Source organism: Crocodylus siamensis, chromosome 6 (genome assembly GCF_052110815.1).
Source record: "Crocodylus siamensis isolate JL-2025a chromosome 6, ASM5211081v1, whole genome shotgun sequence".
NCBI classification, from domain to species: domain Eukaryota; kingdom Metazoa; phylum Chordata; order Crocodylia; family Crocodylidae; genus Crocodylus; species Crocodylus siamensis.
In genome coordinates, this window is record NC_143400.1 from 96,423,389 (window position 1) to 96,565,437 (window position 142,049).

Consider the following 142,049-nt stretch of genomic DNA (forward strand, 5'->3'; position numbering starts at 1 on the left):
CGGACGGAGCCAAGGCTGACACTAGAGAGAAGCTGCTCCATCTTATGGTGCTGGACCAATTTTACTACCGATGTCCAAGGGAGATTAAAACCCTAGTCAAGGACAGGGGCCCCAAAACCGGCCCTGAGGCCGCTGAAATTGCGGATCAGCTGTTGCTTAACCGGGAGGGGTCAGACAAGAAGCCTCCCTACTCTGGGAAGGAACATAAAGGGGTCCAAAGAGGGGGGAGGGGAGGGCCAGGTCCAAAAGGGGAAAAGGGGCCATCCCAGACCGAGCGGAAGGAGGCCCCTGATTCGACCAAACCTCCCAATTCAGAAAAGAGGGGGTGCTATAACTGCAGGGAGCCGGGCCACATCAAGCCCCACTGCACAAAGTTAAGCAACAAACCCAAGCCCGTCAGACATGCAACGGCTGTACGCAGTGAGGGGGAGACCTGAGCCCCCCGAGGGGCGTGCCTGTTGCTACAGGATCACAAACCCGGGGGAGGTGATGGCCCCCCACTGGACCAAGATAACGGTCAATGGGAGAACCCTTATTGGGGAACTGGACACGGGGTCCAGCGTGACATTAATCACTGCCAACCTAGTTTCACCAGCAGATATAATCCCAGGGAGGACCCTGACCATTCAAGGGGTGGGGTCTCCGCCATTTGAGATACAGGTAACCCGGTCACCCATCGAGTGGAGAGGCTGCGCGATGCATGTAGAAATGTGGGGTGCTGGAAGGGGCTCCGGTCCCCATCCTGGTGGGACGGGATATCATAGAGCTAGAACCCCTGCACAGAGAGACGGACCAGGCCCTAGAGCTAGAGCCCTACCGCATTAATGCAGTGACTCGTCTGCAGAGCAAAAAGGCTAGAAGGGGAGGGTTAGAAACTCCCCAAGAGACAGCCACTCCATTGGCTGCCCTGGGAGAGGCCCGAGCAGAGGGTGAACGCACACCGGACCCTGAGGGAACTAGCAACCCCGAGGGTGGGCTAAGTGACAGTCCCAGGGAGGTGTCTAGTCCATCAGTGGCAGAGGAAGGAGAGACTCTCAGGGAGGAGTCCCGGGAAGTCCCTGCGGGTGAAGGTGCACTCCCTGCAGGAGCCCTCGAACTCTCTGCTGATGGCTTGGCTTGGCAAGAGGAGTTCAAGCAGGAGTTTCTGGCGGACCCCAGCCTGGAGGACCTCCGGCAGATGGCCCAGGAGTAGGAGAGTGAGTTTACCCCGGAGAAGAGGGAACAGGAGGTCTGGGATAAGGGACTTCTCTATCAATTGTGGGTGCCCAAGAACTGTGCCCAGACCTGGGAACCCCATTGCCAGATCATAGTACCTCGCAAATACAGACAACGATTGCTCTCCATGGCTCACGATCTACCGTGTGCTGGTCGCATGGGCAGGGAACGGACACGCCAGTGGCTGCAGGCAAACTTTTATTGGCCCTGAATTGCCCAGATTGTGACAGACTACTGCTGATCTTGCGAGACGTGCCAGCGGATGGGCAAAAGTGGGGACAAGAGCAAGGCTCCCCTGCAGCCCCTCCCGATCATCGATCAGCCCTTCCAACGAGTGGGGGTAGACATTGTGGGCCCGCTGAGGCACAAGACCCGGAGAGGGAAGGAATACATCCCGACTCTAGTGGACTTTGCCACTCAGTCCCCGGAGGCATTGCCCTGACCTCCGCCGAGGCACCGGTGGTTGCTGATGCCCTGACCAAGATCTTCTGTCAGCTGGGTTTTCCCTCCGAGATCCTGACCGACCGGGGTGGAAACTTCCTGGCGGAGGTGATGAAGTGCCTGTGGGAGTGCTGGGGGGTGAAACACCTCAAGACCACAGCCTCCCACCCTCAGACAAACGGGCTAGTAGAGAGGTTCAATGGGACCTTGAAAAGGATGCTGAAGGCCGATGTGGACTCGAACCCCAACGACTGGGATGAGAAACTGCTGCACTTGCTCTTTGCATCCCGGGAGGTGCCCCAGGAGTCCCCGGGGTTCTCACCAGTCGAGTTGATGTTTGGGAGGCGAGTTCGAGGTCCTCTCGATCTGGTAAAAGAGGAGGGGGAAGGGAAAATCCCCTCCACCAAGACCTCCGTGGTGGAGTATGTGCTGAACTTTCGTCAGACACTGACAGACATGATGAAAGTGGCACGAGAGTCCCTGGGACAGGCCCAGGAGAAGAAAAGGTCCTGGGACGATGCAAAGGCGCGCTTGCGTACCTTTGACCGCGGTGATAAGGTTATGGTTTTCCTGCCGCTAAAGACAGACAAGCTACAAGCCGCTTGGGAAGGTCCTCATGTTGTCCTGGACAAGCTGGGTGTTGTGACCTATGTCATGGCCAGGAGTGGGAGAAAGCCTGAGACTGTTCATGTGAACATGCTTAACCCGTACTTTGACAGAGGGGATGCGGTGCTCTGGATTTCCTCAGTAGAAGGATCGCCCGAGGACCCGGAGGAGCCGGCCATGTCCGGTGACTGGGATGGGGAGGCAGGAATGGAGGAACTGCGCCTGCCGGACCACCTGCCCTCCCAGGACAAGGACAAGCTGCTCGCGGCACTCAAAGCCTTCGGGACAGTGTTCGCCAACAAACCAGGTAAAACCTGGCGGGGCACTCCGTAGACACGGGCAGCCGTCGCCCTGTACACTCCCGACCGTACTCAATTAATGAGAATGTAAAGCAGGAAATAATGCGAGAGATCACAGAGATGGAGGGGTTAGGGGTAATCCGGCCTTCAGGGAGTCCCTGGGCCAGCCCGGCGGTGCTCGTCCGGAAGCAGGACAGGCCCATCCGGTGTGTGGACTGCCGGAAGCTGAACGCTGTCACCACCCCGATGCACACCCTGTGCCCAGGATGGACACTTTGCTCGATCGTCTGGGCCCAGCCAAGGTCATCTCTACTCTCGATCTGTCCAAGGGATTCTGGCAGATGGCGCTGGATCCGGATGCCATAGCCAAGTCTGCCTTTACCACCCCGGTGGGACTATACGAGTTTACAGTTTTACCTTTTGGTATGCGCAACTCTCCTGCATCCTTCCAAAGGCTGATTAGTAACCTGCTACAAGGGTGTGAGCAGTTTGCCATGGCGTACATCGATGACATTGCCAACTTCAGTCAGGAATATGAATCGCACCTGATCCATCTGACCCCCGTTAGGCAAGATCAAGCACGCTGGTCTTACGGTGAAAGCTAAAAAATGCCAGTGGGCACTATCTGAGGTAGTATACTTGGGACAGCGGGCGGGCAGAGGTCAGATTGCTCCCTTATGGGACAAGAGCGAGGCCATCAAGGACTGGCCGCCTCCACAAACCAAGAAGCAAGTCAGAGCCTTCCTCGGCCTGGCCGGATATTACAGACGGTTTGTCCCGGGATTTGGGGCGACGGCGGCTCCCCTGCACGAGCTGACCAAGAAGGGCAGCCCTGACCCCGTGGTCTGGAGGCCGGGGTGCCAAGAAGCATTCAACACCCTAAAGGCCGCCCTGGTCAAACACCCGATCCTGAAGGCACCGCTCTCGGATGAGCCCTTCTACGTCGCCACGGACGCCTCCGACGCGGGACTAGGAGCCGTACTCCTACAAGAGCACCAAGGGACACGGCCCCCCGCGGTGTACCTCAGCCGGAAGTTAATCCCTCGGGAGCGAAACCTGTCGTCTGTTGAGAAGGAGCGTCTGGCGATCGTCTGGGCACTGAACACGCTGAGGCCCTCTCTATGGGGGCAGCGGTTCACCGTCCTACCGGACCGTGCCCCACTGCAGTGGCTGCAGACCATGCAAGACCCCAATGCCAAGCCGCAGCGATGGGCCCGGCAGCTTCAGGAGTTCGACTTCACCGTCGAGCACATCCAGGGAAGCCAGAGCGTGGCCGCAGACGCCCTGTCACGAAAGGACTCGAGGCCATGGGTCGGATGGACTCAGGCCTGCTCGAGAGCGCTCGGGCGGGGAAGTTCCTGAATGTGCTGTTATGTGTTATATGTTTTATTGTTAGGCTCAGTATTATGTGGGGTGTAATTTCTCTTTTGGGTTGAAAGGTGACCCCTCCAAACTTGCACGCTTGTCTCCATACCTCTGTGAAGCTACAGATCCAAGCTTTATAAAGCGGGGGGATGTGGGGCAAAATGCCACCTTGGTTTCTCCCCAAAAATCTCTGCCCTGTGACACTGTGACTAAAATCTCTGGGATGCAACCATTTGATGAGGGTGGGCCCTGCACACAGGGGACCCCACCCTCGCCTGTCTCTGTAGGGAACCTGAGCTGGCTGCAGTCCTGGTGGGGGGGACCTGCTCCCTCTGCCCACGGGACTGGCATCAGCCACCTGGGTGAGGGGCATCTACCTGGGGGGCTGGGATCTGCCCCGTAACAGGTGATGCATTTCAAATTGGTTGGCTGACAGCCAACTGGGGCTGACCGCCACTGGACCGGGTGAGTGAGGTCACGGGGGCTATGTAAGTTAGGGGGGGAAGGAGGCGGGCTCTCTCTTCGGCCATGAGGTGAAGCAGCAGCCATGCGGGGGACACAGAGGAGCACGACCATCTAAAATTGGCTTTCTCCCCCAAACTCATGAGCTAGAAACCGCCTGCTTACAGAGGGGAATTTCACCTGCCTCTGGAAGATGCTTGTGAGTAAGCTACTCAATCAGATTAGCTATCTAGCTGGCAGTAACACAGATGCGTGATCAAAAGGCTACCTCAGCCAGACTGCTTGCTCTTTAGGATTTCTAAGATATTGCTCAATCCTGTACCCTAGATTACCCTACCCCTTGTAATCAATAAAGTTCTCCTTTTTGACTGGTGTGGGAGACTTATTGAGGGGTGGGTCTAAATTATGCCTAAGAGACCCCTTAGGTCTGCGCACTAAGGGAAACTTTCCTTTTTGCCCCCTGACTTGGAGAGGTCCTCAAGTGCCTGTACTGGGTCGATTACCCGTCGGACTATTAGGCCTGTGTTTCCCCGAGGACACAGGGCTGAGACAGTCCCTTCTCGGGGTGGTGGCAGCACATTACCCCCAGACTAGCGAGTGAGCTCCGGGAGAGGGGTCGGCCGAGCATACGGTGCCCCTAGGGAGGCATTCGGAGCCTGGCAGGTGGTCGGGCGCAGGGAGGTGGGAGGCTTAACACAGGAGCGCCCCCTACTGGCTCGCCACCGGCTGCGTTGGCATTTGGACAAATCTTAGCTCATAATCACCTTGTGCAGAGGTTCTTGCAGTCTAGTGCTGGCTAGTCTTAGAGATGAGGATACCGGGTCTCACAGATCGGTTCCTACATCATTAGTCTTGACCATGGCTATTTATTAAGCATTCTCCCCCTTGACCCGTCTGCCTGTTGTGACAAGTTGATTAAGTGCACATGCCACGAGGACTTTGCCTGCAACATGAAGCAGCCAGAGTGGTGCATGGAGAGAGACTGACAGCTGCAAAATGAGTGACTTTTGCTATCGAACATGCTGCATGGTAGCTGAGAGTCAGCAGAGCAGCTGCATAGAGGAGGATGTACCGGGAGCAAGTCCTACAAATAGCTGTGGAGTTTAATTCAGAGCAGTGTCACAGCCCGAGTCACAGGGAAGACTGGGACACATTCAGGGCTGCCTGAAGCCCCCCAAATTTCAGAGGTGTATCTGGCATAGCAATCCTGGGAGCAAAGAGGCTGAAACCCTTTGCATCTGAGGGTTTCAAAAGCACGGAGCAATTCCAGAGGCCTGCAGCCATTTTCCTCATTGAGCAACTTTGCTGCTAGACGCCCCGAGGGAAGGGTGCCAGCAGGACAGTGGGCTCCTGCACGGCTCACCAGTCCCTTGGGATAGACAGAAGGAGACTCCTGTCTGCATCACATCCCAAACACCAGCCCTAGAGCCTTCCTGCATCCTCTGCATCCACTGCTGTTCCACATTTGGGGGTTGCGTATAGGTTACCAAGCCTCCCAGGCCAGGGAGCTCCTGCTCCCAGACTCCAGTGAATGCATACAGCTGAAGCTACATGTTATACCTAGAGCTTATGAAAGGCCCTCACGGTGCCGACATCTCCACATTAAAGCTCATTAACTCATGCTAAGTACCCTCTGAGCATATCAAAGTTGGACCACTTCAGGTGTGGGTTAACTCTGGGCTACGCAACCTAGCTCATGTTAGGATAAGCTCATTACCTCGTGCTAAGTACCCCCAAGTGCATCAAAGCTACACCACTTCGGGTGAGGGTTACCTCTGGGCTGTGCTACCTTGTGTTAATGTAAGTCTAGTCTCCTCCAGGAAGATAAAATGGTAAGTTTGCAGTCCTCCAGTATCCCAGGATGCCATGCTCCCCCAGCAGTGATAGAGGCCCAGTCTCCTGGCTCCTATCCCCTCCCCTGCTCACCAGTCCTCTAGTGGCAAGTCAGAGCAGTGCAGGCAAGAAACATAATTAACCCTTAACGAGTGACAGCTTGCGTTGTAACTTTAACACCACTGAACACGCGGCAGAGTTAGTGTGGACTAAGTGTAACGTGCAACTTCACCCTAAATGCATCCTCAACACCCAGGAAAGGTGAGTAGAGCTAACTTCATCAGAAACCAGGCTTACAACAGCTCTTGAAAGAATTGCACTTGGCAGCTAAGAAATGCAAAGCACATCCTGTAAATCCTTCTTAAAAGGGCAGTGAAAATTAATCTCCCTGCCGGAGTTCTTCATTCATTAGAGCATCATTTATCAATTTAATTTAACATTAGTTTATCTGTTAAAAAGCCCGAAGAGAGAACCGGCATCACACATGTTTGAGCATTAATGCCTAAGGATCTAATTGGGAAATACTTGAAATACCAAGTGAGGGCTTTTTCCTCTCCAGACACATTGTAATCAGAAATGCAGAAATGCTTCCTGCTATATATAATAACAATGTATATTAGTCAAGACTTGTAATCGGTGAAGAGAATAGCAAAATAACAAAAGATTTGATAAAAGTGACTCACAAATGAATCTCATTAGGTGTGAAATGGAACAGCTCTACGTTCCCAGTGTAGATGTCTCAAGGATATTATTATTATCTGCACTTCTGCAATGCCTTTCATTTGTCAAACTTAGTACTTAACAAAGAGTAATTTATTAAGGCTCCCGCACTGGAGAGCGGGTGGGGGCTGGGGGGAGAGAAATGTATAACTTCTGATGTACAAAGACAGCATGCAAATAGTCCATGAAATTGTGCAAAAGAAAAATAAAACTCTTTTCATTTCAGCACCACTTTGTGATGAACAATTTTGCCTCTTGACTCATCTCCAGGGAAATGGGTGGGTTTATGCATGAAAATTAATGTGAAAAAAAGCCCAATGCGTGCGCTTTTTAACTGAAAATTGCTCTTCAACTGAATTAAACCTTGACCTGTTTCCCATCAGAAGCACCTTGGGTTTCCTAGCCTTCTCAGTCCTGGACTACCTCTGCGGCATTGCAGCAAGGTGGTCAGACCCCCTGGCGTAACTGCAGGTTTCCCAAAAGCAACCCCATACCCTGCACTTTTCTGCACTGGTGCCATGGGAAATCAGGGGTCCGGAGCCCTGAATTTCCTTGAGGAGGAATCATAGAGTCTCCAGTATATGGATGAAAAGCCTGACTTACAAAGTGTCTTGGCTTAGGAGATGCAGTAAATCAGTGGCCTGCCAGGATGTAAAACCCCAGAGTCCTGATCCCCAGACACTTGCTCTGGCCATGAGGCAACTTTTGCCATTGCACTGAAAGCTTATTAGGATGCTACTACCCTTGAAAAGAATAAGCCAGAGAGTTTCTACCAAAGGCAGCAGGGTGCTTCAAAGGTGAACCAAGAACTAAAGACCCCATGAGCAAAGTCTTTGTGAGATGCCCCTCATCTGTCCTCACTGGTCCTGCCAAGTGTTGCAAGATGAGGGCAGGACATGATCCCTCGCTCATGGAGCTGTGCGGGGTGTTTCTGATGAGCGATGAAGGAGAAGAATACAGTTTTGTGGAAATTAAACTATTCAGAAATTCAGGCCATAGTTTGTGCCCCCCCAAAAACATTCAGAAATTTCAAACGGTGCTGACATGGGCTGCATACACACAGCCGGTTTGCATTCTAATTAGAACGCATCAGAGCAGACTTGTCCGATTGCATCTGCTCCACGGTCTAATTAAAATGCTCCCACATGGCCTCACTGGCATGTGTATAAGCTCCCATGGGTTTAAAAATGGCCACTGGGGCACTTCAACTAAACTTCACTGAATGAGGTTTAGATAAGGGGACCTGCATTTTTAAATCCACAGGGGCTTAATACACATGACACTGTGGCATTTTAATTACAGCGGCTCTCTGGGACTGTTTTAATTAAACCTTGCCCTCCCCACTCCAATCCCCTCAACTCCCAAGCACACGTATAGGCCGCCATTGTTTTGAACCCAAACTTTCCAGCTGTTGAGGTGGGGTTTTCATTCCAACACATCATCTGAGATATGTATATCCATATCTATATATATCTATAAATATATACTAGGGTGGCCATCATAAAGCACAGTCCAGTTGTCCTCTGTTCTCTACTGGTATGCAGCCGGATGCCTTTATGTCCTCTATTTTTCTCTTCAAGAGAAAAATAGAGGACATAAAGGTATTGGGTTTTCTATCGGTAGAGGACAGAGTAGCAGAAAACCTGAATGTCATCTATGATGGCCACCCTCATATATTCATGTGTGTGTCTCTGTGTGTGTATATGCGTGTGTATGTATGTGTATATCTATATCTACATATATCTATAGATATAGATCTAGACATATCTATATAGATATTTATCTACATCTATGTCTAGATATCTATATATGTCTAGATATATATAAAGGGGAACAGCTTTAAAAAGGGGGGCTAAAAGAGCCGCACGTGAAATAAAACCACATTTTGCTGTCAGGTAAGACATGTGGCCTCGACCCAAAAAGAAATGTGTCAAGGGTTTTTTTTATTTTGCCAACTTCTTTCCCCCTCACCAAATTCCTGTTTCAGTCAATGGAAACTATTTCTGTCCTCATTTTTGGTTGAGTCCCTGGAGTAAAAACTTCGCTATTTGCCCAGCTTTACTCCTATCTTTTTCCCCTCCAGACCACTTAGACTGAGCTGGTAGTTCTCTCTACTGGCATGGTTGTATCTCTTCTCTACAGCGATAATCTTGCCATGGAGAAAGGTAATATCCATCCCGCGGTTCCCCATTGCATCCTGAGCCTGGAGAGCACTGCGTGCCAGCACTCACTACAATTCCCGCACTAGAGGTTGTTGTCAAACGTGCCCTGAGACGATGTCACAAAACTGCCCATCCTGCAAAGAGCTAGAAAACACCAACACTTACATTTCCACTCCTAGTCACCCATGACTAAATCCCCCTAAATTATTGCATCTAGATTTAGGACGAGATGCAATCTCTGACTCTGAGAGTGACATTTTCAATCAGCCGCTGCCTGCCTTTTTCTTGGCTTTCTGCAGGCATCTGCCTGGTTTTATTTCTGGTCTCAAACACCACAAATTTAATCAATCATCATCCCCCTCTTCTAGGCATGTGAGACCGTTTGAAAGCCCTTGCATTCACCGAATGTCATTAGGCTGCTGTGATGGAGTTGCTGCGCCTGTACCCTGGCCCCACTGCTTATTACAAGGCAATAAAAGATAACACTGCTATTGCTCAATAGCCCCCTGCTAGGTAAAGCCCTGAATAACCTATGAAAACAGTGTGACTGGAAAAAAGGACAAGACTTTTACATTTCTCTTGACTAATCTAAAAGGTTAATGGAAGGGGGAAAGTAGGTCTCCTGCAAGCTATCATTTTGCATGCTAAGCCTTCTTCAGCAGCCATGTTGCAAGACTACAGGGCTGTCTGCTCCTTAGAAGAAGTCAGTGGAGATGGAAGAGTTTATCCTCCATGCCTGAGAAGGTGGATGGATGGAATCAAGAAGGCAATGACTGGCAGTGCTGGCTTTTAGGTTGGGGGATCTCTGTTCTGGCTGGCACATAGCAGCCGATAGCATTGCTACGGGGCAAAGTGGGGACCGTCTGAGGGATGGATCATGGCATGCACTGCCCCATGCACTGCACATCCATCTATGCAGAGGGTGTTTGCTTAGGAGGAAGGACCAGGATGTTCCTCTCTCACAAGCCTCGAGGTAACTTTTTCACGATCCAGGAACAAACATGGCTCAGAACCGCCCCCTGGGGATTTCAATGTAGGAGCTGTGAGGGCATGTCAGAGGGTCTGTTCCTGCCATACTGAACCCGTGTATAGGGTGGTGTGACAACCAGAGGCTCCTATCACTATAAGTGGAGAGTACAGAGGGCTAAGCTTGCTGTCTGGGGAAGGTTGGCTATTGAGCAAGGGGGAAACCCCTGTGGGTGGCTGAGGAGCCACCTGACAGGAAGGGGAGGTGCTTAGAGGCATAAAAGACCAGTGCCTAGAGCAAGGAGGGCAGTTTGGCCCTGCAGTCTGCAGGGGAAGGAGCTCCTGGGAGAGAGGGGCTTCAGGAGGCAGACCCACGGCTGCCCAAGGGAGCTACATGGAGACAAATAAGGGGGATTAGTGCTCGTTCCTGCCTAGAGCAGGGAGTTGGACTCGATGATGTGATAGGTCCCTTCTGACTCTAGAAATCTATGATTATGGCTTCTGGAGGGGTACTGACTCAAAGGGAGGATACATTTTAGTTAGGAAGTGAGCACCAGGAGGGTAACCTTCCCTAAGCCAGGGACCTCAGGGAGCTGAGCACCACGACAGTAAACTTCCCTGGGCCAGGGACCGCGGGGGGCTGAGAAGCCTGAAAGGGCAAGACCAAGGCCAGGAGCCCAGAGCTTAAGCGGTTGAGGCAGGATGCTGGGGCCCAGAAGCTGAGATCTAAGACAGTGGACCTGGGCTGAGGGGCACGGCCAGAAAAAAAGTGGGTAAAGCCAGGAAGGCTGAAGCCCCAACAAAGGTGAGGCTTGAGAAGTCAAGTGTAGAGTCAGGGCAGGGGATCCCCTCCAAATAGAGATCAAGTGACATCGGTGAGGGGTGAGCATGGCTATAGGGGAGGATGGAGGCCATGATTATCACCCCTGAAGTGGCTAGTGCCCTAAGCACAGATAGGGCCCAGAGGGCATCGCTTTAGTACCAGAGGGGCATGAATGGTGCCAGCCAGGCACGTGGACAAGAGACAGCTGAGGTACTGAGACTTGCTTTGGGACTGTGGGGAAACCTCCTTAAGACACATCAAGGCATGGCAGGAGAGGTAGAAAAGGGAGGGTTCCCTGAGGAAAGGCAATGGGGCAGGAATTGCTTGGCCATGGAGAGCATCACAGTCACCTTGTGGCCTGATCCTGCTACAGTTTTCATAGTTTCTAGGGTCAGAAGGGACCTGAATAGATCATCAAATCTGACCCCCTGCCCTGGGCAGGAACGAGTGCTGGAATCATAATACCTCAGCCAGATATCTATCCAACCTCCTCTTGAAGACCCCCAAGGTAGGGGAGAGCACCACTTCCCTTGGGAGCCCATTGCAGAGCCTGGCAGCCCTCACCATAAAGTAATGTCTCCTGAGATCAAGCCTGAACCTGCTCTCAATCAATTTGTGGCCTTTATTCCTCGTTTTCCCAGGTGGTGCCCTGGGGAACAGAGCCTCACCTATTTTCCACTGGTCCCCCGGGTGAGGTTTTAGATGGCCACCAGATCCCCTCTCAGTCTTCTTTGGTGGAGCCTGAATAGGTTCAAGCCCTTTAGCCTCTCCTCATAGGGCCTGCCCTGCTGCCCCTTGACCATGCGAGTGGCCTCCTCTGGACCCTCTCCATGCTGTCCACATCCCTCCTGAAGTGCGGCGCCCAGACCTGGACGCAGGACTCCCGCTGCGGCCTGACCAGTGCCACATAGAGGGGGAGGATCACCACCCTGGACCTGCTCGTGATGATCTGTGGATGCAGGACAAGGTACAGTTAGCCTTATTGACCCCTTCCTCACATTAGTGGCTCATGTTCATCCTCAAGTAAACAATGACTCCAAGATCCCTTTCTGCCACCGTGTTGACAAAAAGGGTGTTCCCCAGACTATAGGTGTGTTGCTGGTTCCTTCTCCCCAGGTGCAGCACCTTGCACTTGTCTGCATTGAACTCCATCCTATTCTCATCCGCCCACCTCTGCAACCTGCCTGGATCTAGCTGCATTCTGCCCCTCCCCTCCAGCATGCCCACCTCGCCGCACAACTTGATGTCGTCAGCGAATTTGGACAGCGTGCTTTCCACACCCACATCCAGATCGCTGATGAAGATGTTGAACAGTGCAGGACCCAGAACCGAGCCCTGGGGGACCCCACTGCCCACACCCCTCTGGGCTGAAAATGACCCATCCACCACCACACTCCGGATGTGACCATCGAGCCAATTTGCCACCCATCTGACTGTGTAGCCATCAATGCTGCAGTCACCTAGTTTTTTTTATGAGAATTGGGTGAGAAACAGTGTTAAAGGTTGCAGTAAGTAAGAGACTGAGACTCACTCCCAGGGGACTGGACCAGACACTCCTGGTGCTGGTGGAACGGGCCTGGCAAGTACTCTAATCTCCAAGTGTGCTTATAGCTGGGAGCTGTAGTTCACACAGGAAACCTCCCACGCAAAAAGGTGACATCTTAAAGCCACCATTCAGCTGTTGCTCCTTCTTCATAAGCAAGCCCCCTTATTCCCTAATTAGCAGACTGGGATGTAATAGAAAACTCAGCTGATGTTCCATTAAGAGAAATAGGGTCAAGCAGATGGTGGTTAGCTTCGGGGAGAGAAGAAGGCATGGCTGTCTCTCGCACTTGTTTGCATGTGGGTGCCGGTATAACTCACTTGCATTTAAATTAAGTGCCCCCTTGCTGGTTTGCCTATCACCCATGTCCTTAATCTCTCAACTAAGCCAAATCCAATGTCTCCTAGCTTAGAGGAGTCATCATTCAGGTTTCTTGAGAGGAAAATCATGTTACCGTTTAGTCTCATTAACAGAGAGGGATTCTTTCCCGGTCAGGAGGAATTAATTTTCCAACAGTTGTTTGTTTTTAAAGGAAGCTCTGATTTTCAGAGAGGGCCTGTCAGTACTGTATTTATTCATATGCCACATTCTCCTTTTTTCCTTTAAAATTAGCAGCTGAGGATTGGGATGAGCTTTTTAAATGAGGAAATTAATTTTGAACAGTTTGGTTAAAAGGAAAAATCTCTTTTTCTTCATTCTGCCTTTCCAAAACACAGTGTGTCTCTTATTTGGGAGCATGTGGCATGCAAATAAATATGGCATTTCATCCAGAAGTGGAACTGGCTCTACTATCTGTTGCAAATAATTTCAGCAATGATCAGAGCTGCCCTTTCTGTAAAAGGAGAATAGCCTGATGTTGATTCCAGGTTTCTTTGACTATCCTCCTTGTCTAGAAACCCCTGCTGCTGTGGGTTAATAATGTTTCAAGTCTAGGCTGTTCACTTCTCCTATTTTCTACCCAGGTCCTGCATCTTATAGCAAACCAAACTGCCCCTTGTTTGAAAAAACTGAAATAAGACTGATGAATAACAGACAGCACCCAGACATACTTTTCTCTGTTGTTATTTCTAAAGCAGCTATTGTAGGTCACAGGCACTGTACATGTGTTACAGAAACCAGTGATTTCTTCTGAGTTCTTGTTTGTGCTACATTCAAGGACTGAAAAACATTTTCACAAATACCTGGGGCTTCTCTAAATACCTGCAGTTCAGATAAGCAAGTAAATTTGTTTAAACCCAACCGTATTCAGGGAAATATTTAAACATATACTTAAAAAGTTCTATTGAAATGAATGGGACTTAAGAGTTAAACATATGCCTTCCTGAATGGGAATACTTTCTCAAATTAAGTCTTATATAGATGCCTATCGTGGGATCAGCCCCAACAAATCATAGCCAACCCGGCATGATCCTTCATGATTCACGAAAGGATGCTTGAATCAGATTTTTGCCTATCCACCCAACTTTAATCATAAGCTCCACACATTGCCTGCTGTCTTCATCATTCAGCTGGCTAGGAAAAAAAGAGATAATTACAGAACATTTGTTTGGTAATTGTCTACTTCTATTTTGGAGTTTGTTTCTAGCGCTAACGAATGTGAATCCATTATACCATTTATCATGCTAGGAGTCAGGTTGAGGAGCATTTTTAATCAGGAACTATTTTGGTTGGTATGAGAAATAACCCTGTAGGACCATTGACAGCATATGTAAGTGGAAAAAAATCTGTGGTGGGAAATGAAAGGGTAGGCAGTTTTGCAGAATAAAGAGCAGGAAAATCTCTCTTCTTCGGTCGTACAGCGTGTTCTCGTTGCCTGTGAAGTGGGTTGCTGCAGACTTCCCCCCGCCCACAGAGACTGATGTCTAATTCTTTAATAGCCTAAATGGTTACTAGATGGCATTTGTTTCCTGTCCCCCCCACAACATCCATCCAACAGTCTTGTTCATCATTTTTTTAATAGAAGCAGTAGCACTTTAGAAGTATGGGGCACTTTCTGGTGACTTCACACATGGCACATGAGATTACCTGCTCCACCGGGCTTTAAACTAAGCCCGCTGCGGTATGGGGGGACTACTGCCCCTGCTGGCCCGCTGAACGGCCCTTGCAAAGCCAGCGGACCAAGGCACTTAAGGGGGCACTTAAGGGAACCCACCCCTGCCCCAGCCCTGGCACAATCTGTGGGCAAGGCAAGAGCCCCCAAGGGCACACTTGCCTGCCTGTACACTAATGCCAGGAGCCTGGGCAACAAGCAGGACGAGCTCGTCTTCCTGCTCAGTGCAAAGAAATACAATGTCATTGGGATAACGGAGACCTGGTGGGACTCCACCCATGACTGGACCACGGGTGTAGAGGGCTATACCCTGTACAGGAGGGATCGTGTTGACAAAAGGGGCGGGGGGGTAGCTCTCTATGTGAAGTAAAGCTACATGTCCCTGCAAGCTGATGTTGGCGACCAGCATGGACAGCTAGAGACCCTCTGGGTAAAAATTCGTGGGGAGTTCGGCACAGGGGACACAACGGTGGGAGTCTACTACAGACCTCCCACCCAAAGTCCCGAGCTTGACCAGGAGTTCACCCGGGAACTGACTGAAGCCGCTTGCTCCAGGACCTTGGTTGTCATGGGGGACTTCAATTACCCGGACATCTCGTGGGAAGATCACTCAGCTAAATCCGAGCGATCGCAAAGCTTTCTCTCGTGCGTGGATGACCTCGACCTGACTCAAGAAGTCTATGGGCCAACGAGAGGCAAAGCGCTGCTCGACCTGGTACTGGCTACGGGGGACGACCTAATCGGCGACCTAGTGATCGATGGGAAGCTGGGTGACAGCGACCACGAGCTGATCACCTTCACCATCCGCCGTAAAGCTGGCAAGTCAGGCAGCAACACAGAAGTCCTTGGCTTCAGAAAAGCCGACTTTGACAAGCTCAGGAGGCTACTCGGTCAGGCCCTCGGGGACCATGACCCCAGGGAGAGGGGAGTTCAAGAAGAGTGGTTGCTTCTCAAGGGAGCGATCCTCAGTGTACAAGCTAAGTCTATTCCAACACGGAGGGAAGGCAGCAAGAAGGCACAGCAGCCCCCCTGGCTCTCTAGGGACCTAGCGGACCTCCTGTGGCTAAAAAGGAAAGCCGACAAAGGATGGAGGACGGGATTCACCTCCAAGGAGGATTACTCCATGCTGGTCCGGTCCTGCAGGGAGCAAACCAGGAAAGCCAAGGCTTCAACTGAACTCCAACTAGCTTCAGGCATCAAGGACAACAAAAAGTCCTTTTTCAGATATGTGGGGAGCCGGAGGAAAAGCAAGGGCAACGTTGGACCCCTGCTAAACCAGATGGGGCAACTGACAACTGACGCCCAGGAAAAAGCCAACCTATTAAATAGGTACTTTGTGTCAGTCTTTCATCAGTCACACGGGATGCCCATGCCTGCTACGGGACAGGGAGATCCGGGTGACGGGGATCCCCTACCCTCCATCAGTGCTGACCTCGTAAAGGAACACCTTGAGAAGCTGGATACCTTCAAGTCAGCCGGCCCTGACAACCTGCACCCCAGGGCACTCAAGGAGCTGGCGAGCGTCATAGCCCAGCCCCTGGCACGGGTCTTCGAGAGCTCCTGGCGCTCTGGTGTCGTGCCCGAAGACTGGAAGAAGGCCAATGTGGTGCCGATCTTCAAGAAAGGGAGGAGAGTGGATCTGGCTAACTACAGGCCCATCAGCCTGACTTCTATCCTGGGGAAGATCTTAGAAAAGTTTATTAAGGAGGCCATCCTTGAGGGACTGGCCCAGGCTAACATCCTAAGGGACAGCCAGCACGGGTTTGTTGCGGGTAGGTCTTGTTTGACTAATCTCCTTTCCTTCTATGACCAGGTGACCTATCACCTGGACAAGGGAGAAGAGGTTGATGTCATATATCTTGACTTCAAAAAAGCTTTTGATCTGGTATCCCATGATCACCTCTTGGCCAAACTGCCCAGTTGTGGCCTTGGCTCCACCACGATCCGCTGGCTGGGAAATTGGCTCCGTGGTCGGACCCAGAGGGTTGTGACTGATGGCAGTCACTCATCGTGGTGCCCTGTGACCAGTGGGGTTCCTCAAGGCTCTGTCCTGGGACCCATCCTGCTCAACATCTTCATTAACGATGTGGACACTGGAGTTAGGAGCGGACTGGCCAAGTTCACCGATGACACCAAACTTTGGGGCAAAGCATCCACGCCAGAGGACAGGCGGGTGATCCAGGCTGACCTGGACAAGCTCAGCAAATGGCCAGACGAGAACCTCATGGTGTTTAACACCGAAAAATGCAAGGTTCTCCACCTTGGGAGGAAAAACCCGCAGCATCCTTATAGGCTCGGCAGTGCTACATTGGATAGCACTACAGAAGAAAGAGACTTGGGGGTCATCACTGACCACAAGATGAACATGAGCCTGCAATGCGATGCTGCGGCTAGTAAAGCGATCAAAACACTGGCTTGCATCCATAGATGCTTCTTGAGCAAATCTCGGGACGTCATTCTCCCCTTGTACTCGGCCTTGGTGAGGCCGCAGCTGGAGTACTGCATCCAGGTTTGGGCTCCACAATTCAAGAGGGATGTGGAGAAGCTTGAGAGAGTGCAGAGGAGAGCCACGCGCATGATCAGAGGTCAGGAAAACAGATCTTACGGCGACAGGCTGAGAGCCATGGGGCTCTTTAGCCTGGAAAAGCGCAGGCTCAGGGGTGATCTGATGGCCACCTAAAAGTTTATCGGGGTGACCGCCAGGATCTGGGGGAACGTCTGTTCACCAGAGCGCCCCAAGGGATGACGAGGTCGAACGGTCACAAACTCCTGCAAGACCGTTTCAGGCTGGACATAAGGAAGAATTTCTTTCCTGTCCGAGCCCCCAAGGTCTGGAGCAGTCTGCCAGCGGAGGTGGTTCAAGCACCTACATTGAACACCTTCGAGAGTAAATTGGATGCTTATCTTGCTGGGATCCTGTGACCCCAGCTGACTTCCTGCCCTTTGGGCAGGGGGCTGGACTCGATGATCTCCAGAGGTCCCTTCCAGCCCTAATGCCTATGAAATCTATGAAATCTATGAGACAACATGAGCAAGGACCACCCACTCATCCAGAGGGCTAGACGTTCATCTATCTGCCTTGTTTAGCTATCTGCTGCCCCATAGACAAAAGTTACCCTGGGCGCTTATACACGTCACGATTCTGTACATGTATAGAGGCAATGCTCTCCTTGGGCTCAACACAGAGGGGTTGGACCCGATGAGCTGCAAGCTCCCTTCCGGCCCCTAACAACTATGAGACCATGAAACAGGGGCGAACATCCTATAAACACACAGCTGTGTGAGAGTGATCTTGCAGCTTAGCGCACACAGTATCTTCTCGCTTAAAATAACTGGATAATTGATGCACAAATCGTGGGCACAAAAATCTATCTGGAGGGGCCAACCACTGGGTTGACAAAAGGCATCGTCTTTACAGAAGTAGTTTTCATTATATAAGTACAGCAGGAAGTATTTGAGGATGCTTCAGTTTGGCTTCTTAAAAGACGAGGTTGCTTGACAACAGTGGCCCCTGGAGAGCTGGGTAAAAATATTTGGATGATGAATAGCAAATTTCCTGAAAAATCTTTACAAAAGACTGTGATGATTTGTAAAACCTCCCCTCTCCACCTAAGAAATGGTGGTGTTGCGGGACGGGGGGAATGATGTCAAAACAGTCAAAATACAGAACTGCATTTCAAGGTCTTCAACATTTTGTCTCAGAAATGCCACTGTAGTTGCTGGACATTTTCTAAATAAAACTGAATTTTTGTTTCAATCAAGAGTTTTTCTGATGACTTAAAAATAAATAAATAAAATTGACCAAAATTTGAAAGGAAAAACAATTTTTTTTTAAAAAAAGAGGGATAACTGACTCAGAAGGAAGTGATTCAGTTTGGATTGAAGAAAATGTTTTAGCTTGATTTGAAATGTAATATTTCAGGGAGTTTTACTGAAAAGTTTGAAAGCAATCAAAAACTTGCTATTTCAGCTCAATCCCAACCATTTTGATTTTTGTGCGTTGGTTCAGCCCTTGGCCCAGATATTGCTTCTTCGTTCAGCTCTATCCTGCTGCACAAGTTTCACTGCACATAAGAATAGCTTTACTCGCTGACGGGTTTGACAATGCATCTGAACACAGGATCAACGGCGAGGCGGGGAAGGTGAGTCATAGACTAGATCCATCACGACCGCGGCTAAAGGAACGGTAACTTGGCTGATAACTGAAGCCTGTTCCCCTCCAGCTCTTATGAAAACCATGCTAAGGACTGAAGAGAGAATGAGAGCTGGCAGTCTCAACCCAAGGGACCACTTCGAATAACCCACCCAACCTCTGTATGAAATAGCAACCATGTAGGGCTCATCTATACCATGGCACAGCTGAGCCCTGCCTACCTGACTCCTCTGACCTGGTTCAGGCAGATCTGCCCCCAGGTCTGCGATTTCCACTGGGTGCTGGGAAGAAGCCCACAGTGGTTTCACTGAGGAATGTGGACTCCGTGGGTGGGGTGCAAGTGGGGCACCCTCAGGCCTCTCTGCTGCAGTATAGACCAGTTTTTCATTTGTGGACCTCTTTGGAAATTTTGAACGGCAGTATAGGCCCCTTGAATTGTACGTGTGAGTATTCACGTATATTTGATTGATCATAGCCGTCTTGGACCATTGACTTAGAGGGTAGTAATCAATGGCTTAATGTCTAGTTGGCAGCCGGTATCAAGTGGAGTACCCCAGGGGTCGGTCCTGGGGCTGGTTTTGTTCAATGTCTTCATCAACGACCTGGAAGATGGGATGGATGCACCCTCAGCATGTTTGCAGATGACCCCAAGCTGCGGGGAGAGGTAGATGTGCTACAGGGTAGGGCTAGGATGCAGAGGGACCTGGACAAATTGGAGGATTGGGTCAAAACAAATCTCATGAGGTTCAGCAAGGACAAGTGCAAAGTCCGGCACTGAGGAGGGAGCGATCCCCTGCACCGGGGCAGGCCGGGGGTGACAGGCTGGGCAGCAGCTCTGCAGAAAAGGACCTGGGGGGACAGGGGACAAGAAGATAAACAGGAGCCAGCAGTGCGCCCTTGGTGCCAAGAAGGCAAACAGCATCCTGGGCTGCATCGGTAGTAGCGCTGCCGGCAGATCCAGGGCAGCGATTATTCCCCTCTATTCAGCACTGGGGAGGCCACATCTGGAGTCCTGTGTCCAGCTGTGGGCCCCCCACTACAGAAAGGATGTGGACACATTGGAGAGAGTCCAGAGGAGGGCAAGGGAAATGGTTGTGGGGGACAGGACTGGTGAGGAGAGGCTGAGGCTGAGGGAACTGGGCTGATTGAGTCTGCAGAAGAGAAGACCGAGGGGGATTGAATAGCAGCCGTCACCTCCCTGCAGGGGGGCTGCAAAGAGGCTGGAGCTGGGCTGGTCTCAGTGGGGGCAGATGACAAGGAGCAATGGGCTCAGGTTGCAGCAAGAGAAGTTGAGGTTGGATATTAGGAAAAAAATTCTCACAAGGAGGGTGATGAAGCCCTGGAACAGGTCACCCACAGGGGTTATGGTGTCGCCATCCTTGGAGGTTTTGAATGTCCGGGTAGACAAAGCCTTGGCTGGGATGGTGTAGTTGGGGCTGGTCCTGCCTGGAGCAGGGGGTTGCACTAGATGTGACGTCCTGAGGTCCCTCACAGCCTTCATTGCCTATGAGTCTACGATCTTCTTATGGGGAAGCTGTTTTTAAAAACAAAGTATTCTGATGGCTACAGGAGTTAATGACAATTAAGGCTGGACCTGATCCAACTCCTATTAAAGTCTTTGGTGTAAAGTCTAGGGAAGGTCCTGATAACTCTGCATATACATATGGAGGGCATTTGCACCCAAAAACTTGCAAAGCACAATTTTTCCAAGTATTTAGTTGGTCTAATAAAAGATATGACATCTTCCCAAAGAAGCTTGCCGGCCTATGAACCGCACTGCAGAAGTGATCATCGTTGTCCTCTGTGGAGGGGACGCTCCCTCTTCCTTGACATTTTGCATTACCAAATCCCTCAGGTAGGAAGGGGTGGTGCACCTCCAGTGCAAAGAGGGTAATGGCCCCTGTTTAAGTGGTTGGCTCCTAGGTTTTCACTTGTACTAAACCAGTAATATTAACCTCAGAGCCTAGTAATCGGCTCCTGCCTTGTACAAACATTGTGCAAGGTGCCGTGCAGCCTGCCAGTTTGTTTTCTACATCTGATCTGAGCTGTGTAACCTTTTTAAGGGCCTTCCTAAAGCAATCCTTAACTCACTTGCAGATAAACTGTGAGTCTAAAGGTTAACAGTGCTTTATTACTGCTGCAGTGGAATCAAAGATTTCAAAGGCCACTGTCAAAAGGGTTTAGGATTTTTAAGGGAAAAAAACAGCTATTGATTATAATCATAACCCTTTCAAAGGGGAAATTGGGGTTTTTTTTTCCCTTCACTAATTATGTGTGCTTTTCCTCCATTGTCTGGCCACTCTTGTTTATGGAGGGTAGCTTTGCAGAACTGGGACGTCGGCAAGTTTGATTTTTCAAACCGAGTGTATTGAAAAAGTACATGAAGAAATGCACAGGCTTTAAAACTAAATAGGAAGGGAATGGTGTGTTAAGTGGTCTGTCTATAAGCCAGGTCAGTGTCCTTGAAATAGCTTCATTTTGCTTAGGCAGTCTGCATCGCTAAATGGTTTTTCCCCCTCTCGTGGGCAGGCGAACCTTGCTATCTTGTCACAAGGCTCGGGAACGAGAGGCCAGGCACCACCTGATGAAGCAGAAGCAGGGCGACCAACTGGCCTGAAGAGGCTTTTACACAATTTAACACCTTAGAAAGTCTTTGGTGACAAAATGCCACTTCATTGCAATCAGCATCGGTGATGAAGGGGTGAGAGAAGTTGCAGGTAATCAGGGCTCAGAGCAGATGCCGACTGTCAAGTCTTTCTAAAACGGACGCTGGCCCTGCTCAACTTGCAAGAGTCAGAGAGAGATCAGGCTGGGAGGGAGCTCCAGAGGTCACATCTACTCCGATCCAAGGCAGGATCAGCCCCATCCAAACCAGCCCATACAACCATAATCTAAACTCTACATAAAACGACCCTCACCCCTGAGACATCATAGACCTCACACCTGAATCTGCCGCAGGTAAAGCAGGGGGACCACAGCAGCCAACGTCCTGCTCCTATAAAATATGCAAAAAGAAGACAGGGTTGCCTGCAAACTTCACGGTCAGAGAGTTTCTCCAGCTTCTGGTGCACTTTGATTTCTGGCCCAGTGGGATATTTTGGCAGAGTATGGAATAAAGGGATGGATCTGGTCCAACACATGCGTCTGAATTGTCAAAATTATCGGTGGGAAGAGATGTTCCTCTAGGAAAAGGAACAGACATTGCATATATCCCTGGATAAGTTATGATGGTGCTTGTCCCGGAACAAAAATATCCCAGGATTGGCATGTTATATACATCACCCTTCTAATCTGAGTATTTGAGTCCTATTGATTCAATGATGCAGTCCCAGGATAACGGTACAGGTCTACTTTGCAATATCCCAGGATAAACTGTTACTACCTTTTATCTGGGAAACTGTATTAGGATTTATCCCAGGACAATGGACGTTGACACCTGTACGACTGCACTTTCTCTGGGGGTGGGAAATGGTTTTTCCCAGGATAAATGCAGGATCTATTTGCAGCCTAACTCTCAAATGTGAATCAGATTTCTTTTTGGCATAAGCACATCTATATCTTTCATGAACAGCTGGATAAGATAAAGAAGCAGACTCATGGGGGACAATTGCTTTTTGGAAGATATCTGCATTATGCAACGGAGAGGCTATGAATGTGCAGGCCACTATCGACCTACTTGTCCTTTCAGGACAGATAGAGATTAGACTCCTAATGGCCCCCTGTCTCCAATTTTTTTAGAGGTTTCCACTGTGTCTTGGGCTTGAATCCAAGCAAAACCCAGAAGCAGGATGACCCCAGACTCTGACGTGGGCCGTGATGGCAGCGGTCAGTAAGGATCAGCTGATTCAAGACATCGAACGTGAATTTGAACTCCAGGTCTTCCAGGAGCCTCAGCCCCACCTCAGCCCCGGTGTGACCTTGCTTGGAAACTTGGCTGCTCTGCCTAGCTGAGCAATTCAAGCTAGTTTGCAAGTCACCATTGCACAACCTCCTCTCTGCAAAATGTTCTTCCATGATGTAAGCCTGTATGTGCTCATTTAGGAAGACACCTCCCATTGCCGCGCCTGTCCTCTGATCTGTATTTTAGCTAGAAGGCAATTTATCTGACGAGATGTGGTTCTACAGTAGGTGCAACGCCTTCACGGAGAGTCCTACAGGTTATAATCCTGTATACTTTAGGGCTTGCTTCCTGGAACAGAAGGAAGGCAACCTCGGCTGGATGGGGCTGATTAAACAAGCAGGAACCCATCTTTGGAGAGTTATGAAACTCCCTTGGACTGACTGTGTCAGACTTCCCGGACAAGGGATGGATGAGAAAACCAAGAATAGAGCCAGGATGAAATTTAACTGTACAAACTTCAAGGTCATGTCATTAGGGACAAAGGAGGAAGAAGACTTGAGCGTATTGGTCAATCACAGGATGACGAGGAGCCTCCAGGATGGCTACGGAAAAGCATCGTTGTCTTCTTCGGCAATCCCTCACAGTCGAAGGCAGTTGTCTTATCTGTATGTCCGAAAATGTACCCTTCCATTTACGCTGGCTTAAATTTACTGCGCAGTAAATTCCCTGCACAGTGGGAATAGGCCAGTGTCCACACGTGCAGGCATTAAGATGCATTAACGCTGTGTGTGAACTGACTTGGGACTAAAGTTAGTTCCAAGTCAGTCCACACACACAGTGTTACTGCACAGTAAGGCATCTACACGTGTGTTACTGTGCAGTAACTAACCGGGTGTAAATTCGGTACCTGCATGATGCTCAAGTCAGTGTAAGTAGCCATCTTTACTGTGTGGTACGGGTGTGCAGGTGTAGACATACAGCTGTACTGCACAGTAATTTCAGGTGCTGAGTAGTAAATGCACATGTGTAGATGCACCCACTGTTGGCAGTGAGCCGAGCTTACGGTAGCCCTGGGTGCATGCTGAGAAACACACCTGAGATGCACAGTGGTACATGGGAGGGTGCTGAGTGGGTGTGAGTGGTTACTAGCTACCTACACTGCCTAATTTCTAGGCTTTGGGATGTGTTGCGTGGGAGCAAGGGTGTGAGATGTGCTTCACAGCCCCGGTGCCCAGCTTGGCAGAGATAGAGCAGGCGTTTAATGGGGCAAAACAGCAGCAAAATCGTTCTCCATCAATATGTCTGGGTTTAGACCCCAGGGAGGGGGAAGAGCTCCAAGCTTAGGGCTATTGCTGGCACAGGATCCCCTGGGGATAACTAAGCTCTGAATAAATTACAGCTGGAAATGGGAAAACAGCTTCTACCCAGCAGAGGAAGGAGGAGGAGGAGTGGGTGCAGGGGCCACTGGAGGAAGGGACATGAAATCTGTGTTAAGATACAGCTTGAGAAATCCATGAAAGGGATTCGATGGCACAGCTGGCTGTCATAGCAGGGATGGGGTCTCTTGCAGTCTCGTGTCCTACATATCTATGCCTAACAGGGGTGCGAGGTATTGCAGCGGCCAAGCCAAGGAGGCATCACTCATCCTTCAAGATCCACGGACCTTTTCCCCATACTCCTGGGGCTCATCCCGGCCTCCTGGCATCATTCGAGGCCACGCTTCTCCCTGGTGCAATTTCCTTCTGTGGTTTCCGTTGGCAAGGCTCTTTGTTCCCTGCCCAACGCTGCTCTTTGCTATTAAACTGCTGCTGTACCTCAGCCAGATTGAATAAAATAATAATTATAGTCATTAAAATTTTTTATGTGGGTCCCCTCTTTGCAAGCATTTCAAACTATGTATTTAATGAATTGCTATTCAAATCCAAGTGCAGCTCCCTCTGGGGTGTAGCCCTGCTGTAGGTAAGCGTGCAGCACAACAGTGCACAGCAGCATAGGGCAGGAGTGAAAGGGGTTGGTGTATAAATAAACCTCCTAGCATCACTAAGTGGGGAATCATAGCCCCATTTTTGAGATGGAGGTGGTGATGAAATGTTGACTGCGAAGCCACAGAAGACAGGCCTGACGTGGAGTTTTGCAACCAGCTTTAGTTTGGGGTTCTTGTCCCTGAAAGCTTTGCTCACATTCATGAACCATCCATGTGAAGCTAACGTTGAACTGCAGCTTTGCACTGGGATCAGGGAGCAATCCTGATGTCCACCCCTGGGCCTAAAGTGGCTCTGATGGACTTCTGCTTTGAGAGTCCGGAGCTGCTCGAACCAGGGCAGTGAAGTGAAGTTCAGTGCATGTGAGGGAGAGAGACATGGCGGCACGGATGAAAACCTACTCTGATTTGTCTTGCAGCGGCACGAAGGACCTCAAACCAAGATAAATCACCTTGTCCAGTCTACGGGTGGAAGCATCATACCAGAGTGAAGGATTATTTAGTTCCTGATGCTGGGCTCATCCCCGTGCACCACCCAGAATTGCATTCAGTGACACGACTAGCATCTCAGAAGGCAGGGTAGCATTGCACCTTAACGACTAACTAAATCACAGATACATAGCATCTGCTTTCAGAAGCGGCTGGCTTGCTTCAGCCCATGCTTTCAAGCAAGTTGATGCCTGTGAAAGCTGACGCTATCTTTGATTTAGTTGGTCTATAAGGTGCAAACCTATCTCAACTTCATGGCTCACTACCTCTCTACGTTCAGTATCCGCCATGGGTTGCTTTTCATCTCCAGTACGGCGGAAAGCTTGTGCAGAGGGGTGCCATGCTTCAGTAGGGCGATTTTCAGTACCTGCATTGCTCAGTACTTTTATCTTAGAAAAAGGAGGTTAAAGAAATATGCCTGGTACTTCGGGGGACTCCAGCTCAGCCCCCAAGCTGCATGGCCGTGACAGCGCAGAATAATTTATCCCACTTCTCACGGTTAATTACTTTCCCAGCAGGGTAAATTAGCCGAACACGGCTGCTGTTGGGATCAGAGCTAGCTCACTGCACGCTAGCGGGTGTCTCTGCCCCACGCTGCATTTTGCCATGTGGAAGGTGGGGAGCTGTGGGCTTCTCTTCTTTCCTCCTAGGGGAGCTCAATCCAAAGCCTCCGAGGAGCCCTGCCTCTGGCACTAGTGAATGTGACACTCCTTGCACACTGTCCTGTTGTGCCAGGAGCAGATTTGTCACTCATAGCTGTGGTATCTCGGGGTGTCCACACTACACAAAGAGAGGATGGGGCAACCAGCTCCGTGCACTGGCTCGTAGCCTGGGCACGCGAGGATGAGACGAGGTGGTGAGCAGAGGTGCGTTTTGCTCCTGAGCACGCTGGAAAATCAGGTCTCCATCCCCGCACCAAGAGGGACAGCTTCCTCCCTGCCTCTCTTCCCAGAGTTAATGCATCTGGAGTGGGGATGAGTGGGCAGGGCAAATTGTCTTGGCAGCAGGATGCAATGCAGACATAACCTTGGAGACTCTGCTCCAAGCTGTGGATCACCATGGAGATGAAGACAGAGACTTGAACTTGATCCAGTGCACAGTGGGAAGCCGTGGTATTGGGGAGGGCAGCTCCCATGCTCTTGCCCTCGGGCTGAGATGTGCCGAAGTGTCCTGGGATAACTGCAGTTTCCTCAGCACTGAGCCTCGAGTCCAGATAGACTGTGTTGCTGGAGTCCAGCCCAGAGGGGACAACACCGGGGCATCCTCTGCCAGGATCCTCTTGGGCAGCCAGAAAGGATAAAGAGCATCACCTACAGCCCCTACTTCCTTGCTTACAGCAAGTACATTAGAGAAGTCCCAAAATATGAGCTGGAGGGCGTCTCTTAACAACAGAGACTGCTTGTACCTGCAGTTCCCACAGGACCCTCCACAGCCCGTGCCCCCCCAATCTACCTTGCTCTGGCTCCATGCCTGGGTGACCCCTGGCCCATCAAGACGGATGCTGAGGATGCAGGCTGGAAGGGTTTGTAGGGCCGTGTCAGCTGCATGTGCATGTTACCTCATCTCGTGGAGGTCCAAAAGAGCTTGTTCCTGGGAAAAATGAGAAGCCAGGGGGTGATACCAGCACCCATTGAGCACAATGCATCCAAAAAGGACTTTAACTGCTTTCATGCATGACCCTGGCTGCCAGCCACCTCTCCTAGGCAAGCAAACATTGCATTGCGCCAGCCCAATGCTTCTCAGCCGGGGTCCCACAGCCCACCGGGGTGCCTTGAGATCCACCCCTTTCCGCGGGGTGCCGCGCCGTGTTAGTACATCTAGGTGTGCAAACAGGACGCACAGAAGAAACCCACAGATTTCACATAGGAATGCAAAACTGGGTCTTTCTGAATTTTTTCGCAACAGAAAAAAATGCTCCGTTATTTTTCTGTAGGTGAAGAAAAAAGTGAAAATGAAGAGCTGGCATTTTCTAAGTGGGGTCTCGAGCCTATCCAGGGCTGGCTGCATAGGCTGGGAACCCCTGTGCTAGGCATAGCACCAACACAGTGCAAAGGCCCCCGTTTAAGGGGATGCAGCGTCTCAATAAGTGAAGGGAGGAAGCGATACGTGTGGATCCATAACCCGTGCCCTTTGCTTCTCTCCTACCGGCCCCAGGCCGAGGATGCAGGCTGCACGAGGAAGAAAGGAGACACGGCGCTCGGCCTGGTATTCGTGTGCATTTATAGTCCCAGATGAGAGCGCTCGCTTGAAGGCCTGCGCCGTGCAAGCAGCGCTCGGAGCAGCTTGGCCTTCAGACACGCTTCCTGCTTGGCACGGCGGGCAGGAAACTTTCAGCTGGCAAAATAAATGTGGACAGTAGAGGGAGCCAGGATCCCCTGCTATCCAAAACCAGGGGGACAATTCAGGGCTGGGAAAAGAGCCTTGCCTTTATGCCCGTGGGCCGCTCGCCAGCCTTCGGGGCGGGCAGAGGGGACCTCTGACCCCCCACAGCCATCTCCTGCAGTCTGGGCAGCGTGTAGCTTGCAGAAGTGCCCCAGAAGCAGCCCGATACGCGGGGTCCCTTTAGGACCTGACTCTCCCCACTTCCTTCCGAGGGGACGCCCAGCTCCCAAAACACAGCAAACGTGGGGCATGCTCCAGGCAGGTGTGCCCCCTCCGCTGCCAGCCTGGGACTGCAGGGTCCGTCCCGTCGTGGCAGGGCAGTTCGAGGGCCTGTCACTTTTCCACCTGTGGCCCAGGTGCACAAGGCCTGGCCTGCGTCGGGTTTGGTCTATTTGCTGCCGCTCAGCTTGCAGCACAGCAGACGTGGGGCGGGAGCCACAACTAAAACTCTCCCAGGCCTTGGTTATCATCCTGCCCCTGGGGTCCTGCTCTGGGGGACCCCAGCTCCCTCCCTGCCACTCACCGCAGCCCCTTTGCCCTCCGGTGCCTCCGCGCTGCCCCCAGGCTGTGGCCCAGCTCGGCCCTTCCAGCTGTTCCAGGGGTGGGGGAGGAGGACAACCCCTGCACCTCCCCCAGAGGCACAACTGGAAGAGGGCAGGACCCCCCTCCCCCCCATGGCTGCAACTTCTGGAAGGGAAGCGCCCCCTCCTCTGACTGCCTGGCACATCTGGAAGAGCCAGCTGCTCCCCTGGCAGCACATCTGGAGAGGGGAGGGAAACCCGCCTCCTTCGCATGAGGAGGCGTCACTGGGGGGGGGGTGAGCCAATCAGGGGCGAGGGGGCGGGGACAAGGAGCCTCCGGAAAAGAAAGTGCTGGGGCAACAAAGTAGCAGACGGGCTCGGGCCGGGCAGCGGGTGAGTGCAGGGCGCTGAACTGGCGGGCGGGCGGGCGATGGGGGAGGGCTGGGGTCTCTCCCAGACCCCTCCCGGGACTGCCTCAGTTTCCCCGTCCAGGCCGAGGGCTACAGGGTGGCAATGGGCACTGCCCTGGGGGCAGGAGGGGCCCCGGGTGGAAGAGGAGCGTGGCCGGGGGCCACCAGCAGCCCCCGAGACCCGGGAGGAGAGCCAGCACCATCCTTCGCCCTCGTGCCCCGGGCACAGGCGGGGGGGCTGGACCGTCCGCTTCGAGCCGGGCACTTTATTTTACCCTCCGTGTTTCAAGTCCCGGAGCCTGGCACGCCTGCCCTGTTCTGCTGCCCGCCTGCTATGTTAGATGGGGAGGGGGACAAATCCCCCCGGCCGCCGGGAAGCCCCGCATGCTCGGTGTTACCGAAGACAGCCGGGCACGGGTTCGGGGCGGGCAGGGTTAGCTAGGCCAGGCGCGCTTTGCGGGGGGTGGGGAGAGCAGCAGGGACGCCGCCAGGCCCCCACCCCCAGCGGGGCTCCAGGCCCCTGACCCGTCTCAGTTAGTTTCGTACATCGGTGGGTTAATAATTGCTGCAGAGCGCAGCCCCGCGCAAGATGCCCAGGGCGGTGGGGCTTTCTCTGGGTCTGTGGTCATGTAGGTCCTAAATTCACCCCTGCACACGTACACATCCTCACGCTCGCACGCGCTCCCCTACAGCCTTTCTGCTTGTGGCCCAGCTCGCTGGGATGCACTTGCCAAACCTCGCCTGGCGTCTGTTCGAGTGTCCTGTGCTGGGCCAAGAAGTGGGTTGTGTCTCTCATTTATTGTCATTATCCCAGCAAGTGCCCTCCCTCTTGCTCCCTTTTTACCTCTGGATTTACGAGGCCCCATCCTTGTCGGCGGAGAGTTGCACGCTCTCATCAGCTTGCTTCCGTCTCTGCCGCCGTCTCCCCGCTCCCAGCCGGGTGAGACTAGGAGCCCCGCACGCCGACAGCTTCCCGCATGTTATTTATTCGGCGTCGTGCAGAGTGCACGCGCCTGGTCGCAGAGAGAGCCATTTATTACCGCCTGCCTCGGAGGACGTGCGTGTTGCATTGTTGTGCGCCTGGCAGGAGCACCGGTATTGTGCGAGCGCGGCGGGAGCTGGGGGTAGCAGCCCCGGGCATCGCCCCATCCAGGCAGCTCGGTTGCAGAGCGCCAGTGAAGGACTGCAGGTGCCCTGCTTCCCTGCCGTGCCCGGGACAGGGGTGAGCACGCGGAGATGGAGCCGTACAAGTGTTCGACACCCAGGGCCGGTGGGAATGCCCGTGGGGGGATGTGCCCGGCTCTGGGGTCACCTTCTCCAGGCAGCATCTGCTCTGACGGTGTCAGGCCCTCGTGTCTCCCAAGCCAGTGGTTTTTGTGCTGATCTAGCTGAGGGGAGAGGGGCTGTGGTGGTGAGGGGGCAGAGGAAGGGGAAAGAGGACATAGGACCGGGGGCTCCTGGCTGAGCCGTGGAGAGAGTGTGGTGTGAGATGCAGCGCGCTTCTGGTGGACGCAGGGGAGCAGCATGCAAGCAAAGGGCTTGTCGGAGAAGGGTTTGCACTGGAGGACCAGGCTGGGCCAGAGGGGTGAGGCGCTTGCAGATGAGGGCAGGACTATTCAGTGAGACCTTGCAGTGAGGGCAGGACTATTCAGTGAGACCTTGCAGTGCAGGGACTTAATGGAGGGGGCAGACCTGAGCAGAGCCTGGGGGTTGCATGGTGAGGCCCCGAGAGGGCAGGGCGGAGGTCATGGGACTGGGGGCTGCCTCTTGCTACATTGGACCCTGCAGCGATAAACTCTGGAGCCTGCATGCTGAAGGGGAGAGGAGAAGCTATGTTAGGGGAGTAAGCCCGTAGATGAACACCCCTTAGTGCCCCCTCTCTGCCACCCACCTGGCCGTCGGGCACCAGTGTGCAAAATGCTGTCTCGATGGGAGCAGGTCGCAGGGGGGTGCAGGCTGAGGGGCTCCGGCAGGACCTCTTCTCTTGGGCACGGGTGAGGAGGGCAGGAGCCAGCCCGATACCCAGCGCACAGGCTGCTTTGCAGAGCTGGACGGTAGAAAAGATGTGAGCGGAGGGGTCCTGGCCTTCTGGTCTCCCCTTAACCCCACCGCCATGCGCCGCGCTGCTTTGGGGGGACGCTGCAGGGCTTTGCAAAGCGTCGGGTATTTAAAAGAAACCGAGGAAGAGGCACTGTGGAAATGACAAGTCGCTCCACGCTGGGGCACTTTCGGAGACGCAAGCGCAAGTCCTCCCTTTCCTCAGCATCTCTTTTCACTCGCCTCGGGCCACGCAGGGGTTTGCAGCCTTCCTGCTTGTAGGCTCGCTGGTGGAAGGAAGCACAGAGCCGTGTCGTATTGGAAGCAACTTCCTTTCTTCTCTCCGATCTCCGAGCCTGGCAAGTGCTTGGAGGGCAAGTGGCAAGTGGAACAGCTCACCCCAAGCCACGCGCATCTCTGCGCTTCGAGCTGCCATCACCTGGGTGCAGCCTCTTGCCGTTTGACTAAAAGAATAACCGCCCCTTCTTCTCGGCCTGCATCGAGGACTCTTTTGCTCCCCGCACCCTTCTAATTTTTTTGCAACATCTGTTTTGCAATATTTATTCTGGAAAACTGTGACTTGCAGAATAAAATCCACTCCTACAACCTCAGATTTAGCACATGGTGCAACCCAGATTAGAAATGGGCGCCGTGTAGGGCTAACTAGGCAGGGTTTGTTCTGTGGCTGGAGGCTGGTAGAGTGGCCTGAATGATGGGCGGGGGGTAAATCAGTGTTAAAAGTATGTTCAGTTTTTGGTAGTCCAACGTGTACTTGGGGAGGAAGGAAAGGACTTTTGTGGGCAAAAGTTTCAATGTGTTTCTCTCTCTTTTATCCCTCGAACTGGGAAAGATGCAACACGTGGTCTCCAGATTTTGGAGATAAATCCGGATGGGAGGAACCATTTCTCTTTCGAGCCTGGCTCTGCCCGTAGAGACTCCCTGGTTCCCCTGTGCACAGCAGTCCTTGCACAGTGCCCTGTAGGGTCGCTTAAGTGAGCATGTCCGCGTATAGCCAGAAACGCTTGCAAACCAGTGACCCTAATGCTTAGAGCTAACGGGAAGTCGTATAACTTTATGTTGCTATAATTTATGCCAAATTATATGTGGTTTTCTGTTAGAGGGACACTGCATTTTTCCTCACTGAGATTTTCCATTTATTGTGCTGCTTGTGCTTGTAGCTGTTTCTTTCCTCCTGACTGGTTTGCCTTGTGTCCTAGATGTAAATAACAAACTAATTACCGCTAATCCCAGTGCCGGGGAATTGGATTTTTAAAGGTGAAAAATAATTCCCACCGTTAGCTTGGCAATGGCATTTTAGGGCGTTTCACCGTGCAAAGAGATCGAAATGGTGTGGTTTTATTTTTTTTGTTTTTTTAAGGTTCTCCCTGTGATATTTAGACTGGCATTTTGAATCATTTAGAAAACAAATAGAAATGAAAATAGCCTTATGAAATGGATTTGGCCATGCACTGGACGTGGTGATTAATGTAATCTAACGGCTCTGTCTTGCTCTTGCTGAAATCAGTGGGAGTTCTGCCACTGAAATTCGAAAGGAGCAAAAATAAGCCTTAATTCTGGAAAGATTTTGTAGAGAGGCACTTACTACTTAAAGCAATAAATTGCATTTCTGTATTATCCATAAGCTGGGGCTCTTGTGTGCCCGGCAAACCAACCAGAAGATGGCTTGTTTCTAAGGATTGCTGCATAATATTTGCAATGGTAAGGCAGGTTTGAACTACATTTTCAGAGTGGGATGAGGGGCCGCTTTATCCACAACAGCAATGCAGATCGCAGCGCTGAGGGAGTGGAGCTAACTTTGTGCGCCGGTGTCCGTGAAAGCACGTGGAAGCACTTGGCACGTTTGGAGGGTCACACCCGTGTGAGGCAGGATGGCATTAGCATCATCTTATGGGGATTTGACTCCAAATTGTTCCATTTCTCTCCTAACCCTTTCGGTTGGTCTACTAAAAGAGACCACATTTACCCAAAGAAGCTTGTCCGCCTACGTCCTTAGACCAGCACGGCTACAACCCACACCCCTGCACAAACCTCTTCATCACTGACTCAGTTGCTTGATCAGCCCGATGTGCCTGGAGCTTTCTGCGCTGTTTGCTGTAGGAGAGTCAGGGCCCAGTCCCCATCACCACCCACGTAAAACGGAGGTGCCCAAAATCAATGAATGGTTTAGAAATCTGTGGCTTTGCAAATGCTCGGCAATGCACTGCTGGAGCCCAACAGCTAGTCCTACGTAAATGCTGCACTGCAAACAGCCAGATGCCCCCCCGCCCCATACCCGCTGCCAGCCAGCCCCTCAAAAAGAGAAGAAAAATAAATCCAGCTGCAGTCCATATATTTGTTAGCGACTGTCCGTCAGAGGCCCTGGGACCTGTAGAAAGTATTTACCCCGAAGGTCAGGGCTTTGCAAATATGGCTTTATGTACAGGTCATTGGATTTCTTCCCTGGAGAAATTGCCCTCCCTCGTTTGCAAATGTGATAACGGTGGAAAATCTGCTTAACACGGTCGAGCTGGCAAGCTCCGAAGGTGAGCGTGCGCGGGTGTGTGCATGGGGACAAGAGGAGCAGGTCTGAAGCAGTGTCTGGCTCCCAGGACGGACGTCAGGAAGCAATCCTGGCCGGGTGAAGTGCAGCGAGAGGTGGGCGCCAGTGTCTGCTCGGGTAGAGGGCATGGTGATGCCTGCTTGATTTTGTTTTGGGCTCCTTCATGAAAGCAGCACCCAATCAAGAATGATGGGCTGCCTTCTCCCTGCCACCCAAAACCCCTTGGCCTCTTTAGCCGTTGTCAATACAAGGGATTGGTGCCTGCCTTATTCCTGCCAAGGATGCTATGAGTGCTTCGTTCTCCCAGCTCTTCATGCCACTTGCCTTCTGGCCTCTCCCGCAGCAGTGGGACACAGTTACTTCAGCTGGATGCAGACGTTACACTTAGTGTGCATTAAGTGCGCAGAAAGCGCTTTAAAACTGTAACCGAACAGACATTCATGACACGTAAAGTGCTTTACAAATGGCAGATCTGGCTCTAAGTTAACCCTGGATGGAGGTGCCTTTAGACTAAAGTGCTTTAGGTTATGGTGCTTTTCTGAACGTCTGTACTGCCTCTTCATTGCTGGGGCTGAGAAGCAGAGTGTGGTGGGTCACGGGAAATACCAGCCTTGAAGAAAAGCATCGGGAAGCCAAGCCAGCAGTGGGGGGTGCGTGGCAGGCCAGTGGCGGCTGTAGGGTTATTGGGACCCCTTAGAGGCATAAGTTGAAGAACAAAGTTTTAAATAAGTTGAAGAAAGAGGGGGAATTAGATACCTTGTCAAGTGTTAAAATGCAAAATAGAGCCACTTTCTTGCAAAAAACCTCACCCCCCCTAAAAAATGTTTTGCAAAATTTTGCACCCCCCTAAAGTGTAGGGCCCCAGGCTTTGCCCTCCCCTAAGGAATGGGACGTTGGGCTCCTCTTTTAGGTTAGGGATAAACATGTGTGTTGGACCCAAGGCCACTTTTGGGCAAGGGATGACTTCCCCCATCCATCCCTGGTGGGGGCTGAGCACCAAGGAGGCACCCGAGGGCGGTGACACAAGGGAGAGCACATCTCCCCGGGACTGCTGCCACCTTCCTCTTCCTCCTCCTCTATGGAGACAGCTCATGTAGCCAATGTCAAGTGGATGAAATGGGGACCATGACGCAGGCCACGCTAGGCATGCACCCTTTGCATGCACTGAATGGACGTTGCTGCTGAGAGGGGTCGTGGGGCGAGAGGGGAGCCTGGACTTTTCTTTGCGTGAATCTTTCCTTGCAAAACAGATCCCTGCTTTTCTGAGACCTGGAGACGAGGCTTTGGGGGTTGAGCAGAGCAGCTGAACCCCAGACAGCGGAAGGAGGAGGAGGAGAGTCAGGCTGTCTCTCTCTGGCCACCGCTCCCCTGGAAATGCCAGCTGTGCATGCATTGCCTTTTGTTTGTCATTCAGCGCAGGAGACGAATTCATTATCCTCACGAGATCAATCATGTCCCAACCCCCGAATAATTAATATGGATGATGGCTGCAGCGCTGTGCTGCTGCCCGGAGTCCTGCTCCTGCCACCCCCTCTTGAAGGCGCAGCCCGGCGTGACGCGAGCCTTCTCCGGGAAGGACGCGTGACACGAGCATTTACCGTCCGCTCGTCGAAGGGCGAGTGTGTGCTGGAGAAGGGAGCTTGGCCTGACAGCCCGTCGGGGACTGATGGTCACGGGAGAGCTGTTCTGGCCCAGGCATTGCTCCAGATCTTAATGCACAGAGGAGTAGCTGGATTCCTTGGTTAGATCCCCCTTGCAGCTGAAAGAGTTGGGAGTTCCTGCTCATGGAGGGGGTTCATTGCAGCTAAAAGAGCAGCTGGATCCCTTGCAGCTGAAAGGGCTGTGGGGGGGATTTCCTGCTCATGGAGGGGGTTCATTGCCTAACTGGACACAGCCAGTTCTTCCCCGCAGCGAGGGACCTGCTGTCTCGGGGTCTCTGATGCACGTCCCCAAAGCAATGATGTTCAGAGCCAGTGCCAAAGTATCTCCTTCTTCCTGGAAGGAAGAAGGCTTGAAAAGCAAAGTCGATTGAGGTTGGATATCAGGAAAAGCTTCCCTGTCAGAGCAGGGAGGCAGTGGGAGAGGTGCCAGGGAAGGGGGGGACTCTCCATCGCGGGAGAGGGTGGAAGCCAGTGGTCCAGCATGATCTAGGTGTAGCGATGCCTGTGATCTACCCTGAGGATTTCCCAGGCTCCCCGGCTTTCCGGTTACCACATGGGGCTGGGAGGCAATCCCACCCCCAGATGCTGTGTATCAGGGTTGTTTTAAGTCTTCCTCATAGGCGCTGGGTGCTGTCTGCACCCCAGTCTGGGCATGGGGACTGGGCTGGGGCAATGCTCCTGCTGGGACTTAAACTTGGAGGGACTTGCCCCTCTGCTTGAGGTCAGACCGATGCTAGATTTGGGATCCAGAAGGAATTTAACCCCCGGCCCGATTGGTACGGACCGGGGGGAGGAGGGTAGTTTGCTTTCCTCTGCAGCTGCGGGTGTGCACCTCTAGCAGGGATTTCTTTATATGTTAACAACCTTTGCAGCAGCAGGACGTTGGCTGCCCTTGCTTTACCCGTGGCAAGTGCAGGTGTGATGTCTGCTGTTGTGTCGGGGTGGACTGCGTAGTTGTACTAGGAGTTTACAGAGTGGGTCTGTCTGGGCTGGCTTGCACAGGTATGCCCCAGCCTCGGGCAGGGGTTGGACTAGATGAGACCTCTGGATCTCCCTTGCAGCCCCACTTCTCTGTGGTACGACAGTCCTGCACCCCTGCGAGCTGCCATGCCCATTGCTTAGGTGCAGAGAGGGTAAGTGACTGCCCGGAGGCCGCTCCGGTGCACGGGCAGGGACCCCAAATCCGGTCCTTTGTGCTGGTGCCCTCATTGCTGGGCCATTTTGCATCCCAGCCCCCTACGCCTCCCATGCATCATGTCTTCATTCCTCCCTGTGACACTGCTCTACTTGCTGCCCCTTTCCCTTGCCCCCCTCCATGAGCTTTGCTCCGTGAGATGCAAGGATCTGTTACCCCAGTATCCTCAGCCTGTTGCTTTCTGCTCTGCCCCATGGAGTGGCCTGGTTTGGGGCAGATGACGGGGCACCTTCATCATTTATTCTTGGGGAAGGGGTTTGCCGGCAGGGCCCCAAGCAAAATCAATGTCTCTTGGCCAAGCAGGAAGAGTGATTTAGCCATGATGACCTCCAGCCCTGCTTTCCTATGATCCCAAGTCAGGCAGGGGAGGGGCACACCTTACAGACCAACAGAATCAGAGGTGCATACACTTTCATGAGCAACGGGCTCATCGATCCACCTTATAGCAGGTGCTCCAGGCCTGATCTGAAGCCCAGGGAGGTCGGCGCAGGTCTTGAGCGGGTGTCAGATGAGGTTCAGCTCTGAATGGACAAGGTCTGAGTGTGTGGGAAGAAGCTTTCACAACAGACAGTGCTGTCCTGGACTTGCTAGAAAGGAAGGAAACTACAGACGTGCCCCAGTGAGGGGGAAAACCCCGCTGCAACATTGCTTAGCTGAGATCCCAGACACTCGGGCTTGCTCAGCACCAGGTTTCAGCAAGTGGGTCGTCCCTAGCAGGGCTGTTGCACAAGGGGAAACACTTCTTTCCCCATTGCTGTGCTCAATGCACACTCGGGCGGTATGCAAGGGGGTTGCAATGGCTAAGCCGCGTGGCAGGGACGGAGGGGCAGCAATCTGCGTGGGGCGGATGATGATGGCTCCTGAAAAGGGAAGTGAAGGTGATGACATGCGTGCCGGGAGGTGGTGACGCTCGGCCTTCGGCGTGCCAGGCTGGGGATGAAATCCTCCTCCGGCAGAACGGGGGAACTCGATGCTGGGAACTGCAGAGGTTTGGTCATCGCTCATTTTGCACCAGGGTAATAGGACATCCCCTCAGCAAGTGGTTCTCAACCTGTTTCAACTCAAAGGCACTTCTCAATTAGACTCAAGGCATCTTGGTCATTTTTTGATAACAAGAACATAAGAGCTGCCAGGCCCCGGGTTTGATCTTACCCAGAGAGCAGATGCTGGAAGGGAGAGTGAACTGGGTCTGACCCATATTTACCCAAAAAGCCTCATCTGCCTGGGTCTGGCCTGGGTTTTCCCCTTGTTCCTCTCTCCCTTGCAGCCTCCAGTGTTGAAGGTCCAATTCGGAGGCCGTGCCCCTCGCTCCTGTGCTCAATAGTGACCGATGCCCCTTTCCTCCACGCATGTGTCCAGCCCCATGTGAATCTGGCTGACCCCTCGACTTCCACCACATCTGGTGGCAATGAGTCCCACGCTTCAACAGCACGCTGGGTGAAAAAAAACCACAACACTTCCTTTTGTTACTTTTAAACTTCCTGCCAGCTCGTTTGATGTTGTGAACCCTCATTTTTGTATTGAGAGAGTCGGTCAATAATAAATCCCTATTGACTTTCTCTTCCCCATTTAATAGTCTGTAAGCCCTTCTCATGCCACCCCCCTCAGCATCTCTTTTCTCAACCGAGTGGGCCATGATAATGATGATGATAATCATCATCATAATAATAGACCAGATTTTCTGCTGCGAAGAACTCAGAAAAATCACAGCAGGGCATGCAAGGTTGTTTTTTTCCCTTTCTCCCCCCTCTTGGATGCTCTTGGCTTCGTTGCTCTAATTGCACTTCTCTCTCTTGTGTCCCCTGAATACTCCGGTTTAAATAAATAGCGACCACCCAGCCCATGTCCCCGACACTTGTTGCATAGGAGGATGCATGGTGGGGCTTTCCAGAGGGGCTGAGCTGCATGTTTGCATATTCCCCTGTGTGTGGAAGTGGTAGGAAGAGGACATCCACCCCCCTGTTCTGTGTTGCAGAGGTTGCCTTCCCCCCTCCCCTGAACTCCGGGTTGCTAGTTGAAATCTCGGGGGTGCTGGTTGTAGCCGTGTTGGTCTAAGGACATCGGCAGACATTTAGCCAAAGAGCCTTGTCTCTATTGGAAATCTCTGGGTATATCTGCTCAACCATGTTTGCATGGCTAAGGGTGCATCGTGTAGCACCCCGCAGCACCCTTGAAAGGCTCTCGAGGCACCCCAGGGTGCCAGGTAAGAATCGCTGGACCAGGCTCACTAAGTCATTTTGGGGTGCCAGAGGACTCGGTGTCGCTGCTGGAAGCGTTTCATTTCCCAGCTATTCAGACGTACAAAATAGAGGCTCCCGGCTGGAGACGGCGCTGCAGCACAGCCGTGCTCTTGCTGACTGCAGCTCGCGCTGCTCCGCGTGTGCTCGTCGGCGCCGCCGGTTGATTTCTTAGCTGTGCTTCAGCCTCTCTCTCCGTGGCCCGCTCGACAGATCTCTCGATTATAGTCCCCGGTGTTTATTTGCCTCGCTCAGGTGTGCGCGTGCTCCAAGATGGGGCTTATTATGGGGCTGGTGGGTTCGAAACGTCGGGACCGCGGCGTGCTCGGCTTGCTGAGCAGATGCCGAGGATGTTGCCAGCAAGATGCTAGCAAAGCAGCGTGTAATCGAGGGGGATCTCTGCAGAGCTGGGAAGGGGGGCACAGCAGTGCCGATATGATCCCCATCCTTGCCGCAGACCTTCTCCCCTCCCCTGTCCCCAGCCCGGATAGTGCACGTTAGCCCTGCTGCAAACCCTCGTCTCACCTGGGACTGCTTCCCTGGACGTGCAAATGGGCAAAGCCCAGGGGCTGGGGATGGTCCAGCACTCCCATCTGCACCCCTTCCTCCCCGCCACGCTCCTTTCTCTCCTCCTTGCATGGTCCCCTTTGCTGTGTTCGGTGGGCGCCTCGGGAGCGCTGGGCAGGGACTGGGCCCTGAGAAAATCCAGGAGGTCAATGGGTTTTCTTTTCTTTTCTTTTCCCAGGTGAGCTCCTGGGAAATGCCATCCTAGAGGGGGGGAAACCCCGCGTTTTGGGTCCATTCAGTTGTTTCTCTGCAATCCATCTGAAAGGCCTTTCGTTACGCATTTAGCTCTGTTGTGAGGCTACAAAATAAGCTCCTGTCTCCTTCTTGCTGTCCCCCACTTACGCAACGCTCTGCCCAGCGCTTTGCCTCCCTTTGTACCACAGGAGATGGAGCGACGCACAAGCTAAGTGACATGCCCAAGGTGGTGTGGGAAGCCTGTAGCAGAGCAGGGGATGGCATTTGGGGCTTTCCAAGCCCCGCATCCCCTTCCAGGGGTGAAAGGCAGGTCTCGCGGGCCTCCCAGCTGATCTCTCAGCAATGTGCTCAGTATTTCTTCTGCAGTGATACGGCAGTATGGCTCCACTGGCTGTCCCGAAGTCGCAGCCGGATGGACAGGAGAGATGCTGCCTATCCTGGGGCAGGGTTCAGCCTTTAGAAACCATCCGTGCAGCACCTCACTGGCATGGGGAGGAGGAGCAGAAGGGCCAGTGGGTTTCTAAGCTGAGTTTTGACCGGTCTGTGCTCCGTCCTTAAAAGACGCCAAGGAGGGGAGACATTAATAAATGCAGCTGCCAAGGGGGAGAGACCAGAGCCTGCCTTCCCATCCCACCACCCCCACCCGGCACTGCTCAGCCTGGCGTTGCGCGGCTCCGACGTGGGAACGCGCCACGGCGTGGATAACCCGCAGCCAGCCTGGCCCGCAGAAGACCGATGCGGCTGATCCCAGCTAAATGGAGCCCGGGTGGTTCATGCTACAGTAACTTCCCTTATTGTTCGCTTTACTCAGCCAGCCCAAAGGGCCTTTCAGAGCCTCCATTAGTGCACTTATTTGTGTGTTTGCGGCTGCTTTCGCCGGCAGCCCCTTTTCTTTCCTTTTTTCTTTCTCGGATGCTCTTGGCGTCTTTGCTCTACTTACACGTCTCTCTCTCGTGTCCCCTGAACAGTTGGGTTAACAAACAATAGCGGTCGCCCAACCCATCTCTCCAGCACTTGTTGCATAGGAGGGCGCCGGGCTGGGCTTTCCAGAGGGGCTGAGCTGCGTGTGTGCATATTCCCCTCGCGTATGGAAGTGGCAGGAAGAGGGAACCTCCCCGTGCTGTGTTCCCCAGTGCTGCGGGACTCAAAGGACTCAGGGCAGTTTTGCCCCAGGGGTATCACCGAGGAGCAGGGTTTTGCTAACTGGAGCAGGGCCTGCATTTGTCAGCTTCCTCCGCTATCTTGCAGGGCCAGGCCAGGCAGGAGAGAGCGACCTGGCCCCTTGGTCCTTGGCTTGAGCAAGGTGTCCTGAAGCCAGACTTGCCTTCTCAGCCGGGAGGGACAGGCCAGGTGCAAGGTGCATTGGTGTCAAGGGTACGGATGCTGCATCCTACCCTGCCGGGTGTGACCCACCTCCAGTCCCGCGGGGGTAGAGTCAGTACTATCTGCACTGGGTGCCGTGGAGGGAGACGTGCACGTGCTGCATTGCTCGCCGCCTGGAGAGACCTCCCGGTGCTTCTCGCAAGAGCCCGAGTCCAAGAGGAGAGACGCAGATGGGTAGAAGGGGAGCAGAGCATCCCCCAAAATGGGGTCAGTCCCCCGTCCTCCATCCTGCTGAGCAGCTCAGTGATTGCCTCAGTTTCCCTCCACCTCAAGGGGCCTGGGGGAGAATTGCATGAAGAAAGCAAGCTGCCAAGCTCCTTCCAAACCTCTGCAAGCTTTCCAGCACCCCTGCCTCCCAAAACCCTTCCCTGGCTTTCAGTGCCCTTTCAGCCAGAGCACTTGGTGGCAGGGATTTGAAGGGAGCTTTTGTTCTGCAGAGCGGGGCTGAGTCCTCCGTGAAAAGTAAAAACCTGTCAGCTCTTTACCGGCGCTGGGGGAAGGGCAGGGCAAAGGCAGACGAGTGCCAAATAGGAGGTTGTTCTCCGGAAGGAGCAGTGACGCTGGGCAGACGGGGCAGGAGTCGCTCGGAGCTCAGCTCCCGCTTACCTTGAAGCACCAAGGCAGATGCAAAAAATGAATGAGTTCGGAAAAGGCTGAGACATCTCAGGGCCCGTGTCGCTGAAGAACAGGGGGGACTGCTCGGGGTTGGCTTCCACTGGAAAGGGAAACGTAAAACAGATAGAGATATGTTTTACATTTCCCTTTCCAGTGGAGTCTAACCCTGAGCAGTCCCTCACAGTCCTTCAGCAGCACAGAAACCAGATTTAGATTACTATATCTATCTATCTATAGATAGATAAACCTATTTATAGGTGGATAAATTGATAGATGAACCTACCTATATAAAAAAATACGCACACAAAACTGTATCTAGTGTGTGTGTAATATATATGTATACATGCGCGCACACAATTATATATAACTACAGACATACAGCGTATGTGTAATATATAGATGAATATGCACACATACAAACACAACTCTATATAACTATATAAATATAGTGTGCATGCAGTATATATGTGCACATATACCCACAAAACTATATAAAACTCTATGTATGTAATAAAACATACATACATAACATGATCTATAACTATAGTGTGTATGTGTAACATATATAATTTTTCATTTGATGAGTAAGACATTCAGCTTTTTAGCCGAGCAAGAAGAATATTTCACTGGTTTCCTTAACTTCAGGTCATGGAAGCAGCTTTTTGGTGTTCTTTTTTTCCCCCTCTGTCTCTCCTTTTCTGTGCCCAACAAATGGAAAACTTGAGGGTTTGTTTAATTTGCCTGGGATCCATTGAGTGTCTCTGAACTAATCACTTCCTTGTCCCCGCAGGGGTAGGGCATTAGCAGTGCCGTCCTCTCCCGCGCTGTTACCCATAGTGAGTTTGGGGTCTTCTTGGTGTTTTGGATATTGTGCCTCGCAGCTGAGTGTTGAAGGAGCATTTTTTGGGTTAGTGCTTGCCTATGATTGGAGGTGACTGAACTCCACGGCCCGGGAGGATGCTCCCAGTTTCGTATTCCCACCTGCTGGCACAGAGACGGTGGCCTGGGCAGGGTCGAGCGTTTCGTTCCAGGTATGTCCCGCAGAGACAGCTTCCCTCCCCTTGCCCTGGGCATTTAATTGCAGGTGAGCCCTGGCCTGGCGATGGAGAAGCTGCTGCCAGCTGACAAGCCCTGGGTCTCTTTCTCCCAAGCATCAGCCTAATCCAGATCTTTTGTGGAGGGCTTGGAATTACCCAAGCACCAACCTAGCCCTGCCCTGCCCTCGGCTGTCCAGCGGGCAGGATGGAAAAAAGAGCAGATGGATGGATGGATGGTCAAGGGGCTGGGCTGGGGACATGCTCCCTGCTCGGGGGAGCTGTTTTCTTGCAGGACTGGAGACCTGTGGGTCTCAACAGGACGACCTGATAGAGCAAACTCTCGTGCACACAGTCAGCAGGGGCAAAATGTAGTCCTTTGCAGAATTTGCATTCCCACTGGTAGGGTTGCAATAGCCTCTTGGAGGACCACAGGCCAAATTCAGCCTGGCACGAGAGCCATAGTCAGTGGTGGCAGCAGCCTGGATGAGAGCTGATTTGGGGGTTAAGAGCAAACAGATTCATTGCTGCAAAGAGGGAAAGGACTTGGCATGTGTAGCATGCTCAGCACAACAACTTATGCATCTTGTGGTTTGGTTAGACTATAAGGTGCATCTTTACCCTGCCTTCTGCTTTGCTTTCCACTACCTCTGCTTAAATATATCCTCCTTCCTCGCCCGCGCCGTCAGCTCTCTGCTCCCAGCGTGGAGGATGCTGCATCCCTCTCCAGCCTGGAAGGGGAAACATGAACAGGGGTTTTCATCCTTCTTGAGGGATGTGAGCAGGTCACAGCGCCTGCTGGTTGATGAGCCCCGGGAGCTGGCCCGGGGGCTGCATTAATGCAGGGCTGGATTTTTGTTTGGATGACAAAAACGTCAGGACAAGATCAGAGCTCCTTGCTTAAATCTCGGCTCCCAGAGCGAAGAAAACAGCTCACGAGCAACAAATAGAAAGGCCTGATGTCTCTATGTATGAGACACAGAGCATGCCTGGAGCATGCCAGCGGGGCTGGACCGAGATCTGGACAGATCGGTTATTCATTCGGACTTGCCGCTTTGCATCAGCCAAAAAACCACTTGCAGTTCGGGTGAAATCTGCTGGAGAGCTTCGGCAGGCCAGAGACGAGGGAGACGGTCGCGGCTTGTCCTTTCCCCGTGCCTCAGTCTGATTCTTTCTTTTCTTGGTGTTTCCATTTTGACATTTGTTTGCTTGAAGGAGAAGGAAAAAGTTAAAAAGGCTGCTGCGCTCTTTATTGCATGGGATTTTATCTTCCCCTTGGCCTTTTCTTTATGCTGAGAAAAACCAGAACTGTTTCATTTAGGCTCAAACAAAAATGAAACTTCCGATTCCTTATCCCCCCTCTCTCTGTTTTTGGCTAGCAGACTACAATGACCCACTATTCGTAGAGCTCTTATTGTGCTGGTAAATTTAGGCCAGAAATAACGGGCAGATCTGTAATGGGGAGTGTGAATATCTGTTGGACCCACTCACCCAGGGTGCAGCAGCCTTTCCCTCACCGAGTCAAGACTGGGGGTGTGTACAGACGTTGCTTTTTTTGCCTTTTAAAGGGCATAATTGCCATGACTTAAGAGAAATGCATGGCTTTAATGCACTTTAAATGATAGGTGTAGTGCTTTAAATTAACCCTTGTTAAATGAGGTATTACATTTGCAGCACCGTGTCTTACAGCAGTTTAGCAGCGTGCGGTGCTTTAAATAACTTCTGTACACTGGGCACATTTCTGACCAGTGGAGAAGCCCCAGGAGGCTGCAGAGCATCCCTGCCTCCGAGCTGGCGAAGTCCAGGGGGGCTCAGGGCCCCCCGAACACCGCACTTCTGTCATGGTTAACAGCATTGTAACTTCATAGTGCTTTAAATTACAGCGCTGTGAAAGGTGCACAGAGCACTTCTGTGCACATCCTGGATGTCTCCCAAGCTGGCTCAGCCACCAGATCTGGGCTCAGGCTGGGAGAAAGCAGGCTGCCTGTGATACGTGCACGTAGGGAGTCCGGCCAGTGGAGCAGCGGGGTGGCTCGTAGGCTTATAGCGTATCTCTGCTGCTTTCCGTGAGGGTCTGGAGGTGGGCAAGCTCTTCTCAGCTCCTGCCCTCCGCTGCTTTCTCCGGCAGGGCACTACTTTCCAATGCACGAACTTGAAATGAAGCTCCTAAAGCCACAGCTGGATTTCACTGAGCTTTCTCTGCGATTTCTAAACCCAGGTTGCTCCGTGCTCCCAGCCTCCAAGGGCCCACATGTATCTGGGGGCAAAAAACAGTTTCTCAGAGAGTTTGCCTAACTCCTGTTAATGCACCTCTGCTCCCTCCAAGAGCTAACGGCGCCTGGGAATAGCAAATGAAGTCTTTAGTCCCACTAATTAGAGCATCTAATAAATGTCAGCTTTCATAAGCAGCCACTTATAGCTGGCATCCAGGGAAAACCTGGAGATGGAGGGGAAGCTTTGTTTTAATGACCGGGAGGATTTGTGAGAGCAGAATGCCAAATGTGAGGCACGGGGATGGGCTGGGAGTCCTGCGTCTACGTCCGGAGGGGACCGCGGCGGATAAAGTGCTGGCGTGGAAGTCGGTCAACCTGGCATCGGTTCCTGGTTATAGGCATCAACCCCCTTTGACCGGGGGCGAGGGGAGGGGATCTCAGTTAGCCATGCTAGTCTGAAGTCAACTAGAAGGCAGGAGGGATTTGCTCCTTATAGACTAACTCCAGCAGATCTCAGAGGTCACCAGAGGACACAGGATCCAGGTGGAAGTTGTTGCCAGCTGACGCCCTAGCCCTCCTTGCAGGCAGGTGCTCCCTGGGGCTGGGGGAACAACTGCAGTCTCTTTTCCCCCTTGCAAGCCATCAGCAAACGCGTTGTTCAGGTCTCGGGGGTCAGGCATTGTTCTTGGTTGTGTTTTGGCGATGGGTAAGTTGTTATCCGCCCGCTAGAAAACCTGCAAACACTCTTCTACCTTTCTTCTGTCACCAGTCATCTGCTGGCAGCACTGGGCCACGTGGGTGAAACTCTGAGTTTGTAAAGCGATGGCTCGGGGTTTGTAGTCTTTCCCATGCCATGCACACCGACTTGACAGTAGCACCTAGGCACATATGCAACCCCTGACTGTTGTTACAAGCCCAAATGAGTAACTCAAGACCCCTCTTCCCAGCCCTGACCTTCAGGGCTTAGGAGCCTCATGCTATCTGCAGACTATTTGCAAACAGAACAGTTGGGTTCGTAGCAACTGCTGGGCAGAGGCTGAATAAAGAAAATAAAGGAAAAAAATCCTGGCCTGGGAGAAATAGATTTGCAAGTAACTGGGACGTCTCTGTGTTTGCATCGACAGGATGAAGTTGCGCTGCGCCCTGCTGCTTACTCTGTGGCTGGAGATGGCCACGCTCGGCACTGGCTCAGGTAAGACTGCTGCGGTATCTTGGGGAAGTGGATGCAGTGGATTTTGCATTTCCACGCTCTCTTCCATGTAGGATGTGCAGTTTCATCTCTTGGCCTTTAGACTGGTGTGTTTGGTGCTGAAAAAAGAAACAATCATCCTTTGGGAGTGCTGGAGTGATGTTGTATTAGGTCTCTAAAGTCCTGGCTGCAGAAGCCATCCATGTAAACCGGGTGTGGAAGCGTGCTAGCTGTTTGCACTGGCTGTGCAGGCTCTCAGACACCGGTGACAAGCGTGCATGCAAAGGCCTGTCTAAGCACCATTCATTTGAGTGTCCTGCAGAGACCAGTGTCACGCCACTCATAAAATCGTAGAAAATGAAAGTTAAAAGGGAGCTCAGGGGGTCACATCTAGTCCAACCCCCTGCTCCAGGCAGGATCAGCCCCAACTACATCATCCCAGCCAAGGCTTTATCTAGCTGGGTCTTCAAGACCCCCAAGGATGGAGACTGCACCACCGCTCTGGGGAGCCTGTCCCAGTGCTTCACCGCCCTCCTAGGGAGAAACTTTCTCCTAATATCCAACCTCAACTTCCCTTGCTGCAGCTTGAGCCCATTGCTCCTTGTCCTCTCATCTGCCCCCACTGAGACCAGCCTGGCTCCATCCTCTGTGCAGCCCCCCGGCAGGGAGGTGACGGCTGCTATTCAATCCCCCTCGGTCTTCTCTTCTCCAGACTCAATCAGCCCATTTCCCTCAGCCTCCCCTCACCAGTCCTGTCCCCAGCCCCACAACCATTTTCATTCATCTGCTGGTGAAATGAAGGCAGAACGAGTGACTTGCCCAGGGTGACTCAGTGAACCGGTGTCAGGGCAAGGACTAGCACATGCTGATCTTCCCCTTCCTGTCAGATACGGAGAGCGAACCCTTGGCCCTCGCCTTCTGACTCATCTCGGTGACAGACGCCGAGGCCGGGGCTCCTTGAATAGAGCGAGCTCTCTTACCATCTCCACTGAGTCATTTTCCCTGCAGGAAATGTGTTGTAATCCTCGCAGCTTCTTCTGGCACGCGCTCAGCTCGGAGCCGTTCATGAAGAGCGGGATTGTGGCCAGTTCGGCACAAGGCTTCCGACATGGGGGCAGAGGATGGTGCGGTTTGCAGAAGGGAGGGAAGAAAGCCATGCAGGCATCGGCTCTCGGGCCCCGTTAAGCCCTTGGCACTGTGAGGAAGCCTGTCCCTTGCGCTAAACCACGAGCACGTGCACGGCAGAGGCAGCTCGTGGTGCAAGACTCATCCCCCTGCAGCTGCAAAGCCCTGCACAGGGCTGGGGCTCCTCTTTCCCCTGTGCCCAGGCTGGGGTCCAGGACTCTTAACTGGCCTGCAAGACTCGGGTCAGCTTTGTTGGTGATGCGTGCCCTGGGTAGACCTCCTCTCTCGAGCCCTGCCTTGCAGACACGGGGTGTCAGCCCCAGCTTCTCCCTGGGAATTCCCGACATTGCAGCCGTTTCCGGCTGCCGGCTGTGTCACGCGCAGGGCGCCGCACTGTTTCCCCGGCCCCAGGCAGCGTTGTAACATCCACCGCTGGATGCCTGAGTATTGGGAAACACCCGCAGTTCCCCAGGGAGTTGGGAAACAGCTCCAGAAGCTGCATGTAGGGTTGAGACGAGCCTCTGGTCTGTGGGATAAGCTGTGCGGGGGCAGGGATTGCATGCTCAGCTGCTCCTGGAGTCCTTGAGCTGTGCGCCCTGCATGGTTTCAGCTCCCCCTAACCCTAACCCTAACCCTAGGGTTTGCACAGGGCGGCCTTACTTGTGCTGATCAGGCGGGGTAGGCAGCTGAGCTGGGAGCGAGAGCCCCCAGGGCCAGGCTCTGTGCTGATTTACACCAATGGCAGTGTCCAGACTGGGGTGGAATTGGGGCTTTGGTGCTGACTTTCCCTGGGCGGCGTGCATGGAGCCCCTCTCTCCACCCCGAGGGCCCAGTCCTGAGCCCTACAGCAGGGCAGGCTCTCGCTGATGTAGACCCCCAGTAACTCCCGACCTCAGCATCCTCATGACCCAAATCGGGCCGCAGGGGCACGCTTCTCCCAGCCAGGGCGAATTTGGCTATTATGTCGAACAGGCGTGCTGCGGACCGGGGAGAGGGGAAGAGGAACGAGTTGCACCATGTGCCGCCCCCGTGTAAATGCTCGGGGTCACCACCCGGCAGCTGCGAGGCTAGTGGTGGGGCAGGTGGCAGCGGCCTTATTTCTCTTGTGACAGCCCTGGGTGCCAAGAAGTTTATCTCGGTGTGTGAAGTAAGATGAAAAAAATGTGCGCGCAGATCCTCTGCTGTCTGCCAGTATTTCCTGCCCCTCTCCCCTGGCTCGTGCTGGCTGTCCTAGCCCAGGTAGATGCTCACCGCCTGCCCTACCTGTGTGACGCTACCCTGGTCTTATTTGTGTGCAAGGCTTTGGGACAAACCGATCACCCTGGCATGTGCGAGCTAGGGATGGAGCCCGGGAAGAGGTGGGCAGACCCCCCAGCTCCCTCCCCGCTGCATGTCAGCAGGGATGGACTCTCCTCGGGGGAAGCAAAGAGGGGACAGTCTTCAAAGCAGACCCTGCTAGCACTGTGCATATGTCTAAACTTACCTGGAGACCATCCAGACTCAGGCAGGATGCAGCCCACCTCACTGAGGTCGCCAGCCTGTTGTTTCAGGGGAGCTGTTGGTCCCATTTTGCATGAAACCAGCTTGAATCAGTGGCCCATTTGCTTCGAGCTCCGTAGCCCATCACATAGCACACAGAGGCACCAATTTTAGACAGGATAACAGGGCTTTAAACATGCTAGTCAGGGTTGCAGCCTGCACTTTAGGTCTCTGAGGTCTTGTGAGCCTGCTTTCGGGTGTGTTTTCCTTCCATTCGTCCCCGCTGCCTGTTTTGGAGCAGTTTGATGTCCTTTCTGTCTGAGCAGGACAGGGCAGCGATGGGCAGCAGCGGTAAGTGCAGCCGTGTGCCTCTAGCACGGTCAGCATAAGCCCAGATGTGCTCAGTGCTCGGATGAGAGGGGCCTGGTAACCCCAGGACCCTCCAGGAGTTGGGCTTATGATTCAGTTGGTGGCATCGTCTGTTCAGCCAGTGCCCTGGCTTGACGGCAGGGACACGGGGCTGTTTGAGGTACGGCCTTGGAGAGATGCTGTGAGGAAGCAGACCCCCAAGGTGACTAGGTTTCAGGCACTGTAATGAGATGGGACCCTCGTGACCCAGCCACGGGGAGTGATTGTGCCCGAACGGCTCGCCGCACGGCTCGAGATCTCGAAGTGCCGGGCCGTGTTACTGGGTGCTGAGAAACAGCGGTGGCGTTCCCCCCCAGAGGTGGCCGCAGCTCAGCAATAGGGCATTGGAGACCTCCCTGCCTGCAGATCCCTTTGGGATCCTTCCGGACGACGAGTAAGTGCAGCAAGGAGGAATAACAAGGTATGCGTGATGAAGGGGAGCAAGGGGAGATGAGATGAGAGGCTCTAGGTGCAACCCAGGCAGGCTGTGAGCCGAACCCAGGTCCCGAGCTAATGCTGTGATTGCGCCGCTGTCCCTTGCCAGCATTACGGTAGCTCCACGGGTCCCTCTCCACTGCATCTGGGCATTTGCACTGGCTTTTCTAGCCACCTTCTTACCCAAAAGCTTTTATTCTCCCCTTCTGCTGCCCTCTCCCACTCACTTCATTGAAGGCACTGATGCCTGGGGCTTTGCTGAGGTCTCATGGCAGTCCTTCCTCTCCCCTGGATCATGGAGATGTGCGTGGAAAGCCCTCTGGAAATGATGCCAAGCTGGTCCTGATGTTTTCCAGCGCCCGGGTTTCTTAAGGCCTTTCTGCATTCAGTACCACCCCCCATCATTGCAGTGTCCTTGGCAGGTGGGTGTTGAGGGCGCAAAGATTTAAATGCAAAAATAAGCCATTGGCAGTCTACGTCCTCGGTCTGGTGCTCAAATGGGATGAAGCTGGCTCAAAATGCAGGCACTCATCAGCTCTTTGACTTGAGCCGTCATAGGCTGGAAACTGCTTATGGAGACTGGGGTTGCTCGAGCTAAACCCATTCTTTCTATGGTTGTTTCCTGTCTGGGCAGATCCCATGCAGGGTCAGCACATGGGATCGGTCGATGGGCGCAACCCTGCTCTCCAGATCTGGTTGCGTAGCAGCGCGCACGGTACGTGGCCTCCGGAGCGGCTCGCAGGTTCAGATGTTTTTCAGTGGGGGTCTGGCTCTGAACACCATCAAATTTCTGGGCCCTTGTGGAGGGGTTGAGACCCCCTAGCTTGATTTCCTTGCACTATTGCAGCATACAAGTGATGCTCCCTGCTTCTCTGCATGGGAGTGAGCGTGCATCTGGAAGAGGAGGTTTTGAGCCTGTGCCTAGGGCCTGCCTTGATGCACAGGAGTTTGGGAGAGAAGCTGAGAAGTGTCCCATGACATTTATTCCCTCCTTTACGGAGGTCCAGCGATGCTGCATTTTTTGTTTTCCCTTCCTTCCCTTCCATTTTCTCTGGATCTCTTCTCCCAGAAGGACCCTGCCCGGCAGTCTCCCCGATACGCAGCGCATGGCCTGGCTGAGGACGGGGCGGCCTGTCCAGCTTTTGTAAGGAGGAAGAGGGGCAATGAAAGACAAGAGGGCTGGTGGGTGAGGGCAGACGGTCCTTCACTTCTGCCAGTTCTCTGCCCCCGCTGCAAACGAGCTCAGCAGAGACGAGCTCTCATCTTCATCGCAAGGTGCAATCAGCAAGTGCCGTGTCCTTACAACGCCCTTCGTCTCGGCTCTGCCTCCTCTCTGGAGGTCGATGGCTTGCTTGTGACACCCCAGCTGGACTGGAACAAGGCTAGGGAGCATTGCAGACCCTCTCCGCTCCCCCATCACGTGTATAACCTGTCCCCCGTCATCGTGTCTGGACGTCCAGACAGGTTTGCAGTTGAAGACACTAAGTGAGGACATGGGAGATGTGGGTCCGATGCCCGCTTCTGTGCAATGTTGGGCAGGTCGCTTTTGCTTCTGGGAAATGGGAACAGCAGTGCTGCTGTTTCTACGCGTTTCTCCTGCCTGCCCTCCTTCGTCTGCAAATGCTTCCCGACCGGGGCTCGCGCTCTCTGGGCATTCATGCAAGGTCTCGCCCGTAGGGTCTGGCTCAGCAGAAATTAATAATAGAGAGGCAGAGAGAGATGCATGCATTAGTGTTTTAAAATTAAGTTGTGTTGGCAGTTCCAGGATGAAGCTTTGCTGAGCAGAGTGGCGTGGCGGGGGGGTGGGGATGGGAGGGAGGGAGGGGGTCCGTTGTCTCCCTCTGTCAGGCATTTTTAAATGCAGCAGTTCCCATATTGTCATAAGGGCCAGAATTAGCATGCACGTCCTTGCCTGCCTCCTGCCTGAGCTCCCCGTGGTCAGGAGGGGTCCCTATGTTGAGCTCCCTCCACCCAAACTTAGCAACATGGTGCTGCAGCTCTGACCCCCGGAGGGGTATTTTGGGGAGAGGAAATGGGACTTCCTATAGTGCGAGGCTGGACGCGGGCGTCTGGGCAGGTGGAGCGCCAGGGTCCCCCCGTTTCCCAGCGCTGGCTAGGGCCTGCAAAGGAGAAGGGGTGGGTTTTTCTTGGTGCCTGGAGCCGAGCCATGTAGTCTGTGTTGGGAATGAAATGCTGCGACCTTCATGGGGCGGCGGAGAGCGATTCAGGGGCCAGGTGAGAGCAAAGTGCCCTCGTCACCCGCTGGGACTGGCATGGGGGACGGCCGGTTGGGTCTGCGCAGGGAGAAGGCTGCTGAATCCCTAACGAGGCCGCGTGGCAGGAGCAATTCATCGCCTCCTTCATCCTACCAGGCAGAGAGCTCCCTTCGCAACAGATCTAATTGCACGCCAGCCCCGGGGTGCTGGCATTTTGGCGGCACCCCTTACCAGCAGACCCAGCCTGCGGCATGGGGCGGGAGGGGACGTCTACCTTATGATTTAACAGTGAGATCTCGCCCTCCGACGGTGCTCCTGCTGTCCGAGGGGAGATCGATGATCTTGGCTCCCTTCTTGCACTCTTGGAGCAGTTGTCAAGATTTATCGACCGGAGACGGCTGGGAGAGAGGGGTCACTGCTTGCCTGTGAGCACATCGCCGACCTCGGACCTCTGCTTGGTGGCATGGGGAGAGCCCCTGCGCATCGCCGCCTTTGCCGTTACGCTGACGCCTGGGAAACCCAGACCCCTCGCACCTCTCGAGTCCGTGCCAGGGGTCCTCAGCATTTTTGGACTCGAAGCCCCCCTTGGAAAACACCAGCTTTGAGCTCTCACGCGTATTTGGACTACAGAATAGGCTAGAGCGATTCTTGTGTTGCTGAGAGCTCAGGAAGCCCGCGGCAGGTCGCAGCAGTGTTGGTGCCTTCAATTCCTATTTGGGTTTGGCTTGTGATCCCGAGTAGGGGCTTGCTCCCCTCGAACTGAGAAGCCCCCTCAAAAGGATCTGCTGGCTGAGATTTGCCGCTCTGTGCAAAGGGGTCAGCGCGGTGTGCAGCGACAGCCCTCCATCCCCGTTCCCACCTGTTGCCATAGCAATTGGTAAGCACGGGAAATGAATGCTATTTTTCTGGCCCATGCAAAATGATACAAAAGCTCACGCTGGGAGAAGAGGCCGGTTGAGTTTGGCGGTGCTGGCTCATGAGCTGCGGTGTGTTTGCAATTGCATGCATGCCTGCATCCAGGGACCTCATTTGCATTATACATGCAGACCTCCGTCCTCTCCAGCTTTGCATGCACGCATGCATCCATCCAAGAACCTCACGGTTGCCATATACATGCAGACCTCTCTCCTCTCTGGCCTTGCCGTGGGAAGGCATAAAGTCCTGCTGCCTTCATGCAGCCCCAGAAGGACGTGGCAAAGGCGGGGTCAAAGGTATCCTGCTTTGCTGTCCCGTGCTCTGCTCCCCAGACACAGCTCTCTTTTGCAGGGGCATGGGGCAACGGCAGATTTCCTTTATGAAAACACATGGCTCTGGAGCAAATAGCCACCACAACTTCAGCCTGCAATTAGCGGACTGTGAAGTCTGGCCCAGGGCATCCAGTGGGTAGCCCGGGTAGATGCAATATCTTTTACTAGAACAACTAAATAGTTGGAGAAAAGGTCTTTGCAAGCTTTTGGGCACAAACACTCTTCTTCAGGCAGCGGGAGACTGCTGCTGCTATGTGTTGTCCAAGGTAGAAAAGAAGCTCCTTAGACCACCCCGGCTACAACCAGCCGCCCTGCAGCTCAGCCGCTTTGCAGCATACCAGTTTGTCCTACTTGGTCATGACTGAGATGCTGGTCACAGAAAATGAGGGTGGAAGGGAGCTCAGGAGGTCACATCTAGTCCAACCCCCTGCTCCAAGCAGGACCAACCTCAGCTACATCATCCCAGACAAGGCTTGGTCTACTCGGGGCTTCTCTGCAGACGTGATGGGCTCTGCAGCGGGCAGCCCTGGAGCATGCCATCATCCTAACGTAGCACTGCCAGGGGCAGCAAAACCATGAAAAACATAAGAGCTACTGTGTCCTGGATCAGACGCGGGTCCATTTCGCCTGCTCATTTCATGTTGCAACTCCCTGGTTTCTTGGCCGGTGAGAGAGACAGTCGATAATAAATCCCTGCTGACTTTCTCTTCTCTCTTCAGTGCCTTGCAAACCCTTATCCTACACACCTCAAGCAGCTCTTTTCTAAACTGAACAGGCCTCCTGTTCAGCCTCCTGTCACATGGAAACCCTTCCATGCCCCTGACCATCCTTCTTGCCCTTCTCTGGACCTTCTCCCGTTCTTCTGTACCTACTTTCTGAGGCGTGAGGACCAGAACCGGGCACCGTATTCAAGGCTTGAATGCATGCACCATGGATGCATAAAGGGGCATTGCAATGCTTTCAGTGCTGTTCACAATTCCCTTCTTCATCATCCTGAACATTGCATTTGCTTTTTTGATGGCTGCGGAGCCCTGAGCTGGTGTTTTTAGTGAACTGTCCATTGAAAGTCTGCTTTCAGGACGACTTCCCTGGGTAGCTAAGATCTGCGCTGGCAGTGGGTCTTCCCCTGGGAGGGGAAGGGGCAGCATCAGCAGTGCCAGACTGGATGTGCTGGGGCATCATAACCTCCCTCCCCTTCAGCCAGCTCGGGGAACACATCGGGTAGCAGCCGGGTGACACTGTTTTCCCCCCGTCACCAGCGCCCATTTTCCTGGGAGACCTCTCTTGCCGGCGCTGACTCGGGAGGGAAGAGCTGCCGGCTGAAGAAGAATTGACTTTCAGGCTGCAATTTGTCTCGTTATCAATGAAGATGGATGTGGGTTTGCAGAAGAGCTTTCTTCTGCACAGCCCAGCTCCTGTCTCTGCCCCGCTCATCCTGCTTTCTGATGTAGGCAGGAGGCCGCGGGGATGCAATTCAGGGGACCGCTCCTTTTTTCAGGCCTGGAGCACATCTTGCTGCCTGCCCCCAGCTTCCCTGCCTACGGGAGACTCTCAGCAGGTCTCCACACACCCGTTTATCACTGCTTTTTATTACTGACGGTGCCCTCGCCTGTCCGAGCTGCATTTCTGTAGCAGAAGTCCGCTGTGCCAGGTACGGTGTACACACAAGACCGAGAGCCCCAGCCCCACAATGCTTGCAGAGACAGCAGGTAGATAGAGGAGGATGAGGAAACGATGCCTCGGGAGCAGAGGCTTCTTGATATCCCAGATAGGGCAAAGTATCCCAGCCCAGCTGCATAGGGACCCAGCTGTAGACGCTTTGGTCTTTGCTCTCAGCAGACGCAGGGTCAGGCCCCCTGTTCTCTCTGCTTGCAGAGCGCTGCGACGACTGGGGCGTGGACACCATGAAACAAATCCAGCTCTACGACGGGGAACCCGCCAGGATCAAATGCCCGCTCTTCGAGACCTTCTTGAAGTTCAACTACAGCACGGCCCACTCCGCCGGCCTCACCCTCATCTGGTACTGGATCGGGCAGGATCGGGACCTGGAGGAGCCCATCAACTTCCGTCTCCCGGACAGCCGGATCAGCAAGGAGAAGGACACCCTTTGGTTTCGGCCCGCCCAGCTCAACGACACGGGGAATTACACGTGCATGCTCAGGTAGGGTGGTGGGCATTGCGTTTCAGGACCCTCGAAGTCCTTTTGGTATGGGGAGGAAATTGTGTTGTCCGCTTCCCATCTCCATGCAGGGAAAAGGGCGCTGTTAATCGGGGTGAATGGGGAAAGGACTGCAACAATGATGTGAATTTGCAGTGCCAAGCTCATTTACATTGTAATTAAGCTTGGCACCTTGAAAGCATTAATGGACACATTTCTGATTGCTAGCTGCAAACGGCCAGGAAGAAACCCCGAGCAAACTCCACAGGCCTGCACCGTTAAGGAATGAGCCGCGTGTTTGGGGCAGAGGTATTGCTTCGGGGTGGGGGGCTCCTGGCTGGATGCTCACTTGGCCAAGCTTTGCAACAGGCAGTGAAGGTTGGAAGGGACCTCAGTCCATCCCGTCTTCCAGAGGCTTCAAAGGGTTGTCAGGAAAATGGAGAAACAGCCCAGGATGCAGGAGGGCAGGAGCAGAGCATCCTCAGAGGGTCAAGGAGGAGATTTCTGTCTCTCCTCTCTCTTGCTGTCCACGTCTTTCTTTTCTTCTGTTTTTTTGCCAGGGTGCCTGTGAAGTGTTGTTGCAGTCACAAAAGAGGGCTCGGTGCATTAGTCATGTTGGCAAGTTCTCCCGCGTCTGCCTCCTGCCTGTATTATTGAGGTTTCTTTTCTGCATGTAAATCTGAAAATGTGGCCGAATGCATCGTCTCAGCACTGGACTTTCTGAGTCCCAACCTGTGGCTTTTCTTCGGTGCATATAAGTGAACCAGACTGAGCTAACAACCCTGCCACTTCTCTCCCCTTAGGAACACAACCTATTGCAGCAAAGTCGCGTTTCCCTTGGAGGTTGTTCAGAAAGACCCAGGTTTCTGCGTGAGCCGTGCCATCAAGCCCATGGAAGAGATGTTCTACTTGGAGCACGCTCACGAAGTCATCCCTTGCCCAGATATCGATGGGTTTTACCCTCCCAGTGCAAAGCCAACTATCAAGTGGTACAAGGTAAGAAGGGTTGGGGGCGTTAGGACTGGGGGAGAGACTGTGTCTTATGGGGAAGGGTGATGCACGCAGCCATCGCTGCGTAAGAGCCGGGAGGTCGAGCCCCAATTACATAACTTCAGTGAAAGCTAGCTCCAGCTAGTAAACCCCCCCTTCCCTGCAATGGGACATAATTGGGGGTTATTCCCCACTCCCTTCCAGTGACTTAGTAGAGACTGTGACTCTGGAGACTGAGGTCCGGCTCCTAGATGTGCCAAAGCCACTCGGATGCTCCTGGGCAAGTTGCTTCTTTATAGGCATCAGCTTCCTCCTCCTCTCTTAGCATCGGATGAAGTTGGCTGTTGCTTATAAACCAGCGAGTCTCTAAGATGTTGCCCTGCCCTCGTGGCTCACCAGCTCTGGGCTTCCCCTTCTGTGAAATGGGAGTGAAGACAACAAACCCTTGCATCCTGTACTCTAGAAATCAGCAGGGGAATCACTGCCGCGACGTTCAAGTTTTCAACCCTTGCATCTTCGCATCACAGTCTTGTGGTTGCCAAGCTGGAGACAACCACGTAGGGCCTGATTCTCTGAAAACGCTGCATGGCTCCAGCTCTAAAAATCAGGCATCTTCCCGGGGTGTCTGGTCAGGCCTCAGCAACCACCATGCATTATTATTTAAAACCTTGACTTTGGGCTCCCTCGCTAGCCGGTTCTCGTTTTGCAGGAGAAAACGAGGCTGTAGCAGCTCTGGAAGAGAGATCTGCAGAAATTCTCCACGGACCTGTTACTACAGGGGGTTTTGATGCTTAATTCACTGGGGGTTTGCAAAAAGCCATGAGATGCATAGCTGGGAGGTACTGGAGCAGCGCAGCTGCTTAATAGGAGCCAGTACATCTCTTCTCATGAAATGCCATCATTTTTAGCAAAGGGAAGTCAGTTCATTTTGTGGGTTTAAATGCCTCTCTCATTGCCTCCATTGAAATTCACATCTCGACAATCAATTAGCAGAGTGAAACAAAAAAGCCCCATGGAAATCATTGTGCAGACAGCAAGTCATCCCGTGCCTTATAAAAACCATTACGAATGGTGTATTACTTCTGCCTTAAACTGCCACGTTAAGATGAATCTGAGTTGGAAATGCACCATTCAGAAATAATCTCGGAGAAAACGTGCAAATCTTTGGCTTTTATGACCATCAAGATGTCATCGCCGTAACCCTCTTCCTGAGACGGGATCAGCCGCTTGGCACGTTGTCAGGCAAGGCAGGAAACCTGCGCTGAGTGGAAGGCTTATTAAGGTTTCTTAGCAATTTATGCCCTTCATTCAGCTACTCAGTGGGGGCCAGGTCCCTGGCAGGAGTCACTCAGTGCAACTCCAGTCCTCCCAAATGAACCATGCATGTCAATGGCAGATGAGGATCTGGGCTTGGACCTGGGGATTAGTTTGTCATGCACTTGGAAGATCTCTCCCATCCTGGTTTTGCTTCCCTCTCTACCCGTGGGTCGAGAGCCCTGCCCATGCCCACTCCGGATGCTGAATCAGGACCACCTGCTGGATCCCACCCACGGACAGAGTGGGCATTGCCCACCCAGCTCGCCGCGTTAGATAGTTCATAAGTGGCTGGAATGAAGTAGATGAAATTCATAGACTCATATTAAATGCGAGTGGGGAGGGACTTTGGGAGGTCACATGTAGTCCAACCCCCTGCTCCAAGCAGGACCATTTCCAGCTATATCATCCCAGCCAAGGCTTTGTCTAGCTGGGTCTTCACAACCTCCAAGGATGGAGATTGCACCACCTCTCTGGGTAACTTGTTCCAGTATTTTGCTACTCCCTGGTGAGAGTTTTTCCTAATATCCAACCTCACCTTCCCTTGCTGCAACTTGAGCCCATTGCTCCTTCTGTCGTCTGCCCCCACTGAGACCAGCCCAGCTCCAGCCTCCTTGCAGCCCCCCTGCAGGGAGGTGACGGCTGCTATTCAGTCCCCCCTCGGTCTTCTCTTCTGCAGACTCAATCAGCCTCTCCTCACCAGTTCTGTCCCCCAGCCCCACAACCATTTTCATTGCCCTGCAATGTGTCCACAGCCTTTCTGTAGTGGGGGCCCAAAACTGGACACAGGACTCCAGATGTGGCCCCCCCAGTGCAGAAGGGAAGGATCATGCCATTGACTCCTCATAGCCTTTGCAAACCCAGGGCTAAGAGACTTTTTGGCAGCGTCACACCTGATCCTCTGCTCTTTTTTTTTTTTCCCCCCTGCACTGCAGGAAGCACACGGCAATATGCACTGCAGTTAGGCTTGTGTTGTTCATTGATTTGGGGAGCTGTTGCAAACAGCAAGGGATTTTGGCTTCTTGTCTGAATCCATGTAAATGCAGTCAGTTCTCAGGGCTGAAGGGCTAGCAGGGAACTGGCTGATGGTGCCTGGGTGGAGCATCTTGCAAGAAGGAGCTGCCCGTGTGCTTTTAGGGACTCTCTGTCCTGCATCACGGGGGAAACCAAGGCAATGCCTCTATTTCTCCTGCCACCGACAACCACCCGGACAGCTTTTAGTCTCCCGTCCTCAGGAAGGAGCTAAAAGGGGGTTGCACATCCAAGTGACTCCGTCCTTTGAATGTCCTTCCGTCATATTTTCCATTAACATCATTGTTTTATTCTGGGGAAACTGAGGCATGGGGTAGACCTTTCCCCTCCCTGCATGCCTTCTGGCCTGCAGCCCCTCACCCATACGTGGCACCAAATCCAAGTCCTGGCACCATGTTTCTGGGTGTATCGCTGCCTCGGGTGCTGGTGTTTTACAGGGAGGGGATGGAGGGGGGAAGCTATTTTACTTCCACACCTGAGCGCTCCCTCTCCCTGCCTCCAGAACTGCGTGTTTGTGAAGGACTTCTACGACATCTATCCTCACGGGCCCAACCTCACCTTCGGCATCATCCGCGACACCTTCAAGGGAGACTACACCTGCATCGTGACCTTCCAGGAGAACGGAAGGGCCTACAACCTCACCCGAACTGTGCGGATGAAGGTGGTGGGTAAGGAGGGGAAACCGAGGCAGGAGATAGGGAAGACAACTCCCCTGGACACCAATACATGGCCTGTGTGTGTTCAATGGGCTCTGCGTCTCCTGGTGTATGGCTACCCAAAGCATCACACAGTCATTCCCAGGATGGGGCGGTACATGACAACCACACCCCATCAGCAGAAAGCGTGCATTGGTGTTGACAGCCTTTTAGAAAGAGCTTCAAAGTTTCCTTATGGCTTTTGGAAGTTTCCACCTGCCTGTTTTAAAACTTCAGGAGCTTTTCTGTGCAGATGAAGGTGGCCAGGTCATCAGGGCTGAGCTGGTTCTTCTTCAGAGCTGCTCAGGTCTGAAGACTAAGGCACAAAAGCTTAGTCTCAATGACAGCAAATCCTTGGTGGACTTTAAAAGCCTGGTGAATGGTAGTAGTATCCGTGTTGGTCTAAGAACATAGGTAGACAAGGTTCTTTGGGGAAATACAGTGTCTTTTATTAGACCAAGCAAAAGTTTTTGGTCTAATTTACTTTTTGGTTGATATAATAACAAAATGTCGGACTTGCCCAAAGATGCTCATCTGCCTGGTGAATGCTAGAGCATGCCCTGGTCATGTGGCAATAGCTATGCACTGAATACACAAGGAGGAAGAATAATTTCAGGCAGGAGCAAACAGCTTGCTGTAGGGCCAGGAGAAGAGTCTGGCTTCTAGGCTGGCCTGGGGGTGGTATCGGAGATGCCCGGGGAGGGGGGATGGGAGAGTGTAGATGAGCCCAGAGTCTCTCTCCAGATGTGGCACAATGTAGGGGTTTTCAAAAGAAACCAGCATCTTGCAGTCTGCCTAGATTGAATCCTGCCCTTGATGGTGCTCGTGCCGCTCACAGCAGCCGCGCTGCAAGACAGGCTCCTGCAGCCGCGCGCTGGAGTTGTTCGGGCACTGTGGCGAGTTAGCGTTAGTCCGTGCAACGGCCCCAGCGAAGCCAGATCTCGTTCTCAGCTCAGGAGGGATCCCGCTTTCCTCTCCCGCAGGGTCTCCAAACAAAGCGTTGCCGCCACAGTTCACCTCTCCCAACGAGAAAGTCATCTACAAGCTGGAACCAGGTAACTCGCCGCTCTCTCCTGTGCCATGTAGGGGGTGGGGGGGAGGGGGTGTCTGCCAGGACGGGGAAGGTCTTGCTTAAGCGGTGCAATGAAGCTGCATGCCCGGTGCTCCTGTCCGTGTTCGTCCTCTCTGCTCACGGGGACTGTGCATCGTCTGTCCTGTGCTTTGGGACCTGGGAGCAGCTTCCGAAGCAGGTGGAGCTGGAAGTGTCACCCGTAGGGAGGTTTAATGCGGGGGGAACTAAGCCCATCCTCTGCCTCCTTCCCATCCCCTCCAGTTCCCATTTAGCTGGCCCCCTTCCCCTCCCAGTTAAGCATGGATCTAACCTGCTCTTCCCGGCCTGCGCATTGTCACATTGCTAATGCACCCCCTCGTCTGTGCAGACAGCCAGCTCTTTGGGGCAGGGCCCCTGGGTAGTCTGTGTCCACACAGTGCCTGGCACCGTGGTGTTTAGCCACTGCTGCATTGAGAATAGCCTTGTATTTAATGCACTGTTCAAGAGGTCTGCAATCAGGTCCTGCTTCTCCCCCAGACTTCCTGGGCAAGCTTAGGCAAATCTCAGTCTTCGTGTTTGTAAAATGGATCTAGCAGCATTTCCCCGCCTCATGAGAGAGCGGAGAGCAAATGTGTCGTCACGTGCGTCGGTCACTGAGACTCATAGGAAGCAGTCACGGACCTGTCGGTCACACGTTTCTCCCGTGTAGCTGGCGGGGAAGGCAGGGGGCCGTGTTGTTTCATGCTTCCTGGACCTCGGGTGTTGTGTTCGGTCCCTTCCCGGTGGGGAGGGAGAATGAAGGCTGGAGGGGCTGCATTTCACTGGCATCTTTCTGTCCTAGGGGAAGATCTTGTTCTGCCCTGTCAGGTCTACTTCACTTTCCTGAAGGACTCCCGCACCGAGGTGTGGTGGACCATCGATGGGAAAAACACGGACGACATCACAGACCCACGGGTAAAAGTCACTCAAAGGTAACGATTTGCACGTCGGACCTCTGCTGTCTGCATCCGCTCCTAATTATCCCACGGCTGGACCTCGGACACAGGTCTGCACCAGCACAGCCCCTCTGGGCATCAGCCGGAGCTCCCTTTGCTAATAGCTGATCAGGATGTGGACTAGTGACAGCCCCAGGGAGCTGCATTATTTTCTGGCTATTGGCCATTTCAAATGGCCCGGAGGCGCAAACCTCAAAAAGAAGTTATTTAGGGTTGAAAAGCAACTCGTAAGTGACTTTCCATAGCTGCCCTCCCATGCAGCAGTCCCCAAACTCTGACAGATCGTGCACCACCCATTTAAAATCATACGGCCTTAAAGCGCCACCAGAAAATTCTTCAGTTCAGTCTTGAGTACCACCAGGAAGTTTTTGTCATATAAAGTAATTATAATCAATCTGTTAATGCATACCACTGATGGGCTGTCTGTGTACCGCTGGTGGTACCCGTACCACGGACCGGGAACCACAGTGGATAATAATGGAACAGCTCTTCTCTGTGTCATAGGCCCTGTACTGTCAGTGCATAAGGGAGGGTCTCCTGTGATGCAAGCAGCTGGTTTTGGAGCAGGAGGATGTGAGCTCTCCTCACCCTGCCCAGTACCGCAGAGAAGGGCCTGAGGGTTACCAGGGACCGTACACTCAATATGAGCAAATAGTGCTCGTTGCAAAAAAAAAGCCCAACAAAAACCAACCCAACTCAGTCCTGGGTTGTGTTAATCAGGAGTGTCACATGCAAATCAAGGGAAGTGATTCTTCTCTGTTCAGCCCTGGCGAGGCCCTACCTGGAGTATTGCATCCACACTTCAAGGAGGATGTGGACAGATTGGAAAGAGCCCAGCACAGAGCAACACAAAATTTATTAGGGGCTTTGAGAAGCATAACGGATGTGGAAAGGCTGAAAGAGCTGGAGTTATTTAATCTGGAGAAGAGAAGACTGGGGGAGGGAGGGGATTTAAAACAGTCTTCAAATAGCTAAAGGGCAATTATAGAGAGGAGGGAGATGGGCTTTTCCTTGTGGCTGCAGGGGGCAGGTCAAGGAGCAGTGCCTCAAACTGCGGCAGGGGAATTCAGGCTGGAGAGGAGGAGGGACTTTCTGACCAGGAGGGTGGTCAAGCACTGGGGCAGAAGCTGTGGACTCTCCAACCCTGGAAATGTTCAAGAGCAGGTTGGACAGACACGTGGCCGGGCTGGTTTAGTCTGGGATGCTCTTGCCTTGAGCAGGGGCCTGGACCAGACGTGACCTTGTGAGGTCCCTTCCAGCCCGACCCGGTCCTCTGACTTGCTGCACTACCTTGTACTGCTATCACACGTCTTGTGGAAAGTATAGTGCCATCTCACAGAAAGGTCCCAGGGAAGAGTGGGTCCTTTTTGGGCAAAGGGCTGCAAAGCACCAAGTAAAAGATAGCCCCTACCCTGAGCAGGTTGCCAATAGACATGGCGACGTGGGGGAGAAAGGAGAGAGATCGTCACCCCTGCTTTACCAAAGTCACACAGGACATGGGAAGCAGAGGCAGAAATTAGACTCAGAGTTTAGGAAACCCAAGTGACTGGAGAAATCTCCTCCCTCAAATCTCCTGTGACACACAGCCAACAACTGGGCAGCAGAAAACAAGTAAAACTTGGCAGAAGTTGCCCATGGACCAGCTACCCCATGCAGTGCTGAGCATTGACATTCAGTGCAAAAGCTACCAGCGACGAATGACTGATCTGTTAATTGTCTTTTGTTTTGCCAAAAATGAAGGAGAAGTCTAAAGTGAATAGCAACAAATCGCATGCACATCACTGGGCTTCTGCACGCTAACCCTTTTGTTTTCCCAGCGAGACTGCCCAGCTCTTCGGCGACAAGGACATTGCGAGGATGCTGACGATTGCAAAGGTCACGCCGGAGGATTTGAAGCGCAATTACACCTGCCATGCCAGGAACAGCAAAGGAGTAGTGCAGCAGCAGGCTCTGGTGAAAATGAAAGGTAAGGGACTGGCACCCGGAGGGGCGTGCGGGATGCAGCCTGGCCGGCCGCGGGAGCGCGGCTGAGTGCCGAAGACATACCTTGGGCCGAGGCAGGGCTGGGGTCCTGGCATTGCCCTGTGTGGGGATAACAGAGGGGATATTTCCTGCTCCCGTGCTGCCCCAGCTGGCACTAACAGTGGCACAGACACGAGGGATAACGAGTTGCACCCTGACACGAGCGTGTGTCTTGCTCTCCCTCCCGGCAGAGAGGGAGCAGGGATAGGAGGCGGCCCAGGTCCCCTGCAGCACAGCTCCTAGACTGGTGCAGCTGTGTCCCTTCCCACTGTGCTGATCCCAGAGGTGCTGTCTGGCCTGGACAGGGCTCATAGCTGGCAGGGGGAAGCATGTACGTTATCCCTGGGAGGGGACGAGATGGCGGGCGGGGCTCCGTTTTGGGAGCTACACGTGAGACACCTGTAGAAGAGGTATCTGGTGTTCCCTAGGGGCCTCTTCTTTTCCACGGGGCTTGCACACAGCTCTCAGTTACCTTTGCATCGCTGCACCTGGACATCCAACCAGCAACCAAACCCAAATTGCTTTCCATCCCCACACCCTAAAATTCTTTGTTTTGACCGAGTTGGGTCGGGCAGGAGTTGCAGCCCATTTTGTGCCCTGCCCTCTGATTTAAAGCTCAGATGTTATCCATCAGAGGCACGTTTTTCTCCATAAACCCCAGATCCACCCCGCTCCAGAGGCCCAAGAGATGCTTTGCTCTGGGACGGTTCCTGGCTGCAAAACAGCAAGAGACATCAGAAGATCTTGGCACCGGGAGGCTGAGCAGCGGATAATTAAAACTGACTGTGAGCTGATTAGACGTGCGCTCTGGAGCAGGGTGAACCAGGCTACCGGTGTCCTGGGCTGCATTGGCAGGAGCATTGGCAGCAGGTCGAGGGCAGTGATTCCTCCCTCTATTCAGCACTGGGGAGGCCACATCTGGAGTCCTGTGTCCAGCTGTGGGCCCCCACTGAGAAAGGATGTGGGCACATTGGAAAGAGTCCAGCGGAGGGCAAGGGAAATGGTTGTGGGACATGTCTTGTGAGATGAGGTTGAGGGAACTGGGCTGATTTAGTCTGGAGAAGAGAAGACCGAGGGGGATTGAATAGCAGCCGTCACCTCCCTGCAGGGGGGCTGCAAAGAGGATGGAGCTAGACTGGTCTCAGTGGGGACAGATGACAGAAGAGCAATGGGCTCAAGCTGCAGCAAGGGAAGTTGAGGTTGGATATTAGGAAAAACTCTTGCCAGGAGGGTGGTGAAGCACTGGGACAGGCTTCCCAGAGAGGTGGTGGACTCTCCATCCTTGGAGGTTTTGAAGACCCGGGTAGACAAAGCCTTGTCTGGGATGATGGAGTTGGGGCTGGTCCTGCTTGGGGCAGGGGGTTGGACTGGATGTGACCTCCTGGGTCCCTTCAACCCGCATTTTCTGAGCCTGTTATTCTAGGAGCTGGGTTCCCCCCTGGAGCCCAGCAAGAGCTGCTTTTCCAGGCAGTACTCATTATCCATGCTACCAGCAGAGTCTTTTCCCCTAGCTCAGGCAGCATTGCAAGAGGGTCACCGAGGCCTCAAGACAGGCTGGAAGCTGATATTCTTCCAACCAGAGCTGCCAACCTCCTAATGAAAGCAGGAGAGCTAGTTGTGTTGTGGGGGGGGACTTCCTTTGTCTGACATCTGTCAGAATAGGCCCCTGAATCAGGCTTTATTGGGTAGTCGGCTCTGATAACCCATCCCTCGAGGGCCGGCTGAGCATCCTCTCCAAGCCTGCAGCTGCTTTGGAAATGGGGGTTGCAAACGGCAGCTGTTGCTTTTGAATGCCTTGGTGCCATTCTCCGAACCGGCCCCCCATAATTTGCTCCCAGTCCAAAAATCAGTCCTTAAGGATGCTGCTGGTCTGACAAGCCTTCATGGTCAGCCCCCTTGGATAAGCCCAGCTGGGAACTGGCTGCCTGAAGGCAGCTGCTCCTCCTCACTGGTGTTTTCGAGAGAGCCGGACAGGCTCACTGTTTCAGGCCCCGGGGATGATGATGATGATGATGATGAGTGCTGCAGTCAGGGCTGCTGGTGTAATGCAATGCAACAGCGATGAAGAGCTCCATTCAGAGCAGGGACTTTCCCTCTTCTCTCTCCAGCTGCTCCTGCTTCCAGGGAAGAGGGGTTTTTGACTCTGGCAGCAGCCGGACCAGATCCCTTCCTCGGCATGCATCAGCCTGAGGTCTCTGTAGGCTGGGAGATGCTCTTGTTGACCTTGGGTGGTTGGCAGCTCCTTTCACAGGAGCCAGGAGAACCCCCCGTGCACTGGGAAGGCTGAGCCCTTGCAGGACACCCACCCGAGGAGCCTGCCCTTTGCACGGCTCCTTTCAGATGCCAGAGACCCCCGGATCACCCCGTCTCAGCTTGCATTAGAGACGCCTTGTCCCTTGGCGTCTCATCCCATCACGCAGCAGCACAGGGAGGAGACTCGCGCCCCTTCTGTGCTATGATCCGTGAGTAGCATTCCTGCAAGGAGCTGGCCCCGCTGGCCCCGGAGGTCCCTTCTGACCCTAGGATCTTACACCCTCTGGTTTGCAAACCTCTTCATTGAGAAGATGCTGAAATAGGGGGGCACCGCCCTCTTCCTTGGGGGGTCTCAAGTGCATTTTAACATCCCTTGTCCCTGGCTTTACCTGCAGCCAGTTTGAAAGCTTTTGGTGTCTGCGGGCCACGGGCCTCGTAGTTGTGCGAGAGGGTTGACCGTATTGTTGTGGGAATAGGTTAGGCAAGGGGTGGCTAGTATGGGGCTTATCCTGCCTCGAGCCGGGGACTGGACTAGATGTCCCTTCCAGCCCCGCTGCTCTGTGTTTTTGTGGCTCCCCAGCTATTCTGCTGTGGCTGGGAGCGTAAGGACCAAAACCTTCCTGTCTTAAGATGGTTTGCATCGGTGCCTTGCTCTTCCCCCCCCCCACCCCCCTTTCAGAACTGACCACTCAAGGCAGCCTTTTTTTACCTCGTCAGAAGTGGCAGATAATTAATGAAGGCCAGAGCTATTGGGCCATATTAAGCTTTTTTTCCACAACGCTCAGCACGGTAGTGCCTCCTACCATTGCTCTTTTTGGGCTGATCGAGTGCATTGGTCTAGCAGGATGGAGGGCTGCAGATGCAGGCTGCTCGTTTAGAAAGGCACCATCTAGGATCCCACCTCAGCGACTCTCCAGACCCCGGGATGGGTGATTAAGAGATGCTCTTGCAGTAGACAAGTGACTTAAATGCCCTCCCCCGCTTTTTTTGTGTTTCTGCTCCATTTCACAGCAGTTTGCAAGAACCAGACCAGACCACTGCTGGCAGGACCACCCTAAGCTAAAATCAGCTAGCTGCAGACCAGCATTTCATGCCATTCGATTCCAGCTCCTTAAGCCTGTTCCCTTCCTAAGCCCACGTGCTCACGCTTGGATTTCTTTTTTGTTGGCTAGAAGAAAAAATTCCCCTTGTTCCCGACCGATATTCATTTCTCTTTCTTTCTTTCCTGTATCTTTTGTGTTGCTTGCTTCCAACTGGGACCTGTTGAATGCTTTCCGTTTCAGTCGTCTCTGTCTGGTGATCGGTGTGTTTGCAAATAATAAAGTACAGTTAATCCAGGAGTTTTGCGATGCGCTCTCTTGTAGTAATCTCTATTCAGTTTGCCGACGTGCGTGCCGCCTACTGCAAGCATCACTATTCACAATGCAGTATTTCCCCAGAGACGCTAGGCAGGTTTTTTCCTGTTCCAAGTGTAAGGAAAAAAGCTAATGGCATGTCAGTGACTCTTGGGAGCAAGCATGGGCTTCTGCATAAGGTCTCCTTTACCTGTGTTTTAATTTGGAAACAGGTACGACTCCTGGTCAGACATTTCGATCTTCTAGAAAGTGTCTCGTCTGGGCTACAGACTTACTTGAGGTCACCCTGGGACTAGCTAAAAGATCTGTTGTTTGGTGTGATGGGAGCCAGGGTGCCATTCATTTTGCTACTGGTTTGGACAGGCGGTGATAACCGCTGCAATGATGCGTCCAGGGTGGTGTTTATTCACAAATTTCACAATTATCGTATTTTGGCGAGGCCGATCCTTTGGGTCTAGCCCATGAGCTGGGCCTCTGACAAACTGTGACTTGGAAATTTTCCCCTGGCTTCTGCTCATGTTCCTGGGAGATCTGGGGAGGAATTGACCCCTCTCCAGTGTGAGACGGGTGGAAGAATTGGTCTTCAAGGTCTTTTCACTTCTTCTGGGCTTCTTCCTTACGTTGTGACTCCCTTCCTCTGAAATTGCCCCAGGTCTGAGTGCATGCGCACTCAGCGTGCACGTGTGTGAGTACATTGTACATGCGTGCACATGTGTATGTATATATAATTATGTATGTAATATTGGTGTGCGGGTACTGTGTATATACACATACATTTTTCTGCCTGGGCTTTGAACCTCCTATAAGAGCCTCCAATTGCAGTTAGGCTCATGCTGTGCTTGCGGCATGACCCCGGCCCATGCCTATTTGAAAGACGGCTCCATACACACTACCGAAAAAAGACCTGTCTGTGTTTTCCACCCAGTCGCAGCTCCGAGATACACCGTGGAACTGGCCTGTGGACTGGGAGCTACCATCCTGCTGGTCGTGGTCCTGATAGTCATCTACCACGTGTATTGGCTTGAAATGGTCCTCTTCTACCGGGCACACTTTGGCACCGACGAGACCATCCTAGGTAAGGGCTTTGGGGGATCGCAGCAATCGCTTCCAGCCACTGGTCCCCGTGGTGCTGTGTGTAGACTTCTCTACAGGCTGTTTTTTACCCTCTTCAGAGATAGGGCCCTGCCTTTTCTTAACAGTTTTCATACAACCATAGACAATGATGGCTGGAAGGGAGCTCAGCAGGTCACATCTAGTCCAGCCCCTGCTCCAAGCAGGACCAGCCCCAACTACATCACCCCAGCCAAGGCTTTGTCTACCTGGGTCTTCAAAACCTCCAGGCATGGAGACCCCCCACCTCTCTGGGTAATCTGTCCCAGTGCTTCACCACCCTCCTCGTGAGAATTTTTTTCCTAATCTCCAACCTCAACTTCCCTTGCTGCAACCTGAGCCCATTGCTCCTTGTCATCTGCCCCCACTGAGACCAGCCCAGCTCTGTCCTCTTCGCAGCCCCCCTGCAGGGAGGTGAAGGCTGCTATTCAATCCCCCTCGGTCTTCTCTTCTGCAGGCTCAGTCAGCCCAGTTCCCTCAGCCTCTCCTCCCAGCCATGTCCCCCAGCCCCACAACCATTTTCGTTGCCCTCCACTGGACTCTCTCCAATGTGTCCACATCCTTTCTGTAGTGGGGGCCCACAGCTGGACACCGGACTCCAGATGTGGCCTCCCCGGTGCTGAATAGAGGGGGGAATCACGTCCCTCGATCTGCTGGCACCGCTCCTCCCGATGCAGCCCAGGATGCCGGTCGCCTTCTTCACAAGGACACACTGCCGGCTCAGATCCATCTATTGTCCCCCGTAACCCTTGCTTAAATGGGTGAAGCAAATGGTGGGAAGAAGAGCCCGTCACAGGGGCTGGGAGGCTGGAGGAGTCTTTCACAGGATAGACGGCAAATGACCCAAGAACAAGTTGATTTCAAGGGAGAGGGAGATGCTGTTTGGTTTCCAGTCAAGTCTTCTCTGTTGGCTGATCAGCAAGGATCCTAAGCGGGGTGCGTGTGTGTGTATGAGCTGGGACAGGATGGACTCAGTCTGAAGGACAGAATTTGGGGCCAAATGTCTCAATGCTAAATCTGTCCTTGGCTTCCGATGTGACCTTGAACCCATGTCTCAGGACTCTGGGCCAGGATCTTTGCTTCTACGTCATAGAGAAGAGAAGTGGGGCTGCAAGGGATCTGCAGAGGTCAGCCAGTCAACCCCGGCCCGAGGCAGGACATTGCCTCTCTGAACCATAATATGAGGGTTTTCTTTTTTTTGTAAGATGGAGAGAAACAATAAAACATGTAGTGTGTGTGTGTGTGTGTGTGTGTGTGTATATATGCATATACATACACATGCATACACATATATGCACACACATATATAATACATTTTTTATTGTTTCTCTCCATCTTACAAAAAAAAGAAAACCCTCTTTATTTTTATATATATAAAAACATTTTATATATAAAAAAAATAAAGAAAATAAAATATATGTTTTCATAGTTCCCTCTATCTTACAAAAAAAAAAAAGAAAACCCTCATTCTCTCCCACTAAGCAAAACTCACTAAGCGAATTTCTTGTGTAGGTGTTTAAGTCATGCAGGATCATTATAGACAGAAATCTTCTTGTTGGGGAATAATACAAAAGAAGTCCTTACTGAAGCACAAAATCCCAAACAGTCTTTGAAGTTTCTCTTTCCACAAACCGTGGAGCAAAAAACCTGAACATAACAAGGTGGATAATTGTCCCCTGCTTACCTGGCAGGAGGGTGCTTGTTCTGGGGGGGTTGAAACCACAAAGCAAAGGTGCAGTAGAGACGTGGGGATGGATTTGGGAGCCGTGCTGGTCTGAGACGGAAAGAAATGCAAAACTCTTCAACTCTTGGTTCAGAGATGATCCCTTTTCTTAGACCAGCTAAGAGGTGTGCAGCACTGTTCAGCACGAGAGACGCTTGCAGGCAGGCTCCAGGGCGAGGGTGGATGGGGATATCAGCAATGCAGTAACACCCACGTCTCCTCTGCTTCCCGCGGTCCCCCCGACCCTGCGCAGATGGGAAGGAGTACGACGTGTACGTGTCCTACGCCCGTAACGCCGAGGAAGAGGAGTTCGTGCTGCTCACCCTCCGCGGCGTCCTGGAGAACGAGTTCGGCTACAAGCTGTGCATCTTCGACCGGGACAGCCTCCCCGGGGGAAGTGAGTATGAGCAGGGGACGAGCTGCGACTCACGGCTCTGGGGAAGCCCGGCTGCATGGGGAGCGCTCGGCTGTCATCCCGCAGCCGTCGGCCCCCGCGCAACTAAACACGCAGGCCAGCCTGAGAAAGGGGGGACCAGGGTCGGCCCGTGCTGCCTGCGTGGCGTGAACACAGCGCTGGCAATGACTAACACCGCCTCCTTTAAGGAAGGTGTGAGAAAAGCTGCTAGCCTTCGTGGCTTAGCCGTGTGTTTGCAGGGCTCACCCTGCTAGGGGGAAGAGGTCTTGCAAATGACCTCCGCGGGGTCCTGGCGCATTCATGGGGCACCCACTAATTATGCTCAAACAGAAGGAAACTGTCTGGACTAGTCCTCGGGGGGATTTCCAGCCTCTGCAGCGTTAGGTTGAGCAGCGTGGTTCGTGCCCAGCTGACGTGTGTCCTCCAGCAGGTGCATTTGCTGAGCTGAGGATGCACGTTCAATTTTTCACCCCTTTCTACCCCTGCCAGCCCCGCAGAGCTGGGAGGCCAGGTCTGGTCACATCCTGCACTGGGCATCATCCTTGGCATTGTTTTCTGTGCTTGCAGTGTCCCCTGAGCAAAGCAGTGCATCTCCAGTGCCCTCATCGCGTACGAGACTCCAGCTGGGCTCTTGGGACGGGTCTGCGATATAACGCAGACGTACCCACGCTAGGCTCCCGTGAGCCAGCTGGGGTTGCTAGAAGCCTAGCTATGGGATGGTGGAGCGCATTGCAAGTGCAAAGCCTGCTTGAGAAGCAGGGTAGGCACCCCCATGCTGAGCTCCCGATTGCTACCAGATCCCCTGCTAGACGGGTGCTAACAGCAGGAGGGCAACGGGTTTGCAACACAGACCCCTTGCTGGACACCAGGCAGGGTTTGCAATGCCGCTGGTCAGACACGCCAATCTGTCCGCTCGTAGATGGAGAGCGGCTACTCCCTAGTAAATGATGCACGTGGAAGCCGCTGTGCCGTGAACTAGGTTACGGGCGCGCTCCAGCGGTGCGGCACGCGGCTGGCCTGGAGAGCCCCTGGCCGGTACCGGTGGACCCAAGCAGGCGCGGGCAGGTGGTGCTGGCTGGTTACTTTTAAGGCATGCTTAACCCTTTTCTTTCTGTCTGGCGTTGGTCCGCTAACAGGTGGGCTTGCCCTCCTCTTTTTGCTTCGTTTCTCTGCTCGTTCTGTTCGACGGCTGTTTGATCGCAGGGCAGCTCTGCTCGGTGCCTGCAGCGCTCACGGGTCTGTGCCACCACGAGGACGCACGCTGGCCCCCAAAACTAACTACCATGCAGCTTTTCCCGGGGGGGTATCGACTGTCCTCCCTCTCTGTGGCCATCACCCCCTCTCCGGATCTTTCCCCATGTCCAAGACAACAGTGCAGCCTCTGTCTCAAGGGTCACTTTTCCAAGCAGCATCCACTGGGATCACCTATGTTTGACAGCACGTAGCAGAGGCTTAGCCTGGGCGCGAGGCACGCTCCATCCAGCTGCTCCTGCCGAAGAGGTTCAGAGGGGGAAGGAGTTGCCCCAGGTGGAAAGGGCCAGGGAGATTTCCCTGCTTGCTGGCAGGGAGACGGCACCACACTGGAACATAAGCTGCGTGCGGCCTCCGGACTTGCTTCACAACTGGACTCAAATCCCGCGATGAATCCTGTTCCCACCCCCAGCTGCTGGTCCAGCTCTGCTCCCTGCACATGGATGCAGCCTCCCTCTCCTTGCCTTTTTTTTTTTTTTAAAAAGATCAGGGATCAGGGTTGCCCCTGGCATGAAAACTCTGCCAGCAGGGTCACAAAACGGAGCTCCGACGGGTATTGGCCACGTCTATCTTTACTAGGCAGCGGCTCGCTGGGTGCAGGAGGTCCTTGCACAGGGGTTGTGCAGCTCATTGGCAGCAGGGCAGCTGCTTTGTGGTCTGACCTGTATGTCTGTGCACAAATGGAAACCTCCACATTGGTCCCCCGTGGGTGCTGCCCTGGGGGCGTCTGCCACTGGTCCGCCTCGCCGAAGAAACCAGCCGAGTGCCCAGATCAAGCACCCAAGCTGCTTGGGTCCCCCTGCCTGTGATCTGGCTGCAGCCACCTGTCTCGTGCTCCAAAGACACCCCCAGGCTATGCGGAGGCAAGGGCTGCCTCCTCGCATCTTGCAAAAGGACATCGGAAAAGTGCCGGCCACCGCCTGCTTAGAAGCAAATGATTTGGGTGGGTGGATCACGGCGCTGAGCTGCTGGAAGTTGGAGCCTGCACCCTAGCGTCTGCCTCTCCCTCCTCCCTGCATCGGCAGCGGTGCCAGCGCAGTGTGCCTGCTGGGGACAGGGCAACCGGGGCAGCCTGACTGCAGAGCCCAGCTCGCCCTGGACCAGCTGCAATGAACTTCCAAGGAAAACAGGCCACGGGCGTTCTCCCGCTTGCTTATTTAAGCCTGGATGCTTGCGTCTCTCTCTCTCTCTGGCTCTGCTATCACGTCTCTGCTCATCTTTTTCCTTCCCTTTTCCCTCTGCAGAGCCTCTCCCTTCCCAACCACCCTAGCTGTAGCCCACGTCCTGCTTGACCGAATGATACAGGCCCTCAGCAGAGGTCACTTGGATGCTCGCTCTGGACCGATTCCACCGCCGACCGCCCCCAGAGCCAGCTCCATGCTTCCTGGCCGGAGATGAGGTCATTTTTAATTGTAGTGCCATATGCAAACGCTGCTGTTGCTTCCCCAGCACTGGTTCACTGGGATTCAACTAATCTACTTCTTGGGGAATCATGGCAGGCCAGGACGTAGCTTTTGGCAGCTGGTGCCTGCCTGCGGAGCGGTGCATCTGTGGCACAGGTAGCAAATTATGCTGTCCTTGATAGAGAAACAGTGGGAGATGGATTATCCTGCCGAGTTTGCTGACAGGAACTAATCAAACACCCTTGACAGCTAAATGAAGTTGTGCTTCAGTTTTGTTTTATTTTCCACCATACTTTTTGACCGGGCGTGAGCCTGTCTTTTGTCAGTGAAATACAGAGGCTCCAGTGATGGAGGGATAGGGGCGTGCTGGGGGACTTTGCATTCATTATGCAAAGGTGTCTCGAGCAAAGCAGCTTGCTGCTGCTGGAAATCGAAGCAGACCCGCTGCAAACCATCACGCTGCTGTGTCCTGTGGGGGTGTCTTTGAGGCTTGGCGTTGCAAAGCACGGGGCAGCTGCCACAGCTGGGTCTTCAGCTGCTCCGGCATGGCAGGGTGAGGAACAAGGCTCAGGATTTAGGGGTAGGGTGAATGCAGTCGTAAAGGCAGGTCCGCTCTCAGACCTTCCCTCCAGGATGATCACCCTGTTATGCAGAGGGAGGGAGCTGGGGTAGAAGAGTGAAGCGATTCACCCCAAGCTGCAGCCGCTTGGAGCAAGGGATCTCCTTAGTGCCTGGTCTGCTTGGGCATCTCTCTGCATCAACGCAGCTGATGCAGTGATCATCTGCAAGCCTCCTGCCTCCCTCCTGTGTCTTGCTCAGCCTCCCCTTGCACGCTCATCAGAGCAAGGGTCAATTGGGGCTGGTCCAGCATGGCCTCAGCTGCTGCGCGTGCAAAGGAGTGCGACAGCTGAGCTCTGCCCTTGCAACGTGTGGCCTCGTGGTAGCCACGGGGAAGGGAGCTGGCATCTTGGGGTCAGCAGAGAGGTGTCTATGAGGGGCAGAGAAAGCCTGGCTAACGGGAAGGAGGTGGGTCCTAGCTGCTGGAGCTAGAATTGCCTTCAGCCCTTGGGAGTCTCCTACGTGCCGCGATTCCCAGCCCGGCAGGGCATCACTAACCAGCCTGGTGTTTCTCTCCCCCCTTCCCCCAGTTGTCACAGACGAGACCCTGGGCTTCATCCAGAAGAGCCGGCGCCTGCTCGTCGTCCTGAGCCCCAACTACGTCCTCCAAGGGACGCAGGCCCTGCTGGAGCTCAAGGCAGGGCTGGAGAACATGGCCTGGAAAGGCAGCATCCGGGTCATCCTCGTGCAGTACAAAGCCATCCGGCAGAGCAAGGTGAAGGAGCTGCAGCGGGCCAAGGCCGCCCTCACCGTCATCAAGTGGAAAGGCGAGAAGTCCAAGTACCCCAAGGGCAGGTTTTGGAAGCAGCTGCAGGTTGAATTGCCCCTCAAGAAACACTCCTGTGGCTCTGGCCTGGCTGAGCAGGAGCTCTCCTACTGCCCCATGGGGCACGTGTGAGGGGCTGGGGCACAGACAGCTGCCTCTCTGCGGCTGTGCGAGGAAGGATCCGGTCTCGAGTGTTTCGGAGGACAGCACCCCTGCTGAAAACGCATTCCCCGCGTTGCAGGGCAGCAGACCCCGCTGCACCTGCCCTCCCGAGGTCCGGGCACCTGCCACCCGGGGAGGGTGCGGCCATCCTTCGGGCCAGTGCTCTCGCCCCGATTCCCATCGGGTCGCTCCTGCTTTCTGGGATCGCCCTTCCCTTGGCTTCTCCGAGATCTCCAGCCCCTTCTCTCCCATGCTGGCCGTTGCAGAGCCCTCTTGACTGGTCTCCTGCCCAGCAAGCAGCTCCAGATGTTTTAGGAAAGGACTGGCATCGGTTCGCTTGTGCGCTCCTCTGCTTTGCTGCAAGGTCACCGATTCCTGCTTCGCTGCCGCCTGCGTGCCCAGCGCTGAGCTGGCTGCTCGGGCAGCGTCCCGTCCAGATAGCGCACACTCGGTTTTTTAACAGGGCAGAGCGGGTGCCCCAGCACCGTCCTGTTCCTCGCTGTCAGGGCTTTGCTGGGCGGTATTCGTCTTCAGGAATATCTAGGAAGACTCCTGCCAGTCTTCTGTGCTCTCCAAATCCTGTGGTGCCGCCACTGATTGATCCAAGGAGAGTTTCTCCTGCCTTTATAGTGCCTCAGATCACACCCTTGCATGTCTGACTTATTCAGAGCGTAAACTCAGGGACTTTGCAAGGGTTGCAAACTGCCTGCATTTACTACAGGGCAATGAGCAGTGTCTCCCTTTAACATAAGCTGCTGGCTATTGGAGAAAGGGGTTGACTTCTTTTTTTGCTGAGATGTCTTTTTTTTTGCTGTGCAACCCGGTAGGATGGAGGTATGAGCTTCTGTTCATTGCCAGCTGCTTCACAGCTGTCTTCTCTCCCTAGCTTGGTGATTTTCAGCGGGGGCCACAGCACCCAGTAGTTCCTTGAGTCCTTTCAGGGGTGCCTCAACATTAGCACCGTTAGGTTGACAAACACGGTTCACCCCGAGATTTCAAATAGAAGTCCATAGCGGTGGTCTTTGAGTTCTCTGCAACAGAAAAACTACTCTTCTTATTTTTCTGCAGACTAAAACCAAGTGGAAACTCAGAGCTGACGTTGTCCAAGGGGTGTCTTGAGTCTAAAAAAAAAAAAAAGGTTGAAAGACCCTGCCCTAGACGAGCAAGGATAGAGTCATCAGTCTGAACCAGAGGCCTTGTAACATAAGGTTCACATTAACACTGGTTTGGGTTTAAGAAAGAAAGCCCTACCCAGAGGGTTTGCAAAGCAGGCACTGCCACCCCACTTTTGCAGCCTCTGAACTGGAGGGAGACCATAGCTATGAAGCATTTCTCATCCTGTCTGTGCCTTCCCGATGCTGTTGGTTTGGGCAATGTGCCCTCCTGTTTGAAACCATGCCAGGTTTCGAATCACATTTTGCAAAGCCCAAGCCAGCACCTTCTAGGTTTTGCGCTTCTGCAGTCATGGCAAAGTGGGAGATGTGCGTGCTCTTGGCAGCTCCGGCTCTCCAGATGCAGAGCGCCGACTCCCAAGGACCATGCAGTGCTTTAGCACAGGGGATTCAGGCCATGAACTGGTCCCACTGGTCCTGAGCTCTCTCCTTCCCTGCCGTCACTGGCGCTCAGCTGCGGGGCGTGAGGGCGGCCTGTCTTCCAGCCATCCCTCCTCTCTTCCCTGCAGCCAGGCTTGACGTGGAGGACCTTGCAAGCACTCAGCTCTGCTCCTGGTGCAGCCCCACATCTTGCTGCTGGGAGCAGAGGTCGGCTGGCACTGAGCACCCAGAGGCAGCGTGCACGGGCTGGCACGAGGATGCTAAAGCATTGCAGCGGGGCACGGATGTGCTGGGCCGAGAGCCTGTCCGCTAGCACAGCACGCGATGCTATCCCAGTGCTCAGCTGGACGGTGGGCAGCTATAAGTGAGAATATAAAGCTGTTGGGGCTGGCCAGCTCTGTGCTGCTTTTCCAGGGAGGGTTGCGTTCTCTAGTGGGTTGTGGACTGGAGAAAATCCCACACTATTTATTGATTCGTGTGATGTGCCTGGTTGGGGAGTATTTAGCTAATTGCACGATTTCACAACGATCACACCTTAATTCATGCAACACAATTTTATTTGAAAAATGATTATTGGGTGCACAACATTACATTGTTCTCAAGACAAAGTAAACATCAAAACACTACAACCACATACTCTAAGACTAGTTAAGATTTCAACTAAGGGTTAAACTTGAATTGGAAAAGAAATAATTGTTATCATTTACATTATACTTACAGACCTAGGATTCCAGGAAGCCAAATACCCTGATACATGCTCATTTTTAATGGGCTGGTAGTGATAGGAACGAGCCCCCTTTTTCTGGTCCCACTCAGGCGCTTCGCGGCTTCCGCGTGAACAAAAATTTTGCGTTCATGGAGAGAGCGGTTCAGTGATCAGCCTGATCTGGCCTGCGCTTGCGATTCTTCCCTCGTTGTTCTCCAAATTGGGACTGTGGGTTTTCGGGTTATATACTAGCTGAGTTGCCAGCAAGGGCCCCTCCTGCCCAAACTCATCACCACTCCCAAATTTGGGCTCGGATATTATGTCATGGAAAATTTCTTTGGTGGGAAAGTTTTACCCACCAAGTGGAATTTTCCCCGCTGCGAATTTCTAGTGCCGTCACGTCCTGAGACTTTCCCCACCACCACGATGACCCTTTAGTGCCCTGTTGTGTAAGATCCCTGGGCTTCAAGTTCTCGGATCTCTATAACTTTTATCATGTAACGAGTCTAATTCGGATTTGATTCTATCCCGAACTGGCTAATGGGCATTCATTACATATAACTCATAAATTTTATAAATTTATCATTCAGGTGACGGGTTGTTTTTCCCGGTCGTCCTGTGGGTCATTTCCTACCGTCTCCAAGCTCCGCACGCCTGGGAGCTCCTCCAGGTGCAGTGATCTTGACACCATTTCGGGTTCATAGCCCTGGACGTGCCTGCGTGCCGTTTGTAGGAGACGCATAGCTGCTATTTTCCCCGTGACGCCCTGTCATTGCTGTGGTGTCTGCAGGCGAGACCTGAGCTCGCATTATGGTGCTGTTTTAAAAAGCCACGAAGAGCCAGCTGGAGCTTGGAGACTCTCCGCTTCACTGGGCCATACACACTTGTGCTGTTCGGGGCCCTGGCTGTGCCTGGCCGGACCCCGCTCCAGCCATCCAGCACACTACTGCTACTACCTAATTCCATGCATTTATTAGCATAGCTCCTGGGAGCATCAGCTGCAAAGCCCTTGGCGCCGGACACGGTCTCAACCCTAAACGGGGAGATAATCCCTGCCTCAAATGACGCATCCTTAGTACCAAGGAAACGAATCGTCCTGGGATGCCACATCCCAGCTGACCTCAGTGAAGTAACATGGGCCCAGGGGCTTTGCTATCCATGGAGGAAGCACGGTTGTTTCCTCCTCTACCCATTCGGCCCAATTCAATTTGCACCCGTGGTTTTTGCTACGCAGGGTGAGGCCATGATAGCTGCAGCACTTCATCCAGTTGCATTTTCCTCCTTGCCTCATCTTCTCCTCTTAAAAGCAGGCCAAGTGGCCATCAGGCAGCCATAACGACTGCAGGGCTCCAAATGAAAATGAGATATCCTTGTTCCCATTAGATGCAATGAGTGCGCGTGTGCACGGCTCTGCCGGCTCCCAAGCGGTAGCGTGGTGCACGAACCACCTTTGGGGTGCAGGGAAAGGACATCTGCCAAGATTTTGGGAGGAGACTGTATTAGGAAACAAGTCCCCATTTGTTTGATTTGCATTTGCTTGCTTTTAAGTGGTCTGATTAAAAATATTAATAATATATTCATATTTATTTTGCTGCCATAAAACAGTCACTCCAGTGACAGCAGGGATTTCCAGGCCGTGGCCCTGAGAGAAGACAAGCTGTGTTAACTCATCACCGAAAGCAGCAGCCAACTTATCCTTTTAGTTCACCATATTCATGTGATTTTTGTGCTATAATCAAGCATTATTTCATGTAAAGTTTTCCATTTTATTTCACGGGGGTGGGGTGGGGGGAAGGGGATAGCTCACTTTGGGATGGACACCCCCCTCCGCCCATATCATTTCTTTCATGGCTGATCCCACGTTGCCCTGTGTGATCTCACATCTCATTTTTGTTCTGCAAAGTGTCAGTGTTTGATCTGGCTATTCAATAAACCATTTTTACTTTTGCATTTCTGTTCATTTGCAATTTTGCACCTCTTTGTGCTGGCCCTGTGCCTCCCTCAGAGGATCCTGTCCCAATATCAGCGCGCCTGGGCAGAGTAACCAGAGTGGGTAGAAATCATCCCAGGCCCAACCCTAGGTACCGCCCGTCAGTCTCGTGTAAGTCGTTAGGATACGTAGTCCGGACACCTCCTTGGGAGTAGAAATGCAGGGGAAGACTATCCCGACCTCAGAGAGACTTCAGCCTGAAAAGGCAGGAACAAAGCAAGAGGAAGCATTATTATTCCATTATAAATGATGGTTTAGGCCCCAGGAGACTAAGTGAATTGCTCAGAGTCATGCAGGGGGAGGTCTTTGTCCAAACTGGAAAGGACGCAATCAATGTGGACCACAATCAAGCTAATTATGCGATGCTTCCCCTAATCCCATCGTAACAAGCTAATGCAAAGGGGCGGCTTTTCAATGTCATTCTTCGGTTATAACTGGGGTGCTGTGCAGCAGACACGGGAATCTGAGTAGGTACCAAAATCTGCGAGAGACCAAGAGCAGGTCCCTCATTACAGGCGTATTACTAGTATACTTTCCTTCCTGCGGTCCCCTTGGTGCAGCAAAGGTCAATCCTTTACTGGACAAAAGTCAGAAAAGCAATGCCAGTGAAGCAAGAATGGAGCAGAGAAGGAGGGAGAACTGAACATCTCCCCCAGCCTCCTAAGTAGGGATAAAAAAATGGAAACCAGCATTTTTGCTAACCAGAATAAACGTTTGCAAAAACCAAATAGTAAGATTGGGGCCATAGAGGCATTTTCCATTCCTTTGAAATCAAAGTGAAAACATTTTCATCTTTTTTTTTTTTATTATTAGTTCTAAGTTTTATTGCAAATTAATTTACATTTCAAAAAGGAAAAACAATTTTGCTTTGAAAAAAAATAACTGCTTTTAAAAAAAGATGCTGAAACCTGCCTAGTTTCCGGTCAGAGCTTCAATCGGTTTATGAAAGGGGTGATGTGATGTTGTCCTTGGTAAGAGGTGATGGGGCTTGCTGATACAGTCCAGCTTCCTGTGAAATGGGATAGCTAGACAATTGCAAAAGTGTTTTTTGTTCCCCCCAACATTTTTTCAAATGGGAAATTTGTCTAGACTGATCTTTTCCTAGGAACAGTTTGTTTCAATGGACCAGTTTTCCTACAAAAAAATCCCCAAAACAACCGTTTAGTAGAAAAAACCCAAAAAGGCCCAACCAGCTCTTTAAATGATAATATAAATATGGACGTGCAAACCTGCTGAAATGACTGTTTGTGTAAAATCTGTTCTTCAAATCCTGAGTTCTTGGCTTAATATTTGAAAAGCAAAAATCTAGAACTCTCCATTCAGAGATGATACCTTTTATTAGACCTACTGAGCAAAAACTAAAAAAACAGTAATAATTATAAGAGGTATTTATGAGCCAAGAATTCTAGATTTTTGCATTTCTTTTTGTCTCAGACCAACACAGCTACCAAGATACACGTGTCTGCACATCTTCACGGTGGCAATTGGGATAAGGCTTTAAATTCTGCAACGATTCCAGGGAAACTTTGTTCCTAACTTGAACGAGGTTTTGCTCAGATTTCTTGATGCCATACATCCCTGGCTTAATAGTTTGCATTCATGAGATGCTGATGAGAAATATGCATTGGCAATTCCAGAGCTTAACCATGCATTGCTGGAGGAAATATTTCTTTTAACTGATTTTTACACCTGCTGCCATTCAGTGTCAGTGAATGCTCCTCAGTCTGTGTGATGAGACATCGTCAGTAGAAATCCCCCATACCAATAAAAGGGCAGGTGAGACACAAGCTGCTACCTACGTCTTGCGTATTATTATTGTCACCATCATCTAAAACCAAGTTCTCTGCTGCTGGAGAAAAGAAGAGGCCTCCACAGCAGGACACGAGCATCTTCTCAAAGGCAAGCACTTAAGCTGCGATGCAAGCTCAGACTGGCGTCAGCACTGCCTGATGCTCTTTGGTGTGTGTCTTCTCCCAGCATCTGATCAAATGAAGCTCATGGAAGCTTATGCATTTCTGATTTCGTTCTTCTGTACGGTGCATGTCTACCCTGCCTTGTCGTAGGAGAGTAACCACAGCAGAGCGCGTTTCAGGGCTCAGACTTTCCCGAAACACAGCACTGTTATGGCAGGCAGACCCCTGGATTTCCATCCAGCCTACCTCCGTGCACCGCAACACCCCTGGTGCCACCTTGCAGGGCCCACACCTATAACAGCAAGCCAGATGCAAATCCCAAATAGAGGAGGGCAGATGTGCACGTTGCAAAAGCTGTTACAGAGCAGCAAGTTGCAGCCGTACTGCCTTCTCCCTCAGTGCGGCTGCCCCAAGGCCTTAGGGGCCTGAAGGGGAGGGGAGGAAGAAACCGCCGGGGTTGCCCCAGCGTGCAAAGTCCTTTATGGGATCCCCCTGCAAAAAGGGGTTTTCTTCTCCCTGAGCTGATTAAAACATGACTTCCAGCAATCCCTGCCTTGGTCGGACGCTGTTGGTCGCATGCTGTCCTCAGCTCCCTCGTGCCAGGGGCCATCACTCACACGAAGTGGACAGCCCTTCTGTGTTCATTAGGCTTTCCTGGTAATTGTGTTAATGAGGGTGAATTAATTTGTTAAGTGGTGTAGCCCTGTTAATTCCCATCCCGTACATTGCACAGCCATTAATTACAAACCTTTGGCAACCCCCTAATATGCTTGGCGTCTCTTGTCTTTGCTAAGTTGGACAGAGGGCCTTCAGTATTGCACAGGGGAATTAAAAAAAAGCAAACCCTCATTCATCATCTTCCCATGCAAAGACCCCATGCAATATGAATGAACCCTAAGAAGCCCACCTGTAGGGTACTAGTGTCATAAAGCCCATTTTACAGAAGGAAGGACTGAGGCACCCAGGCGCTAAGGGGCAACCTTTTCACTTCATTTCGAGTGCTAACTTCCTGGCTGTTCCACACAGGAGAAGGTGCAGGGGATTTTCCGAGGGGCTAGCCTTGAGGAGTCGCAAACCTCTGGAAAACAGGCCGTGGGGGTTGAGTCCCCGATTGCTTTGCGCTGCTCTCTCGATACAAAAGGCGATGTCAGTGCTAATTGAACAAGCTAGCCACACTTCCCTTATTGCGGTGGAAGTTTTCTGGGCTTCTCTAATGCGTTTCTCTCTTCTCCAGGGGCAAAAGGCAGTGCCCGCCTGGGGGTGGGGATACGGCTTCACGCGGCTCTCTTCTCTCCCTGCCCCTCCAGATACCATCGACGCCGTCTTCAACTTCATCCAGCGAAGCCGGAGGATGATCGTGGTGCTGAGCCCCGACTACTTGACGGAGAAGAGCATCAGCCTGCTGGAGTTCAAGCTGGGCCTCCTGTGCCAGAACGCCATCTCCACCAAGCTCATCGTGGTGGAGTACCGCCCGCTGCAACGCACCCACCCCAGCATCCTGCAGCTGAAGGAGTCCGTCTCCTTCGTCCCCTGGAAGGGGGACAAATCCAAGCGGTCCGGCTCCAAGTTTTGGAAAGCCTTGCGCCTCGCCCTGCCCCTCCGCAGCCTGAGCGACGGCACGGGCTGGAACGAGAGCTGCTCCTCGCAGTCGGACATCAGCCTGGATCACCTCCAGCGGCGCAGGAACCGCTCGAAAGAGCCCCGGGAAGCCACCGCCGCGCCGCGGGGTGCAGCCTGGGCTCCCCGCTCGAAGGCCATGCAGCAGACCAAGCCCTTCCTGGCCTGCCGGTGCTGCGTGACCTGCAGTGACGAGGATGGTAAACTCAGCAAGAGCCGCCCGGCGGCTGACTCCAAATGGGAGACTCGCCTCTGCAGACCGGGCAGGCCCGAGGCGCGGAGGGTGCAGAACGGGAGCAGGCCGGAGCCCCCCGTGGCCCCGATCCCGGCGCTGGCGCTCCACCAGTACACCGACTTATCCAACAGCGGCGACTTCTACGTCCTCTAGCCCCTTTCCAGACTGGCTCGGCCTCCCCAACATCTCTTTGTTTGCTCTGGGAAGGCAGGAAGGCTGCAACGATTTAGCTCGGCGCCCTGCAAGCAAACCCACGGGGACCCGCACAGCTCGGCAGCTTTCCCTCTCCCCATTGACAGCTGCTAAATGGAAATAAGAGAAACCAAATGGACTTCCTCTGCTGCTGCTCGCCCATCTCAGCAGGGGCCGTGATGGCCACGGGGCTGCTTCTGGGATTGCTGACGGGAAAGCAGAGGCAGGATAAATGATCTCTGCGGCAAGCCGTGGCAGCGTTGGAGGGGCCCTGCCTTGCAGCCTTCCCTATTGATTTGGGGACCAGACCTCTCCCCTAGCATTGCAGGATGGAGCTGTACAGCGCTGGGTCCAATCCGGTTATAAAGGGACACAGTCATACCCTGACAATCTCCGAAAAGCCTTTAATTTGCTGCCGTCCCAAGCTGCAGCGAAGGGAACCGGGATGAAAGACGGAGGGGGCACGCCCTGCTCCCGACAGCATTTGGGCGGTGCCGATAGTGGTTGAGAGGGGATCAAGGTGCTGTTTTGTCACTGGAGTCCCTGGAGGGCTGTGGGGACAGGTCCGTGCTGCGGTTTTCAGTTAGCTTTCTTGTGGGTCGCTGCGGCCCCTCACGCAGCAGCCGGGGAATGCATTACACGTGGAGGGGAATGGGATGAAAACCCACGGAAAAAGCCAGGGGGTAGGGAGGCACTGATCAGAAAAGACCGTGTCTGAAATGCAATGGATGTCACACTGGCCGTGTTTCATGCCGTGACACAATTGATGGGCCGTGGGGGCAGATGTTCTCCCAGATGTTTCTGGTTCAGGTGCTCAGTTGTAGTTGTAGCTTGTGAGATATAACCCCCTCCTCTTGGGACATTAGTCACTCATGAGAGGTGGTCTTCAGCCCTCCCCTTACTCCCACAACCACCATTTGGCCAAGCCAGGCTATACCATCCAGTTTTCACCGCCTTTCCCGGTAATATACCCTGGGCAGCCTTTTCTATCGTCTGCGCCCGAAGACAGGTCCTACATTTTCTCTGGTGTTGGAGGCATGAATTGCCCCTGGGGATCTTATCCTCTTTTGCCCGTTTTGCCTTCAAGGATTGAAAGGCCATAGCCAATATTCAGTAACAATTGACCCAAGAAGCTGAGACAAATGACTATATTTTTCCCCAAAATTGTTTCCGGAAAGCCTGATGTAGAAAGAAAAGATTTTTTCCAGAGTCATGGCAGATTGCCCCCCGGCTGCTCTAGGTAAAAGGCGACAGTTTTAGCCCTTTAACAGCTGCTGCCCAATTGACAGCAGCTTTTGGCTGCTCAGCTGAAAGCTACTGCCCGTTCGGCAGGAACAGCGAGCGAGTTAAAACTGGACTTCGCCCCCGCCGCTTGCTGGCTTGGAGAGAAGCAACAGCCATTACAGCGCAGTGTCTCCATGCTTTTCTTTCGGCAGAGGAAACTCGCTTTCCGTCCTTGAAACGTGCAACTTGGTTTTGGAGGGCTGATTTTTGGGGAAACAATCCATGTCGTATGCAGCTAAATTGGGCATAAGGGAAAATGGAGTGGGGTAAAAAAATATCCTGCAACGTGGAGTTATTCCAAATAAAACACAGGTATGAAATCAGCCGCTGGCCTATGACAAACTAGAACAGCGGGCGCTGGCTAGACGCCTTCCCTGTTAATCCACCCGCGGCAGGATTGTGCCTCAAATGACCTTCTCCAGCACCTAAAACAGGCCCATTTTAAGCAACTAGGGCCCCGTGTCACACCACAGCAACCCCCAATGATTCAGTAGGAAGAGGAGAGGAAAAAAGTGTTTTTTGTGGGTTGTTTTAACACAACATCTACTAAACTCCAGTGTGTTTTCCAAGAAAGAAAGAAAACAGAATAGACAAGGTCAAAGTAAAGGTGCCCATCGCCTATGAACTGACCCATCACATCTCTGTGAGCAGGTCTGACAGATTGGAAAACAAGCCCAAAATAAAAAAAAATCCCACTGCTTTGTAATAAATCATCCTCTGGCACTGCCGCGGCTGTTTTATGTGGGCACTTGTCAGCTTTTGCTCAGGAGCCCTGACCTTGTTATGACCACGTCAGAAAGCAGTGAATTATGGTCAGGACAGAAAGGCAGGGAGAATTGGTTGGAGACAGCGGTAAAATGCTGAAACGGCAAACATTTTGGAGCAATCCCATCAGAAAGGAGGTAAAATACCATTGGCTAAATACGCCACGGGGGTATGGAGATTGCTCCTGAGCTGGGTTGGCTTATAGCAGTGGTGTAAGTAGATATTTATCTGCTGGAGAGGGAAAAGCAAAGCATTTCTATACTGACTGGGACGCTTCGCTAGCGCCTCGAGTCTTACACCAGCTAGGAGAAGAAGAGAAGTTTTCGAATAGTTGTCTGCTAAAGCCAAAGCTTTGAGGCATCTTGGGCTGGTGGGATTTAGAGATGTTGCTCCCTCCACCGTCTCTCAGCTCCGTGCAAGGAGCCGTCACGTGAATGTAGGTTCACTGCTTGCCTTTGGTTTGGGGTATAAATCATCCCTGAACTGAGGAGTCTGCACCAGGCCGGCCAGCTGCTTGCCGTGTGGGGCTTTTGCACAGAGCCCGGTTATTCCCTGCAAGAAGGCAGTAACCGCTGGGTAGAGATGCACCCAGGCCTGCTGCTTGATGATGGCAAAGTTTGGAGGGGGATGCCTGGCTCTCCACCCTTTGCCGATGCATTTGGGTTAATGCTGAAGCCTTCAGCTTGGTACTGTGTTCCCCTCACCGCCTGGGGCTTGTCTCAGTGGGTAGGATAGCTAGCACACATCTCTGCCACCCCTCTCTCAGAAAACTAGGAAATGCCAGCCAAGGAGGGCGAGTGCAAGGCTTGGAAGCAGGATAGCATATGCAAGATCTCCTTCTGCAATGGTCCATGCATACTCTGCGGAGTTTCCCTCCACGAGGGCTAGACTGGAAAGGGTTTGCTATGTTGGAACAGATGCATTGGGTGGGTTTGCACCGGCGTGTGCTTCAGAGGCAAACTTAGGGCATGTGTCCACCGTCTCTCCTGTGCCCGGTGGCAATGCACTCAGAAGCAAGCTCCATTTGCTCACTTGCACCCTGCATCCCAGAAACAACCCCACAGGCCAGGCTTCATATAGCCCTAAGTGCATACCTACAAGCATGCCGGAGACAGACAGCTTGGGAGTGATGCTGACGAGCGCCCCACTGCTCCATGGGTCCACATTGCCCAATTTTGGCACGGTGGGAGGTACAGGGGGAACAAGTAGGTACAGCCTGTTGCCTGGTGTCCTTCTTTGCTGTTGCCCCAGGAGTGCAGTGCTGCTAACACAATGCCGATAGCACAGGCTGGGCAAGCTTGCCCCAGAGTCTGGCGACACAATAATGCACAAGGTTTCCAAATGAAGCACGACTCCGGGAAGGGCTGCGTGCAGGGAGGGGAGCCCCTGCTATCTACCTTTCCAATGCATTTCCTCCCTGGACACGCACTGACTGTGGGAGAGCTATGACGCTCCATGCACTCATCACACAGGCACTGGGTCACCATAGCTCAACTGATAGGAGCGGTGCCAGCAGATCGAGGGCAGTGATTCTCCCCTCTATTCAGCACTGGGGAGGCCACATCTGGAGTCCTGTGTCCAGTTTTGGGCCCCCATCACAGAAAGGATGTGGACACGTTGCAGAGAGTCCAGTGGAGGGCAATGAAAATCATTCAGGGGCTGAGGTACGTGATGTATGAAGAGAGGCCGAGGGAACTGGGCTGATTTAGTCTGCAGAAGAGAAGACGGAGGGGGATTGAATAGCAGCCGTCACCTCCCTGCAGGGGGGTGCAAAGAGGATTGAGCTGGGCTGGTCTCAGTGGGGGCAGATGACAGAAGGAGCAATGGGCTCAAGCTGTGGCAAGGGAAGTTGAGGCTGGATATTAGGAAAAACTCTCTCACCCTGAAGGTGGTAAAACACTGGGACAGGTCACCCAGAGCGGTGGTGGACTCTCCATCCTTGGAGGTTTTTAAGACCAGGTCAACTATTCTGTGTCTGGGATGATGGAGTTGGGGCTGGTCCCGCTTGGAGCAGGGTTTGCACTAGATGTGACCCCCTGTGGTCCCTGCCAGCCCTCATTGTCTGCGATTCAAAGAAGAGACATCCCACCTGGAGAGGGATTCAGAGGCCAGCTGCGTGCTGTCACACAGGCCATTGTCCCCCAAACTCCTCTGGCACAGGCTCGGGGGTGCCATCAGCACCTGCACTTTTCTCCGGCAGTGCCAGATTTAACCAGTGTATTGCAGCTCTTGCAGCAATTCTTGATCGATTCAATTTTTACAAAGCCCCAGCTCCCAGAGTCCCGTGATCTCACTGTGATCAGGTTTGAAACACAGTGCCTGCAAACACAGGAGGCAAATGAATAGGCCTCAAGTGTATTATTTCTTGGAATGACATGAATTTTCAGCTGTTCTCATGGTTTTGGGGCCAGGACCAACTCAGTGGGGACCATTGCAGTCTCCCAGGCCTAGAAGGAAGGGCCTCCTCTTTGCACCAGTTTGCACCCCTCTTTTTAAAAAAACAAATAAATAAAGCAAACCCTCCGAGACGATGGTGTGACATCTCTTTTGTGGTAGGCTCCAGCTCCTGCATCCCTGCACTGCATTTTTGGCCATTTCATTTTGTTTTAAAATGGCAACAAACTCTCTTCTCCTTTCGGTTCCCTGGGAGCCCCCCGAGAATCCATATTCGCTTTTGTAGCCATATCAGTACTAGTCACATCCCTGAGAAAAGAAGAGATGTGATGGAGGGGGAGTAAAATCTGGAGGGTCGTGGAGGAAAAGGTGCTGTCCTGTGCTCAAGTGCTTTCCTGTGCCAGACCCTGTTTAGCTGTGTATCAAAGGAGAAGCTAAGGGGGAACCTCCTTGCCTGCTGCCAGCACCTACTGGGGATGGAGATTTGCTAAAAGATGGATCTCCAAGCTAGCAGCCGTGATACCAGTGGGTGGAAGGTGAAGGCAGGTAAATTCAGGCTGTGCTTTTAAATCTGAGGGTATCACTCACCGGAGCAGCTCTCCAAAGGCTGCACAGATTCACCGGCAGCAGAAATTCTTCAATCCGGGTGGGATGGGTTTGTTTTTTCCTAGCAGATCTGCTGTCTTGGCCTTGGAGCAAGAATCAGTTCCCCTGTGAACCTGGAGAAGTCGCATTACTCTGCAAGAGGTTTCTGGAAGACAAGAAAATCATCCCCCCTTTCTCTCCCTTTTTGCCTTGTCTATTTAGATGATGAATATTTAGGCAAGACTGCCTCTTCCCAGGTGTTTGTATGGCCACTCCACTGCAGCCTGGCCCATGTGGGGACACCTAAGTACTACTGTCATGCACAAAAGGAGGTTAGGAAGTCATACGGGGATCTGCCGACGGGGCGATTGAATGCACTCGTTCCTGGAAACGGCCTATATAGACCATAAGTGATGGCAGTATTTTGGGGTGAGGCCTTCCTGAGTTTGGGGTGAGGCCTTCCTGAGCTCTGGAGAGGAGCATCCCAGGATGCTCCACCCGAAGGGATAGCAATGCACGCGCCTGCAGATCTTCGTGGTGGCAATTGGGATAAGGCTTTAAATTCTGCAATGTTCCCAGGGAAACTTTGTTCTTAACTTGAATGAGATTTTGCTCAGATTTCTTGGACCCAGGTGCTGATCCTTGGAGCGTGTGTTTTTATAGAGGCCATTTACTTGGCAGAGTGAGGTACGGACAGATGGCAACGCCGGGGAAAGCTGTTCGACTCCGTCCTGTCCTCTCCTCCCCACTCCCATCGTATAGTTTCTCTGCCTATTGCTGCCCAGTCCTAGGTGTTGTCAGATGGGGTTGGCTCCTTTTGTATGCGTTTGTTCAGCACCTACCACACCGGGGCAGGGTGTGCAAGCACTATTGAACTGCAAGTGTCTTTAGAGATCCTCACCAGGAAAAGGGGCATCAAATACACCCCACAGACTTTTCTGTTTAGATTCAGAGAGTTCAAAGCCAAGAGAGAGCATGGCATTACCTATTCTGACCTATTGCCCTTCTCAGGCAAGACTAAATTTCATCTAATCCATTTCTGGATTGAACTGAAGGCATTCAGCCTCGGTCTGGAGGCATCCGGAGATGGGAGACCCTCTACTTCCTTGCAGTTTGGTCCCAATTTTTTTGCTAACCAGAATAAAAAAGATTTGCAAAACCCAAAATGGTAAGACGGGGGCCATCGAGACATTTGTCCAGTCCTTGAAATCAAAGTGAAAAACATCCATCTTTTTTCAATTGTATTTTTATTGTTTCTAGGTTTTGTCGCAAATTAATTTACATTTCAAAAAGGAAAAACAATTTTGCTTTGGAAAAAATAAAAAGAATGGCTTTTTTCCCCCAAAATGCTGAAATCTGCCTAGTTTCTAGTCAGAGCTTCAATCGGTTCATGAAAGAGGGGATGTGATGTTGCCCTTGATACAAAGCGATGGGGCTTACTGATACAGTCCAGCCCCCTGTGAAATGGGATAGATAGACAATTGCAAAAGTTTTTCTTTTCCCCCCAAAACTTTTTGAAATGGGAAATGTGTCTAAACTGATTCTTTCCTAGGAACTGTTTATTTCAATGAATCAGTTTTCCTCCCCAGCCCCCCCCCAAAAAAAACCCTTTTAATCAAAACAAAACCCCAACCAGCTCTTTAAATTACACCATAAATATGGACATGCAAACCTGCTCTCTTCTTTCTCTCTGCTTCCTTGGAGTTTGGTCTCAATTGTGAAATGTCTTCACTGACACACACCGAAACAAAGTGGTTTATTTTCCATTTGGACTTGCTTGGCCTAAGTCTCCAGCCAGCAGTTCCTGTTACACTTCCCATCACTCAGGAGACTGCAGTCCTGATACAGTCTCCACAGAAAGAAAATTAGACCCTGCAATCAAGTCACCTCTTAATCTTATCGAACAAACAAAACCAGCTGGGGTCTTTAAGTCCCACGCTGTCCAGCATTTTCCCCAACCCTCTTATTTCGTTTTATGGCTCTTCTCTGAACCCGGAGCCATTTTTCAACGTCTTTTTTGAGAGACGTCGAGTAGAGCCAGGCACAATAAATATCTGGTGCTGGTTCCTCCAAGGGCTATGGGGAGGTGAAACCACCTCCCTGCTCCTATAGCCAAGGATCACATCTCCCCCTTTATACCCTTCTGCCATCCGGGGCACACGCCGTGTTGTTGGTTCACCAAGACATCTCAATCTTTCATCATCGTCATCATCACCATCACCATCGCTGCTGGTCTCGAACGCAGGCCCGATGCCGTGGGCATAGCCCGTTCTCTGCTCCCGGATGGCTGTGCCGTAAAACACGTTTTGTTTAAATATCCAGCTATGAAGCAAGCCAGATTGTCCAGCTTGCTGCCTGTCCCTATTCACCCACTGGTGGCCAATGTTATTAGCAGTGGTTTTATATGGACTTCCCGATGACTGGTAAAAAGGGTTAGAAACACCCTTGTCTCATGTGGATCCCTTCCTCATACTGGCATTCTCCCAGGCTTTTGCAATTGCCCCAGCATGACAAGATTCATTAAAAATTGATGTCAGGGGCCTGGCTGTCTCCTCAACCAGCTCTTCTACGGTTTGAAAGCCTGTGTCACTTTATAATCCTGTAATTAATGAGATAGGTAGACAGAGCTTCTAGGCAGAAGGGACCATATGGGTGCCTCGTCTGTCCAGGACGCAGCATCAGATTTTTTTCACCCAGGTTACTCCTATACGGATCTGATATGTTGTGTTTGGCTAAGAAGGTTTTTTGGTAAATCTGATATCTTTTATTAGACCAACTCAAGTGGAGCTGATATGTTGTTTGGCTAAGGCCTATTGCCCAGACTCCGTCGTGCAACGCAGTCCATCAGCCCATTGACACCCCTGCAGTTCTTCAAGTGTGCCCGGGTGTGATCTGGCTCAGAAACTGGCCCCGCATCACAAGCCCTGATGTTAACCAGTATGGATTGGCACTTAGCAGCCAGATGGGCCCATGTCTCCACACAAAACTTTTCATTCTCAGCAGTGATTTTGGCTCAAACAGACACTTCTGCAGCACCAGAAATAAATGTCTCCATGAACAAAATCCTTTGCAAGCAGGCACCAAGCTAAAGGAACATCCCATGCAGCTCCTGCCTGGATACAAGTGCTGTGCTGCATGGTAGGTGGGTGATGCTCCACATTTCCGTCTCAAAAGCATCTGTTCCCCTTGCAACTAGCCCACAGGAGAGCAGCTCTGGCTGGTTTCCTCTATTGTGGTGGCACAAGTTGTAAAGGGGTCCACCCCCCTCCAGCCTAGGGCAGATCTACCATTAAGCTTGCCCTATACAAGCTGGAGAGGAAGGGGCTGGGGTATCTCACCATGCTGGGATGCTTAGCTGAAAGTGCAGTGCTTAGGATGAGGTGCAGCGCAGGCATAAGGATGCTCAGATGCACCATAGCATTGCAAGTGCAGCCCGGGCATAAAGTAGGACGTCATTCTTGCTGGTGCTGGGTACCAACCGAGATCCACACCAGGCTCGGCACTAGCAGCAATCACCTTCGCTATTCCCTCTTCCTATAGCTATCCCCAGTGCTCAGATGCCACTCCAGGATCAAAGCCCCTTCTCTGCCATCCCTGGACACACTTCAATAAAATATTCCTGCCTAATTTGTTCATTCTCTTCTGCCTCATTTAAAAGGTTAATTAATCGGGACACCTGCAAAAAGAGGAACCCAACCAGGCTTGCACAAGTCCCTCCTTCCCCACGAACACCTGGAAACTCAGCATCTTTCTCTGTGCTCCCTCCCTGGCCAGGCCCCATGCTCTCAAGTTGCCCCGCGGTCGCATCGCTGGAAGATGCGCGCGCTCATCCAGAGTCTCGTGCATCACTTAGTTCAGCTCGGCTGCTCCCAATTTCTCTAAAGTAAATTTTATTCTTGGGGGCCAAGGTTGCTGCTTTGTAAGCTAGAAACGGAGGATGCTACTTTTCAACTCTGCAGCAGCTTTATCTGCCCCCCTGCCTTGCCCTTACAAGCCTGAAACATCCTGATAACGACAGCTGCCATTCATATTGCAGCAAGCATCCAGATCTCTCCATGCACCGCGTATAGTCTGCAGGTGCCCACCAGGGACGGGGCTGGCATGGGGTTAAGCCTTGCAAAATGTGGCAGTGATCTGATACAGGCAATTGCTTTGGTTCAATAGCTGGATCTTTAGAGCTGCTCACTGCTCATCACTGACATGCAGGCACGTCGAAATGGTGTTTATTTGCCCCGCACCAACACAGTAGCTGGGTGTTTCACAGTCCTTAGTGTGTGCACCCACCTGTTCCCCCGGAAGCAAGGAAACGTGTGGGGTGTTGTGCAGAATACAAAGTCCCTGCTCTAACGAATCTGCATCCCCGCACTCAGACACACACCTATGCCTGCAAGCAGCAAAGATGCCTGAAACATCTCTACCGCTTACATTGGTGTTTCCCTTCGCCCTGCCTTTCCCGTGCAGTCACTGGCACCATGCACATAACAGATGCTCCTGAGCAGTGACTTCATCCTTCAAGCAAGCGGTCACTGGGAGTGTGGATTTGCAGGATAACGAAGGAGTACCCGGGTCGCGATAGCCTCTGGGGTGCCTGCTCTTTCCTCTCCTGGTTTCAGACACTTTGGCAGGTTTCCTCTGCAAAGCCCAACTTGGAGGGGACCATCTCCTCTCAGTCTCTGCTCCCTTCTTGCTTCCCAAATTATTGACCCAGGGCTCTCACGCTTTGGAGCTGAGGGCCTTGGACTCTCACAGAGCAATATCCTACGTGAGACTTTCAGCAGCATCCCCTCTGTGCTACCTGGTCTGTATCTGGAGGCTCTTATGCCACATTCGTCACTATAAGATTAAAATGCTGGCCCGCAAGACATTTTGCATTGCTTTTCATGTGAGGATCTCTAGGCACTTTGCAGGGGCTAATGGGTAGGAAGGCTGGTTTCTCCTGGTGACCTGAAGCGCTGAGCAATCGAGTGATTGGTCGCAGAGGAGCCAGGAATAGCTGCCAGCACCAGGTGCTGTGGTTCGCCTGTGAAAGCACCTGTCTGAGCACCCAGGAGCCTCTGGGTACGTATTGCCGTGGTGCCGCTGACTGCTGCATGTGAGCCTGAAGCAGGAGACTGTCCTTGCTGTCAGCTTATGCCTGCACAAATAACAGGATGCCGCACTTTGCAGCACACACACACACTTCAGGAGAGAAGATAAGTATCTCTGTTCCTAGATGACAAATGCAAATGCAGAGACAAACTGTCCTAAAGACACACAGCGAGTCAGGGAAAGAAGTGGGAGCAACACCCAGGATCTTGGGCTCACAACCCTGTGCCTTAAGGTGCTTGTACACAGGACAATTTTGCAACCTCATTTTGGGGCCATTGCAGCCGACCTGTTTCAAACAGCCTCTGCATCTGAACTTGCTCCTTACAGCTACTTATTTGATTGCTTTCAACCAACTCAGGAGCTCAGGTGGGGGTTCAGGTTTCCCCGTCTTATACCGTGACACTATTTGCAGCTGTGTGGTGCCTGGGGCTTCATCACCGCAACTGATATAGTTGGAGGGGGTCAAAAAAAAAAAAAAAAAAAAAAAAAGGAGACTCACTTCAAAGAGAAGAGCTCTGGAAGGAGAAAGCTCAGAAAGAAATAGTACAGAGGGGCTGCCTTGCTTTAAAGCTGTTAAAACCCCTGACATTTAAGCTCTGACAGCAAGGCAGCCCCAGGGTCAGCATCCCAATAGGTGCAATTACCCAGCAGTGATGGATGAAGTTTTACAAGCCTCGCTGAAATGGGCTGCCAGCTCCTGCAGCAGGAGATGCCCATGTTAAAAGCCTCCTTCCCCTGGCCCCGGCCTGCTGGGGGAAGCGTTTCTCCATCACAGCAACAGCCCCCCGATCTTCCCCATATGCTCTGGAGACCTGGGGGCTGCAGGGTCTTTTGGGACATGCTTTTGCTAGAAGGTGCTTTTGTGGGGCTGGCAGCCATGAAAGCCCCGCTTGCAAGCAGAGTATCAAGCAAAACGGAAAAGCCAGCTCAGGCTAGCTGCCCACGAGCGCTGGGAGCAGCAGGGGAGAGGAGACCAGCACCTGGCTGAGCATTTTGAAGCTCTTGCTGTTTCTAGCATCTAAAAGAAAGCAGGTTGAAACCAGTGTTTCCCTAGCATAGCTCTGGTAAAAACATCTCTATCTTCCAAAAGGAAAGAAATAGCAGAGAGACCCCACTCCCTAGCTGGCATAGTAGTTTCCCCCCTTTCCTTTCTCTTATTCCTTCCTGTGCTGCCTTTCCTCCCCCAGACCTCAAACCAGGCCCATTCAGACAGACCCACCCCTGTCCCCCCAGAAAACACTGCTGAATATCCAGGGTGTTCAAATCATATGTGGACCACACCAAGACAGGACATTGCTGATGTAGTGAAATCACGGGTAGAGACAGGAGAACAACTCAACCCTGACAGCACAAATACAGCCCCTCCCCTTGCCCGCCTTTGATCTCCAGCCTCAGGTGAGTCGAGTCTCTTTATACTCTCCACAATTAACTTCCCAGGCAAACTAATGTTAATCCAGTCCCAGACTCCCCGACTCCCTCCCCTTTGCAAACACAAGCCAAAACCCACTTGCAAGGGACCAAAAATGGGGTCAGGGTTTTTTTTGTGTTTTTATTAAATCTTGCAACGCATGCCTAATTAGTTGATTAAGTTCCAAAATGCATTATTCCCTTTGTAAATGGGAGGAGAAAAATCAGGGTAATTAGGTAGAGTTTTCTCCTGAGGTACCCATCAAATTGTAACACATAAAAGGGCATGATGGAACAAGTGCTTTTAACTGCAAAATGCAGCAGTTTTCCCCTTGGGGATGGCTCTTTAGATAAATTAGGGCTCCATCACCATAACATCTGAGCATCTGATAGTCTTTAAAGAGCAGGGGCACCTTCCACATGCACCTAGGTGCCTTTAAAAACCTTGCCCTGAGATGCACAGAAAGCATCTTGCAGAGCAGAGGGTAGTGTCTGGGTATCTCAGAGAGAGATGATGGGGAGGAATTATTTTTTTGGTGGGGAGAATACATTGTTCCAACCAGGTGCATCTTTGGTCAGCTCAGTGCAATGGGTGGATTCAGCTCAATTTGGGGAACAGTTTGGGGGTGATTGAAGGGACACTTCCAGAATAAATAGGTTGGGTTACAGGCACAGGGAGGTCAGACACTGGTCACACAACCACAAAGGGGACAACTGCCCTCCACTCACCAATGCTATTAAGCCCTGTATTTAGGAGTCCCCAGAGAAGTGACAGAGCAAGGAGCAATGGGCTCAAGCTGCAGCAAGGGAAGTTGAGGTTGGATATTAGGAAAAATTTTCTCGCCAGGAGGGTGGTAAAACACTGGAAGAGGTTACCCTGAGAGGTGGTGGGATCTCCATCTGTGCAGGGTTTGAAGACCTGGGTAGACAAAGCTTTGGCTGGGACAATGTAATTGGGGCTGGTCCTGCTTGGAGCAGGGGTTTGCACTAGATGTGACCCCCTGAGGTCTTGCCCAGATCTCATTTCCTATGACTGTATGTGAGAAACCTTAGTTCAGGTCTTGGCTATGAAGAGGGCTGAGGCTGAGGCTGGCTTTGAGCCTGGGGCTTTCCCATTGCAAGTAAAAACTCTAGTCACTGGCTTATAGAGGGAAGGCAGAAACACAATCCTCAGCTTTTCCTCTTGTTCATGTGCATCCAGCCCTTTGCCTGTACTAAGAAATGCCCCAGCACTACACAAACAGCATCTCTTCACAGCATACCTTGAACAACTGGATTTGCAAGTAGCCCCAAATTAAATTGGGCTTGGATTTGGTGGCTGAGCTGAGAAATCAATTATTTGCACAGCCCTAGGAAGGGCCTTAACATATTCTGCAAGAGCCCACTGGGTCTGCGCAGGAAGCCTGCAAAGCCCTGGCATCAAGCTGCTGATTATATCTGGCACAAGAGCCGTCAGGAAACCGGCAGCATTTGATGAATACCAGTGCAATCCATCAGATAATCTATTCCATTAGTACTTCCCCCTGCTTTCCCATTAGTTAGAGCCATTATGTGCTGGCACTGATATTCTTGCCTTTCACCCTTTTTAATTGATTGAATGGTTCAAGTGATGCTGCAGAGGACGTTGGTGTTTCTGGTACCTCTCTCCATGAGCACGGTTTGTGTCTGGAGAGGAGACTGATCCACAGTGCTCAGATCCAGCGTGGGGTCTGAATCCTAACTTTCGCACCACATAAAGGTGCCCAGGCTTGGTTTATGGAGACGAGCATCCCAGCCGTGGACTTCAGGTCTGTGAGCTCTACCGCACAGGGGCTTTCCAGAGCTCCTGGCGGGGAGCAGAGCTACGCAGCAGGCAGGTATGGGCTGGGACCCTCTCCTTCGTGTCCTGCGAGCTGGAGCATTTGCCCCTGGAATCACAACGCCTGCGCTCAGGTCACAGGCTGGCTGCACATGCTGCAGCCCTCTTGCTGGATGCACGAAGCCAACTGCGTTTCTAGCAGCGGTAGCTATTCAAAGGGATAGAAATAGGACCTCAAGCTCCCAGGCATGACTGGAGGGCAGCAGGCCTCTTCCAGGATGGGTGCTGCAGCTCCCTGAAATGCCGCCCTCTTCCCAACAGCAGTCTCTTGCTCAGGATTGAGTCTCATGACAGTTGGGTGACAGCGATGCCAGCCCTGGATGCGGGAGAGGTCCAGGGCCATGTGCTACGCAGGGGGTTGCTTCACCCCCTGAATGCAAAATCCCGTGTTGCCTGAGATGGCTCCAGCTCGCTGTTTCCTCTAGTACCTTCAGTGAGATCGGTGAAGCAGGGGAGTGACAGAGAAAATGAGGGCGGAAGGGAGCTCGGGAGGTCACATCTAGTTCAACCCCTGCTCCAAGTGGACCAGCCACAACTCCATCATCCCAGACAAGGTTTTTCTGCCCAGGACTTCAACACCTCCAAGGATGGGGACTGCACCACTGCTCTGAGTATCCCATTCCAGTGCTTCACCACCCTCCTCATGAGAGACTTTTTCCTAATATCCAACCTCAACTTCCCTTGCTGCAGCTTGAGCCCATTGCTCCTTCTGTCATCTGCCCCCACTGAAACCAGCCCGGCTCCATCCTCTTTGCAGCCCCCCTGCAGGGAGGTGACGGCTGCTATTCAATCCCCCTCAGTCTTCTCTTCTGCAGACTAATGAGCCCAGTTTCCTCAGCCTCCCTCCATAAGTCATGTGCCCAGCCCCCAACCGCCCCCTGTGCACTTGTCCCTATGCTCTGTGCACAGCCTGGAGGAGGCCACCTCCATGACTATGGTGCTAGAATTAAATGTGCATTTGTTTCACCCATGTGCTTCCCAAGCCAATGCCCGAGCCTCTGCAGAGCGTTGCACGGAGCTCGGCCGCACATCACCAGGCTCCTGCCCGACAGCCCGGAGCACACGTGTGACACTGATACGGCCGCGCTGCTCACGGCGATGTGCTCGCTCCGGACGCCTGGCCGGGCAGTGTCACTTCCCATCGTGTCTGGGGACGTGTGCTGTGCAAGGAGGACGGGGCACGCTTTCAGGCTCTTCTCCTTGCACCCCTCCTCCACACACTTCAAGCTGCCCAGCATATCTTGAGAGAGAGTGGAAAGCATTTACTAAAAATATTTGGCCAGGAGTTATTTAGGGCTCGGTTGAGATCAGGCAAGAGGCAGCCACGACTCGGTGCTGCACAGAGAAGCCCTTGTCTGAAAAGCAAGCCTCCAGCTGCATAGCTCTCCGGTGACTGCTGATTTCCTAAGCGACTTCACCCTTTGAACCAAGGGAGCTGGAATCCAAGGTTTTGACCCTAAAACCAGGATGAGCTCAGCCTAATCGGACAGGAGCTAAAGAGTTAAGAGATGCTCCATCTCCTCCCAGCCTGGGGGGACCTTTGCTATAAAGGGCATAGGAAATCCTGAATCACATCTCCGTGCTGGGACATCTTCCCACCATGAAGCCAGGATAAATGAATGATGTATAATTATAAATGACATAATACCAGCAGACACTCCCTATGCCTGACGAAGGGTGTTTGTGCCCAAAAGTTTGCAAAGAACATGTTTTTCCCAACTCTTCACTCGCTCTAATAAAAGATATCACATTTCCCCAAAGAACCTTGTCTGCCAGGATAAATGAAAGACTTGTCTCTGGCCTGAAGTTGGGTCCTGATAAATTGTTTGCCATGGTGCCAAACTTATCTTCCATAGATGGAGGAAGAAAAAGTCCTGATGGTAGATGACAAAAGATAACCTTGTGCTATAAACTGGGCACCGAATCTCTGTGCTAGCCTGAGTTCAGGCAGGATTGTGAAGCCGAGTAGGGGGTTGATAGGACTATGGGCATTAAGAAAATCTGTAGGTGTCTGTGTCTCATTCTGGGTTTCAAGTGCCAGGCTCCCAAACTCAGCACCATACCTTCATTGAAAAGTAGGGCTGGAAGGGACCTCAGGAGATCATTTAGTTCGGCCCCCTGCTCAGGGCAGGATCATCCCTGAGCCAAGTGTCCATCCAACCTGCTCTTAAAACCTCCCAGGATGGAGTCTCCACAGCCTCTCTCTAGCAATCTTTTCCAATGCTTAACCACCCCTATCGTGAGAAAACTCTTCCTAATATCCAACTTAAATTTCTCTTCTTGCAATTTCAGCCCTTTGCCCCTTGTCCTGTCCCCTGTGGATGCAGAGAATGGTGCCCGACTGCATCCGGCTGCTGCCTCTCAGCATTTCTGTACCGCTCCCTGGCTTTGTAGTAAAAGGATTTTCACCGTCTACCTGTTGTTATGTATTTAACTGCTGGCAGTGAAGAGAGTCTCTACCAGGAGGTCTTACAGCTTACAACCAGCTTGTGCAGAGGTCATAACATCTTTGCTGTATGTGAAAGAGAATCACACCAGTCCGCTGCACTCACGAAGGCGTTTCACTCCCAGCATCCCGATAAGGAGAGAGCACCAATGCAAAGGCAAGACCAAAATGGTGCATCTGAGTCCAGACTCCTCGGGGGTCGAGCGCTGTTCTCAGCCACTGTTTTGGGTTAGCCTGTAGGAGAGTCGATGGCAGAAAAGGGGAATTCTGACCTGCCTCCAGAGTCCTGCTTTTTTGCCCTTGGGGCAGTTTGGGTCTATTGTTATCAATGCAGGTAATATAAAGTCATGTAGCTTGAAGAGAGCTCAGGAGGTCCAACCCGCTGCTCCAAGCTGGACCAGCCCCAACTACGTCATCCCAGCCAAGGCTTTGTCCACCCGGGTCTTCAACACCTCCAAGGATGACCAGGTCACTAAATCCTTAGCTGCAGGGGGAGCAGTGGACATCGTCTTCCTGGACTTTCGGGAGGCCTCTGACACTGTCTCTCACCCCGTTCTCATTAAGAAACTGGGGGCTGCGGTGTCGACACCCCCACAGTCAGATGTGTCCCAACTGGCTGGAGGGCCACACACAGAGAGCAGTGGTGGATGGGTCATGGGCAGTGGGGTCCCCCAGGGCTCGGTCCTCGGACCCGCACTGTTCAACACCTTCATCAGCGACTTGGACGAGGGGGTAAAAAGCACCTGCTCAAATTCACTGATGACACCAAGATCTGAGGGGATGTGGGCACACTAGAAGGGAGGAACAGGCTGCAATCGGCCCTAGACAGGCTACAGGGGTGGGCGGATGAGAACAGGATAGGATTCAACACCGACAAGTGCAAGGTGCTGCACCCGGGGAGGAACAACCAGCACCATACCTACAGGCTGGGGAACTCCCTTCTTGTCAGCACGGAGGCGGAAAGGGATCTGGGGGTCATCATTGACTCCGAGATGAACATGGGCCGGCAGCGTGGGGACGTGGTCAGGAAGGCCGACCGCACCTTGTCCTGCATCCACAGATGCATCTCGAGCAGGGCCAGGGAGGTGATCCCCCCCCTCTGTGCCGCACTGGTCAGGCCGCAGCTGGAGGACTGCGTCCAGTTCTGGGCACCGCACGTCAGGAGGGATGTGGCCAGCATGGAGAGGGTCCAGAGGAGGCCACTCGCATGGTCACGGGGCAGCAGGGCAGGCCCTACGAGGAGAGGCGGCGGGACCTGAACCTGTTCAGCCTCCACAAGAGAAGGCCGAGGGGGATCTTGTGGCCTGTTACAAACTAGTCGGGGGGGATCAGCAGGCACTGGGGGAGTCCCTGTTCCCCCGAGCACCGCCAGGAGTGACCAGGAATACCGGTCACAAGCTGGCAGAGGGCAGGTTTAGGTTAGATATCAGGAGGCGCGACTTCACGGTCAGGGCGGCTAGGGTCTGGGACCAGCTTCCAAGAGAAGTGGTGCAGGCCCCTACCCTGGGGGGGCTTTAAGAGGAGGTTAGATGAACACTTTGCCGGGGTCGTTTGACCCCAGTACTCTTTCCTGCCATGGCAGGGGGTCGGACTCGATGATCTGCTCAGGTCCCTTCTGACCCGATCAACTATGAAACTAAGTCCACCACCTCTCTGGGGAACTTGTTCCAGTGCTTCACCACCTTGCTAGTGAAAGAGTTTTTCCTAATATCCAACCTCAACTTCCCTTGCTGCAGCTTGAGCCCATTGCTCCTTCTGTCATCTGCCCCCACTGAGACCAGTCCAGCTCCGTCCTCTTTGCAGCCCCCCGGCAGGGAGGTGAAGGCTGCTGTTCAATCCCCCTCGGTCTTCTCGTCTCCAGACTAAATCAGCCCAGTTCCCTCAGCCTCGCCTCACAAGTCATATGCTCTAGGATATAAATTAACTGAAGTGAGTGTATCACAGTATTTGATGTTCTCCTTAACGCACTAGGCCCTGGGTTCTTGTGATTCTGCAAGACCATCAGCTTTCCATTTGGTTTTTAAACAAATGTGAGATTAGAGTCCTTGTGTGGAGAAAAGCTTGGCAATGTCATCCCTAAATACAAAATTATTCAACCTCAGGCTGCAGGAATTAATCCTGGAGATCAGGAGGGGGCAGATGTAACGGGCGAGTATTGCAGACCTGTAGCTGTGGGGTTTGTTCCCCTTCCCCTTTTAACCTGTGGTGCTGGCCGGTATCGGACACTGAATCCAGTACCCACTGGTGTGGATGGATCTAGGATTTTAGAAAGTGGAGTGCAGATGGTGTGGCCTCATCACATATAACACAGCACACACCTTTATCAAGTTAAAAAGAAATTAGAAGCTTTACTAATAAGCTAGTGGTGGCCTCAGGCTATATTATTCAGTTGAAGATAAGAACAAAAACAAACACAAAATTATTGGAACATGCATTAATTCGCTATATCCTATTTTATGTAGAAAAATACAAGAAATCAGGCAAAAATATTCAAAAGATGTTGTTTCATTAGTCCTGCAGTCATTAGAATTAAACATACATCTTTTTTCAGACTCATAAAACCATATCTAGCCTTCTTACATATCTTGACAGTACCTCTAATGCTTCACTGAAAGCATTATTTCCACACCTAAGTTAATGTTTCTAGCTAGAGCTAAAAAAGAGTCTGCAGGGCTGTGAAATAGGAGCTGCTGTTACCAGGAGCAGTGAACAGACAGCAAAATTGCACATGAAGGCTTAGCTTGATTAGTGAACTATCAAGGCCATTAAAAAAAAGAGAGGGTTGTTAACACCTGTGCAATGAAGAGCTTAGAAGGAAGCAGGTAAATTTGTAATGAACCATGAAGTTAATTGGCTCCTTCAGCATTGCCCAAGTGATTGGGCTAGGCTGAAAGCCAGGTCTCTGCAGAGTGCATAAGCCACAGGAAAGACGGTGCTTCCCTCCGTGGCAAACAACCACCTCGGGGACATTTTATTTTGCGGTGCCCCGAAGTCATTTAACATGCATGATGCTGCTGACACATGCAAACAGTCGGCTGTTAAAGGGGTGCAAAAGGGCATTATGCCGCTTTAAAGCCCAATTTCGTGGTGTGTACGAATGGCCTGAGATCTCACAGTTCTTGTGCTCAAAAGACGTCTACCCAAGCCCTTTCCAAGATAAACATGGGAACAGAAATCCATTTGCCTACTTGACACTAAATACCAGGAATCTAGCACAGACAACGACTTTATGGTCCGTTATAATCTGCCAGACACTTGCTAACCTCTGCCCTTTGCAGGTGATCACGACCCTCCTGAACGATCTTGGTCCTTCTTTATCAGGTTTTGCTGCATCTCTCCATCCTGTTGTCTGCCTAGTAATTTCTTGTTTTTATTTTACAGATGAAGATTTATACAACATTTTGTTCCATGGGTTACTTAGCTCTGCTGTGTCTGCTTCTCTCCCAGAGATGTGAGGAAGGGTAGTGGGACACCCAAAAGCTTGTCTGTGTCTATCTGAACCATGCAGTCGGTCCAGTGGAAGATATCACCCATAGGAATTCTTGCCTCTCACCTATTTCCTGGACCATCTCTGCAACAGCATCACTTCAACGCTGCCATAAGCCACAGGCTCCTTTCCCAAATTTCCAGCCAGGTTGGCTTTGCACCATCTGGTGGCTGCTTGAGAAAAGAGCCTGTTTTAATTTTCTTTGAAGTAAGTGCTGTGCAACAGGAGAGGGGGACTCAAGTCCTGCCCAGGACTCAGGCACTGTAGAGTTCTTGGGGAAATCAGGTGCCACAATTAATACTCAACAGCTGTCCTTGTAGTTTCCAAATGAAGATTTGCAAAGATGGCTCTAAATTGGCAAAAAACAACTGGATCATACAAAGGAGAACGCGGTTCAGGGGAATTTGTCCAGATGCAGCAGTCTGATTTACACTGACGTGTAAGTGGGCTCCTTGTATGCATGTATGTATGTATGCATGTGTCTATCTATCGATAGATATGTGTGTGTGAGTATATATATGTGTATGTGTATGAATGTATATATATGTGGGTGTGTATATATGTGTGTGTATATGTGTTTATATATATGCATGTATTTATGTGTTTATATATGTGCGTGTATTTATATATGTATAGATACAGATGCAGCTATAGATACAGATACAGAAATACAGCTTCCTTAACAAGCAGAGATGGATAGATACTAAATACTGAGGCTCCAGCATGGATTCATAGCCACCGCTGAATTAATAGTTTCAAACTATGTAACAAGCCTCAGCATGGAAGTATTCAAATCCAGAATGGAAGAAAAATACAACTATTCATTCAAGTTAAATGCTTGGATACCACTGTGATGAGACCTATTTCAGCTGGATAGGGATGCACATGCGAAGATGCATTTCAAGTGCACTTGGGCAAATTTGTGTTTTCGTGAGTGTTTCAGTTGAGGCCCTGGTCGACAGTTTTCCATCAATGTGTATTTTCATTGCAAAACTGGGTTTTTGACTAAGAAACATGTTCATGGAAGGTGGGTTTTCTTGCAGGGGGAGGAGGGGACAGGGGATACAATTTGACAGAAAACCAAAAGTTTTCAGCCACAATGTTTAGCTTTAGGAGTGTTTGATATTTTTTAAAGAAAAAAGTTAAATGTCTCCAATGAAAATGATGCCAAAAATGATTTTCATTTAAATTCTCCCTGAAGAATCCCATTTGCTGTGCAGCCCTAATCCTATTCTCTTGGCAGGGACATTTTTGCAAACAAAATCTGACCTGTATGGTGAGTGGCAGGGGGATAGTCAGAGAGGCTGCAAAGTCCAAAGGTCTCTATGCAAGTGAGACACCTGAACCAGGTCGTATTGCCTCATTGAGCCTCTGCAGGGACTGCCTGAGCGTGACTCTGTTCCACCCTACTCAAATCCTTGAAAAGGACCTGGGGGGACAGGGGACAAGAAGCTGGACAGGAGCCGGCAGTGTGCCCTCGTGCCAAGAAGGCGACCAGCGTCCTGGGCTGCATCGGTAGGACCGGTGCCGGCAGGTTGAGGGCAGTGATTCCTCCCTTTTGTTCAGCACTGGGGAGGCCACATCTGGAGTCCTGTGTCCAGCTGTGGGCCCCCACTACAGAAAGGATGTGGACACGTTGCAGAGAGTCCAGCGGAGGGCAATGAAAATGGTTGGGGGCTGAAGGACAGGACTGGTGAGGAGAGGCTGAGGGAAATGGGCTGATTGAGTCTGCAGAAGAGAAGACCGAGGGGGATTGAATAGCAGCTGTCACCTCCCTGCCGGGGGCTGCAAAGAGGCTGGAGCTGGACTGGTCTCAGTGGGGACAGACAACAAGGAGCAATGGGCTCAAGCTGCAGCAAGGGAAGTTGAGGTTGGATATTAGGAAAAACTCTCCCATGCGGAGGGTGGTGAAGCACTGGAACAGGTTTCCCAGAGAGGCAGGGGAGTCTCCATCCTTGAAGGTTTTGAAGACCCGGGTAGATAAAGCCTTGGCTGGGATGATGTAGTCAGGGCTGGTCCTGTTTGGAGCAGGGGGGTGGACTAGATGTGCCCTCCTGAGGTCCCTTCCATCCTCATTGTCTATGATCCTATGATGCATTAATATATCTGCGTTTGCAACACACCGATTTTCAAGGGGGTAATTGCCATTTCTTCTTGAGAGAGGCAGGTACAGCATACAGCCAACACCGTACAGACCACAATTTTGTCAGAAACTCAAAAGCTATTACATGCTTTTTTAGGGGTTGGGGCAGAAGAGCAGGCATTGTTTGCTTTTCTCAGTCAGGGGACAAAGCGTTTTCAGTTTTTTCCATCTGCAGGAGCACCCATCTGCCCACCATCTCGACAGCTTGCAGTTGTACAGTGCCTCTTGGCACTCCTCTCCAAAGCCTTCAGAAGCAGGAAGAGAAGAGGTTTTACCTGGTGAGAAAAAAGGAAAAATGAAGCCCAGAGAGGCCAAGGTCCCTGCTCAAGGTTTTTGCTGTCAGTCAGTCAGGGCCAGAGGTGGAAATAGAAGTCTGTTTTCCTACATCAGATCCAACATGCTTTGAATCAAGCTCTTTATTCCTACTCTTCTACCTTAAAACACACCTGTATTTTAGAGTAAATGCCATCATTCATTGTTGCAGCTCATTATTTTATCCTGCTGAGAGAAAAACATGCCTTCAGTCCCAAATAGCTGCCAGCCTCCTGTTGTCTCAAAGGCCATTCCTAGGGCCCCTTGGAGCGGGTTGAAACTTTTTGTTTAGACCTTTTCTCCAGTGCAAAAAGGCCTTTTACTGTGTCTAAGCAAGAAGACCTCTGGGAAACCATTCCTTCCCTTTCCAAATGCCCTGATTTTGATTAAACCTCAGCCAACCACACCCAGAAAAGCTTCATTTATACATCGAAAAACCTTGAAAAAATATGTGCACAGATTTCTTAAAAGTAACTTAATTTTTTTTAATTTAAAAATTAAAAAAAAAAAAAAGAAGTAGTTTTAAAAAGATTTCTAGCTTCTTCAGATATTTTTTTAACGGACTGCTTCCAGTTATTGCCCTAGCTCTGCTATCCGATCTCTCTTTAGCGATCTGCTCTCGTCTTCCTCTCTTTCTCCAGCACGGCTCCACTCTTCTCCTTCCCAGACAGATGAAGCTCAGAGCCGCTATTTCGCCTGCTAACGGCCCTTTTCATAGTTTCTTAGAGACCATCCGCTGAGCTCATATTCAGATGAATTGACAATTGATTCAAGAAGGTTCCCCGGAAACGTGTTTTTGGAAAGGAATGTGGCGATGCTATTTTTTGAGCTCATTTTTCATCCACTCCTCTCTGCTGCAGAAAAAGGCTCTTCTCAGTCCCAGGACACGTGCACGCTGGAAATAGAGCCAGTCCTGGGGGGCTTTGCCTTACGATGCAGGAAGACGCTCCATTCCCAATTTAGCACATCTGGTCTAAACTTTTCCAAAGAGCGTCTCTCTCCCTTCGCTCACAGCCCACCCAGCCAGAGCGAGTGACCCCTCTTCCTTGGCAGGCAGATCAGAGGAGATCGGACTGACTCCACGGGCTGTGCTTTTCCTTGCTTTCTGTTGAACGACCAGGAGAGGGCAAAGCAGGTCCCTATAATAATGCCTGTTTGCTAAAAAGCAGCTCACCGGTTACAACTGGTGCCTCTGGGACAGAGGGCTCTCAAGGGGGTCTTCTTCAATCCAACTTTTCCGTATGGTTTGCTCCCAATATTTTGCACGGGCCACTGCTGCTGGTGCTGGTGTTGCCAGATCTTGTGGGGCGCAGGGTGCTGCTACAGGCATTGCAGGAGATGATCTCTTGACAAACACAGTGGTTGGCTGCATAGAGGCCCTATGGTTTCAGGATGCATCTTCCAAGACCTGCTTTCAATGGGGTGAATAGGGCTTCAAAGGACTAGGCTAGCCTGGTGGCTGCAGTGCTGTGGTCAGCAGGTGCAGAGTGTGATCCAGGGACCTAAAAACTGCCGGTATCCACTCGTGTACGGCGTTGCACAGGCACTGAGCTGGCTAAAATGCCACGTGCTTGTTCAAGCTGAGCAAAGCAGCTGTGAGTTTTGCCGAAGTAGAAACTTTGTCAAGGGCAGCGGGCTGGAGATTTCAGAAAGAAGCAAGAGTACGATAAAAAAAAAAAATCTGCCAGTCTGGTCGTGTTTATGCAGATAGGGTTTTAAAAGAAACAACAAAAAACCTCATGGTAAAAATCCCATGATGCAAATCACCTATAAACAGCCAGTAGCTGTAGCAATAATCCTGATGAAAATAATGAATAGGCACGTCACAAAGGCACAAACAAAATTTGGGAACAAAGGATTGTTGGACTAACTAGATTGCTGGATGACTGGACCAGGACCCCAGCAACCCTAACCCTATCCCTATCCCTAACCCTAACCTTCTGTGAATCTGTGACCTGATGCCATCCCCTGGGTTGACTTGCCTTGGCACCATCTGGACTTTGCCAGAAGCAGTGATTGTCGCATGGCTCCTCGGTCCGGGCCACATCTTTCCTGGGGTGCGAGATGGGAGTGAGAGGTGCCTGCGTGCACTGGAGGAGCGAGCCCACACCAGCCATGCCCATAGGAAGAGCCTCCTTGGACTTGCCGGCTCAGCCCAAGAGCTAGCCCAGTGCTCTGGAAGGACGCCCAGGAAATCTTGGCTCCATCGCCTTGTGCATCTTCATTACCGTGCTCCCATGTGGTTAAGCCCCCCCTCATTCCCTATTGCATGGGGTGCTGCTGAGCTGGGGGGGATGAACTCTCCAGGAGCCCAGAGAAACCTCAGGTCGCTTCCCAATGCATTGGTTTGTTAGCATCGGGCCAGGCAGGCAGCAGCGGAGCAGGGGCTCGGAGGGCTTCCCAACTCCCTGGGAGTCCACTGATTTCATTGCAAATACATCCCTGCTCTACCACGTGGGTTCAGGTCCTAGGGATTTGCAATCCATTCCCATCTGTCCATACTTTCTCCCCTCTGCTCAGCGGGCAGCTGCCCTGATGCCGCGGGGAATACAAACAACCAGTGCCCTGAGGAGCACCAGAGCGAGGGATGAGAAGGGGCGCTGCCCTGTGAAAAGGGGCTTGCACTGAAGCAGCAGTGACTTCCCTGAAAGAGAATTTGCTTGTCTTCTTTCAGCACAGGGAAGGCCTCTTCCATCTGCGAGGAAGCTGCGAATTGGCACCCCACCCCGTCAGGGGCCAAAGCCAACACAGCCACGTGCTCCCATGGTGCAGGGATTGTTTACCGCAGCTTTCATAGACATCAGGGCTGGAAGGGACCTCGGGAGATCATCGAGTCCAGCCCCCTGCCCAGGGGCAGGAAGTCAGCTGGGGTCAAAGGATCCTTGAACAGGTTGCAATGGCCTGTATGAAGCCTGGACCTGTGATGGGGGCATGGAGCATGGTCCAAACCTCAGCTGGGGTGAGCTGGCCCAGTTCCACCAAAATCCAAACCGGGGTAAAGCAGTGAAGTTGAGAGAGCCGGCTGATTCGGAGCAGCTGAGCCGCTCCCCCTGCCTGGTGTCTGCACCTTTCGGACAAGGTCTAGGCATCTCCACCTTACTGAGAGCATCCTTACTTATCCAAATTCATGCAAACAGAACAAGGGTGTTCCCAACGAGGTGGAGATGGCTAGACCTTTGACCCCACTCATTATAGGGAGACTCCTTATAGATTAAAGAATGAGCAAAATTCTGCCAGATCGAAGCTCTGCTCTCACTTTTCTCTCACCGGCAGCTGGCAAAAAGAAGGATCTAGCCTGGAAGTGGCTAGTCAGACTTGGAGTGTGGAAGATATTCCTGGAAAGCCTCAAGAGAAAGCACTGAGCCGTGTTGCTGAGCTGCGGGTTATTAAAATGACCCCCGGTTGGAACGGGTGACACTCCTTGAATGGCTCTTTATTGCCACCCGCGCTCAATAACAGTCAGTCCCCTTGGAAATTCCTGCACCAGCTCTGTTTGAGCACAGGTCATAAGTAATGAAAACTGTGCAGACTGGCGATCCGTGGGCTTTTGGGGCCCAGCCTGCCCCCGTTCGCGTCAGTGCGACATATCACACTATTCACCTTTGACTTCGCTGCAAATGAAGTCGCTGGCTGCAATGTTTAAATGCTTCTTTAAAGCCAGGCAGCTGGATCCGTAGGCTGAACTGCAGAAGTGCCGAGCACTCCCAGCTCCCCCTGGCAATCTCAGGCCCTCAGGAAATCAGGCCATTTGTTTCTGTCCCTAAATACAGAGGCAACCCCAGCTTGCAAAGTTTGGCCGTAGCCAGTGGTGTGCAACGAAGGCTAAATGAATTCAAACTGATGATAGCTGACTGCCTGCAATTAATTGACTGCATGATGCTCACGGCCCTTCGTTCCTCCATCCCCATAGTTGAAATGCATTGTGTGAAAATCTGCATTTGCTTCGGGTAATCTGTATTCACCGGAGAGGGCGAATAACCCCTTTTTAACCTTCTTTTCCAAACATATATTAATTTACAAGGAAATCAACCTGTATCAAAATGCAAAGCCTTTCCCTCCTTAATTGGCATCTCACACCTCGCTCAGGCGGTTGAACGATAAGCAGTTATGTTTGTGTGCTCAGTCGCTGGCTGGAGGATGGGTTGGTGCCTGTGGATTCATTTCCTGGTGGTGTCCACATCATGGAGGGCAGGACTGTCCCTTTAGTCACCAGTCTCAAGCATGCTAAGAATTAAATGAGCATTAGGAATGAATGGGGAGCAGTCGGATCAAGGGACAGAAGCAGTGGGGCATGCAAGACAGACCACTGTCCAGTCGAGGCCTGGTCAACAATTTTCCATCGATGCATATTTTCATTGCAAAACTGGGTTTTTGACTAAGGACGGCAGTTCATTTCTCCAGCACTAATTTGGAGAGAATCAAGAAATATTAGTAAACTCATTGCTTTTAACACGAGGGAACTAAGCCAACCATGGAGGTATAAAATGGGAACCACACACACGTTCCCTCGGTCCCAGGAAGAAATCTGGAGGCTGACATAGCATCTTTGTGCTGCACTGAGTGCTCCCCCCACCCCCCCTTTTTTTGACATATTCAGTGATAAATGTTTAAACAGCTGCAATTATAAGGTTCAGGGAAGGAAAAAGAAAAGACATTGTCTTGCATTAAAGCCACAGTGGGCACGTGGCCAGAAGTAAAGAATTTGTGGGTGACCTAGGTAAATTTTCCTTCATTTTGTCCGGTCCCCTGCATGGCGCAACTCTCGCTGCGGGAGATTTAGCCAAACAGTCAGAAGAAAAGAAAGAAATGTGGAAAAACCAGCTTTGGTGATTTATTGTCTTGCAGCCGTTCTTGGGAGATTTTTCTCATTGGGCATCAGCGAATTGTTACCTAGTTGAGCCGAAAGGGAAGGGAGGCACTGGATGGTTCGCTTTGTCCTGAAAGAAATCTCCATTCTTCACTTGATGGCGTGGAGCAATGAACGGGCGTGTTGATTTTATCACCCACTTCATTTCTTGTTTAATTTTTTTCCTCCCCCCTACAGGCAAATTAAATCAAAAGAAAGGGGCTGAATCCCTTTTCCTAGGGAAAATGTCATAACTTTGCTAAGTGGTGCTTGCTGTTGGGTCCACAGGCGCAGGGTTAGAGCCATGGTGTTACCGGGGCGGTGAGTGATCCCCTGGAAAATGAGCCTTTGTGGGACGCGTCGTCCTGGGTTTCCTCCTGGCCGTGCCAATGGTGATTCATAAAGATATGGTTCCTCATCCAGCAGCCTGAGATCTCCATGCCCAGTTAACTTCAACTAAAGTCCCTGAGAAAGCCCCAAAGCTTATCAGTGCTCATTAGTAGGCTGGCTAGATAAGAGAAGGCTGATAAGTCCTGATGAATGCCTTTGGCTTCAGGTCCCAGGGTTTCATTCAGCTTCCCAGGACCGACTGCTGAGGTCTGGAGGGCACTGGCAATGAGTTGCCATGCGATGCTCAATTGTTAGAAGGCTGCCTTCAGCGTCCTCTGTGCAAAAAGTTTATTTTCTACCTCTGGGGACTTTTTAGTACCATCCTGACTTTTCCCTGAGCCTGAGGAAGGGCGAGTGCACCCGAAAGCTTGCAGAAAAAGATTTTTTGGGGGGGGGGGGCAGTTTTTTTAGTTGGTCTAATACAAGGGGTCATCTCTGAGCCAAGAGTTCTCGAGTTTGGCATTTCTGGAAAGTGTCTAAGGACATTCAGAGTCGGTGGGACAGAGAGACAGGAAGCTGCTAGGTGGTCAGTCCCTGTTTTGACTCTTCTATGGGGGTAGGGACGTGAGCTCCCCCGGAGTGAGACTTGCCCTTGCTGTCACAGCAAGCTGAAGATTAGCCTTTTCTTGATTTTGTTCTCAAATAAAAAATAAAATAATCCTATTTATGCAATGAGAGAATCCAAGAGGTGGATCTTGGATACATTTTCCAGCAGAAAGCATGGATGCCACCCCTAGCTAAGCTGGTTTTGCTGCAGCCGCCTGCAAATGTTCACTGCTTCTCTAGTTTTCAAGGGGGAAATGGGCCATGCGCTGGGTTTCCTGCAGAAATGACCTCTCCGGTTCATCTACCACCTGCTCTGGTCTACTGCCATCAGCAGCGACTGAGCCACGACGTGCAGGTGAGAGCTGTGCGATCGGGCTCACAGCCCAGTGCCGTGGCCATCCTAGCAATCCCACCGAGCTCCAGACAAGGATCTTTCCCAGGATCTGGTTTCTGTCCTGGTTTAGGGAACATTTGTCCCAGAGTCCGGTTTTAAAATGACACGAAGGTTTCTGAAAGGAGATGCATGTTCTCCTTGCTGCAAGAGTAGCAACCCCAGGCTGCGGGGCCCTGGCTCCGCCTCCCAGCCCCCCGATATTTCTTTTCCGGTCGCCCCTTTGCAGCAAGCTTCGAGGCTGCCTGGTCCGAGGAGGACCCGCAGAGCGGTAACCCCGTGCCAGGTGCTCCATCCCCTGGGGTGACAGGAGAGCTTTCCTCTCGGTGTAACCTCTGGCCTGCCGAGCAGCTGCGCCGCACGCGAGCACAGACCACCATGGCTCTGCAGCCCCTCCTACGCCTCTCGGCCCACTCCAGGTCACTGTAATTAAATCCTCTCCTTCAGTTGTCGGATCTGCCTAAGGTGCAGTAATGATAGCGTTGTGGGGACACAGAAGGTGCCGTATGACTGCACCTGAAATGCCAACGGGAGGATTAAGTGTTCTTTACCATTACACCTGAGCAGGACCGAGCCAATTCTGTGTGCAGTGACCTCAAACTAGCGCCTGCCTATACCTCACTTGGCTTTGAATTACTAACTCTGGTGACAAATGAATCAAGTATGCACATTTCTTCACAGCGGGGAAGAAAAGGAGCCCAAGAAGAAGAACAAGACACGGCTGCTCCCCAGGGAGACGGGGGTGGACACATCCTTCCTTGTGGGGGCAAAGGTGGTCGTTGCAAAGGGATGTGCTTGGGTTGGGGAAAGGGGATGGCAGCAGTGATGGGGAGAGGGCTGGTGACCTGGCTGCTGGGTTTCATTCTTTAACTTCTCTCCGGGGCTTTTTTATCCAGAGTGTTGGCCCGAAATCATGTTCCCTATGGGGGGTGGTGACTCGGAGGTGCTGTTTGCCCACCATCTCTGGGTACTGAGGAGCTGCTGGTGCAACAGGGTCTGATCCAATGCAAACTAAAATTCATGTGAAGGCATCCAGAGGCTTCATTCAGCAATAGCCAGCCTCGCGGTAGCTGTCACAGCAGAGGTCCAGTTCTTGTAGGGCTTGGACCCGAGGTCCCAGCATCGCGGCGCTGCACACACCAGTGGCCATTCAGACAGGGGTGAGAACGGATCTGCCTTTCCTGGGCTGCAATGCAGGTGTGCGAAGCTGGTGACGGCCTCTCTTGTCCAGGAAGCTCCCGAGTAGCCCCAGCTCTTCCTTTGCACCCGCGGCAGGGGCAGTCTGGCAGTATCTCTGTGCCCATCCAGCACAAGCCTAATCCAGTGGGAAGATTTCCATCCACTTCCCTTGGAGGTGGATTATGCCCTGGGGAATTAGGCATTTGGGGCTCTCCGAGCTGGGTCTGCCTGCATAAGCAGGCCTAAAGCAGAGAGGAAGTAGTGCCTAATAGTGAGGGCATTAGCTTGGGAGCCAAGGAGCCCAGGTTCAATTCCCCAGCTCTGCCTGCTGTCTGAGTGACCTTGCACACATCACTTAGGGTCCCCAAGCTAGGTCTTTCTGCACCTTTGTCCCCCGACAACCTCAACCTGTTTGGAGCTCTCAAAACAAGAGTTTTTCTCTTCTTCCAACTCCCTGAGACCACCACTACCCCTGGGTTTTGGAGCCAGGCAAAACATAGCCTTGCGCCCCTCTGGCCCTCGTTGGTGCTGGGAGACAACAGCTCTGCTCTGCTCGTGGGCGCGTAGGGGTGATGCCTGCACTGAAGATTTACGGTGCACAGATTTAAGCCCCAGAGAGAGGAGGATTTCCATCACCCTCAGCAACGGAGGCGGGGATGGGAAGCCCCGTGTCCGAACTCTGCCTCCAAACTGAAGGCAGAGCAGGGGATTGGCTTGTCCCTTGGTGCAGCTGGTGTTTTCCCACCTCTGCAGAGAGCTGCTGCCTGCACTCATGCTCCTTCCTTCCTCCCGCTCCGGCTCTTCCACATCTGTTTAGCTTTAGGAGCCCAGGACAGAAAGGGACCTCCTCGCTATTGACTCCATCATCCCTTCATGCCTCTCTGGGATGGGGATAGGCTTTTTTTGCCCCCACTGCTCCTCTTGCAAGGTTGTTCCAGAGCCTCAGGGCTGCAGTAGTTAGAAACCCTGCAATTCCCAGCCTGCATTTATTCATAGTCATCTCGTTGGTTGTATGACCCCAGCTGACTTCCTGCCCTTTGGGCGGGGGGTTGGACTCGATGATCTCCCGAGGTCCCTTCCAGCCCTGATGTCTATGAAATCTATGAAATAACCGTGTTGGTCGAAGGACACAGGCAGACAAGGTTCTTTGGGTAGATGGGATATCTTTTATATCCCACCAAATAGTTGGGGAAAGTGTTCTTTGCAAGCTTGAAAAATGTGCAAAGAGCAATAGATTTGCGAGGAACAATTTTTGCAAAGAACTGTTTAGCTTGCAAAGACCATTTTTTTCCAGCTAGATATTCCACCTACCCAACTACCCAACTATTTAGTGGGTCTAAGAAAAGATACCCCACCCACCCAAAAGACCTTGCCTGTCTAGTCATCTCAGACCCATTTTTTTTTAGGAAACCAGAACTGCAGGCAGAACTCCAGGTGAGGTCTCACCTGGGACTTGTGAGCATCGCCTTGCACTGGGTCAGTGAGCCTTGGGTGATGAAACCTGTGGCTGAAACTTGAATTTCTGTCACGCCAAGAATTGTTGGGCCCTGTGTTATCAGAAGCAACTATTCTCTGATCAACACATGGTTGTCCCCTACCTCCTCTGCACATGTCTCAGGGTGTTTTTAAGCTGACCCAACGGCATTGGGTGCTGGTTGCAGCCCAGGATGGAGATGATGACTGGGGCGGGTAATGATCCTGCTGGGACTTAAACCCGAAGGTTTCTAGCTAGAGAGTCCTGCCTTTCTATTCAGGGTCAGACTGATGTGACATTTGGGGTCAGGAAGGATTTTTACCCCCATGACTGGGGGTGTTTTGCCTTCCTCTGTAGTGGGGGTCTTGGCTTCTACTTGGGATCTCTTGAGTGCATATTAACAACCTTTTCATAGATTTTATAGACATCAGGGCTGGAAGGGACCTCGGGAGATCATCGAGTCCAGCCCCCCGCCCAAAGGGCAGGAAGTCAGCTGGGGTCACAGGATCCCAGCAAGATAAGCATCCAATTTATAGCAGCAGGACGTTGAGTGCCGTGGCCCCTCTGCTTGTCTTGTGTTTGGGTGTGGGGGCTGTGTTGTGTCAGAATCAACGGGAGTTTTGCTAGGATTTTAGACGATGCATTTGTCTGGGGTGGTTTGCACAGGGCTGATCCTGCCTCATCAGGACTAGATATGACCTCTGCAGCTCCCTTTTCAGCGATCCTCTGATTTTCTGCAGTTAATATCACAGTGCCCTGGAATATTCCTCTAACAGCATTGCAGAATTCCCTATCCGTAATCAAATCTGCCCATGGGGGGTGGCTATAGCAGGCCCCTACCATTATCCCATTAAGAACCTCTTTTGCCAGAGCGATTTTGACCCAGACAGATTTATGCATTCCTCCCTTCATTTTTCTTTACAGTCCATCACATCCTGAAGACATCAGGTATCGGGGGCAGGCATCTCCATCCCCCTCCCCCTCCCCGCTGGGGGCTCTGATCTAGGCTGGGCGAGTACCCACGTTCATGTAGGTATCGGAGAGCTCTCCCCGGCCCGTTGCATGAAGGGGAAAAACTCGGATGCGACAGGCACATGTTCCCCGATCTGCCCCGGCTGCTACCAGGATCGCTGAGTGTCTGGCAGGAAGCACGGCTTTATTGTCACTTCCATGGTGCGGCACAGATAACCATCGTGTTCTGCTGACAGCTGGGATAAGGCAGACAAAGGCTCGTGAACACCCTTTCCAAGGGGCTCTGTTCTTACCCAAGTCGTGACTAAGCCACTGGCTCTTCACGGCATGTTTTTCTAAGAGGCTGGAAAGCACACAGATGCTTCGGGGACCTGATTCCTCTAGCCCTGAGCGGGGCCATTTGTTGCACTTCAGTGCTTCGGTCTGCAAAGTGGCACATCTGGGACCTGTAAGTCCACCCAGGGCCCCACCAGGAGAAACCCTGGAAGAAGGCCTGGGAGTACAGGTGGGCTTTTATGGGTATCTCCTGCCAGCATGCCATGCATAGGATGAGATGACCCCCTGGTACGCTTGCAGACATTGCCCAAACCTCCCCTGAGGCACAGAGAAGGTCTTGGGGGTTGCAGTGGGCAACTGTGCAAGATTTCTGGGTTTGCTCCTTGGGAGTTTTCATGGGGATGTGCATGTGAATAAGAATAAATGCGAACTGCCTCCGTCCCTTTCCCCCCACACCCTTGACATACCACTTTTGTAGCAGTTACATTTAATAGGGGCTTTCTTTTATCTTCAGCTCTCCCCCATACACGGTACAACCACATGCTTGCCTAGCGAGACTGTTAATACTGAGAGAGGAAATTAATTCCCCCCGGTGCTCTGTGGCAGCACAAAGCCCTAGGCTTGAATGGCTCTGCATTTTTATTAGATTTTTTTGATGAAATATAGCTTTTTGACCAAATCAATTGTTTTTCAAGGGAGAAAAATGATTTTTTCCCCCCTAGTTTTCTCATGAAAACAAATGATGAGTTTTGAGGGAAAAATGTCATTTCTAGCAAATAAATTTTCAGGCTTAGAAAAGTGAAAACTTCAGACTAGGGATTTTTTTGGTTGTTGTTTAGAGAGAACCTCCTCCCTAACCAGCCAAAATTGTTAACATTTTCCACACCACAAAAAAAAACCCCAACAACCCCCCCCCCCCCCCAAAAAAAAACCCTAAACAAAGAAGCAAACAAAAAAGCCCTGGTGTTTTCATACAGGCTCTGCTTTGTGCCTCTTTCATACAATTTAAGCTCAGAGGACCTGGTACCATGGGATGCCAGGTACCCACACAACTTTTCTGCACATTATGACAGATATTGTGCTGGATCTGGCAAAGGCAGGGGGGTTTATGGACTGCCAAAGCCTCTAGCTGGATTATCTTTCCCAGCCTGCCCAGCCCCATGCAGAGATCTTGATCCCATGGAGACTATTTCATAGGGCCCTGGTACAAAACCATTGCTGCTGCAGAGTTTCAAGGGTACTAATTGTAGCCGTGTTGGTCTAAGGACATAGGTGAGCAAGGTTCTTTGGGTAAATCCGATATCTTTTATTAAACCAACTAAAAGAGTTGGAAAAATTCTTCTTTGCAAGCTTTGGGGCACAAATACCTTTCTTCAGGCAGAGGGAGAGCACAAAACAACTGCAGGTGCTTCCTCTGCCTGAAGAAGGGTGCTTGTGCCCGAAAGCTTGCGAAGAAAGGTGCTTGCAAAGAAGAATTTTTCCAACTATTTTAGTTGGTCTAATAATAAGATATCAGATTTACCCAAAGGACTCTTGCTGCTGCAGATGCACTCATCCCCCAGCCTTTCTTCCCCTGGGAAGGGTGAGGTCTAGGCAGGAAGGTTCCTGGCATATATGAGTCTCAAGGGCTAGATCCTGGGGTTAGTAACACACTTGCTCTTGGGCAACGTGCTAAGAGGTATCAACCAATACAGGAGATCAGGGTCTCAGCTCTGTATCTGAAGCATTTCCACGAGCTCACCAGCTTCCTCTCCCCTGTGGACCCCACCTAGGGATCTCCTGTTCACACTCCCAGCACTCAGGTCTCATCCTACTTGATGCAGAACAAGAGGTGGGGTCAGAGCCCCTGGCCTCCCCTCACCCACTAACCCTAACAGCAAACCATGGGACCTGATCAGTCCATACTTGGCAAGTGAACCACGTCATCAAGCATTAGGAGAACGGAGGACCACGATCGTGGCAGGTGGGAAAAGCTTGCAAACAACCTCTGCATGCTGTTGGCATCGTTTCTAGGGCAGAAAAAGCAAACAGAAGCGTCATGCTTCGTTTCCTCCCCATGGAGCTATTTTTTCTTTCTTTCTTTCCTCTGCAAGTCCATAATATTTTAAAAGTACCGTCCCCTCCCTGACGCAGTGTCAAGTAGAAACCAGGTGTGCGTTTAAGAGGCTTTGTTCAATAGATCTCAGAGTGGGACTGGGGCTGGGTCGGAAGGGTTTGTGGTAGAGTCGAAGTTATTTGTTTGCACTAGAAAATGCTGTCACCCCCTCAGACCGGGACACGTGGAAGATAAGGAGCAAGAAAGCACATTGGGCGAGTTGCCTAGATTTATCGGGATGACGGGTAACATCAGAGCCCAGGAAGCAGCCTGGAGAGTTAGACCCACATCGTACCACATCTTGCACAAATAAGCCCTGAAGAAGGCTTCCCCTTCCCCAGATAACGCCCACACTGGGCCAGGCGGGTGGCTCAAGTTAATAGCATTGACCAGTGTGATGCTGGTGAGAAGATGCTGTAAAACAAAGTTACCCCTGAAAGGAGAAGCCTCCCTTTATTGCAGCCTGGATCCTTCAGGCTCCAGGCCCAGGCATGAAAATGGCTCACACATTAAACCTAATGCAGCCAAGGGCAGGTTTTCCATTGCCGTCCACATAAGGCCAGGATTTGGCCCTCGGTGCCGCACAGGAAACCCGTTGAGCAGTGTACTTATTTTCCAGTTGCCCACAGGGCCCATCACAATAGTGCAGGGACTTCGATGATGATTAACGAGAGAACAACTTGCGCTTGAGACAAAAGGACCCGTGAGCGCGCTCGGCTACGTCAGCAGCGTGCTGCTGTTCTGCTCCCGCGTTACAGCGGGGTGATGAGACACGGAGATAAACCAGACTGCACGGGAGGCCTGGCTTGGGAGAATCAGACCCTGCATTTTGGGTTTCCTGGAGGTCACGAGGAATGAACCACCTCGGCAAGTCCCCAGGCCTGCCTGTACGCGTGAGCGCTGCCATTGACTGGGTCAGACCAGGCCCGTCTTGCCCCGTCTCGTGTCTCACACACGGGCAGAGAGCGGAGGCTGGAAGGGAGGGTGACTGGGTCTCAGCAGGGTTTCCTCTCTCCCTTGCAGCCTCCAGCACTGAAGGTCCCGGGAGCTCGGTTGCAGAGGCCGTGCACCTTACGCCCATGCTCAATGGCAACCGATTCCTCTTTCCTCCAAGGACGTGTCCAGTCCCTTTAGGAGCCTGGCTAACCGCTCAGCTTCCACCACATCTGGTGGCGACGAGCTCCATCTTTTAATGACATGTGATGTGAAACAAAACTTCCTCTTGTAAGTTTTAAACTTACTACCTACCGGTTTCACTTCATGACCCCTCACTCTGTGCTTCCATCTTCATCTGCACCGGGGCGGGGGGGGTAGCGACACGTTCCCACCTCGCAGCTCGTTTAAGACGATAAATGCATCCAAGGCGACGGGCAACAAGAAACCGTAGCGTGGAAGGACCAAGCGGGAGTCTGTATTGCTATGTGGCCGTGTGACTAAGAGAGGTGACTGGGGCGGTGGCTCCAGGGACCAGCTTGGTGGGGGGGAATTAAAATAGCTAACAGCCTGGGCATTGTTAGTGGTGGGGATACGTGCCTCCAAATAGTGAGTCCTGAGGATTAGCTATCACAGCCTCATGCTCTTTTGTGCAGGGACTGTTCTCCCTTGCAGGGTTGCTGCCACTATAGCTGTGCTGCTCTAGCCATGATAGCAGGGCTCTTGGAGGAGCCGTAGGGTAGCACAGCAGAAAGGGTTGGGCTTTTTTTCGTTATCAACCAATGCAGAGCACTTTTTGTGGTGACAAACCCTCCGTTTCTATCTTCGCTGGCTGCCTTTCTTGCACGCAGCCCGGCCTCTGGCTTCTTCACTACTCATTCCACCCAGGAAGAGCGCACACACCAACTGCAGATGCTTCCTCAGCCTGACAAAGGGTATTTAAACCTGAAAGCTTGCCAAGAAGAACTTTTCCAACTATTTGAGTTGGTCTAATAAATCGATTGACCCCAAGAACTGCCTCTAGAAGCAGGGGCTTTATCAGCACAGCTATGTCTGTTAAGGGGGCAGGGTCTTTGCACGCCATTCACCAACATCACCATGCGGCGAGGTCCAGACCTCCGTTTCTGAGCCACGTGAGTTGAAGTCGCCGCAGAGCTTCCCAGAAAACAGCAGGAACGGCTGACACAGCTCAACGTGGACTCCTGTCTTCACTGAGTCTCCGGTGCAGTGGTGGGACGGAGGAGCAGGATCGAACCTTCTTCATCGTTTCCTCTTGTTCCCCTTGGTTTCTCTCGTTTCTCTTCCAGTAGCTGCTGGGTGGGGTGTCGGGAGGAAGACGGTGCCAAGGTATTGGCCAATTACAATGATGTGCATGTAGGTTTTGTAAGCTGAGCTCCTGTATGAAAGGGATTGCTAAGGCCAACGTCAACAGCTGCCAACCCACTCCTGTTTGTGTTTCGGTTCGGCTGCTGTAGCATGGTCTGTGGAGGCTTGGTTTTATTTTGCTAATGTGGGGGCTGAGCTGATGCCCACCCGGGTCTCCACTCTCCCAAGCATGCATACAGCTAAGGGCTTTTGTCCAGCACTTTCAATCTCCTTGTTGCATCAGCTTCCTCCTATCAGCGTGTGGCTTTGATTAGCCCAGAGATCGGACATTGGTGGGGCAGCACTTGTGCAGTTCACCATCCACACCCGCAAGCTGGGAAGGGGTTTGGTAGTCAGAAGTTGTCTGGGAAAGTGTGGGTCCCTTACTGAATGGGGGAGGCAACTTGGTGACAGAGGAAGCAGAAAGGGCTGAAGTGCTCAATGCCTTTTTCATCTGTCTTTACAGACAAGGTCAGCTCCCAGACTACTGCACCGGGCAGCACAGTTTGGGGAGCAGGGGAGCAGCCCTTGGTCGTGAAAAAACAGATTAGGAGTATTTTGAAAAGCTGGACATGTATAAGTCCATGGGCTGGATGGGATGCACCCGAGGGGGCTGAGGGAGTTGGCTGATGAGACTGCAGAGCCTCTGGCCATCATCTTTGGAAACTCAAGACGATCAGGAGAGGTACCACACAATTGGGGAAGGGCAAACGCAGTGCCCATCTTTAAGAAAGGGAAAAAGGAGGATCCAGGGGACTACAGACCAATCAGCCTCACCTCAGTCCCTGGAAAAATCATGGAGCAGATCCTCAAGGAATCCATTTCCAAGCACTTGTAGGAGAAGGCGATCAGGAACCGTCAGCATGGGTTCACCAGGGGAAGTCATGCCTGACCAACTCGACTGCCCTCTGTGATGAGGCGACTGGCTCTGTGGATGAGGGGAGACCGGGTGGACCTTGATTTTAGCACGGCTTTTGATACAGTCTCCCACAATGCTCTTGCAGGCGAGCTAAGGAACTATGGGCTGGATGAATGGACTGTAAGGTGGACAGAAAACTGGCTAAATCATTGGGCTCACAGGGCAATCAATGGCTTGATGTCTAGGTGGCAGCCAGTATCAAGTGGAGTGCTCCAGCGATCAGTCCTGGGGCCGGTTTTGTTCAATGTTGTCATCAACGACCTGGAAGATGGGATGGATGCACCCTCAGCAAGTTCGCAAATGAGGACCTGGCTGGGGGGAGTCATAGATACACTGGAGGGCAGGGCTAGGATTCAGAGAGACCAGGACACATGGGAGGATTGGGTCAAAACAAATCTCAGGAGGTTCAACAAGGACAAGTGCAAAGTCCGGCACTGAGGAGGGAGCGATCCCCTGCACCGGGGCAGGCTGGGGGGGCGGGCTGGGCAGCAGCGCTGCAGAAAAGGACCTGGAGGGACAGGGGACAAGAAGCTGGACAGGAGCCGGCAGTTCGCCCTTGGTGCCAAGAGGCTGTCAGCATCCTGGGCTGCATCGGTAGTAGCGCTGCCGGCAGATCCAGGGCAGCGATTCTTCCCCTCTGTTTGGCGTTGGGGGGGGTCACATCTGGAGTCCTGTGTCCAGCTGTGGGCCCCCACTACAGAAAGGATGTGGGACACACTGGAGAGAGTCCAGTGGAGGGCAACAAAAATGGTTGTGGGGCTGGGAGACAGGACTGGTGAGGAGAGGCCGAGGGAATGGGCTGATTGAGTCTGGAGAAGAGGAGACCGAGGGGGATTGAACAGCAGCCGTCACCTCCCTGCAGGGGGGCTGCACAGAGGATGGAGCCGGGCTGGTCTCAGTGGGGGCAGATGACAGAAGGAGCAATGGGCTCAAACTGCAGCAAGGGAAGTGGAGGTTGGATATTAGGAAAAGCTCTCTCCCAAGGAGGGTGGTGAAGCACTGCAACAGGTTACCCAGAGAGGTGGTGCAGTCTCCATCCTTGGAGGTGTTGAAACCCTGGGTAGACAAAGTCCTGGCTGGGATGATGTAGTTGGGGCTGGTCCTGCTTGGAGCAGGGGCTTGGACTAGATGTGACCTCCCGAGGTCCCTCCCAACCCTCATTGTCTCCGATTCTGATTCTCTTGTTCAACCCTGTGCTACTGTGACATTTCCATTTTTCTTGTGATTTTCCTGGCCTAAAGGTTTGGAAAGTGTAAGCTTTTTCTGGGAAGTGCCACATTTCCATGAAGCTGAGCAAATCCAACTTAAGTAAATGAACGTGTGGAGTTTGGGTTGAATCAGGACTGATGGAGGGAGACAGTACAGTGCCTCTTATGGGTTTACAGGATAGAGAGAAGTCCCACATGATATATTGGTTCAAATTAGTACGCTGGCGGGGTGAGGTTGAGCCCTGTTCGTTTTCACAATGATCACAATTTTTATTCCTTTAATATGTTTATTAAACCTCCTTACTATGCACATAACACTGCTTAGCTTTAAGAAATACCACGAACATTAAAAACACAATAACTACATATATTAGAAACAATGCTCCAAACGCACTTCCTTCCCAAACCACGCTATAAGAATCAGTATTACAAAACCAGCTACAGTTACAAGTAAAGGTTAAACTGGAATCACTACTATTATTTCTCGTGGTATACTCACAGTCCTGGAATTTGGAGAAACCAAATCCCCAGGGATCCTTTCATTCTTTAGTGATGGTTTTAGGGTTGCTCTCAGCAGGGATAGGACCAGTCCCCTTCCTTCGGTCCCGCTCGGGCGCTCTGCGGCTTCAGCGTGAACAAAAATTTCGTGTTCGCGGGGAGGGCGGTTCAGGTGATCGGTCTGACCCGGCTGCGCTTGCGATTCTTCCTTCGGTGTCCTGCAGGTGAGGGCACCTCCAAACTGGGACTGTAGGTTACAGGTTAGATACTGGGTGAGTTGCTGTCTTGGGCCCCTCCTACCCAAACCTGTCACTACCCCCAAACTGGGCTGGGATCTTACTCAACAGATTTTGCTGGGTGGTCAGTTGTCTTCCGCAACGGAATTCGTCCACTGACTATTCAGTTTATCTTAATTCTTGCTTTTTGGGAGATTTTCCACACCACTGCAGCAACCCATCTTTCCCAACCCCCTTCACAAGCTTCTAGGGTTTAATCTCAGAATATTTGCCTAAGGGTCGTTGTTCTTGCTCCCAGGTTAACCTGTCAAAAGCCTCTAAAGATAAGATTGAGAACCTAAGACTTTTAAACAAACTTGTTGCAGGCCAGGCCAAGCAAGCAATGGCCTAGATAAGAAGATGAACCTTGCCTTTGTCTAAACTGGCTAATGGGGCAGTTATCACAAGAATTCAAACTATTACATTCAATATGACAGGGCTTGTGCGGCTCTCCAGGGTGAATCTGGGAGAACTTCCCCTGACTACTGAAGCCTATTCAAGTCCTTACAACCCACCAGTCCCAATGATATCCATTCAGGAGGAAGTGCTTTAAAACCCAGTATTACACATTGCACTAGTTCCTAGCAAGAGAACTGATACCTCAAGAGGACCAACTAGAAATCTGAGTTTGGACCTGAAGGAGCATGCCTGGCATTGGAAAGCTTGTCTAAATCTACCCTAATCATGCCACTGGTCCAATAAAAGGCCTCACTCACACAAAATCCTTGCCTCTTGCAACAATGAATGTGTCGCTGATTGTACAGCACCCAGCACATTGTCCCCTGCCGCACAAGAAAAAAGCGGAGGATAGCAACACAAAGATACGGGTCATTTAAGGACGAATAGCACTTTTTCAGTCAACACAATAAACTACTTTTCCCATGATATGTGAGACAGGACATCTCTGTGCCCCAGGCAGCGAGCGAGGCCAAGACCTCAGTGCGAGTGAAACGTTAGAAGTCTCTGGAGTTATTGTCATGAGCTTTGACCTTTTTTGAATGCTAAATTTGGGGCCTCGGGGTTAAGCCAGCCTCGATGAGAGACCAGGATGCTGTGCAGGGTGGATTAAGCCATAGAGGCGTCTGGCCCCGATCACTCCCAAACACGGGATACCGGGACCTTTGACCCCATCTGTGCGCCCATAATGGGGCTAGGGTTCCCTTCCTTTTCTCTTCTCCCCCAAGTCCTTCAGCTGAACGCTTTTTCCTTCGAGTTGACCGGCTTTCCCAGCAGAGTTTCCACTCGTGGCCAGGGCAGAGCACGTGTGCCCAGAGCCAGCCCCGGGGACGGAGAGGTGGAGGAGCGCCAGGGCAGGTGCCCGCGGCAGGTTTCGCAAGCAGCCGGGAGTTGGGGGAGAGTACGTGACCAGCTCATTGTCGGAGCCTTGTTCCAAGCCCAATTCATCAAGCTCAGGAGCGGCTCAATTAGAGCCGTAAGTTAAACACTGCTGCGTGGGCTGAGAGCACGGAGGTGGATGCAACCAGAACTGGAGGTAAAAATAGCCCAGCACAAACATACGGCAATAAATTATACCAGAGCCTCCCCTGGGCACGGCCGCGGCTGCTCCGTGCGCCTGTCTGTTCCTGTCTACCTCCTAGCTCCCCCCACCCTCTGCCTCTCCATAAACCCATCCCTATTTGGCAAAAATCCTGCCTCCGCTGTGATGGCTCTTCGTAGCAGCTGAGGATGCTCGGCAATGCCTGCTCTCAATTGCTCTGCTCGTGGTGGAGTCTGCTCCACTCCAGGCACCTTCCACCTTGCATTGCAACCACAGAGCTGGCCTTCGCCAGATGCACACATGCATGTGCCTGATAGGCGTATAGATGCGGGGGTCCATCCTGCCCAGTCTCCTGTGTCTGGGGCAGAGAGCAGAGGCTGGAAAGGAAAGTGTCTGGGTTTTTCCCCTATGCCTTTCTCCCTTGCAGACATCTGAGGTCTAGGATGTTCGGATGCAGAGGCCGAGCCCCTCGCTCCTGTGCCCAATTGCTCCTGCCGCCCCTTTTCCTCCAAGCATCAGGCTGAACTCTTAGTTTCCACCACATCTTGTGGCCACAAGTCCCACATTTTTATGACATAACGGTGTGAAACAGAACTTCCTTTTGTTAGCTTTAATCTTACTGCCTGGTAGTTGTGACTTCTTGTTGTGGTCTGCTGAAAGCCAGTCCTAAATACATCCCTATTGACTTTCTCTTCGCCATTTAGTATTTTCTCATGGCCCCCTAATTTCATTTGACCATCACCTCTTGCAAAGAGAGGGCAAGGCTCACTCCCCTACCAAGGGAAGTGGTTAGACTGTATGCCCCGGGGGTGCCGGCCACCAGTCCATGGGGATTGCCCGGACAGGACTGCAAGATCCTTGCACCAGGGATTTTCATTCTGGGTCTGCATGCGCAGCGTGCAGCCCAGCTCTGCCTTGGCATGTGGGACATTACTGCAACGTGCATTATAACATAATCATCGCGCCATTCCTCAGGCCCCAGGTGAGTCAGTTCAACAGCTTGCTCCGGCTCCAAACTTATCACGGCAGATCTTGCCCAGGACGTGGGGCTAAACCTCGCCGAGGATGAGAGATGAAGACAAAGTGAATGAGAGGGTTGCACAGTTGCAGCCTATTGAGGTGGGTGAGGTATTTTGGCAGGCACCAGACATGGCTGTTTCTGAAAATAAATAGCCCCGATCGCTTCTGTGAAGGCCCACGGGACATGGCCTGATTGTTTAAAAGAGCCTGATGCATTCATGAGCTCAGCAAGTCAGGAGGAACCTGTTCTGGCCCCATTATGATGATTTTCTTGATTCAGGTCCTTTGTACCAGCCCAGGCTGTGGCAATTAATATTGGCTGCAGGTTACGCTGCTTTGACAGCCTTTTGGAATAGGCGTGCTTTCACGTCTCCTGCCAGGGGAGGATGTTTGTGAGCTCCGAGCAAGCCGTGCAAGACAGAGCTGGGTGCTGGGTGGAGCGAGGGAGCGTCCGTGCTGGGCGCTGGCAGGACGGAGCCCTTTGTTTGCAAAGCCCTTCAGAAAGGAGCGGGGGCAAACCCTGCTGGCATCTTGGGAAGGGGGCAGAGGTCTGCCCTGCCCCTGTGCCCATGGGGTTAGCACGGTGAAGGCAGCTGGTTACTGGAACCACTGGCAGACTGGAGAGGAGGGGACAGCATCACCTTTAGCTGCGTTGGACTTCCCCGGGCTCGGTGTGATGGCTTCCACTGTTTTTTTTCATAGAAAGCAATGCACTGCCAGCCAAACCAGGCCTAGGATGGTAGCTAGCAAGTGGCTTCCCCAGGGCTGTAGGAAGGGACGAGCGATGTTCAGGGCTGGGATGATCTTTCCCCAAGTGTTTGCACAGCCTCCTGCCCTGGGTCTGACCACAGTGCGGCCAGCCCTGCTGCAGGCATTGCTCATCCCCACGGTACCCCTACGTGCGGCTGCTTCATCCCGTGTTGAAACGCGGACACCGCTACGCCGAAGGACAGGAGATGTGCAACTGAGCCCTGGTTATGAATCCTACCAAAGCCACCCTGCCCTTTGTCTGGGACTTCCCAATTGTCTTTGCAGCCTTTGGAGGAAAGAAAGGCTATCTGGCAGAAGTGCAGCTGGGCAGCTCTGGCCCATTGCAGCCGTGCAATTAGCTGCTGCTCCATTACTGACTATTTTTGCACCCCTTCAACAAAAGGGACCCTGGTCCCCCCCACTCCATCGCAACGCTGCTGCCTGTGGTGCAGACGAACCCTGTCAAAGGGGCAGGCTGACGTTGGGGGGACGGGTACAGTTTTAGTGCCAGGCGACGGCCTGACTGCAGGTGCACCTGGGGTTTCACCAGGTGAGCGATACCTTCGCTCCTGCTGCAGGCAAAGAGCCGTGACCCCGCCTGGCTTGCAAACGGGCGGCGAGAAGAGCTGGAGCCGGCGTCCTGCAGTGGCACGGTGCTGGGCACAGATGCCAGGGCTGTTTGCTCAGCACGCTCCCTGGGGCATGCTGAAAGAGCTTCCTAGCTGGGTATTTACCTACATGCTCGCAAACCTCTGTTTCACTTTGCCATGGAAGAAAACCCGTTTATAAAGCCACAACCCGTGCAGAAGCCTGACCCTGCAAGCCTCCCTCTTGCCTCTGATGGTAGAGGCCACAGGACGATTCCCAGCACTGTGAGCATTTGATGTGTTGCAGTAGCTAGGTCGAAGGGAGCAAAAGTCCCCGAAGAGCTCTCGCCACTCTCCGTTCCCACCGGTGTAGATGTGCAGTGTGGGGCTGTGCCCGTGCTAATTGACTGCACCTCTTAGCAGAGTTAACGAGCATAGCCACCCTCATGCAGCACGGCAGGACTGAGGTAATAGCTGGCGGGGGGCAGGATAGCGGCCCAGACAGCCTCACGCTGCGTCCTTTCGGCAGGGATAATGCAATTCCCCTCTCGAGACATCCTCAGGCACACAAAGACTGACCTGGGAGTAAGGGCTGCCCTGGAAAATCCAGCCTGGCTGCAAACACATGCTCACACCCCCTGTTTGTGGCTGAGAGGTCATTAGCTGGGTTAGTCTAGAGCAAGGCAGGGCGGGCTGAGACCTTGGAGGCTCCTTCTGAGAGGCACGAGCTTTTGTAGGCAACAGCCTGCTCCATCACTTGCCGGGGAAGGACTTGGCTTTGTCAGGTATGTGGCTACAGTCCTGCAATAGCAGCAGGGATCTTCACTGGGAAGATGAGCGGGATCGTGCTCTTGGAGAAGTTTGCTCTCACACAGTTTCTTTTCCAGACGGCCTTTTGGAGCAGGCTTTCTTCCCAGCTCCTCTCCATTATTGCACATGAAAGGGAAGATCCTTCAGTGCTGGGACGCTGCAGCCCAGCCCCGTGCGCTGCACCCTAGACCACCCCCAGCCTAAAGCTGGATACCCCAGCAGTGATGACTGCACCCTGCTTCTGGGAGGGTGAGCTCACCTTTCAAACTCCTCACACCCATGCCCACCTTTGAATCGTCAAAGCATAGAAAACGAGGATCTCAGGAGGTCACATCTAGTCCAACCCCCTGCTCCAAGCAGGACCAGCCCCAACTCCATCATCCCAGCCACAGCTTTGTCTACCCAGGTCTTAAACACCTCCAAGGATGGAGAGTCCACCTTACTTGGGAATGGCCCCTGTCCTGCCTCCACAGGGCCCTCACAGCTGCGGGGAGCATCAAACTTCCCGACACTTGCTGAGAGCAAGTGGTGAAGCTTCAATCCCCTCAAGCAACGAGCCCAAAGGTCACTTAACCAGGCCTGCCTAGAAAAGGCAAGGGGGTTTGCAAAATGTGTTTGAGTTTCAAAACTCCTCATTGAAAGTGCCTTTTCAAGGGAGAGGTCCCTTCAGCCAGGCCATGAGCATCTCCAGCTAAACCGAGGCCTGTGCCGAGCAGACAGGATCCGCTGCAGTTCGAGTTCCCATTTTGCATGGGGCACGCAGCGTTTGAACTTCGGTGCTTGCATCTGAAATCTGGTGCCGAGATCCTCCGTGGGTTTGCTCCATCTGGAAACAAAGCCTTCTGTGGGAGAAGCCTGATTTCCATGTTGAATTATGGTCCGGGGCCTGGGCATCGGTGCATTTAAATGCTGCCTTCTGTGCACTGTGAATGCCACTAATGGGGGAGGTTTGTGCAGAGAAAGGGTGAGAAGGAGAGATCCAGGGGCGTTTAAGCTTCACAGAGCCATGAAGTGCTGAATTATTATTGGTTTCATGGCCCAGAGATTGCAATCAGCATGTAGCTTCCCCTCACCTGACTCTTTATTCCTGTTTTCCTCATGCCCCCCGAGTCTTCTCTCATTTTTTCTCTTTCCCCAGCATTTCCCAGGTCTCCGCTACACCAGCCAGCTATTCGACAGCTGACTTTCTCTCTTCAGGGTTATTGAAAATCTATATTTCAATCCAGCCAGGTGCCCAAGGGCCTGAAGACCCCCTGAGTCACTGCTTTAGGCTGTCTGCAGGCTCAGGCAGACGCTCCTGTGGGCACTCTTGGGTCACATTTGCAAACTTAGCTCTGTATTCCTGAGAGCTAGGAACAGCCTACTTTATTGAAAGCCGAAACCAGAGAATCAGATGGCAACAAGGGCTATATAGGCTGCATGTGGTCCATAGCCAGCCCGGGGCTGACCGCCCCTGGGGGACCAGTTCATCCAAGGCTGCCCTGCCTGGGTCAACATAACAGGATTTATGCTTCCAGGCCCAATTAGCTGGACTTCTTCCCACAGTCTGGATAACACATGAAGTAGTAGCCAAAGGGGTGTTGATTCTCAAGCCTCCCCAAATGAGGCAGGGGAGCTATGGGGGCAAAAAGCCCCGTGCACTAACTTTTCGGTGTTTGACTTTGCAATCTGAACCAGTCTTTTAAGGCAATGTGTTTTTGTAATATAAACTGTAGGGTTGAAGGTAGACATTAATTCCATACTGATATAATCTCTGTTTATTTGTCTTCTAAACTGTTTAAGCTAAATAGGGAAGAGCCCAGAGCGGCTTGGCTGGGTTGTCTGGCAGGCAGGAACAATTGGAGAGCACTCAACTAGAGCATGCAGAGAAAGAAACAAGCCTTAGCAAATGGCTTCAGGGCAAAAGTCTTTGCAATCCTCCTCCTAAAAATGTTTACATGATGAAACTATTACTAACCCGAGAACCAGGAAAAGAACAGCCCACCTGACACACATGGCAGGAATCACCTTGGCCTGGGGGTGACATGTGAAGAAAACCCACGTGCTGCAAAGGAGCCAGCCTCTGCTTTATTCAGAGCAGCTTTTGCTTGGCCAGGAGGGTCCCTGCCAGGGCTTGGGAGGGTGGACAGGGGCTCTGCGTGTCTGAGTATAGTCTGCATGGTATGTGCTTTTATTCAAGGGGTGCCGTCTCCCTTTTAAGCCCCTCTCCAGTGCGCGGGGTGCCTCACCTCTGAAAGGATGCAGCCTCCTAGTTGCCAGCTTTGCAAAACAGGGTGCACGGGCAGCGACGTGGCATGGCCTCCTCCTGGCTCCAGTGGGCAATGTATTTATTCAGTAGGGGAAAAGAAACAGGCACTTCCCTCCTGATAAACCGCTGCACCGGGTGACAGTGTGCTGCAACACCCTGTGTTGCTCAGAGCAGGACTTCTCTAACCAGGAGCAGATACGGGCATTGCCCACAGCCCCGGCATCGTGGTGCACAGTATGCAGAGCCACCTGGCAGCATGCACCCAGCATCATTGTGAGCAATGTTCCCATTAACTAGGGGGCTGGACCCCATGATCTTATGAGGTCCCTTCCAGCCCTAAACTTCTGTGAATCTATGAAAAAAACACATCTATCTCTCTCCTTTCCTAACTCAAGCGCCTCAGGGAGCTCTGCTGCAGCTGATATTCATTGCTGCAATCAGACTTCATTGCTCTTTTCTCTTCTTTATTCCAGGCTAATCTCTGCAGCATGTTGAGCGAAAGGATAAAGGCGGCAGTGCTTGGGGCTTAGCCAGGGAGTTGGCCAAATTAGTATAGACTCAAGGAGGTGTGAAATGTGTACACACGAAACGGCCTCCCATTGTGAGAGTAAATCACGGCCGTGGAGCAGGTGCAGCACCAGGAGACGTGGGCAAACGTTCCCCCAGAGTCTGTCCTTGCAGATGGTTACACCTTGCACATCTCATTGAGCCTGGAGGAAGACATGGCAGGGAGGTGGGGGTGCATTTGAGTCTCAGGGAAGCCCAGAGAAAGCCTCCTGTTGCTGTTGGCAGGTTTGGGGCCTGACCACCGGGTGCTAGGATTATGTACAAAGATGCTGGGGAGCCAGGGACGCTGATTTTGTTTGCCAGGCTTCTTCTATACATAGCCAGGGACGAGAAGTAAGCACCTGCGCTTCCTTTGACCTGCAGCAGAAGAGACCTAGTTTAGTCCAGTGAGGCCATGGACTGACCAGGCTGAGCAGTGGTCTGGGCTGGCGTGGCTAGCAGGGGGAGGAGGGAAGAGCCTGCATTTCCGTGTCCCAGCTAGCGCCCTCTCCATGGATAAATAGAAGGCTCCGCACTCCATGGTGCTCACGCCCATGTCTTGCAACCCGGCTACAGTCACAAATGTGTGTGCCAGACCTGGGCTGGCCACAGGTCTCAGCCAGCTGCACTCCAAAGATACCTTGGGGGAAGACTCACGGTGCACTTGCACGTTGCACCTGGGCCACCCTGACTCTGTGAAAATGAGGGTGGGAAGGGACCTCAGGAGGTTGCATCTTGTCCACCCCCTGCTCCAAGCAGGACCAGCCCCAACTCCATCATCCCAGCCAAGGCTTGGTCTACTCGGGTCTTCAAAACCTCCAAGGATGGAGACTGCACCACTGCTCTGGGTCACCTGTGCCAGCGTTTCACCACCCTCCTCGTTGTCCCGGGCATCTCCCCAGATGAATGGCCAGGCCGCAGGTGACCCCTGTCACGCTCACGAGGCATCGCACTGCCAGCGAAGCAGGAAGGAAATTGCGACGTAACTGGCTAAGCAGAAAACAATGAGGGGTCTGAGTGAGGACGGGGCTACTGACAAGCAAAGGCAGGAAGGTAACACAACTGGCCAGTAAAAATAAGTGAAAAAGAGTAAGGGTATAAAAGGGTAAAGCCACGAGGCCCTGACGGGGGAAGTTTGAACCGAAACTTCAAGCGTCAAAGGGCCCGCGGACCCGTCGCCCGCAGGGTCGCCCTCCCGAGCGCTGCCTCGGGTCATTCTTGAGGCCTCCGCGACGAGACTAGCGTTCCCAGCCACGAAGCCGCTCCTTTTGTTTGCCATGGTGGTAAGCGTGCGCGTAAGACTGTAGCTACTAATGTCTGTATTTGTCTTGCCTGTGAAAGACATGAGCCATTGACCAAGTCTGGGTCTAGGGTCTTGGCTAGCCGCACCAAGGTCGTCCGCAGTCTTGAAAGCAAGGGGCCTTGACCTGAACCCCGTGACTCAGCGGACGTAATTTCCCGTTTAGCTGTTTGTCGTTATCTTGATTGATTATGTGTTGGTTGTTAAATGACCTTTTAAGAGATATGGACCGTTGACCAGGTCTGAGACTAGGGTCCTGGCCAGCCGCACCAAAACCACTCATGGTTTTGAAAGCAAGGCCCTTGACCCGAACCTCGTGACCCAACGGACGTTGCTCCCCAGCTTTGATTGTTTGATTATTGTGTGTTGTCATAGATTAGTATTATATAGGAAATCATTTGCTTGAGTTGTCAATATTTTATAGGTTGAAGCCAAATAAATATTGCATATTAACCATAAACTGCGTCCTCATTTGTGTCCAGCCCACTGACCTGGCCACAACTGGGCATTTTCAACCCAGTGTGACACTGGTGAGAGAGTTTTTCCTAATATCCAACCTCAACTTCCCTTGCTGCAACTTGAGCCCATTGCTCCTTCTGCCATCTGCCCCCACTGAGACTGGTCCAGCTCCATCCTCCTCGCAGCCCCCCGGCAGGGAGGCTCTTGTCTTACCCCTAAGCTTTGTGTTGAGGACGTTCACTTCATGCTTTTGGCCAGAAGATGGCAATGAGAAATGAGGTTTTAGGCATGCAGCTCTCAGCTCCAGCTCTTTCAGCCCCTGACAGTGCAACACTTCTCTTTGGCACCACTTAGGGTCCAGGGCTTGCTAGGCAGCAGTTTGAAAGAAGCAGGAGCAGGATTACAAGTGCCATGGTGAGCAACTGGCTCAGGAGCCTGGGGAAGGGATGCCAAGGGGAGACTTTCAGAGTTTCATAGTTTGTAGGGTCGGAAGGGACCTGAGCAGATCATCGAGTCCGCCCCCCTGCCACGGCAGGAAAAAACACTGGGGTCAAACGACCCCGGCAAGGTGTTCATCCAGCCTCCTCTTAAACAGCCCCAGGGTAGGAGCCTGCACCACTTCTCGTGAAAGTTGGTCCCAGATCCTAGCCGCCCTGACCGTGAAGTCGCGCCTCCTGATAGCTAGACTTCTGACCATTTTTCCTATATAATTCTCCCCTGGAAAACTTTATGCAAAACATGTGGGAGAGCCCATCTAGCTCTGTGTGCATGTGTGAAAACTCAGGGTGAAAGGGAGCTCAGGAGGTCACATCTAGTCCAATCCTCTGCTCCAAGCAGGACCAGCCCCAACTACATCATCCCAGCCAAGGCTTTGTCTACCTGGGTCTCCAAAACCCCTAAGGATGGAGAATCCCCCACCTCTCTGGGGAGCCTGTTCCAGCGCTTCTTCACCCTCCTCGTGAGAGAGTTTTTCCTAATATCCAACCTCAACTTCCCTTGCTGCAGCTTGAGCCCATTGCTCCTTGTCCTGTCGTCTGCCCCCACTGAGACCAGCCCAGCTCCATCCTCTGTGCAGCCCCCCTGCAGGGAGGTGAAGGCTGCTATTCAATCCCCCTTGGTCTTCTCTTCTGCAGATGAAATCAGCCTATTTCCTTCAGCCTCTCCTCACCAGTCCTGTCCCCAGCCCCACAACCATTTTCATCACCTTCCTCTGGCCTCTTTTCAATGTGCCCACATCCTTTCTGCAGTGGGTGGTCCACAAGTGGACACAGGACTCCAGATGTGGCCTCCCCAGTCCTTAATAGAGGGGAAAAATCACTGCCCTCGATCTGCTACCAGTGCAGCCAGGATGCCATTAGCCTTCTTGGCAACAAAACATATTTTACTAAAGGGGGAAACTGCTCCTGATTCTTCCAAAGTCAAGCTCCGCAGGGGATATGCCAGCTTCACTGGAACTTTTTGCATGCAAGATTTCTCCATGGAAGTTGTATTCAAACCACAGAGAGAATAATGCCCTCCCCCGCCCCAATAGAGGTGGCTGTAACAGAGTTTTTAGCCACGATGAGGGAAATGCAAAGTTAAGACCCTGAACTCCTGGATTAAAATGTAGAAGCCTTATCTGAGGTGTGAATGAAGGCTGTTCAGAGGGCCTCAGACAGTCTCTGAACTCGACAAGGGCTGAGTCCAGGCTCCACTTGCAAAGTTAGGGGAAGCCACTGCAGACGGGAAGGGGTCTGAGGAGTGAGTCTGGCTCTGAACACTCACAAAAAGCCACACGGGCTGGGGCCGGCTTTCTGGAAGGATGCTGCTTCACACTCCCATGCAAACAACCCGGGCTCCACCCTTTGCTTGGAGCCACTTTGCATGTACCAACTGAAGACCTATTTCCCACAGCCTCCCCAGTGCATGCCCTCCAAGGAGCAACACTGATTTGCATCAACTGGGGGACTGATCACTCTGTGAAGTCTTCTCTGTACCCTCCTCTGAGCTCTCCAGGAGCTCTCAAGTCAGATACCGGGTCGAAGGAGGTCCTGGTGGGGGGCATTCCCAGCACTAGCCTGCACCCATGCTCTAGGATCGGGTTGAAACCCAGGTGATAATATTCCCTGCTTCCCATATACTCCACGCGTGGCACACAGCAGCGTCTCTAATACCCGTTGGCTCTCTGGACACAGAAGTCTTTGGAGCTACAGGCTTAGCGTGAGATAATGAGACAGGAAAGTTAACCGGGCACTTGAGTGCAGGCCTTGCAGCGATGGAGAGGGATGGTTTTGCGTCCTCTGAACTCGGTTGTGTTGTACCTTTATATGCTCGGCTCAGCTGCTTTGAATGGGGATGGTTCAAGCCTCTGAACCCTTCAACCAGGAGGGCTCAGATCATCTCTGAACCAACCCCTTCCAGGCCTCACATCAACACAGACGTTGCTAATCAAAGCCGGTTACTGTAAATGATCAAATCCAGGAGACTGCCACGAGCTGGCCCCCCGCCGCTCTCTTCAGCTTTCTCTCTGTTTCACATTAACCCCGGTGTTGTCCTTCCCCGCTGTCCCATGCCGAGCAGAAGGGTCCAAGTCTCTGTTGTTTTAAGGGTCCGTGCACACAGAGATGTGAGGGCGCATCGTTATCTCCGGCCCCTGCGCTCATCACTCGGTGGAGCTGCAGTTAAGGCAGAGTGTGAGGAAAGCAGCCCAGGCTCAGCTTTCTTTCCTGCTTCTTTCAGGGCCAGATCCTAACAGGCCGAGTCACGCTGGCGACTGTTGCACCCTAAAACCAACCCAAATGTAAGATACAAGAGGGACCCAGGGCTCCAGCGAGCCGTAAAAAGCCCTCCAGTTGGGCTCCATGCACTTTGCTCTGGGTGGACACTGTTTATATGTCAGCTGGCAATCCGCATTAAAGATACCAGGAAAATACGAGCCATGCTGCCTTCTGCTCTTCCACCGCCCACCCTGCTTTGCCCCGCTCCCTTCTCTCCCTTGCTCCTGCATTTCCCACCCAAAGCCACCCTGAGCATGCAAGACAGAAAGGGCACGTATGTTACCTACAGGTGGGTAGCATTTAAAAGCTCCCCTCGCTACACAGACCTTCATCCAACCCTGCTTGGATGCTGAAAGCCGGTGCCGTATGCACCTGGGACCTCAATGGAGAAAGTTGTACGGACTTGGGACCTCAGAAATCCCCTGCAGTCTTCGTGTCACTCATATGCAATGAGTATCCCCTGGCTATCCTGTGGAGCAGAAGGGAGCCGATGAAGGCCGGGCAGTCGAAGCCACTCCCCATAAATCTGCAAAACAAAACCTTTCATATATTCCAGGCAGCAGGCAGGGCTGTGCTCACCAAGGCCACGTTGGAGGCATGCCAGCCATGATGCTCATCCATCATCTTCTCCATCCCTTTAGCTGCTCTCAAGTATTCAGGTTGCTCTTTCCCTCATTTTATTCCCCAGTGAGCCCTCCTTTATTTTCTGGGGAACGCAGAAATAAAGAAGAATAGCGCGCTGACCTAATGATGACAAATCGCTGCTTTGGTCTTGCCATGGAGGGCTGTGATAACCCAGCCCTAGCCTTTGTGCGCTCCTTCTGCCTTCACGCATGAGCTCATCGAGGTGGCTGGGGCTGGCCTGGCTCCAGTTTGGCGTGTGTCTGACATTGTTCAGCAGGAACATACCGTGCCGGTGCAGGCACACTCCTCTCTCTGGGAGAGGAGGAAAGAAAACAAAAGCCCCTGGCCCCGAGTTAGCTGGTCGTATCTGCACCTACCACGGCCACTGCCTCCTCCTTCTCCCAAAGGGTGTTGCAAGCCCGGAGCCAGCTCATTTCTTCGAGCAGGCAAATCCCACGGAGGTGATCAGTACATGGTAGACCGATGGTTTGGAGACGATGAGCAGCATGTCTCCGGGATGGGGGATAGCTATGAAGGAATGGCTGAGCACCATCATCAGTGCCCCATCTATTTCCTCCAATACAGCGTAGGCTCGAAGTCCCTGGTAGCATAGAGCCTCCCCTTTGCAGTCTCATCCTGCATGATGAGCACCTAATCCTTTGGTAGGAAGGTGGACTTTCTCTCTCTGGGGCCAGCAGTAGGGCATTCCCATCCTAAAGTCAATTCCCTTTATTTCCTGTCAGGCTGAGGCTGAGCTGGTAGGGAAAAGGCTCGGTTGAACCAAGGGAGCTGTGTTGAAAGGGGCATGCTGGCCCAGCTTGGGTCGACTGAGAAGACGTTGCATTTCGGAATGGAAAAGGAGTTGCTAAAGCGTCCAAACAAATATCCCAATTCCTGTAATGAAACATTTCCATTTACTGTTTCACAGTGATCCACCCAGAATGAATGTTTTGGGGCTTTCATTTTCACTGAGCACTTCACCATTTTTGGTTTCCATTCCAAAGAGCAATGCTAATACAGTCTGAAACTGCAAACTCTCCCCTGAACCAAAATGATGGGTTTTTATGGCTATTTTTACATTTCATTTTGGTGAGATTCAGATCAAGATTTTTTGTTTTTAAGTACTATAGTTTTCTTCTGATTTTCTTTGACCAGATGGGTTGGATTAGACGTGAAAGATGGGTATGTTGGAATATTGTCCCTTGCTAAAGTTTCAATCCCAAATGTCAGGTGCTTCTCCAGATCTTTAACCAAATAATCTAGTGTTGAGTCTAGAAGTCTGGGCTGGTTAACTTGCAATAACTTGTCCTAACTGGTCTAGAAAAACCCTGACAATGGTTTTTTGTGGCGGTGAGAGACTTCACTTCTCTGTTCAGGCAGGAATATGGAGGTCAAGAGGCAGCACCAAGAAAAGGAAAGGCAGCTGAATATCACAGCCTCCAGAATGATTCGGGTATAGATGTCCGAGACATAAGGTGATTGCCAGCTCCTGTCTCCAAATTCACCACTTCCATCTGCTTGATATGCCATTTTATGAAGGAAAATGTGACAAAATTATAACATTTACCTGGCTATGGGGTAAAATTACTTCCTGACCTCAAATGTGATCAGTCTGACCCTAAGCAGGGGGGCAAGACCCTCTGGCCAGGAGCCTGTGGCTTTGGCACAACCCAGTCAAAACCCCAGCCTGGGCTGTAGCCAAGCCCCTGTGCTTCTGAGGAAGGTGGAAAAAAATCCCTGACACGTGTAGCAACAGGAAGAGAAAAAAAATCCTTCCAGGCCCCATGCAGCAACCAGCAAAACCCAGAAACCATGGGCGATAACCATAGCATAGCATCCCTAATCAATGCTTGTCCAGCCTCTTCTTGAACACCGCCAGTGATGGAGAGCCCACATCCCCCCTCGGTGTCTATTCCACCCCCTCCCTGCTCTGGCAGTGAAGATATTTTTCCTGATCTCCAATCTAAACCTACTTTGATGCAACTTCAGGCTACTGGTCTGCATCCTACTCTTTGCAGCAAGAGAGAAAAGGTGCTTTTCCCTCTCCTTGATGGCAGCCCTTCAGATATTTGCAGACTGCTGTCATGTCCCCTTTTAAGAGCCTCTTCCACAAGCTGATCAGCCTCTCCTCTTGTGACTTACTTTCCAAGCCCTTGATCATTTTTGTAGATCCTGTCTAACTGGGCCCCCTATTTTTTAAAAGGACATGAAGAAAACCTGCACACTCTACAGAGGGACTAACCAGTGCTGAAGCACTCTCATCTCTTGTGCCTTGCACCTAATGGCCCTCCTGAAGCATCCCAAAATCATACCAAAAGCATCCCACTGCAGACTCAAATTGAGTCTGTGGTCTACCAAGACCCCCATCCAGCCAAGTGTCACTAATCTTGTCATTGTGTTCTTAATTATTCTTCCTAAGATGTAGCAACTTGCATTTGCCCGCTTCGAACTTCACCCCATTAGCTTCAGCCCAGCTTTCCGATCTGCCAAGGGAAAAGTAGTACAAGGCTGAAGCACCATGTCTGCCGAATTTCAGCTCTGTTGCAAGGACTTTGAGCAATGCCCAGGCTGCTGACCTAGCAGTGACTTCCATGATCCCCGTTTGGACCTAGCAATGACTTCCATGATCCCATTTGGACCTAGCAATGACTTCCATGATCCCGTTTGGACCTAGCAATGACTTCCATGATCCCCATTTGGACCCAGCAATGACTTCCATGATCCCATTTGGACCTAGCAATGACTTCCATGATCCCGTTTGGACCTAGCAATGACTTCCATGATCCCCGTTTGGACCTAGCAATGACTTCCATGATCCCATTTGGACCTAGCAATGACTTCCATGATCCCGTTTGGACCTAGCAATGACTTCCATGATCCCCGTTTGGACCTAGCAATGACTTCCATGATCCCATTTGGACCTAGCAATGACTTCCATGATCCCGTTTGGACCTAGCAATGACTTCCATGATCCCCGTTTGGACCTAGCAATGACTTCCATGATCCCTTTCTTACAGGAATCGCACAAGAGGTTTTTCCTTCTCCATCAACAAGCTTTTATAACAGCACAGTGCAAACCCTCTCCGAGCCAAGTATCTGTGGCAAGTATCTCTTTCAGGGATGGTCCCTCAAAATCCAGTCCTACAGCCCTTTTCTTGTGCCCACTCTCTCAGAAAACAATGGATCGAGCCCATAACAGTGGGATGCCAGAGAGAAGGTCAACCACCAGCTAAGTGCTGGACTCAAACTTTAACTTTAATATTTAGCTAATGGCCCTCCTTAAAAGCAATTCAAACAGAATAGCTTCCCTGTGAGCAGATTCTTTCCAGGAGCGGGGCTGCCAGCTGGGAACACATCTCATCCTGAAACCAATTAAGAGGCATCTGAGCAGTTAGTGTCTATCATCCGTGTTAATGCACTGGAACAAAAGATAACCCATTATATGTCCTCGCATTAAACATTAAATGAGAAAGAATCCTCATCTGAACATCTGAGAGGAGAGGAATTCGTTGGGCCTTTTTGATCTGCACGTGTTTCTGCTGGAAAGCAGGACCCCCACCCGTCCTGCTGTGCGTCGGGCTTGGTGCACGCGGTTATACTTTAAACAACAGTAGAGACTGACCTGTCCTGTTGGCAGGGAAGGCACACACAGCCAGGGTTAATGCAGAACCACCTGCAACGAATGGCATTTATGATAGAGTTAGAAACGCCAAGAGCAATGGCAAGAGCAAGGATGCTGGGTTCGGTTCCAGGATCTAGCTGGATAACACGCAATGGACAAGGAGCCCCTAGCAATAGGATGGGTCTCATTGGGAGTAAGAAGCTTGGTGTAGATTAGTGTTGAATGGACCACAAGCAATAGAAAGGCCAACAGGGGAGATGGCTGGATGAGACAGTGCCGAAGGGTGATGAAGATGTCTCAGAGAAACAGGGCCAAAGGGAATAGCTGTGAGTGCTATATATGGTAAAGGACTACCGGAAGACATGGGGCATTGACAGCAGAAATGCATGCAAGAAAAATGGGAGAGGGGTGAGGTCCACCAGGGATGCTCAGAAGGAAAGAGCTCATGGCACCAACAGCTTTTCCAGGAGCCTGTTAGATGAGAGGAGAGGGCTCAGCTCTTTGGTTGGAGCAGATCAGCTTTGTGCAAAATGTTAATTTTTGTCTTGAGAACCAAAAATCCAGAAATGAAATGTTTCTTCACTTCTCCATCACTTTCAGCTACTTTTTAAATTGCATCCTTTTTTCAGCCTCAGGTTTTGAGTTCTCAAAAATGAGAAAGAAAGGATGTTTTTTGGAGCTAGTTGTTTTTTTTCCACCAGGCAGTCATCGTTTCCACTACGATGGGATCCATTTCCCAACCGGTCGTACTGCTCTCTGAGGGGAGGATGAGGCCACTTGCTCACTGGAGAGGGCCATCTTTGCTGACAAAAAGTCAGACCGACCATATTCAAGGCATTAATTGGGGATATAGATGGGGGGGGGGGTGCTGTTTTGAGCAGCGGTTTGGACTACATATGACTTCCTGAGGTCCCTTCCAACCCTCATTTTTTATGATTTCTGCTATAAAGTCTGGAAAGAGAGAGCTGCTTTGTTCAGGATCTTGGAAAGAAAAAGAAAGGATGTTGGACACCAGGCAGTGGTGAGCGCAGGATGCATGATGCCCATGAGACCAGGTGTGAACATATGGAAAGCCAGCCAGGATGGAAGTAGCCCAGTGAAGATGGAGCAACCCAGGAGCTGAAGATCATGAAGGCAGGACCAGAGGGTGATGATGGCATCAGTTGGCAGGTCAATCAATGCAGGTCCAATGTTATCAAGAGAAAAAAAATCACTGGGCAGTGCCACCCTGCTTCTCTACATGCCCACATCAGCTGCTGTTCAATGCCCACACCAGCTCTGCATGCCCACATCAGCTGCTGCTGAGTTTCTCCAGGTTAGGGCCACGGAGGATGACTCTCTAGTAAGTGCTGCAATTCCCTTCCCCGCACAGGTGCCTGCTGGGCCTTGCAGCTGCCGGGGACACGCCGGGGTTGCCAGTCTCGCGGGCTAGTGGCCAGTGCGCTGGCTTTGTTCAGGGCAGCCGCCGCTGGGCTGCAGAGAGTGCCAGCCAGGGATTTCATTAATCCCCCCCTCAGCTGGTCTGCATTCATTGCCATGAAGACAATGCCTTGTTCTGTGCGCCAGGCCAGGGGTATTTTTTCCTGACCCTGTGTCTGACCTCCTGTTATTTCTCAACAAACGCTGGCAAGCGCGGCCCGGCCAGCGGAGCAAAACAGCACAGCGTGTCACAGGCTGCTGCGTGCCTCCACGCCGAGAGGAGCGGCTGAGGCCAGAGGGACCTGCTGGGGCTTGGAAATGCAGTGCTTAAGGCAGGAATAAATGCCTATCGCTCCAGTGGGCACCGGGGCTCCGTCCGCCTGCTCCTCCTCCTGCTGCAGCCTGCACCCTTAGTACTGGACTCCAGGGAAGCGCCAAATTGGGCTGCTTGTGTCTCAAAATAGCTTCCACTTGGTCCTTCGCAAGGTACTGAGCCCCTTCTCTGATATGGGCAGGCAGTTCCCAATGTCTTCAGGAGGGAGACTGGACCTGGCCCAGCCATATGCTGAAGGGTCCAGAGTAAATGTAGGACTTTTCCTGTTCCGCTCGCCACAGCACCACAAAATCCGCCCTCCCGTGCTCTCCTCTGGGATTATTGCACCCAAGGGAGTGCTGCTGTGTGCAGAGGGGGTATTGGCCGTGCCCTGGGAGATGCTAGGATAGTGCAGTGAGAACCTGAGTACGTCTGGACTGGGATGTGGTTTTGAGCTGGGAGACGTACCCTGCTGCTCCAGGTGTTGTGCATCCCCACTGGACCCTGAATCGTGGGTCTTTTCCCATCCCAGGGAAGCCAGTAGCAGCTCATGCTTTCAGCTCTAGGGATCCTCAAGGCAATTTCTGGTGCTGGCCCAGATGGGAGCCAACAAACAGGTGTGTTTGAACCATCAGATAACTTCTGTGCCTCAAGACCTCAACATGAGGCCAATGACCTCCGTTCTCCTCAAAGTGATCCCGGATCCAGGGCGAAGGGATGTGTTTTGGTCCCTTCTTCCTGCCGGCGCCAGTGCTGACTGCAGGGCAAAGCGAGCCGAGACCTGAGACACGCATGGTGCATGTGGGAGGCTGACATGAGCACGTATCCGGCTGCATGCGTACGCGACCTCAACACCCCCTGGTTTGATGAAGGTGTGTATAGATCCTGCATGCACAATGCAGGCAGCTGGGTCCATTTTCCCTGCCATGAAGCCTCTTTGGGGAGCTGAAAGTTGCATGATGTGGCCTTCACTCACACCATCCTCTGGGCTGGGTTCTTCAGAGAAATGCCCATGCATGCGCCGGGCCAGGGGTATTTCTTCTGGCTGCAGGAATAGCCTGGGAAGGCAGGTGAGATAGGCTCAGTGGCTTGCATCTGTGAGCATCCCTTTGACTTTTACCAGTGGAGGTCACGTGGGAGGTGGAAGGGACTGAAAGATGCTGTGCGGGCTTGTTTGCAGCCACTAGGGTCTGCAAACATTTGCTTTTGAGTAACAGCACATGGGCCAAGTGGAAACCAATGGTGGAGAGAGAACGATGCATCCCTACGAAGGCAAGATGCACATCAGTCACGGAAACTGTGCAACCTGGCCTGGTAATTAGAAGGAAAAGATCCATCACGCTGGATGAACACAAACCAAGTTGGGGTTTTATGCCCATTTATTGATAGAGCTTCTTTGCCTTTGTGCTCCCTTGCAGGGGAGCTGCGTGTTGAAGGGCACCTAGGGTTGGCCATTGGCCCAGGCTGCCTGCTGGGAGTATGTGCAGGTGTCAAGGCTCCCAGAGGCAATTAGTCGTCCAGGTAAGGAGGACAGGACATGACACAGCCCAATTTCATTCTCCTGGGCCTGGCCCGCTTTCCTCCCTCAGTTTATGGTGCAAGCATGGGGAATGGAGACCAGCTTCTGGGCCCGTGCTGTTGTTTTAACACCACGAGGCAGTAATGAGCAGGCAGCAGGGCTGTTTGGGGACAGGGGGTGATATCAAGACTGCCCTGGTTCTGGACCTCTGGCGTTGTCCTCGTGTCCCTCGCAGACAGCGGGGAGCCCTATACACCATTGCCCTGACATACTGCGGAGCGGCGAGTTCAAATGCTGCTGCAGGTAGAGCGGTGCACTGGTGCAACAGGTAAGATACCTCCTTGCTGAGCCAAAAGTGCATGTTCAAGACTTGTTGCAGACTGGTGCTGAGGACACACCCTCATGGCAATGGGTAAATGGTTGGGGCGCAGATGGGCCTGGATATGATCTGTACCCTATCCTTTCCTTGTGTAGCATTGGCCATTGAACCTGGTGCACCTTAGCCATGCCAACCAAAGGAGTTGCCAGGCTCAAGCAGGCTCTTGATGCCAGGCATACCAATGCAAAGATTTTGGACTGCATCTGAGGAAAACGGGATGGGTGTTGTGGAGAGAAGAACTGCTGGCTCAGCTCTAGCAAATCATCTGATGCCTTGTGGAAAATGGAAAAGCCTCTTGAAGCAAATGGGTGCATCCAAGCGCTGTGCACATGGAGCTAGATGTGCTCAGGCACTTTCGATTATTTTCGTCTTTGAGTGGCCAGAGATCTGGAGGAAGGAAATGTTGCAGGATGTAATGGTCCTGACAAGGCAGCAGGAGGGAGAGTCCACAGGCCCTGAGGTTAGAGGTGAGCCCCCAGTGGTCCCAGTTCAATCAGGTCTCTTGACATAGCCCAGTGGACTGGACAGGATATGACTTGCTGCCCCAAGGAGTGAAACAGGACTGCTTCACACTGATTTGTTCTCCCCTGTGGTAGTTAAATCTTTATGTAATAACAAGCATGTTGTGACAAAATAGCTGAAAGAGAGACGGCCACTCTTTATACCCCTAAGAAGTGGCTACAGTGGACCATGAAACAGTATTTAGTCTGCAGAAGAGAAAACTGAGGGGGGATTATGATATCAGTCTTCACCTCCCTGCAGGGGGGCTGCAAAGAGGCTGGAGCTGGACTGGTCTCAGCAGGGGCAGACGACAGGACAAGGAGCAATGGGCTCAAGCTGCAGCAAGGGAAGTTGAGGTTGGATATTAGGAAAAACTTTCTCATTAGGAGGGTGGTGAAGCACTGGAGCAGGCTCCCCAGAGAGGTGGTGCAGTCTCCATCCTTGGAGGTGTTGAAGACCCAGGCAGACAAAGCCTTGTCTGGGATGATGTAGTTGGGGCTGATTCTGCTTGGAGCAGGGGGTCGGACTAGATGTGACCTCCTGAACTCCCTTCAACCCTCATTCTCTATGATGCTATGATTTCATATTGCCACAGGACCTTTGCACTGAGAGCTTCCTAAAGCATTTTGATGAAATTCAGTTCTCAGTGCAATGGCTAAATCCACCCTGAGCTCAATGGGTTTGTGCCACTGCAAGTGAAAGTGGCCACTTATATGCAAACTTCACTGCCACATGAATGAATCAACCAATGTAGATCAGGGATGCCAAACTTATTAGTCTGGAGTTGCTGCCATGGTTTGGAGGCTGGGCTGTATTGCCCATGGTGCACGGTCTGGAGCCAGCACTGCAGGCAGTACGAGGAGTCAAACCAGGGCATCATATGCAGTTGACACCCAGTTCCCCTGAGCTGTGTGCAGGGCTGGGGCTGGTCTGCAGGGTCAGTCCAATGACCCATGTCCCTAACCATACTGTCCCACAGGCTGGA

General features: G+C 52.2%; 1 protein-coding gene across 2 annotated transcripts; it reads left to right on the forward strand.

The window, feature by feature from the left end:
- Positions 1 to 28,185: 28,185 nt before the first annotated feature.
- Positions 28,186 to 87,785, forward strand: IL1RAP (interleukin 1 receptor accessory protein). 2 transcript variants are annotated; one of them, XM_090051974.1, is made up of 11 exons: positions 28,186 to 28,245; positions 45,084 to 45,151; positions 53,934 to 54,219; positions 55,020 to 55,212; positions 58,055 to 58,220; positions 59,231 to 59,302; positions 60,140 to 60,269; positions 62,111 to 62,259; positions 66,849 to 66,998; positions 69,010 to 69,153; positions 80,841 to 87,785. In XM_090051974.1, the coding sequence occupies exons 2-11, from the start codon at positions 45,085 to 45,087 to the stop codon at positions 81,536 to 81,538; spliced, it is 2,055 nt and encodes a 684-aa protein (XP_089908100.1). In that variant the 5' UTR covers positions 28,186 to 28,245; position 45,084; the 3' UTR covers positions 81,539 to 87,785. The 2 variants fall into 2 exon arrangements, with proteins under 2 accessions (XP_089908100.1, XP_089908101.1); XM_090051975.1 differs by lacking the exon at positions 80,841 to 87,785 and adding an exon at positions 72,974 to 77,684.
- Positions 87,786 to 142,049: the final 54,264 nt, after the last annotated feature.

What these genes read in the sequence shown, in the direction of transcription:
- IL1RAP (XM_090051974.1), top strand. Translation starts at nt 45,085, where the DNA reads ATGAAGTTGCGCTGCGCCCTGCTGCTTACTCTGTGGCTGGAGATGGCC. An exon ending in AATTACACGTGCATGCTCAG is followed by an intron (nt 54,220 to 55,019) that starts GTAGGGTGGTGG and finishes CTCTCCCCTTAG; the next exon opens with GAACACAACCTATTGCAGCA. An exon ending in CATCTACAAGCTGGAACCAG is followed by an intron (nt 59,303 to 60,139) that starts GTAACTCGCCGC and finishes TTTCTGTCCTAG; the next exon opens with GGGAAGATCTTGTTCTGCCC.